The 138,887-nt window shown below is 55.6% G+C and overlaps 3 protein-coding genes and 3 long non-coding RNA genes across 13 annotated transcripts in view; 3 read left to right on the top strand and 3 right to left on the bottom strand.

Moving 5' to 3' along the window:
* The window catches only part of MEAK7 (MTOR associated protein, eak-7 homolog), a 21,342-nt gene extending 8,058 nt beyond the window's left edge, over positions 1 to 13,284 (top strand). For 3 of the 4 annotated variants that reach the window (XM_047846307.1, XM_047846308.1, XM_047846306.1), the window contains exons 3-8: positions 1,780 to 2,010; positions 2,291 to 2,435; positions 4,324 to 4,752; positions 9,193 to 9,311; positions 10,748 to 10,927; positions 11,593 to 13,284. In XM_047846307.1, coding sequence (XP_047702263.1) covers positions 1,780 to 2,010; positions 2,291 to 2,435; positions 4,324 to 4,752; positions 9,193 to 9,311; positions 10,748 to 10,927; positions 11,593 to 11,706 — 1,218 coding nt within the window. In that variant the 3' untranslated portion in view covers positions 11,707 to 13,284. The remainder of the gene's footprint in view (positions 1 to 1,779; positions 2,011 to 2,290; positions 2,436 to 4,323; positions 4,753 to 9,192; positions 9,312 to 10,747; positions 10,928 to 11,592) is intronic. The other variant, XM_047846309.1, reaches the window with a different exon arrangement.
* A 9,391-nt stretch (positions 13,285 to 22,675) lies between these two features.
* On the bottom strand, positions 22,676 to 83,866 carry ATP2C2 (ATPase secretory pathway Ca2+ transporting 2). 2 transcript variants are annotated; one of them, XM_047846241.1, is made up of 27 exons: positions 83,648 to 83,866; positions 63,239 to 63,349; positions 61,860 to 61,976; positions 56,860 to 56,949; positions 56,022 to 56,057; positions 55,858 to 55,919; positions 53,294 to 53,402; positions 45,358 to 45,507; positions 45,211 to 45,279; positions 44,348 to 44,423; positions 41,940 to 42,006; positions 38,230 to 38,354; positions 38,000 to 38,097; positions 37,141 to 37,242; positions 35,809 to 35,898; positions 32,947 to 33,048; positions 31,479 to 31,635; positions 30,616 to 30,786; positions 29,813 to 29,910; positions 29,670 to 29,720; positions 28,300 to 28,466; positions 26,980 to 27,048; positions 26,774 to 26,890; positions 25,360 to 25,507; positions 24,113 to 24,211; positions 23,818 to 23,959; positions 22,676 to 22,814 (listed from the first exon to the last, which is right to left on the bottom strand). In XM_047846241.1, exons 1-27 carry the CDS (start codon positions 83,744 to 83,746, stop codon positions 22,696 to 22,698), a joined length of 2,841 nt encoding a protein of 946 aa, XP_047702197.1. In that variant the 5' UTR covers positions 83,747 to 83,866; the 3' UTR covers positions 22,676 to 22,695. The 2 variants fall into 2 exon arrangements, with proteins under 2 accessions (XP_047702197.1, XP_047702198.1); XM_047846242.1 differs by lacking the exon at positions 56,860 to 56,949.
* On the top strand, positions 23,920 to 31,503 carry LOC125158813 (uncharacterized). Its single transcript, XR_007149517.1, has 5 exons — positions 23,920 to 24,594; positions 24,782 to 24,828; positions 25,370 to 28,481; positions 30,622 to 30,765; positions 31,034 to 31,503. It is a non-coding gene; the product is annotated as an uncharacterized LOC125158813 (long non-coding RNA).
* LOC125158814 (uncharacterized) lies at positions 32,646 to 34,252 on the top strand. The gene is made up of 4 exons (XR_007149518.1): positions 32,646 to 32,801; positions 33,023 to 33,151; positions 33,248 to 33,349; positions 33,595 to 34,252. It is a non-coding gene; the product is annotated as an uncharacterized LOC125158814 (long non-coding RNA).
* A 7,957-nt stretch (positions 83,867 to 91,823) lies between the features above and the next one.
* On the bottom strand, positions 91,824 to 100,589 carry LOC125158853 (uncharacterized). Of its 2 annotated transcripts, none has more exons than XR_007149554.1 (4): positions 100,258 to 100,589; positions 96,632 to 96,868; positions 93,400 to 93,476; positions 91,824 to 92,189 (listed from the first exon to the last, which is right to left on the bottom strand). It is a non-coding gene; the product is annotated as an uncharacterized LOC125158853 (long non-coding RNA). The 2 variants fall into 2 exon arrangements; XR_007149553.1 differs by lacking the exon at positions 100,258 to 100,589 and adding an exon at positions 99,904 to 100,243.
* Positions 100,590 to 105,238: 4,649 nt separating this feature from the next.
* Positions 105,239 to 128,290, bottom strand: WFDC1 (WAP four-disulfide core domain 1). Of its 3 annotated transcripts, none has more exons than XR_007149509.1 (8): positions 127,863 to 128,290; positions 115,894 to 116,077; positions 113,248 to 113,331; positions 112,173 to 112,313; positions 108,908 to 108,949; positions 107,173 to 107,244; positions 106,155 to 107,021; positions 105,239 to 105,633 (listed from the first exon to the last, which is right to left on the bottom strand). XR_007149509.1 is itself a non-coding variant. In XM_047846222.1 (7 exons), exons 1-6 carry the CDS (start codon positions 128,133 to 128,135, stop codon positions 107,186 to 107,188), a joined length of 783 nt encoding a protein of 260 aa, XP_047702178.1. In that variant the 5' UTR covers positions 128,136 to 128,252; the 3' UTR covers positions 105,239 to 105,633; positions 107,173 to 107,185. The 3 variants fall into 3 exon arrangements, 1 of the variants encoding a protein (XP_047702178.1); XR_007149510.1 differs by having other exon boundaries at positions 106,155 to 106,922; XM_047846222.1 differs by lacking the exon at positions 106,155 to 107,021 and having other exon boundaries at positions 127,863 to 128,252.
* Between the last annotated feature and the right edge of the window lie 10,597 nt (positions 128,291 to 138,887).

Below are 138,887 nucleotides of genomic sequence, written 5' to 3'. Positions count from 1 at the left end.
TTTAATGTCCTCCTAACAAAAGAATGACGTTTAAGTTCCGCGTTTACCTGACAGCGGGTTCAAACTGCCCATTTCCCCATCTGTGCACCCCGTTCCATGGAGCTTTTTTTTTTTAAATGTTTATTTATTTATGTAGAGAGACAGCATGAGCAGAAGGGCAGAGAGAGGGAGAGAGAAAGGATCCCAGGCCGGCTCCACACTGTCAGCACAGAGCCCGACACGGGGCTCGAACCCACGAAACGGTGAGATCATGAGCCAAAACCAAAAGTCGGACACGTGACCAGCTGAGCCACCCAGGCGTCCCCCATGGGGCTTTTTTAGCAGTGTGTTTGGCCAGACAGAGGCAAGACCACATCCTCCTGGGTGATGTGGAGGTTGCAGTGTGGGAAGGCGTTCCAGCAGCCGCCTCCTTTAGTATGTGCAGAGTGGGAGCTGGGGGGCCTTTGGGGATCCCCAACATGCTCACTTTGCAGCCGAGGAAATCGGCCGGGGAGGTTATCTCGGTCACAGCTATGTGCTGTGTGTGTGTGTGCGCGTGCACGTGTGTGTATGGATCTCCACTAAACCAAAGCACCCCAGTTTCCTGGGCCACCCACTTAGCTGAAGCAGACAGAACCAGCCAGGGCAATTACATTTTTTTCTTAACGTTTATTTATTTTTGAGAGAGAGACAGAGTGCGAGCAGGGGAGGGGCAGAGGGAGAGGGAGACACAGAATCCGAAGCAGGCTCCAGGCTCCGAGCTGTCAGCACGGAGCCCGACGGCGGGGCTCGAACCCGCAAACCGTGGGATCATGACCTGAGCTGAAGTCGGACGCTTAACCGACTGAGCCCCCCAGGCGTCCCGCAACCAGGCCAATTAAAGGCATGAGCGCAGGGTAGAAATGATGTGCACAAATGTGTATGTATCACGGTAAGTGGGGTGAAAGGTTGATCAGAAAACCGGGCCACTGAATGAAGTGTCTTCTGGGGAAGAAGGGTGGGTTGCTTTTTCAGGAGAACCTGGAAAACGTTGACAGAACTAGGAGTACTCTTGAGGGGAGCGTAGGAACCTGCCTTACAAGACCCCCAGGGTATCCGTCTTGTCACACACGGTGCGGACACAGCCCGCAGTTCCAGGAGAATCCAGTTTTCAGACCCCGCTGCAAAGAACGTTCGTGATTCAGTGTGTGTGTGACTTGCTCGCTCGCTCTCCATTTATTTGGAATCCCTGGAGCAAAGCAGATTTGATTGATGTTGGAGTGAAAACGGGGAGCGGTATTTACAGGGCGTTATTGACAAGATGTTAATTAAGAATTCGACGTAAATAAAATGTAATTAAAAAGACACATTGAACACCTTGGGTAAGAAGTAAGAGCTGGAGGAGAGCCGATCAGCTGTGCCCAGACATGTGTTCCACGCGTTAGTAAATTCAGACACGTACGTGGCTGCCACTGGTCTAGAATGAAGAAAGTGGAAGCAGAGGGAGGAGCAGCCAATGGCCAGAGGCAGGAATGACGTGGCCAATCTGGTGGGGACTGGAAAGTTGGCAGGGCAGGCTGGGCACAGACTGTGGAAGAGCCTCATGGCCAAGAGGAGCCACGAGCCAGGATGCGTCAGGCATGGGCATTTTGGGGGGGGTTTGATGCCCTTGGGTGGGTCCACGTGGAGTTAGCAAGGTTGAGTGCTGGTGGAAGCATCCGGGAGCAGCAGTGGGTGCTCTTGGTCCCTGGTCCTTTTCCTGCGATCCCGCCACACTTAGCTTGGCCCCATGTAGCCTTTTCTCCGGTTTGTCCCCAACAGAGTCACCTAGGGGAAGCCCTTCCCCCAGAGATGGTCACAAGACTGTACGATGGCATGCGGAGCCTCGACCTGCGGGGGAAGGCGAAGGGGCCCAGCGAGAGCGTCTCCCGGGAGCAGTTCACAATGTTCATGTCCCACTTGCTAAAGGGAAGCTCCGAGGAGAAGAGTCTTGTGATCATGAAAATGATTTCTGCCACAGAAGGTCCCGTGAAAGCGAGAGAAGTCCAGAAGGTAGCCAGGCCGCGAGACCCTTTAGGAGGTTTCGTGTCCTCACCTGGGGGCTTAGGATGAGGGTGGGACACAGGGAGACGTCCCCCTGGGGGGACCCTGGTGAGGTCAGGACCCTGGACAGAGGCCTTGGTGAGCGTGAATGCCCTTTGTGTGATCTCGTCCCACCCTGTGGCCCATGATGGTCGGCATTGAAAAGATAAACGCCCTTCCCTGTGCTGATAGGAGGTAGGTCATGGGTCAGGGTGGAAATGTTACTCATGGTAAAACTGTGGTCTTGCAGTTCACAGAGGATCTGGTTGGCTCTGTAGTGCACGTGCTAAACTACAGACAGGAGCTGAGAGGCTGGACCCAGAAGAGGGGCCCGGGCCCCCCGCCCGGGGTGCAGGTGCTGGCCACCCAGCTCTTCTCCGAGATGGAACCCCGAGGCAAGTGGCCCGTGCGCTCGCCCACTGAGGCCTTGGCGCCTAGACTGGTACCCCACGGTCTCAGTTACTGTAGCCTTGTCGTGAAGCTTTGAAATCCATAAACGTGAGTCCTCCAGCTCTGTTCTGGATTATCTTCTGGGCTGGCCATAAGACGTGCCTCGATAGACTTGAAAGGATTGAAATCCTACAAAGTATGTTCTGCAACCACGATGGGATGAACCAGAGGCATTTGGGAAATTCACAAACAGGCAGAAATTAACATAATTGTTTGTACTGTTTCCTCTTATTCTGCAAGGTCAGCAGTGATGTCCCCACTTTTGTTTCTGATCTCAGTCATTTGAGGCTGTTGATTTTTCTCGATCAGTCTAGCTGAAGGTCTCTCGGTTTTTGGTGGATGTTTTCAGAGAGCCCACTTTTGATGCAGTTGGTTTTCTCTGTGTGTTTCTTCCTTCCTTTGTCTCTATCCTAGTCTTTCTTTCTCGGGGCTTCAGATTTAGTTTGGTCTAGTTTCTTTAGCTCCCTAAGGTTGAAGTTTAGGTTATTGATTCGAGATCTCTCTTCTTTTTCAATATAGGCATTTACGGCTATACATTTCCCTCTAAGCACTGCTTTAGCTGAATCCCATAAGTTTCGGTACATGTTGTGTGTGTGTTCATTCCTCTTGGTATTTTCTAACTTCTCTTTGATTCCTCCTTTGTTTGGTCTGTTGCTTGCTTAGATGTGTGTTATTTGACTTCTACACGTTTGTGGATTTCCCAAATCGCCTCCTGTTAGTGATTTGTAATTTCATTCCATTGTGGTTGAAGAACGTACTTGGTATGATTTCAGCCCTTTTAAATTTACTGAGGCATGCTTTACACACTAGTTTATATGCGGACTCTTCCAGAGAATGTGCCGTGTGCACTTGAGAATCATGTATATTCTATTCCCGTTGGATGAGAAACCATACGTGTTTGAATTCACTTGGGATTTAAAAATACCTTTTTTGGTTTGGTCTACTTCAAATGAATCCCAATTCATGCAAATGAATCCCTTGGCAAAGTAGATTTGTTTTATAAAAGCATTCTTTTATTATAAAGCTGGATTTTAAAACGCATTTTGGACACAGGTCATATTTCAAAAACCAAGCGGTGAAATTTGGAACTTGGACAGAAGAAGAACAATACGTATAAAATATCAGTGGTCTGTCTTCTGTTACCACCACCATATCGCCTCCATTCTTCGTGGATAAGAGATATAAAACAGGACTGTAGATAGATGTGAAGCATAATTCAGAGTTCATGAAACCCGTTCTTCCCAGATAAACTGGGGTGGGGGGTGTCCAGTAAGTTACCCAGCCACTACCCTGACTTGCCTGGAGAACATCACGCTTGGAAAGCTTTGCCAACTGGCTGTGTTGAGTAGAGGCTCTCAGAGAGCGGCTTTTGGTGTGGCTGTCTCCGGAACACCCACTGGAGGGCTTTGGGGCTGGGCCCACGGGTGAGGCCTGGCTGTCTCCTGGGCCTCTGAAGCGCAGCTTGCAGAGGAGAAAAGGTGCGGCTGTCAGATGGTCAAGATCACTGCCGTCCAATAAAAATGGAATGCAGGCACTGATGCGAGCCACATTGTGAAACTGTAAATCTTCCAGTAGCCACGTTGAAAGAGGAAAAAGAAACAGGGGAGTTAACTTTTCACGTGTCCAGAGTATACTCTAACATCAGCGGTCACCATAAAAGGTGATCGGGGTATCTTACATTTCTTTTTGGATACCAAATCTTTGGAATCAGGGCCGCATTTTGCACTAACCGCACAGCTCTGTCCAAATGAGCGTCACGGCAGGTGCTCTGATGGGGGTCGTGGATGTCAGCTGATGCGATGGCCCCACTGGTTGTGTCTCCCCCTCCCCTAGGCAGCGAGGAGCTTCCGGGGCCTCAGCAGCTGGACCGTGACTTTGACCGAGCCGTGATCGAGGACTGGGTGTTCAGGGCCCCCCACGTGGCCACGTTCCTGAGTGTGGTCATCCACAGAGGCTTTCTCCTCCCACGCTTGTCCCTCGATCTGGCCCCCCTGGTCCCTGAGCGTCACGTGGACCAGGAGAGGGTGTTTGAGAGCATCCTGGACGTGCCGGCGGTCATCTACATCAACGCCCACCTGCCCAGGGAGCAGCGGCACCGCTGGCACCTGCTCTTCTCATCTGAGCTCCACGGGCACAGCTTCGCCCAGCTCTGTGGGCGCATCACCCACCAGGGCCCCTGCGTGCTGCTGCTCGAGGACCGTGATGGCCACGTGTTCGGTGGGTTTGCGTCCTGCTCCTGGGAGGTCAAGCCTCAGTTTCAAGGTGAGATTTGGCCCCCCAAAACCGCAGGCAGTAGCACGGGGTTTGTTGAGACTTCCGGCCTCGCGGTTGCTGCCTGGGGACCCCCGAGCCGAGCAGGGCGTGAGCGGGGCTTTCTTCTGTGTCCTCCAAGTGCTGTTCTGGATGTGGTCAGGAGAAAGGAGACGCTGCCTCATGTGGTCTGGTGCTTCCTGGGTTTCTTCTGTGATTCTGGCAGCAGAGGAGGCAGAGAGGACAGGGATCCCGACCCCGGATTCAGGCCCGGCATTAATAAACCGCGCCGGGTCCGGGCCACGGGGAGGCTGGGGGCTTGGGCTGCTCCTGTCCGCTGGGTGTCTCCTCCATGGGCCGCCCCCCTTCCTGGACAGCCCGTCCCCTGCCCGTGCGTCTGCGTGGCTGCTTCTGTCTTTCCCTTCTGCCCGGGTTTTTCAGTCTTGTGACTTCGTTGTAATTCGAACGCTCTTGATGTGACTTTCTGTGCACTGGACGGCGGTCTTTTAAGGAAATTTTTCCGCTTCCGTAAAGAAAAGTGCTCTGAGAAACATTTTTAAAGGACCATTCATCTCCTGGGCAGCAGGCTGCTCACACACTCAGAAGTGATGTCCCTGCGTGAGCCCCGGCGTGTGGCCCCGGAGGGTCTTCTCGGCTGTGAAACGGGCCTTTCCTGGAGGTTCTGGGAGACCTGACGCGGCCCTGTCCTCACGCCCAGGAGCCAAATGGTTAATACCGGCCCTGAACAGGTCCTTAGACAAGACAGACGGGGTGGAGGGGCGCCTGGGTGGCGCAGCCGGTTAAGCGTCCGACTTCAGCCAGGTCACGATCTCGCAGTCTGTGAGTTCGAGCCCCGCGTCGGGCTCTGGGCTGATGGCTCAGAGCCTGGAGCCTGTTTCCGATACTGTGTCTCCCTCTCTCTCTGCCCCTCCCCCGTTCATGCTCTGTCTCTCTCTGTCCCAAAAATAAATTTAAAAAGTTGAGGAAAAAAAATTAAAAAAAAAAAAAGACAGACGGGGTGGAAAGGCAGTCCCTTGGGGACAGGGACTGCGTGTCTGAACTAGGTCATCTGTTCGTCCCCAGCCTTCTCTCCATGCCACTCTGGGGGGGCCTCCTGACCAGCCCCCTGGTTTCCCCTCTCACCTTCCGGTCCATCCATCGTGTCCCAGCGCGTCTGACCTGCTGCCCTTCCTCTGAGACCCTGAACGCTGCCCACAGGAGGTCGCCTCTTCTCTCCAGCCTCCTGACCCGCGCCTGTCCCCCGGTGCTTTGTGTGCAGTCTCCCCGGACCCCCTGCAAGCGGCACCCTCCCATCCTCTGATTCGGCACACGCTTCTCTTCCTCTCCCCCCGACCCGTTGGCATGGCCTCCTCGTCGGGACTCAGCGCGAGGTCACCTCCTCCAGGAAGCCTTCCCAAACGTGGGAGGGCCATGTGCTCCCTGCGCATCCTCTGTCACACTGCACACCTCTGCACACCTTCCTCCACTCCGCGAGCTTCTGCGGGCCGGGACGTCGTGTCCAGGTGGCACAGCTGCCATTACCGGGTGGGTGGGAGGAGCTGAATCCCCGAGATCCTGTTTGTTCTAGGATTTGCGTTTCTCTGGGTTTCAGAATGTCCTAGATCTTGAATCCCGTTGCTGCCACCAGCCCTTCTCCACTGTGTCCGGGACCCCCAAGAGTGCCCACGTGTCAGTGACTCCCGTGGAGCACCTGCAGGTCTCAGGCTACGGTCCTCCTCGTGGCCGTGATTTATTATGGCAAGAGGACACGGGGCAAGGTCGGCAAAGGGACAGGGGCCAGCTTCCAGAGCCCTCTCCCCGGGGTCACACGGGACACGCTCGATTCCCCAGCAATGAGGCGTGAGAGCACATGTGAGGTGCCGCCCTCCAGGGCTGCTCGGTAGGGACTCAGCACCCCGGGTTTTATCGGGGGCCGGTCATGTGAGCGCCCTCTGCCTGGCACGTGCCCAAATCCCGGAGTCCCGGGACGAAAGCAGGTGCTCGGCCTCAACCACACCGTTTGCACAAAAGGGTCGGCCCAGGGAGCCGCTCTCGCCAGCTCTGGGAGCAGGGGACCCTCCAAGCCCCCAGATGGCGGCTGAGCGACCCTTCTGGGGGCCGCAGTCTCAGCCCTGCTGCGTTAGCTCACCTCTTGTCCCCACCCTCCTTGTCACCGTGTCTGGGGGAAGGAATGGGGCATCCTCCCCCCACCCGGCCCTGCTCAAGGCCTTGGGGGAGTGACAGGTGCTGTCCGCTCGGTTGGGGGCTCGGCCTCAGCATTTGGAAGAACACGCCTGCGAGTCGCGTGGACTTCCGCCCCTCCCAGCCCCTTTGGCATTATCTCCAGGCTGTTTCTGCTGGTTTTAAAGTTTTATTAGCGAGCAGGCTTAGTCTTCGGTAAGAACGGTGGAAAAATGCCAGCTCCCAACTTTCCAACCCCAGTCCGTGCTGTTCCGAGACGTGAGGGCAGAGGTCCGGCAGAGGGCAGCCTCGCGTCCCAGACGCAGGTCAGGTTCAGCGCAGGAGCTGCCCTAACTGCTTGACGTTGCGGGCCTGACGTGCAGCAGCTGCCGAGTCGCTTCTGTTTTGCTTACGTTTCTGTGGTGCGGTGGACAGACTGGCGGCTTTGGGCCGAGCAGACGGTCTCCCCAGTGCCGGGCGGGGGGCTCGCCTTCCCCGGCCTGAGCTCCCCGGCACCGCATGAACTGGTGCTGCGCAGAAAGGCCGCCTGTGAGCGCCGCGGGTGGTGGCAGGTGCTGAAGCCACGGCTGTCCCTTGGGTAGCGGGTATCGCTGATGTGACCTAGATGAGCCTTCTCTGGTGGCTTGACGGCTTTGCGGCCAATAATGACTCCTTGGACCCTCGCCCCTAGGGAGGGAGCCCCCACGTGGCCCTCCCGACACGGCCCTCCCTGCGAGAGCACACCCGGATGCCCTTGAAGGAGGCCCCCTGCTGCCGACCACGTGCACTTGGCGGGCCTGTCGCCTCGCTTAGCGTCTGGGACCAAGGAAGTGTTGGTGGAAAGCCAGCCTTGGGGTTGCAGGACAAAGTGATGCTTGCACGGGCACCCGGGGCAGCAGGGTGGGACCAGGCAGTTCATCGGCCCGAAAACACCCCAGCCTTCTGGGGCTACATAAGCCCGTGGACTCAAGCCGGAGTCTTTCGCCTGGAGTAAAGCCCTCTGTCGTGTGGCCCCAGGCTCATCTGTCTTGCCCTCTGACCCCGGCGCTCACAAACCCCGCAGTGTGGCCAGGGTCCCCTCGGTTCCCTGCCTGCCCATGTCTTGTCCCACCACGGGGTCCCTCCCCCAGGAAGTGCTTTCTCTCAGCCACCTCTGGTTCAGGATGTCCCTCGTGACCTTGGGTCCACCCCCCTCTCCTCGTGGATCTCTCTGGATTGGAGGCCCAAGGGTTTCCTGCCCAGACTCTGCCAGCTGAGGTGTCCCCCCCACACCCCGCCCCGCAGAGCCCTCTGGGACTCGAACCCCCTTTCATATCCATCGTCAGCATTCATGCTGCCGGACTGTTCCTTCCCACCTCGCGAGTGGCCGGACCCCCCAAAGTACTGGCAGCTGGTTGTTGAGTTTCTTGTACAGGTGATTTGATATCAGGTGTCTTCACGATGTCCCCGGGGAGCCAGACCTCAGGGCCGCGTTCTCACAACTGTGGGGAGTATCCCCTGTTTGGTCCCCACCCAGGGAGGTCCCTGGGGGCCCCCTGTGTGGCCTCCATCCCTGTCCGTGGTGCTGACGGTGCTGGTGGAGAGGAAATCGCAGCGGGCAGGAGGGAGTCCCTGAGCCTTAGGATGCTGGTCATTTCCAGAGTGGTGACCGCCGCCTTCCCTGAGGGGCACGCACACGTCCACACTCATGCCCGGAGGGGAGGCAGAGGGTCGCGGTTGCCCATGTGTTCCTTTTCCGGCCGCAAGTGCCCCGGGGGCCACTGTGCACCTGCAGGCTTTCTCCCCCCGGAAGATGCATTCCTTCAGACTGGGGACACATCCACTCAGTGTCACGTGCCCACTGGAGGGGACTGTGCTGGTGAGGCTCCTGCGTGAAGGGGAGACTGCTCTTTTGACTTGAGTGCACTCGGTGGGCGAGCAGTGGCCGATTCCCCTTCTGTCTTCCTTGGTGAGAGCTGGAAGGTGTCCCCAGCAAGCTGCTGGTACACTCACCACCACCACCCCCACCCCTGCCCTGAGCTCACCTCTGGGTGCCTGGGGTGGGGGGGGCGCTGGTGGGGGGACAGCGAGAAGGCCCGGCCTCTGCGGGGTCTGGGACCTGCCCACTGACCCCTGGTGGCCACGGTCCCGGTGTGTGGTGAGCTCCGGGGGCACAGGAAGACCCGTGTGCAGAGTTTGCCTTGTGAGCTGTGGCTTCTTTGTGGTCCCTGCTTGTCCTGGTGCCCAGCTCACATTGGTGACCCTGCTTGTCCACACCCTGCTCACTTTCAGGGGACGACAGGTGCTTCCTGTTCTCTACCTCCCCCCGCATGGCTGTGTATACCTCCACGGGCTACAACGACCACTACATGTACCTGAATCACGGGCAGCAGACCATCCCAAACGGCCTGGTAAGGACTTGAGGAGAGCAGGGGACGTGCCACCTTGGTGCTGTCCTTCCCGCAGCGGGGCCAGTCCCGACGTGCCCAGGCCAACGCTCTCCCCGCGAGCCAGGGGAGCCGTATGCGCTGGGTCGCGTGCGTGAGCCGTGTTCATTCTGCGCGGGTCTCCGTGCTGGCGTGACAGCTGGGACGGAAGTCTCTCCTGCACGGTCGGGGTGTGTGTCAGTGGCTGGTGTGCAAACGGTGGATGCGGCCAGTTTTCCCGGGGTCAGCTGGCCGGCCTGTGGCCTTTGTGGCTGGCGATGAGCTGGGGGAGGGGCACGCCCCGACCTGGGTCCCGCCCCGGACCCGTCGGGCGTTGTCAGTGGGCGACTCACAAAACCGGGGCTCCCGTCAGGGTGAACACACTTCCTATCTGCTCTGTGCCGTGGCCCGAGACTCAGCCATGGGAGGAAGACGGTGGGGGTGAAGGCCAAGGGTGGGTGGGGGGAGTGGGAGCTGGGTCGGGTGCCCACCAACGGGCCCCCACCTGTACCTGTGAGCCAGTTTGGTTCACGTGACAAATGGGTCCCCTGCCAGCTCCCCAGCCTGTCTCTTTTCTCTGCTTCTTAACACGAAGCAGCTTTCGGGAAACTCCAGCTCTGTGCTCGCCGGTCCACCTTGTCCCAACGGAGACGGCCTCCGTGTTCCTTCCCAGGCTGCTGCAGGGCCTCCGCGGGGCCGCCTGAGGACCCTGGAAAGGGCAGTTGGGTGGTCTCCGGAGCAGCACCCAGTGGGTCCTCAGTAATCAGCCCGAGAGAGAGGCAGCCCTGAGAGTCGGCAGCTCCTGCTGTGGTGTCTCGCTCAACTTCAGTCGCCCGCCACCAGGGGCGCCAGAGGGCGGAGGTGGCGGGGACGTCGGGGAAGCTCATCCGGGAGGCTCGGTCCCCCGGCCACCTGCTGAGCGTGACCACGTGGCGGGGGGGGGGGGGGGGGGCGGCGCGCGGAGAGAAGGGGCATGAATCGCCCCGGGTCTGCTTCCTATGTCTGGTCCCTGCGGTCGCCCGCACCCCGTAGGCGACGTGCAGTGTCCCGGTCTGAGCGAGCCAGGCACCTGTCCGGGGATCCGGACGCGGGTTTTCCAACCTCGGGATCCGTGCTGACCTCTCGCCTCCTCCTTTCGCGGTTGGGGTCTCGGGGCCGTGACCTCCGGTTTTGGGCGTGCTCTGCTGTCACTGGTCCCCCCGGCCCCGGGAGGAGGCGCCGCGATGACCGTCTTAGCGGCTTGGGACGGGTGCCGGGATGCTGAAATTGCTGCGCTGTGTGTGTGTGTTTCGCAGTTAAAAAAAGGCGGAGGAAAACCGCATCCGCCTCTGAGCCGCCTGGTCTCCGTCTGCGGCTTAAGGCAGGTGCGGGGGGGGCATCGGACGGAGGAGGCGCTGACGCTCGGCCCCCACCCCCCGCAGGGCATGGGCGGACAGCACAATTACTTTGGGCTGTGGGTTGATGTCGATTTCGGGAAAGGACACAGCAAGGCCAAGCCCAAGTGCACCACGTACCACAGCCCTCAGCTGTCCGCCCAGGAGGACTTCCGGTTTGAGAAGATGGAGGTGTGGGCAGTGGGCGAGGCGCCGGGTTCGCAGCAGGTGAGCGCGGGCCGTCGCTCCGCGTGTCGTGTCTCCGCGGGCCGTCTCTCCGCTCACGGCGTCTCTGCCCTCCGTGTGCTGTCTCTCCCCTTTCCACGTGTCGCATGTCGTCTCTCCGTGGGCCATCCTCTCTCCGCGTGTCGCCTGTCTCTCTGCGTCTCTGCTCTCTGCATGTCGCCTGTCGTCTCTCCGTGTGCTGTCTGTCCGCTCTCTGCGCGCTGCCCCTGTGCTCCTGCATCTGGAGGTGGTTTATCCGGAACTCATTCCCAGCGGCTGCTGCTGGACCGAGAGATGCCCGCGGGTGAAGGGCAGAGCTGGGAGTCCTGTCGGGCTCCGTGCGGTTTGGTGGAGGAAACCGGTTCTGGAACAGGGCCCTGCCCCAGGTGGGAACCCGGGCGGGTGCACAGCCCGTCTGCAAGACGAGGGGGCTCCGGGGTTCCTTCTCGTTCCGGGGTCCTGCGATGGGCCCTCTGCCCCTCATGACCCCCAACGATGGTTCCCAGGCTGGGGGGCACCTCACTGAGGACACCACAGCCCCCACTGTGTTCTCCTTGTGGCCAACAGTGGGATACTGATCCTGCTGTCATGAGCTTGAAGTCAGCAGGACGTTCCTGCTTGTCCCCGGCTGTCGGGGAGATGCTCACCTCCCTTCCCTTCTTCCCAAGGCCCAGAGGAACAGGAGCATCCTGACTGTGGACCCTGAGGCCCAGGCGCTGCTGGAGATCATCGGGCGCCCTCGCCACAGCCAAGGGCTCCAGGACGTCCCGGAGGATGAGTGAGGAGCCCCCCGGGCTCAGGCCTCCCCAGAGCTGGATCCCGGCTGCCCTGTGCAGGGCACAGCCTGCAGACCCCTCCCTCTGTCGCACGTGCTCAAGTTCAACACAGAGCCATGCTGGTCACGTCCGGGACCACTCGGAACGCAGTAAAATTCTTTTGCTGCTGTATACGGATCGGTCAGTGACTCTCCCAGAAGTTCCGAGGGCCAGCAACCTGGTCCTTGTGTTGTTTCTTGCCGAGGCAATCCGGGGACACAGACGCCGAGGCCTCTGCCTGGCATTTGATAGGCAAGTGCCTTCCTGCCGCGCAGGACGGGTTCCATGTGCCGGGGGTGCTTGGCCTCTGCTCAGGACCCTGCAGCCGAAACCGTGCCTTGATGTTGCATTTCAGCTGGTCAAGGGCAGAGGCATTGGGGTGTGGGTCTCCGCGCTTTTGGGGAGCAGCTTCCCCTGACATGAAATTTCTGTGTTGATAAAGCAGCACAAACAGTGCGCTGGGGGGGTGGGGGTGGGGGGAGGGTGGGTGGGTGGGCGGGGAGAGCCAAAGACTCGGGAGAGAGCAGGTGTCCCCGTGCGACGGGTCCTCAGTGGTTTGCAACTGGGCTCCACATCCGCCCTTCTCAGCTGGTTTTAAAGGAGCCTGTGCCATGATCTACGGATCACTGCCAAGGTGTGGTTCTGTCACCGATTTAAACGTGGGGAGGGCAGAAGCCCCGCCACGTCCCATCGCATAAACTGGTGGTGAGTCACTGGGAAGTACTGACCCGGGTTCCTGACCCTGGCACCGCCTCCTCAGTGTCGTCCCCTGGGCCAGAGCGGCTCCCAGAGGGGGGTGACGGGCCATTCGATAGCAGGGACTCACTTTGAACCAACTCGAGTGACCCCGGCCGCTAACTGCGATCTAGGTGGGTGTCTGAGACGGGCTGGAGGAAACCAGCCGCACCGAGAAGTCCTTTCCCGAAGAGCTGTGGGCTCGTCTCCAGAACACGTATCTCCTCCTCGCCTCTCTCGCCGTAGACTTTTCACCTTCTGCAGACCTGACGAAGAACGTGACCCCTTATGATCGACATCGCCGGATTCTAAGCCATCGTCAGCTGAGCTGTGGGCATTTTTCAACTTCTGCTTTTGCTGCCCAGAGGCTCCTCCAACTTTGCACTCGGCAGTCCCCCCCCGGCCGGGCGGAGGGCCTTGCAAACTAGAAGGCACGCGCGTGCCCGGCCAGCGCGCAGAGGGACAGCGGCCTGACACAGACTTAGTCACTGTTGATTCTGCTTAAAAAAGCCGGCTTTTAATAAGCTTCTCTGGTACGTTGTGTGCTGTTCTCAGCTGCTGGGATCCCAGGCACAGGACATTAGGATCCTCAGATCTCTCTGTAGTAAGTTCTATTTATTACCGAAAATCCAAAGAGTTAGGTAGGTTCTGCACCTTCAGTTTGTTGAGGCATTTGTTTTCACGGAAAGGAAACTAGGGGCGCCTGGGTGGCTCAGTCGGTTGGGCGTCCGACTTCAGCCCAGGTCACCATGTCAAGGTTCGTGGGGTCGAGCCCTGCGTCGGGCTCTGTGCCGACAGCTCGGAGCCTGGAGCCTGCTTCCGATTCTGTGTCTCCCTCTCTCTGCCCCTCCCCCACTCACGCTCTGTCTCTCTGAAAAAGGAGCAAATAGGGGCGCCTGGGTGGCGCAGTCGGTTAAGCGTCCGACTTCAGCCAGGTCACGATCTCGCGGTCCGTGAGTTCGAGCCCCGCGTCGGGCTCTGGGCTGATGGCTCAGAGCCTGGAGCCTGTTTCCGATGCTGTGTCTCCCTCTCTCTCTGCCCCTCCCCCGTTCATGCTCTGTCTCTCTCTGTCCCAAAAATAAATAAACGTTGAAAAAAAAAAATTAAAAAAAAAAAAAGGAGCAAATATAAAAAACATTTTTTTTGTCAATGCAACTCCATACCTCACTAATAACAGGTCTGCTGGTATCTGTACCTTAAATACCTTCACTGCTGCCTCTGTTTATGGCTGTCAGAGAGGGTCACACTTTGTCGGCCCGCTTTCCTTCCTTCTGCTCATTGTCATCAGAGTTCAGATTACAGCCCAGGGTCTGTCTCCCAAGACGGCACCCTCACGCGAGGAAGGGCGGGCGCCTCCGGGCGCTCGGCAGCCTGGGGTCGGGCGGGGGGCGGGGGGGGTGGGCGTTCAGCCTTCCGGTGACCTCTTTGGGTGCGAGGCTCTCCGCACACAGACCTGCTCTCTGCACACGCGCCACCGGGCCTGGGAAGCATGTGGTCTTAACGAATGAAGAGTTGGTTCTTTTGTGCAACAGGAATAAGAATTGGGGACCCGTGGTTTCCCCTTGAGTGAAGACCAATCAGGGCCCCAGAAGGTGCTCGAAGGAGGAGGCAAAAGCATGTCGTTTGTGGTGCGACCATGGCTACTGTTCGTTTTTTCCCCCACCGCGTTTCCTTTACTTCAAAAAACGGCCAGATGTGTACACGGTAAGGAAGCTTGAAACACACATGTGTTTTCCGCGACGGCGTGTCCCCCGCTCTCATTTTTTTTGGTGGAGATCACTGAGTCTCCCCATCTGTGATTTTTTGTCGGGAAGACGAAACTCTTAGAAGTTGAATGGTTGGATCCAAAAGATGCCTCTTAATTTAGAGGCTGACCCATGAGCCAACCTCTTTTGAGGTTTTATAGCCCTGCCATACGGGAGCACCTGTTTGCTGCGTTGGTGCGGACACTGTGTTCAAACTTCGTTTTCATGGACCTCATCGCGTCTCAGCTTCATTTTTTCAAAAGCCGTCTGTGTCCTGCCCTCCTGGTGTCCTAGGGTGTCGGGTTTCTTCTGACTGATGTGCAAGAGCGCTTTTTGGAACGAAGCAAAGTAGCTGGTGACTTGCATGCTAAGTATTTTTCTCCAGTTTGTCGGACTTGATTTTTCTATACGTGAATTTCGCATTTTGTCCCATTTAGCCAGCGTTTCCCCTTAAGGCTTCTGAGATTTGTGGTATGCTTGGAAAGTTGTTTGCCCACTCTGTGATTTAAAAAAAAAAAAAAATGCTGTTTTCTGCTGCTGCCCCTCTGCTTTGCATTTTTCCTTCTAAATTTTTGATCCATTCAAAACGGATTTAAGGTTTTGGTTTTTTTTTAATGTGTTATTTATTTTTGAGACAGAGGGAGAGCGTGAGCAGGGGAGGGGCAGAGAGAGAGGGAGACACAGACTCCGAAGCGGGCTCCAGGCTCTGAGCCGTCAGCACAGAGCATGACGCGGGGCTTGAACCCACAGTCCGCGAGATCGTGACCTGAACCAGAGCCGGGTGCTTAACCGACTGAGCCACCCAGGCGCCCCCATTCAAAATGTATTTTCAAATGTACCTCTATCTTGTCCCAAAATAAATTCCAGTACCTTTTATGTTAAGTGGTACATTTCTCTCCCACTGACTTAGAAGTTCTGTCTGTCTCATCACCTGAGTGTCTCTTTGAACTTGAGTCTCTACCTCATGCTTTAAGTCGTGGTGTTTTATGATAAAAAATGCCAGAGCTGTTCCCCGATGACTTCCGGTTTCTTTTGGAATGTTCCTCCCTGTGCCTGCCTGTTGATTTTCTCCGACCGCTGGTAACCCTTCCAAAAAGTTTGATGGTTGCATTTTGGAGACCGCATCGAACGTAGATTGGCACAGGCAGGGCGGACATCTGGCGCATGTGGCTTCCTCCTGTCCCCGATGATGGGAACATCGAAGTTTGCGATGTAGATTTTGTCGTTAGTATCGGCACTGTATATGGATTTTTTTTTTTTCCTCCTGAGGATTGTTTAAACATAGGAAAGCCCTTGATTTTTCTACTTAGTTTTGTACCCCAGCTACCTTGCTGAATTCCGTGGTCTGGGGGTTTTGAACCTTGGGCCTCAGAATTCTCTAGAAAGCCTCCTGAGGGGCAGATGGCAGGGCTGGGGAGGGGCCTGAGCGTGGGCCTTTGTAAGGAGTCCCCAGGCTTAGTGTTTTGGCCCCTGTGATTTCTTCTTTTTCCCTCCAGCCTTATTGAGATCTGACGGATACAGGAGTCTGTGCAAGTTTGAGAGGTAGGTACATACAGCGCGTTGAATGCAATCGTGAACGATTGTGTACCTGGAAATGAGGATAATTTCCCTACTCTGCACTTTCTAGGCCTTTTATTCTTTTAATTGTATCAGCAAATTCTTTAAGAACTTCAGTAGCAGTGATAGGCCCTCACCATTCCTGACTTTGATGGAAATGCACCTGACCTTTTACTGTGAAGCAGGGTGCTTTTCAGATACATTTCCACGTAAAGGAAGGATCCATCTGTAATTACGTTAAAAGTTTCCGTCTAGATGGTGAATGTTATAAAAAGGTTTTCCCTCTTAAATAAGGAACCCAAATCAGTAGGGCTCTAGCTGCTGAGCCGTGTTTGTATTTATTTTTTCTTTAATTTTTTTTAATGTTTTTATTTATTTTTGAGACAGAGAGAGACAGAGCATGAGCAGGGGCGGGGCAGAGAGAGAGGGAGACACAGAATCGGAAGCAGGCTCCAGGCTCTGAGCCATCAGCCCAGAGCCCGATGTGGGGCTCGAACTCACAGACTGCGAGATCATGACCTGAGCTGAAGTCGGACGCTTAACCGACTAAGCCACCCAGGCGCCCCAAGCTGGTTTGTATTTAAACTGCCAAGCTTCAAATGTGTGAATTCAGTTGGACTGGGTTCAGTACGTGTGTGTTCAAATAGGTTAGTCTGGGGCGTCTGGGGGGCTCAGTCGGTTAAGAATAAAATCCATTCTGACGATTTTTTATATCCTGGTAAGTTTTTCATCTTATTCAAGTTTTCAAGTTAACTTACGTACGTTTAACCAGACTACGTGAAATCTTTTGAGCTGTGGGTTTTTACTTCCATTTTCCCTACATTATGTTGTAGCAATTCTGTTTTTCTTTTAAATTAATTTTGCTTTTTTTTTTTTAATTTTTTTTTTAACGTTTATTTATTTTTGAGACAGAGAGAGACAGAGCATGAGGAGGGGCAGAGAGAGAGGGAGACACAGAATCTGAAACAGGCTCCAGGCTCTGAGCTGTCAGCACAGAGCCTGACGCGGGCCTCGAACTCACGGACCGTGAGATCATGACCTGAGCCGAAGTCGGATGCTTAACCGACCGAGCCACCCAGGCGCCCCAAATTAATTTTGCTTTTACAGTATCTCCTGCTGTTCGTTTCTTTTTCCAGTTTGAGTCGATTGTTAAGTTCCTACATGAAGAATGGAAGTAAATGCATATATAGAGGCATCACTTTTCTCTTTGAGCTCTGCCTTCTTTGGTAGTACTGTATAGACTCTGATAGATGTGTTCTGGGTTCGTGGTTGGCTTCTAGATTTTCTTTTTTATTTTTAAATTTTTTTCTCAACGTTTATTTATTTTTAGGACAGAGAGAGACAGAGCATGAACGGGGGAGGGGCAGAGAGAGAGGGAGACACAGAATCGGAAACAGGCTCCAGGCTCTGAGCCATCAGCCCAGAGCCTGACACGGGGCTCGAACTCACGGACCGCGAGATCGTGACCTGGCTGAAGTCGGACGCTTAACCGACTGCGCCACCCAGGCGCCCCTAGATTTTCTTTTTTAAATCTTTATTTCTCTTAGAGACACACACAGGGGAGGGGCAGACAGAGGGAGGCGCAGCATCCAAAGCAGGCTCCAGGCTCCGAGCTGTCCGCACAGGGCCCGACGCGGGGCTCGAACTCACGAACTGTGAGATTGTGACCTGAGCCGAAGTCGGAGGCTCAACCGACGGAGCCCCCGCAGGCGCCCCCGTACTCAGAGCTTTCCACTTGGAGCCAAGAGTTTAAAAATTTTTGTGGGCTGGAGAATTTTCCTACAAATGGGGCTGTTCACTTTCAGTTTTAATAAATAGTAATTAGGGGAGCCGCCTATGTCCTGTCTACTTGGGATTGTGGTTTTACTTGTGCCCTTCCCTGTGACCAGGTAGAGTCCCTGAATGAATTCCCTGTGTGTCTTCCTACATTTGCCGTACGGTGCCCTGTGAGTGTGGATGTTGAGTTGCCGTGTGCCCAGGCCCGTTGGATTTTCAGTGGTGAATGTATCTCGTTGAATTCCCTGCCCTGCCTTCCCTCATGCTTTTGGCCTCGATCTTAATCTTGCCTGCCGTTAATGATGTCACGCGGCTGTGTGTGTTGCTTGGAGTTTGCCTGGTATATTTTAGCTTGATTTTTCGGAGTCTTTTTTTTCTTATAAACTTTATTTTGACGTAACTGGAATCGACCTAGAGGCTGCAAAACTGGTGCTGAGAGTTCCTGGGCACTCCTCTCCCAGCTTCTCCTAATGAAAACATCTTCCCTCATCCGAGCACAGCCACCCAAGCAGGACGCTGGCATCCGCACGATATCAGCAACGATGCATAGACCTTATTCGAATGCCGCCAGTTTTTCCAAAGCCCCTGCTTTCAGGCACCCTCAAGGCTAGGGGCACAGTCTTCCAGATGGCAAAGTCTGCCCAAGCCTCCCGACACCCACTACACGGTCCGAGGGCCCCCCAAGCCGCCCTCAGGTTGGACAGTTCGCTGAAGAGACAGAACTCACCGAAACCTGTTGGGCTGTTGGCCAGGCTTGTTACGGGGGAGGATACACATCAGCGCCAGCCGCGGGGTGGACCGGCAGTGTTCCAAGAACAGAGTTTCTGGTCATCCTCACTGAGCCCGACGGTGGTCTTGGGGACCCCTGCCATCGGTCCTGGGAAACTTGATCACGTGTAGAGATTGACGTGACCCTCGCTACAGTCAGGATCCAGAACTGTCCCATTTGCCTCCCAAACTCCTTCCTGCTCCCCCTCTTCCAGTCCCGCCCTCCTAACACTGATCCCTGACAACCTGTCATCCACTCTGTCACCTTGTCACTTCGAGGATGTTAGGTAAATGGAACCGTACCATACGTCACCAGTAAGACAGGTTTCTGCCACTTCGCGTGATACCCAGGGGACCCACCCAGGATGCGACGTGGACGCTCCCGAGCCCTCCACTGTGGGGGGAGCCGCTCGTCAGCAGAAGGAGGTGTGGGTGGTTGTAAGATGCGGCTCTTCCGAGTGATGCTGCCGTGGGCACGAGGGTCTGTACCTAGAGTGGCGAGGCTGGGTCACAGGCTAAGCGTGTGTTTGACCAGATGGGACGCCATCAGCCTGTTCTCCAGAGCGGCTGTGGTACCTCCCTGCCCTGTGACACATCCGGGCACCAGTTGTCCGACATCCTCGCCAGCCCTCAGTGTCCTGGGCGTGTTTTCAGCCATTCGGAGAGGTGTGTTTACTGCGTCTATGCCCTCTTAAGAGCTTGTGCCCTTTTTCTGTTTTTTTTTTTTGTTAAATTTAAATTTTTTTTTTTTAATTTTGGATCAGAGTCGATTGTTGGGTTTGTGATTTGAAAATACGTATTTTCCAGTCTTTTTTTTTTTTTTTTTTTTTTTAATTTTCTCCACTAGTGACTTTCATGGGCAAAATGCTTTCACTTTTGGTGGAATCCAGTTAGGTTTTTTTCCTGGATTAAAAAAACTTTTTTTTTTTAATTCAAGCCTCATTTACCATGTTAGGTTAGGTGCAGGTATACAACACAATGATTCAACAATTCTATATATTTCTGGGAGTTCTTTAAGGTCTGTACCTAAATTTTTTTTTTAATTCCAGTATAGTTGGATTGCAGAGTGATGTTAGTTGCAGGTGTACAAGACGGTGACTCAGCACTTCTGTACGTCACCCCATGCGCCTCATGGTAAGTCCTTACCCACAATCCCCTTCACCTGTTCCACCCATTTCCCCGCCCTTCCCCCCCCCTCTGGTGACATCAGTTTGTTCTCTGGAGTTAAGAGCCTGACTTTTGGTTTGTCTCTTTCGTTCTTCGTTCGTTTGTTTGGTTTTGACGGCACTTAGGCACGAAATCATATGACACGTGTCTTTGTCTGGCTTATTTCACTTAGCGTTATACTCTCTAGGTACCTGTGTTGCTGCAAATGGCAAGATTTCATTCTTTTTATGGCTGAGTACTTTTCCAGTGTGTGTGTGTGTGTGTGTGTGTGTACCCCACATCTTGATCCATTCATCGACCAAAGGACATTGGGGCTGATTCGTATCTCAGCTATTGTAAATAATGCTGCAGTAAACATAGTGTTGTATATATCTTTTTTTTTCTTAATGTTTTTTATTTATTTTTTGAGACAGAGAGAGACAGAGAATGAGCAGGAGAGGGGCAGAGCGAGAGGGAGACACAGAATCCACAGCAGGCTCCAGGCTCTGAGCTGTCAGCACAGAGCCCGACGCAGGGCTCGAACTCACAGACCGTGAGATCATGACCTGAGCTGAAGTCGGACACTTAACCGACTGAGCCACCCAGGCGCCCCTGTATATATCTTTTTGAATGAGCATTTTTGTTCTCTTTGGTTCCTCACAAAATTAAAAATAGAATTACTGTGTGATCCACTAATTCCCCTACAGGGTATTTTCTCAAATTTTCTTACCTTTTAGGGGTGGTCTTGTGGGGTCATGTCTAAGAACTCTGCCTAACCCGGGATCCCAAGGATTCTTCTGCCCCGTTTTTCTGTTCTGGCCTGTGGCTCGTGTTGAGTTCATTTGTGTGGCGGGCGTGAGGTCTGAGTCGAGGGTGGCTTTTCTTGGCCGCAGATGTCTGTCCCCACACCATTAGCTGAAATCACCATCTTTTCTTCATTAACTTGCTTCTGGATTGGTGTCAGAAGTAGCAAGATTTTTGGGGGGGATCGGTTTTAACTACATCCCTGCCCTCACACGTTCTAGGATTACTCGGGTTCCTGCCTTTTCAGTGCGAGTTAGTAGCTTGTGGTTTTCAAGGAACTGGTTCATTTCCTCTAACTTGTGAATTCACTGGAGGAGGCTCTTATGATAGACCACCTCCGTTCCTAACAGAGGTCATGTGTGTCTCCCTTTGGTAAACCTTTAGCAAGACTGGCGATCTTTTTTTTTTTTTAATTTTTTTTTTTAACATTTATTTATTTTTGAGAGAGAGAGAGAGAGACAGAGCATCAACGGGGGAGGGGCAGAGAGAGAGGGAGACACAGAATCGGAAACAGGCTCCAGGCTCCGAGCCATCAGCCCAGAGCCCGACGCGGGGCTCGAACTCACGGACCGCGAGATCGTGACCTGAGCCGAAGTCGGATGCTCAACCGACTGAGCCACCCAGGCGCCCCAGCAAGACTGGCGATCTTATTGGTATTTTCAAAGAACGAGCTTTTGATTTCTACCCGTGTCTTTGACTTCACTGATCTCTGCTCTTTCCTCTGTGTATTTTGGTGAATGTCCCTTTGCTGTTGATGGGTGGGTGTTTTACAAGTGGAAATCCAGCTAAGTCTTCTGTATTTTGATGAAAAGATGCGTGTAGTCTGACTTATTCGTTGGACTTGATGGTTCGTGTTGTGTCTTGTTTTTGTTTTGCTTTAGCACTTGTTTATTTCATCTCGTAATTTGCAGTCTACCTCGGGCTATCGTGAACGGTAGAAATAGGGGTGAAGGGTACTTTCTGATGTCGTAGTCTAAGTATCGGTCGGCCATGGTGGGTCTTGGTTATTTTTTAAGGGGAAGCACGTTGCTTGGACGCGTCCTGACTCAGAGTCGAGCTGCGCACAGGCTTGTGCGCGGGGCAGGTTTTCGGCCTGTCTCTCTGAGGGGTCAAGGGTTGGCAGCTGCTGGGCAGGTACCATCCTTGTGCGAGTGGCCTCCCCCTCCAGGCAGCCCTCTCGATCGTGTTTCTGCGGGCCCGGCACATGCGCGTGTCCCCATTTAGCTGTGGGGTCACGTGTGGGGGCTTCAGAGGATGGTGCAACCCAAGCCGTAAACCCTACTTGCAAGGAATCGGAACTCTGCCTGGCAGCTGCAGGGGTCCACTCTGACCATCCTCACCCTGGCCTGGCCCAGACGGCCGGCCTCACCGCCAGCGTGGCTGGTGGGAGGGTTATTTTGTTGGTCAATTTCGCCCGGCCGTGGGGCCAAACAGTAGTCTAGATGTTCTAGTGAGCTCTGTTTCTCGGGGTGGGTGATTAACATTTGTATCAGTAAACTTTGAAGAGAGCGGGTTGCCTTCAGAGGGCGGGTGAGCCTCATCCAGTCCCTTAAAGGCTTATGAGAAGGGCCCGGGATCCCGGAGGAGGAGGGGAGCCCGTCCCTGCCTGGAGCCGCCCGGGAGACCCCGCCTGCCCGAACACAGGGGACGGGCCAGCCCGACAGTCGCGTGAGTCACTTTGTTAAAACCAGTCTCTATTCCCTCCCCCTCCTGTTGGTTGGGTTTCTCTGGAAAAGGCTAATAACTGGGGGGTGGGGGCGGGGTTACAGCCGTGGCCTCATTTCACGAAAGCTAGGGCTCCACGGCTGGGTCTGCGGGGCCGGTTCCTGCCCCCTGTGGGCTCTGCATTTTGGAGCTGGGCGGGCAGGCCTGTTGTAAGACCGGCCCCGGGGGCTCACGCTCAGGGGGCTGGCAAGCACCCCGGTCCCGGTTCCAGAGGGAAAAGGCCAGGCCTTCGCTGAGGCCACCGGGGCGTGACTCTCTCTCGCCCCAGATGCGGTGGGTCGTGAACGAACGGCTGCATGGGGATCCCCCCCGGGGCCACCCGTAGGAAAACCACTTACCAGGCGCCTGCAGAGCCCTTAACAAAAGGGTACAAAGCCCCCCACTTTACGGTCGGGGACACGAGGCCTCTTCCTCGTGCGGGGGCTGCTGTGGCACAAATACGTGGGCAGACGTGGTTAAGAAAAATCACTGTGATTTAATAAATAGCAAGGTGTTGCCGTGCGGTCTCCAGAGCTCAGCCGGAGAGGTTGGGGTGGACGCGGGCCCGGGCCCAGGCTTCCTGCCCGTTTCCCAAGAAGCAGATCAGGTGAGGGACCTACCGCACGGTGTCCTAAAAGCGTGCCTCGGGAGGGGGGCTGGGGGAGGGCCACAGTCACATAAAAATATAGATTATTGAGGGGTTGGACGCAGGCGGGGGCCGCTATGCATCTTCCTGGTGAACCTGGGCTTTCTCGGCTCTGGAACAGAACTTTTCGCATAGTTTGAGCAGCTCTGACAAAATGAACACGGATGAAGCCAGTGCGGTTAAAAGCAACAAGTCTGCAAAAAGGTGAAAAGAAAATGGGGGTCAGAGCGCACGGTGCCACCCTGAGGCTCCCTTCCCTACGTCTCGGCTTTGGTCGCAGAGAGCCCAGAGGTGAGGGGCGAGGACCCGGGAGCCGAGGACCAGGACTTCCCCTCCCGGGAGGGACGGATGTCCGTGCAGCTCCACAGGACCACCCCGTCCTTCCAGGGGGCTCAGGACTGGGGTGGGGGTGCGCTACCCCCTCCGGCAGTAACAGGACCCTCCCCCATCCATCCTGAGGGCAGACACCCCCCACCCCGGCCTCGTGCTCCGAGCAGTCGTGTCCAGCACTTCAGACCCGACCGTGTCATGACCTGTGGCCATGACCTACGCCGGCCTCCCCACCTGCTGGCTCCCACCACGTACGTGGCTCGGGTCACTGCTGTTGCTCAGGTACCCTCCTCCCCCCACCCCTCCCCTCCTCCCACTTGTGTGCTCTGTTAGCTTCAGGCAAAGGTGGCCGGTCACCCCAGGCAGCTCACAAAGAAAAGGCTGGAATCGTGTCCGCCTGGGCGGGGAGGCAGGGGAGCGCCAGGATTCCACCCCGGGGCAGGTGCGCTCGGGGCCCTGGATGGCTGCGGTCATTGAATCATGTTGTGTTTAGCCCGAGCTGCTGGGTGGCCCGCTCCCTGTCTTGGGGTCAGCGGGTGCCCAAGACCCACGAGCCCCCTGCCAGCGGGGGCAGAATGAGCCGGGACTGTCACCCGCCATGGCGCAGCCCCCGGGCCTTGCTGCGTCGCTCTGAGCCGCCAGCCCTGGGACAGGGGGGCCGGGAGGCCGTGTCCCCTTCTGCCCTCGGTGGCCTTCCCGGTGGAGGTGCCTCATCCTCTGCTTCCCCGTGTACTCCATGACCCCATCACATCGCCCTCCCACCCCGTGCGGCCGGCCGGGCACACGCAGGGACTTCGCACCTGGAACACCGCATGTCGGCGCCCAGGCACCGGCCTCGGCTGACCCCTCACGTCCCCGCCCACTCACCGAGGGCACCCAGGTTCTCCGTCTGGAAGATCTTCTGCAGGGGCGGGATGTAAATCACGGCCAGCTGGCCCAGAATGGAGCCCAGCACCGAGTACAGGAACATGGGGTTCCGCAGAAAGCCGATCTCAAGTATCAGCTTGGTCTGTGGGAGAAGGGCACGTGTCAGCCGGGTCACAAGCCGCGGCTCAGACGGCGATGCTTACAGAGGCCTACTCGGGCCGCGGCCGCACCATTCGTCCCCGAGAGCGCGACTGGGTCCCGCCAGGAAGGGAGGGGAGGGCAGCCCAGGGCTCACCTGAGAGCGGCAGGTCAAGGCGTTGAAGAGGTCGAAGAACACAAAGCAGGTGAAGGTCATGGTCGTGGTACGCGGGGTGCTCGCCTTGTCTGCGGGGATCTGGAACACAGAGGAGCGCAGGGTGGGCAGGCCCCGGGAAGGGGGGTGCTTCTCGTGATGATGAGCACGGAGGGAGCAGGAACTCGAGGGGCCTGGACCGCCCAGCAGAGAGCGGCTCTGCTAGGAACTGACCACGACCGCCCCCTGGGCTGGAGTAAGGGGGGTGTCTCACGACCACCCCACATCCCCCCCCCCCCCCCCGAGCTGAAACCCTGCACAGGTAAAGGGAGCGTCCCTTCCTGCTGCAGGTGACATTGCCTCCTGGGACAGGACAGGGCTATAGCTGCATCCACTGAGTGTCACGGACAGAGGACGCACACCCTCCCTGGTGCTGCTGTAGGGACCTGAGGCAGGTCTCCTCCCGGGCCTGGCCTGGAGCCAAGGTGAGAACTTTCCCTGCCTGAGGGGAGGCGGGTCCTTCCTGCCCGAGCTTGTCACTGTCCCAGGGTTCCCCGCAGACGCCCTGGCCGGGGTGGCGTGAGTTGGAGCTTGACTCCAGAGCCCCTGGGGGGCCCCCCCCACTGAGGCCCACCGTGCTGGCACAGGAGGGCCTGGTTCCCCTTCCCGCAGGTGGAGCACAGGCTGGACACGGGCGGCCACACCACCTTCCCGGGCAGGTGAGAACTGGGGAAAACGCAAGGCCCCTCCTCTGGGGGGCGGGGGGGGGGCTGGAGAAAAACAGAATCTGCGGTGGTCCCGTGTCCTGCCCCCACTTGCCTGGGTCTCCACTGAGAGCACCGCGTGTCAGCACGGGGGCCCCTGGAGCCACCGAAAGGTGGCCCCTAAGCTCCCTCAAATAATCACCTCCAGGGAATACGACGGACTTCCTTCTAATAGATTGCAAATTCTTTGCTGGTGACCATAGAAAGCGGCAGGGGCATCGGGTCCCTTTTAGAACAAAATTATTTCTTTTCCCTGCCGGGGGGGCTTCCTATCCTTCCGCCTTGTCCCCACTTCTGCAAAGTCAGCTCCTGGTCCCCCGCCCCCCCCTCAGGGACAGCCCCCTGTATGTGCACCTGTCTCCCCAGTCAGAGCCGGAGCCCCACGCGCCCGGGCGGGGACCATCCCCGGTGCTTGGTGCACAGCCGCTAGGCTCCCACCACAGGGGCTTAGCGAATACAGGCCGAGCCAGTGAGAACTTGCCCCACCTCTTTCCAGAAGATAAAGAGGGTCCCACTGATGATGACAGCAGCCGACAGGAGGATTTTCAGGATCAGGGCTTTGCCGAGAATCGTGTCCTTGACGTTCCGCGGTGGCTGTCGGAGGGCGTCTTTGTCAACCGGCTCTACCCCCAAGCTGCTCGGAACAAGACAGGGGAACCTTGACATAAACCACGAGGACACTTAAAGTGCTGAAGCTGTACAGGCTCTCAGGTCAGCCCCGAAGACACAGCAAAGAGGGGGCTTTGGCCAAGTGCCCCCAGGTCGTCGGCAGGAGCTCGGTCTGGTCCCACTCTTAGGGGGACTTCTCCGTCCTTGCTGGAAGCCCGCCCCTCACATCCTCTGCCCTGGCCCTAACTCCTTCCAGGGTCCCCACCCCCCACCCCACCGGCCTGGGCCCCAGGGGCAGCCACACACCCGTCCCTGAGCACGGCGGAGGAAAACCACCCCCTGGCCGACCACACCACCGTCCTGGAGCCACTCTGGGTCACCCCTCATGATCGCACAGCTTCCATCACAAGCGGACGCCCAGCAGCCTGGAGAAACGGGGTCCAGACGCCGCCCCCCAGGGACCCGCCTTCGGCCGACTGTGCAACAGCGGGACTGGGGCTAGACCAGCGGAAGACGGGACGCGGGGCACCGAGGAGGAAGCCGGCTGCAGAGACGGCTGCGGCCAACTTCCCTCCTGGCCCTGCTCCCAGCGTGTGAAGAGGGACCTCCCCCTGGGCCCGGAGGGACAAAGCGGGACTCCTGCCCTCAGCGGCAGCAACTGTGATAATTCATGGTGACATATATGTATCACATTTATATCACACACACATATATAATCAACAACAGCATGTACTGTGTGCTCGAACCCAGTGCCTCGCTTGCTCCTGGACGTCTGGCTCCCCGACTCCGAAGGTGGTTCTTCCTCCTGCCCGTTCAGCTACCCTCACCCTCCCTTCTCACCCATCCACCCAGCAACTAACTCGCCGACCACCTACTGTGTGCCCAGCACCGTCCCGGGAAATGCTACGAGGAACAGAAACCTTGCCGTAGGGGAAACGGGTCATAATCAGATAAACGAGGACATACGTATTTTCTCCTCTAGGGACAAAGAAAGCAGGGTAAGGAGGGAGAGCCCGGGGGCTGCTGTTAGAGCGATCACGGAGGACATCTCCCAAGTGGGGACGTGAAGAGAGGGACTGAGGCGTGGAGTCACCCAGGGAGCACATCCCCCCCTCGGCCGCCGGCCCCGGCTGCCCGTGCAGGTGCTTCCTCCCATGCCCAGGGCATCCTGCTGGCTGTCTTCCCCACAGTGCGCCACACTCTGGCTTTGCAGGACTCCCGGGGACGGCCTCCCGTACTCGGTGCAAGGGACCCGAGGCGGCGGAGCCTCGCGGACAGCCCGGCGCCTCACCTCTGCGCCGGTGGCCCGTCCATGATGATGTTGATCCACAGGATCTGCATGGCGTTGAGGGGGCTGGGCAGGTCGCACACGGTGGACAGAGCGATGAGGCTCAGGGCCGAGATGCTCCTGCGGGGCACACACCGGGCACCGTCGATGGCTGCACGCCGGACGCACGCGCAGCCCGACGGCCCTCGGAGACGCCGGCCTTGACTTACGTGCTCAGCTGAAACCGCACGAAGTTTTTGATGTTATGAAAAATCCCCTTGCCTTCCTCCACCGCGTTCCTGCAAGAGGACAGAGCGTTTTTCGCAGAGGGCCCTCTGGGAGTGTCCGGGCACCTCCGGCAGCCGTGGGAGGGAGCGATGGTGTCACCGGAGGTGGCCTCGCACGCAGGCGCCCCTTCCCCTTCCCCCCGCTGGCGGCTCCAGGACAGAGAGGTACAGGAGGACGGTGGCCTGGCCAGCACCACCCGCCGCGGGGGCCCGGACCGCAGGCCATGATCACCCTCTGTACGAAGACCATAGATCATTCTCCCGCCTGAGCCCAGGGACCCCGCCCTCACCCGGGACTTGGGAAGCACTGACTGCAACCCAGAGATGCATCTGGACGACAGGCACAGCAAGACCGATCAAACCTGCTAATTCGCCCCAGGGGGGTGGCATGGGGGGGAGAGAATTAGGAGGCTGAAAAACATCCTCGGTATGTTCAGAAAACCGTAAAAGTCCTTTAAAAACCTTGATCTTGAGTCATGAATGCAGAAAAGTGCCTAACCCTTTTTTTTCTGCTAATTTTTTTTTTTTTGCAAAAGAACTAACATTACAGAGTTATTTATCAACTGCATCTCAGGACTTTTTTTTTTTTTTTTTTTTAACTAAGGGGGAAGGGGGCTAAGGAGTCAATCCATTTACAAAGACAAGCCTCCTCTGTAAAGTCAAAAATCGCACCCAACTTCAGTGTTTGCTCATTCAGAGTTCTGATAGCAGGCTTAAGAAAACTTCCGTGCCACCCCCAATTATTACAATGGATTTATGAATAAAGTCTCGATTACAACGAATTAAAATCAGAGCTAGAGGGAAGGCAAGCTTGTTAAGAAAACAGAGAAAAGGGAAACAAGAAACCAGGTGTTTTGCAATCTCGGGAGCTTGCGATCACACGAGGGCCAACAATTAGACGCTCCTGCCCCGTCGCTCGTCGCTTTCAGCGCATGAAACATACGCATCCGCACATGCTCACTCTTAGCGTTTTTCACTTAACCCCACAATGTGAGCATTTCTCCGTCTTTAAAACGTTCCCCAAAACGTGATGTTTCGTGGCTTCGTGGCACTCCCGCCCTTGCTGTCGGCAGTTAGGGTGGCCTAGGATTTCCCCACAGACGGTGCTTCGGCCTACACACCGGAGCCCGCCTCCGTCTGTGCACCTGAACCCGGCTCGCCCGTCGGATGCACCCTCAGGCCGTGAGGGGGGCATGTCCCGAGGGGGGCAGCGGGTCACCGCGGGCATTTCTGCCGCTGAAAACCAGCCATGGAGCCACTCACATGATGGCCGAGAAGTCATCATCCACCAGGATCACGTTGGCAGCCTCTTTGCTGACATCTGTCCCCGTCTGCCCCATGGCGATCCCGATGTCCGCAGACTTCAGGGCGACCGCGTCGTTCACCCCGTCCCCCGTCATGGCCACGACTGCCCCCGACTCCTGCAAAGCCTTTGGAAAGAGGAGGTGAGTGAAGGCTCATTCGTGTTCTCCACTAACAAACAAAAGTCCACAACTTACCCCTGAAACCACGCAGTGCCCCATGGGATTAAGTAAGTCTTAGGAATGACTTGCATGGAGGTTTCCTCCCTAGAACTAAAGCCCCCCAAACAGCACGAAGAATAAAACAGCACAGAGCTAAAGAACACCTTTTCTTTCTCTCTTTTTAAAAATTTATTTGGAGAGAGGGGCGCCTGGGTGGCTCAGTCGGTTAAGCATCCGACTTCAGCTCAGGTCACGATCTCGCGGTCCGTGAGTTCGAGCCCCGCGTTGGGCTCTGGGCTGATGGCTCAGAGCCTGGAGCCTGTTTCCGATTCTGCGTCTCCCTCTCTCTCTGCCCCTCCCCCATTCATGCTCTGTCTCTGTCTCAAAAATAAACGTTAAAAAAAATTTTTTTTTAAATAAAAATAAAAAAAATAAAAATAGAAAAAATTTATTTGGAGAGAGAGCGAGAACGCGTGCGTGCAAGCAAGGGAGGGGCAGAGAGAGAGGGAGACGGAGGATCCAAAGCGGGCTCTGTGCTGACGGCAGACAGCCCGATGTGGGGCTCGACCTCCTGAACCGTGAGATCACGACCTAAGCTGAAGCTGGATGCTTAAGCGACCGAGCCGCCCAGGCGCCCCAAGAGCTCATTTTCAAAGCGCTTCCGGGGAGGAGACCCAGCGCACCAGCAGCGCCCTCCCCCGGGCACAGGCAGAAAATCACATCCAGTCTCCACCGGGCACCCGCCATGTGCCAGGTGCTGCTCCAAGAGCCGCACGGCCCGGCCTCCTGGAATCCTCTCACCAGCCTTGTGAGTTGGCTGACGTCATCCATACAACCCCGGTTTACAGACTGGGAAACTGAGGCCTGGAGTTCGGTAACAAGAATAATGCCAGGGCGCTCGACTAACAGAGACTGCCTGCTTTTTAGTTTGCCCTCCGCACCACCCAATTCCTGCTCCTGCTTTTGCTGTACGTGGCCAAGGACAGCCCGTTCTCCCCTCCCCGGGGGCTGGGCAAAGGCCCCGCCTGGTGCAGCCGTCCCGGGCCTAGAGAAAGAAGCACGGCTTGAGGACGGCCGACGCTCCTGCCAGCTTGGGCCCAGGACCTCCCCCCGGGGGCAGAGCCACCGCCCTGGACTGGCCCCAACGGACGCATGAGGCACACAGCTTACCTTTATGATTTTGAGCTTGTGCTTTGGGCTGGTCCTGAAGAAGACAGAAACCTGGACACAGAGGCGGAGAAGAGTCCGTGAACTTGGGGCTGAAACTCCCCCCCCCCCGCCCCGCCCCGCCGAGCCCCCTGGGAGGACCCCACCTTCCCGACACAGCCAGCCAGCTCGTCCTGCCCCGTGCTCTCCACCTCCTCCCCGGACATGGCTTTCAGCTTCCCATTGCACAGGCCAATAGTCCTTCCTGCGAGGTGCAGAGAGCCTGCTCTGAGGGCCCGCTCCCGCCCCTCACTCCCCCTGCCTGACATCAGGCCCCGCCTGGGCCGCAGACCACGAGCACAGCAGAGCCGCGACGGCGACCCCCCCACCGAGCACCTGCTACGCGACATGATCCCAATTCCATCCACAGAACTAAGGCCTTATTGTCCCTGCTTTAACGATGAGGAAACGGAGGGGAGTGACCTCCCCCAGGTCCCAGAGCTGCCGAGCGGCGATGCTGGGACCTGACGTGGTTTTGTCTGATTCTAGAGCCTGATTTTTTCACAGCGCCGGGTGCCTTGAGACAGAGCAGGGAGAACCAATCACGTGAATAAGAAGAACGAGAAGTGGGGAGGGGGGGTGGCCGGCCCCCTGTGGGAGAAGAGCCCGAAGGCCAGGGTGGTTCAGTGACCCGCCCGGGGCACACAGAACCAGACCAGAACCCGGACACGGGCAGATGCTGTCTGGGAAGAGGCGGTGAGGTCACGGTTGAGAGCCGTGGCCGGCTCTGCCCCCTTCGGGGCACCTGCCGACACTTTAGAGACAGCCGTCTCTGTCGGGGGAAGCGCCGGCCCGTGAACCTCAGGGTCTCTGCGAGCTCACAGCAGGTGGGTGGGGGCGGGTTAACCCACAGGAGCGGCCCCGCGGGAGGGGACCCCTCTCCGCCCGGCGCCCACTGCGCCCCACTCACCTATAGCAGAGGCGGTCTCCAGAGCATCTCCCGTTATCATCGTCACGGACACGCCCGACTGGCGGAGAACCTGCACCGCTTCCTTCACGCCGGCCCTCGGAGGATCGATGATTCCAACGAGACCCAGAAAAGTCAGCCTCCCCAGCTCAGGTCCGGAAGCCAGGGCCAGCACTGAGGAGACACCGAGAGCCGTGGGAGGTCCTCCGCGGGCCCCAGGGGTGGGAGGACTCTGTCTGTGAGCTCGTCCCGGCCTTGACTCTGTTTCGGTGCGTGTAGCATTGGTACAGGTGCCAGGGCTGCGGGTGCCAAGCCTCCCTTTCCCCAAGCTCCCCTCCCCACCCTGCCAGGCTCTGTCTCAGCCTCGCCTCGCCCCCTTATCAGCAAGCTGCTAGCAATTTACAATGTCTGTTTCCCGCAGGGAAAACCCAAGGCAACTGACACCCGGCCCCAGGCTTCTCACTTTCCCGGGAGGGAACCCACGAGTTCCAGAGCGCTTCTCTGAAAACGGACAGGCACTGTGGGAAACCCGAGTTTCCAGCTCATCGGGGAAGGCGGCGTCCCCGATGCAGGAGACTGGAAACGGCCGAGGAATGAAATGTCTGCCTTGATGCGAAAGAGCTTTGGGTTTTCCTGACCGTGGGCGACGAGCAGGACGACCAATCGGGAAAATCAGCGTTTCTGGGGCGCCTCAGTCACGCGTCGGGAAACCCACAGGCGCCGCGTCTGGACTAGCGGGTGTCACATGGTGGCAGAGGTGGGCCGGGGGCGGGGGGGGGGGGCCTCTCTGCCTTTCACGTGACCATTGACCCGGAAGGTCACTGCTGCACACTTAAAGCGTGGTGCTGGGGACGAGAGGTACCAACCCCGCAGGCCGAGCGACCCCATCCTCTTTTCCTCCTGCTGGCACAAGGCTGTCTGCTGGGGCGTCAGTGGCAGGGAGAGGCCTCCGTTGTTGTACGAGGTACAGTGATTAATCACCTCTTCGAAGGCCCCCTTCATGAAGTAAACGTCTTCCTGGTCCTTGGGAAAGAAGAAAAGGAAAACGGCTGCATTCCCTGGGTCGGCTCCTTGGAGAACTTTGATCCGCAGCCTCTCTGTGCATCAGGTGCCCTGTTAACGTCACCGCGAGCATCCCATACGTGTCATCAGCCACACCCCAGCCACTGTTAGGCCTTTATGTGCGTGACTGACTGCGGGACGTCTATTTCCACTGGGACTGTCGCCTCCCGAGGGCAGGTCCCCTTTCTGTTTTGTTCACCCCTGCACGGGGCTCATCGAGCCCCGAACCGTTCTCCTGTGTATTCGTTAAGCTCGGTCTCCTGTGGATGGTAAGCTCCACGCGGAAGGCGCCGTGACAGCCCGGGTCACACCGTCCCCGGCATTAGCACGGCGCCTGAAAGCTCACGGCGGGCGGGGGGATGAGCTTGTGTGAACCGATACGGAAAGATGTCTGAGACATCGCTGAAAGGGGAGAGAGCAGATTACAAACCCCACACACAGCACGACCTAGTTTCAAAACTACCACCCCGTACGTCGCTCTCTGCATGTTTAGGACCTCAAAGGTCCCATCCCAGACCGTGGAGGGGGGCTGCCTTGGGTCGGGAGACACGAAGGGCGGGATTATACGGTGCTTCCGTTTTTAAGTCACATTTCTAGAATCTATTTCAGTGAGAATATGTTACCAGGGTCTTTGGGGAGAAAAAAGATGTGAAGGTGAGCGCAAGGGTGTATCTGTGGGCGCGCACGTATGACGCGTGAGCTCGCCGTTCACACCATCTGGGGTGGGTGCTGGGATGCGCCTCCTGGTCCCCCGCAGGGCTGAAGGGCTGTCCCCACCTGGTGACGATCTGAGGCACTCATACGTGTAAAGAACTCAGCACCAGGATGTTAAGAAGGGACCTCCAAGTTAGCAAGAGGGTTTGCTGCTAACGGCGGGAGCCCACGTCAAAATTCCCCGCACGCACAGGTGACTACCAGCTCCCGCTCCCGAGATTTCGGACTCAGGGGTTCCGGGTGGAGCCTGGGAATCTGCATTTTAAATTCTATTTTCAATTTTTAAAAAATTGACATCCAGAGAAGCTGCATTTTTAACCGATTCCCCAGGGGATGCCACTGGTCTGGGAAGCCCGCCTTGAGAACCACCGTTTCGGACCAAAATCTCGGCAGGAGACGCCAAATGATCAAAGGTCTGAGTGCCATCAGCCGGACGGTCCTGTATTTGACCCTCCGTGGAAGCAGCTGGGAGCGCTCAGCTTTCCTCCTCGGCACCTGTATTCTGCTTCCTTCGGGGTGCAGGGGAGAGGGTGGGAAGGGGCAGAGAAGAAAACTCACCGCAGTCTTGGGGCTGCATTTCACTGCCATCCACCTCTGCTCCGAGCTGAACGGGATCTCCTTTTTTCTCACGTAGGAATCTTTAACATCAGCTAAGCCCATCTAGGAAAAGCAAATGCCACGCTTCTCGTGAGTCATCCTGAGTCAGCCTCGCTGCAAAGCTCAGGCCGCCTCCGTTATTCATTCGTCAAACCATTTCCGGCAGGTAAGGAATCCCAGCGTTTAGCTCGCAGAGAAAGGCCATTTGCTTTCAAAAGTCCCACCCGGAAAAAAAAAAAAAAAGTCTCATCTCTTGTTCCAGGGGCAGGGCCAGCTGGTCTTGGCGACGGCTTCTGGCCAAAACGTGCTCAGAAACAAAAGCCCGTGGGCTCCCCTCCAGGAGGAATGTTCCAGACTCAAAGAGGTAGCAGTTTCCCCCCAAAGAAGCCCCGCTTAGTGGGGTGGGTTGCTGTCACAGCCCGGGGTCCTTGCCAGGCCTGACATTCGCGGACCGTTCTCGGGCCAGTTACTTGACATCTCTGAGCCTCAGTTTCCCCAGCTGTATACCAGTCCCAACCCATGCATCCCACGCACCCCCCCCCCCCCCCCCGCCTCAACAAGAGAAAATGGGTTCTGAGGAGGCAATAATCTACTCCTTTATCCATACAGAACCCGGACAGAGAGTCTATCTGTGGGATTAAATCTCATGGGGACTGATCAGGAACAAAGGAAATGCCCGAAAAGGCTCTTCGGGAAGGTCTTGTGAATGACCCTGCATCCCTCCAAAAGACGTGTCGACGTCCTAACCCCTCAGTGTCTGCGAACGTGGTCTTGTTTGGAAACAGGGTCTCGGGGGGGTGGAACCAAGTTAAGATGAGGTCGTTCGCGTGTGTCCAGATCCGATAAGACGGGTGGTCCTTGGACGAAGGGGACAGGGCCACGTGAAGACGTGTCCGTGAGCCAAGGAGCATCTGGCATGACTGGTCACAGTTGGAGGGGAGGGGACCAGGGCGCTGCCCACACCTTCCTTTCAGACCTCCAGCTTCGGGAACCGTGACAGAGTAAATTCCTGCTGTTTCAGGCACCCAGGTGGCGGTCCTTTATTTCAGCCACTGCGGGGAAACTAGCCAGGGCGTGACAGTGGAGAAACGGTTCAGAACCACTGACCTCGACCCTGAGATGGGTTTGAGGATGGACATGATAAACACAGAGTGCCGAGCACCGAGCCTGCCACACGGTCACGGGAGGCACTTCATACATGTCAGCTGTCACCAGGCTCCCCTACTGGTTCCGGCCCACGGAAGAGTAAATCGTGACCCGTAAAGGAGAGGGGGTTCTGGAACATCGGTCCTCTCTGGGCTGCACGGGCGGGAGCAGGGGTGGAGACCCCACACCGGGGTTCTCTCCTGCTGGGACAGTCGGGCCACTGTCCCCGTCCCGGACGGCAGCCTGCGGTTGAACAGGGCCAGCTGGGGACCTCTCGGAAGAGGCAGTAAGGTCTAGTCGGTATGACTGTCATCCTGGAAAGAATTTTCTTCCCTGAGTGTAACAGTTTCTTAACGTAGCTTGTTTAAAGTTAGAGGGACTTTCTGTTTTAAGTTTTTTTATTTTGAGAGAGAGACAGACACAGAGACAGTAGGGGAGAGGCAGAGAGAGAGAGGGAGAGAGAGAGAATCCCAAGCAGGCCCTACACTGTCGGCACAGAGCCCGATGCGGGGCTCGAACTCGTGACCTGAGCCTAAATTAAAAGTCGGCCGCTTAACCCACTGAGCCAGTCAGGTGCCCTACTGTTATTTCTTTTTTAATATTTATCTTTGAGAGAGAGAGAGGAAGACACTGCGTAAGCGGGGGAGGGACAGAGAGAGAGGGAGACACAGAATCCGAAGCGGGCCCCAGGCTCCGAGCTGTCAGCACAGAGCCCGACGCGGGGTTCGAACTCACAGACGGCGAGATCACGACCTGAGCCGAAGTCGGATGCTTAACCGACTGAGCCCCCCAGGCGCCCCTACAGGGACTTATTCAGAGGGTGACTCTTCTCCCCCTCCTCACCCCCACCCTTCCAGCACTGTCTGCCTGAACTTGGCAGAGATGGGTAGCTGGTTCTTGGGCTGGGGGAGGGACAGGGGAACAGACGGACGGAGAAGAACAGACGGACGGACGGAGAAGCCGTCCTGGGGGCCTGGATGAGCGAGGGAAGGGAAGTAAACCTGAAGGGAGAGCCCGAGGCAGCTGTGGGAGGAAGGACAGAGGGCCCCCAGCACCAGAGGCAGCAGGAGGAAGGGGCAGAGGGGCTGAGGAGGAGGCGGGGGTCAGCTGGTGCAGGACAGGCACCCCGAGGTGGGCCTGGGTCCCTCTGGGGAGGGGTGTGATCAGACCTCCTGTTTGTGCCCAAGGCGGAGCAGGTACCCGGCCCGCCCACCGCCCACCCCTCAACACCCGGGGCAGCGGCTCCCCGCCTAGCTCTGGGCACAGAAGGGGGGCATTTCTGCAAAGTCACAGACTCAGGGTCTGACCACGGAGCCCTGCGATCCGTCAAATGCACTAAAAGGAAGGGGTCTTCCTGCACGGGAGCTCGGGGGCCACCAGGTGGGTCATTCCTCTGTCTCCCCAGCACCTCCGTGGGGTCTGAGCCACAGGATGCCCCAGGATTCTTGTGGGATGGTCGGGAAGGGTTAGAGGCCTGCAGAATGTTCCAGAAGCACACAGCATCTCAGAGCCCATCTCCTCCACCAGCCGGCGACAGCCTAAGGATGTTCGGGGACACTCTCTCCACTGTTACTAAGCTTCTCCACTCCTCATTTGCTCAGACAGGCGCCCGAATTCCGCCCCTCATCCAGCCCCCAGCGGAAGCCCTCCCGGTGTAGACCATCAAAGGGTCCCTACCTTCAGTGCCAGGGCGATCAGGGCGCCTTCCGTGGGCTGTCCCATCACGGCGTTTTTTCTGATGATGGCGTTGTTGGCCACACAGCCTGCCTGAAAGGCGGGATTTTGGAAGATCTGCAGTTAACTCTTGGGAGATGGCACCCCTCGGGACCTGGGCTCACTCAGGCATGTGAAAAAGCCACACGCTGCAGGCTTGACCCATTTGGGGGGGCGAGGGCCGGGGTGGGCGTGAGGGGCAAGACGTACTCTTTAAAATACATCCCAGTCCCCGCTCTTCAAAATAAACACAGTGAACATTTACTGACTCTGCTGAACCCTGGCTGTCACAGGCCGGATGGTGGGGAGGCTGGGGTGTTAAGAGTGGCCCCTGATGGGTACGGGGTTCCTGCTTGGGGTGACAGTGTCCTGGAATTAGATGTGGCAGTGGCTGCACAACTCTGTGAAGGTGCTAAAACCACTGAACCGTATGCTGAATTTAAAGCAGGGAATTCTGGGATGCCTGGGTGGCTCAGTGGGTTGAGCGTCCGACTTCGGCTCAGGTCATGATCCCATGGCTTGTGAGTTCGAGCCCCGCGTCGGGCTCTGTGCTGACAGCTCGGAGCCTGGAGCCTGCCTTGGATTCTGTGTTTCCTCTCTCTCTGCCCCTCCCCCACTTGTGCTCTGTCTCTCTCTGTCTCTCAAAAATAAATAAATGTAAAAAAAAATTTTTTTAAGGGGGGGAGTTTTGTGGTACAGGCCCGTCACTCTCAATTTAAAAAGACAATGAAAATAATAGAAGCCAACACACGAAAAGCACGTGGGGGTGAATCCCAGCTCCCTCCCTCCTGGGCACGCACATCACCTCTCTGAGCCCGTTTCTTAATCTGCGCACTGAGATCGCAGGACGGGCCTCGGCCTCGAAGGGGTGCTGGGAGAGTTTAGTGGCACCAGTGAGGCGGGACCTTCACAGCTCACGACAAATTCTAGAAGACAGCGGCTCAGTCCACACCTCGGAGGGCACTGGGTGTGTGGGAGGCGTGAGTCTGGCTAATAGAACTCGTGTCGACAATTCAACAGGCTCATTGTCGGGCTCTGCAGGCACCTCTTTAACGCCTGTCCAGCAGGCAGGGAGGAGTAGGGAGGGCTCCAGCTCTCTCTTACTTCCGGTGTTCCCACCTATTTCTGGGCCCCTGTGACACCTGACCCCTGGCGGGGGCGGGGCGGGAGGCCCAATGGTCACCAACACCTGGTTGGTCCAGTAGCCGGGAGCCATCGATTGTTCCTCCCTTCTGAGAGAATAACCGTCAGCTCCTTTTAAATGTCCGTTTCCACCCGTGGGGCTTTGACACTCACCTCTACTAATTTTCCCACCGAGACGTTGTTAAACTCCTTAACGACCTCCTTTGAGGGTAACAGACACACAGTCCCTTTGCCGTTATAGCCAACTCCGCTGACCTGCAGGGCAAAGCCACAGAGAGGATGTCACCACATGTAGTAATACACGCCCCCGGTTGTCCCCTCATCTCTTTTCTGGGAGACCCACCCCAAGGACGTAATCCTACCCACCCACGAGGCTGCAAGCCGGAGAATGGTCCCTGCAGACCGTGTGTTAACCAGAAAACCTCACTAAGTGCCATGCTTTCAAAACTTCTCTAAGCTTGGGGCGCCCGGGGGGGGGCTCAGTCGGTTGGGCATCCGACTTTGACTCAGGTCATGATCTGGCAGCTCGTGAGTTCGAGCCCCACTTCGGGCTTTCCGCTCCCTGTGCGGAACCCACTTTGGACCCTGCCTCCCTCTCTCGGTGCCCCTCCTCTGCTCCCGCGCTCTCTCAAAAATTAGAATTAAAAACAAAGAAATTGCAACAAGCTGATTCCATGGGCTATTCAGGAGCCAGGGAAAAGTATGGTTAAGAAAACAAAGTAATAGCACAGAAGAGAGCCCCTTAATCTGGAAGGTTTGGGGTTGTGGGGGGGAAGCAGGAAACAAAACTGCACGTTCCGGGAGCTTATAACTGTGCCAGAGGTACAGGAGGGAGACCGAAAAACCCAAAGGGACCGTCACGATCAGTTTCTCACAGGGGATTATGGGTAACCACCCGTGTTTGTTTCTTCCTTATTGCTTGCTAGAAGGTTCCGTGTGCTTTCTTCACGAAGGAAAGGGGCTGGCAGGGCAGACCTTTGGCTGGAACCGGGTAAATCGGCACGGGGCTCACCTCGGCGTGGAGCCCATCGGACGTTACCAGCTGGGTGACCGTCATTTCGTTGGCCGTCAGAGTCCCTGTCTTATCGGAGCAGATAACACTGCAGCAACCTGGCAGGAGAAAACCCCAGTTTATGGCAAAGAGGAATCGTCACCATCACCTCTCAGGCCGATGAAACACCCAGGCGGAACTCCCACCCATTCGATCCCGTTTGCAGGAATTCAGCCAGCGGAGTCCCTCACCTAACGTCTCCACGATCGGTAACTTCTTCACAATGACCCGCTTCTTGGCCATCCGCAGCACCCCCAGGACCAGCGTAACCGTGACGACGATGGGCAGGCCCTCCGGAATGGCGGCCACTGCCAGGCTGGACCAAAAGGCCAGATGGGTCACCTTTAACATGCACTTAAGGACGACACGAATCCCAACTGGGGTCGGCAACACTTTTACCCGGGGAAGTATGTCTCTGGTGTCCCCAGCGTCCCGGTTCTAGTCTCTGTTCCCAGTCCCTTGATGCACCTGTCTCCTTCTTCAGCATCCACTGCTCTAAGCTCTCCTGTTGCGAAACCCTGTTCTTGGGGTGGGACTGTCCCTATCAGACATCCACACTTTAGTATAAATTAGTCTCTCGGTTGTTTTGCCTCTTTTAAACGCCTTTGCGTTTACATTGTTGTCATTTACTAAAGAGAAAAGTCTTTGGGTCCTAGGAGAAGAATTTCCAGAATTGGGCAAGAAGCGGGAAGTGGAATTTTTTGGTTCGGAGGGTCCGTCTGGGTCCTCCTCTGAATTTCACTTCTCATTGGTCTAGTTGTTTAGATACTTCTGATAAGAGAGCCAGACAAGGAAATTAAAGTTGAAGGAGGTAGAGTGACTCTGCTGTGCCTTTGCCTGTGGTAGCCTAGCTGTGTGGGTGTCTGCTCACTTACATTATTATCCTCCCAAGTCTTCCTCTACTATGTGACCACACCCCCCCCAGGCCATGGCTGATTGGATTAGAAGAGAACATGTGACTCAAGCTGAACCAATGAGCTTCTCTCTCTCAGGAACCTGAACCTGATGAAGCACCTAAGATCCCCTTCCTGTGGGCAGCGTGTCAACACGTGATAGGATGTTAGGAAGGGGCTCTTTCTGCTAAAATTCGGTGGCAGGAACATCGTGGCAGACTGACTCTCCGTCCCACACTCTTGAGCGGGCGTGGCTGAGGCCAAGGGCTGGTGTGGGGCTTCCTGCTGATCTCAGGGGGGGGAGACTGAAGAGTTTCAGGGGGCGGGCTCTGCACCAGGACATCAGCAAAGCACTGCAGGCATTCAGTAAATATTTGCTGGATGAATAAATAGGAATGAGTGAACACAGGCACACCTCGGAGGACCTCTGGTCAGTTCCCGGCCACGGCAATACAGCGAAAGCCAGTCAAGTGGACCTTTGGTTCCCGGTGCATAAAAAAGTCATGTTTACGCTGTACTGTAGTCTGTTTTTTTAAATGCTGATTATTTTTGAGGGAGAGAGACAGCAACAGGGGAGGGGCAGAGAGAGAGGGAGACACACAATCGGAAGCAGGCTCCAGGCCCCAAGCTGTCAGCACAGAGCCCGACGCGGGGCTCGACCCCACGGACCGCGAGATCGTGACCTGAGCCCAAGCCAAGAGTCGGACGCTTAACCGACTGAGCCCCCCAGGCGCCTCACTTGAAAGAGGCAGTCCGACCTCAGAGGAGTTAAAGTGGGAAAGACAGTGTGTCTGAAATCGAAGAAATACGGTACGCGAGCGGCGGCCTTTTCCCCAGAAACAATGGCGCATTCAGGGGCCGGTTATATGAACCAAGATTACTGAATTTGGTCAAAGGACTGTGCCCAGTTTCTAGGATGCCAGCAAGAAGGCTTCCTCGGTTTTATGGCACAAGCAGACGAGACTAGCTAAGCAAACATTTGCAGAGGGCGTACGATGGGGCCTCTCTCCCCCCCATATGGCGTGGGAAGGGCATTTTTGTATACAGTTGGATGCTTGCGTGATAAAAAAAAAAAAAATTAATCCACAGACTAATAAAGATTGCCATGGACCAGGAAAAGCGAGTATACTTTGGATCACCTTGAATGTCCCTCGAGGCAGAGGGAATTAAGAGAAAGTGTTTTTTTTTTTTTTTTTTTTAATTTTTTTTTTCAACGTTTATTTATTTTTTGGGACAGAGAGAGACAGAGCATGAATGGGGGAGGGGCAGAGAGAGAGGGAGACACAGAATCGGAAACAGGCTCCAGGCTCTGAGCCATCAGCCCAGAGCCTGACGCGGGGCTTGAACTCACGGACCGCGAGATCGTGACCTGGCTGAAGTCGGACGCTTAACCGACTGCGCCACCCAGGCGCCCCAAGAGAAAGTGTTTAAAACAGCGGCTCTTACGTTACTTCTCTCGAGAACCTCTTCCTTGCTGGCCACCCTGCTATTTCTGCCTTCTGATTCAGGGGTTTCGAGCGACTCACTCTGCTACAAACGGAAAAGCCTTCGTCGCTTCAAAGTCACAGGTGAAACGAACAGAGTAGATTGCCTCTGAGCGGCAAGTGAGACGTGGCTGTCGTGGGATAGGTCAGGTGGAAGGAACACTGAGACTGGGGACCAGAAATGACCAACCAATGGCTCTGGGGAGGGCGGGCAGGGAAGGACACGGGGCCTCTCCTGTTACTGACTTGGAAATCTGTAAGTCTTCGGCTCACAGAACTTTCCACCGTGTAGAAGAGGGGAATGGCATGTGTCATTATTTGGGGGCGGTCCCTAAGCGTCACAGCTTTGGAGTGCTCTGGCTTTTCCAGGAGTCCCCCCAGGGCTCAGGCTTCTCTGTCCCTCGGCCACCACACCTGCCCTTGAAGGCTTAGTCACCTGAGCACTCTTATCAGGGGCTCACCCTTCTTCCCTGGCCCCGCCTCCTGCTGGAGCCCCGACTGGGTCACCACTTAGAGTTAGCAGTAGCACCCCGGGGGGCTGGTTAGGAACGCAGAGTCCCAGGCGTCCCCCCAGACCCACCGAGTCCGTGCACCTGTGACCCCAGGACACTCGTGTCCTCCGGCTACCGTTGGAAACCCCTACTCTTCAATGACCCATTCTTCCAGGAAGCCCGCCCTGACCTTGAACCCCACGTCCCACAGCGCAGCCAGCTGCCCACGCCCCCTGGCCCCCTCTTGGCTCAGCAAGCTGGGGTTCGCACCCCTGTCACCTCTCATCTCTATCTCAAGAACGGCCAACGCTTTGACAAAAAAGATGGCTCGCCACGCGTGTGGGGAAAGATTCTGATGACGCTATTTAGAATCGGGAGGGAAAGGGGCCCCCAAAAAGCCCGGTGACACGTCCCCTAACTGACGCCCCTGGTGCTTCGGCTTAGGGAGCCCAGCCAGTCCCCTTGCTGTCCCCAGATGCGCATGGCTGGGTCCTCCCGGCGGAACCCCCTTCCCGCCTTCTCCCGCAGGCTCTTCCTCGACAGCCCTCAGAGGACGTTCCCGGGCCACCCTCCGGGGACATTCTTCCTACCTCCCTTGCACTCCCTCTGCAATGGTTTCCTCTGTGGCCTTGATCGTGAGTTGTGATTATTTTGTTACCGTTCACTTGACGTGTTTGCGCTTACTGTCCCCACCAGCCCGCAAACTCTGTGATCCGGCTCCCTCAGCCCTGGGTGGTGCGGATAAGTCATCAGCGGGCCCTCACGGCGGGGGCCGGGGGCCGGCGAGGGAGGGGTGGCGCGCGGGAGCGATCCTGCCCTGCCCCAGAGGCGGTGGGGTCCCCGCCACGTGGGGCAGGCTGGCCTCCACTGCTCCCCCCAGGACACTGAGTTCAGGCCAACACGCTTGCCAGAGTCACAGAATCAGGGCGTGGCGGAGACAGGCTTCAAACCCGCAGCGTTCCCACCCAAGGCCGGGGTCCTGCTCCCCGGTCTTCCCCGCTCCCGCCTTCCCAGGGGAGGTCCGTGCCCTTACCTGACCCCAATCGTGAACATGCTGAGAAGCTGTTTTCCTTGCAGCCAGCCCGTGAACATGATTAAGCCTGGGAAAGAGACAAAAAGTATACATCTGCACACACGCGCGCACACGCGCACCTCCTCTGACACGCCCAGGTGTTTCAGACTCCTCTCCTGCGCCTGAGTCAGCGGGTAGGAACCTCAAGTACTTGTGAGCACTCTCCCGTTCCTTTGTAAGACACTCCCACGCCCGCAAAAAAGAACGGTTTTACTTTTTCCGCAAAGGACCAAGCCGGTTCAAGTCAGAGAAAGAGACAGACCATCCCTCCGTTAGTTCATCGCAGGCTGTTTGAAAACGCTGGCGGACGATTCCAGAACTCTCCCCGGGTGCCGTTTGTGCTGGGATGCCCCCCCATGGCGTCCGATGTGGCAGGTGACAGCTGTTCCTGTGACAGGCACGTGGGCCCGGGTCGTAGAGGATTCCGTCCTGCCGTGCTCGTGTCCCAACGTGTCCCCTGTTCCGCTCTCGCCCCCATCAGTCACCCGGTGTTTACTAACCAGCAGGCCCGGGACACGCGGACCCCGCCAGAGGTGGGGCAGAGAGGGGGCATGAGTCACACTGGGACCCGTGGACACGCACGGGATGCTCTGGCAAGGAGGAAAAGTTCTGGGGCCTCAGTGTCCTCATCTGTGAAGTGGGCATAATGACCATGTCCCCCTCGAGGAGTTGTTTCGGGATTTGAGAAGCAGGAATCCACCTGAAGTGCTATCCCGGCTGAGAGCCCCACTGGCTGAGATCGGAATCGGCCGGTTAAGACCCATCTTCCACTAGGGCTCCAGGACAGAACAGGCTGGAAAGGAGGGACGCAGGCAGGACAGGCTGGAAAGGAGCTGCTCAAAAACACAGTACAGCCTGTGATTTAGCCAACGCCGGGCACTTAAATCCAAAGCTGAACTTGGAGAGGTGACCAGACACCGGAATCTGGGGACGGGTGTCCAGGGAAGAAAGGGCAGGCGGGTGCGTCCCCCGCACGACAGATCTGGAAGCCCAGACTCCAGACCGATCCTCTTAACCACTTGGCTAAATTTACTTCTGCGTGTAAGTTGCAGGGGAGCGGAGATCCCCTCGGTCCCATCCTACGAGACCCGGCTTAATGCCACACCTCCCTTGGAGCCTTCCCCAGCCTCCCACTGGAGATTAGCCATGACCTTCAGGTTGCACGTTTGTTCAGGTGCCTCCCTCCTCTCGGCCTGGGCACATTCAAAGGGCCGAGGCTGTGTCTGATCCGTCTCGGTGGCCCCAAACCTCTCCCGGTGTCACAAGACACTCGCTAAATGAATTCGCACATCTGGGTGGCCAGAGGCGCAACGTCTGCTTCTCCCGGAAACGGAAACGTCCTCTGGCTCCTCCGCAGGTCTAGCCAGACCCACTCGTACGTCCTGTCATCACTGCCTGCGCTAGGGGGCGCTGCTTTCTGGGTCGGTTCCTTTATTAAGTATTCACTCAACAAGTGTTTGTTGAGAATCTGCTACGGGCCAGGCTCCGGCTGACCGTGAGGGCTGGAAAATGAAGAACACGGAACCAAAGCCAGAGCTGGAGACAGCAGGAAGGAGTGGGCGAAGGGACCGGGGCGGCCCCAAGGGGGGATTCAGGCTTAAGACCTAAATTTAGATCCACGGCATCGGGTCGGGCCCGTTTGCTGTGTTGCCAGAGGCCGAGCGGCACAGCCTGGTCGGTAACGTAGACACGTGGCTAAACTGTCCCTCCCAGTCGCCTTTGCGGTCAGGCAGGCCATGTGACTCCATTCTGGCCAATCAAGAAGGGGCAAAGACAGCAGGCCTTGGGGGCCCATGCCTTAAAAATGGCCCGTACTGGGGCGCCTGGGGGGGCTCAGTCGGTTAAGCCTCCGACTTCGGCTCAGGTCACGATCTCGCGGTTCGTGGGTTCGACCCCCGCGTCGGGCTCCGTGCTGACGGCTCGGAGCCTGGAGCCCGCTTCCGATTCTGTGCCTCTCTCTCTCTCTCTCTGCCCCTCCCCCGCTCGTGCTCTGTCTCTCAAAAATAAAAAAATTTTTAAAATTTCCCACACAACCTCTGTGTTCCCGCTTTCCCCCACTCGCTGGCTGAACGGAATTCCGGCCCGCCTCTGGGGACCTGGAAGAAGGGGGAATGGTCGGGGCCCGGGCCCCCGAGGTGGCGTTTGGAGGTGACCTACCCAGGAAAGCCACCCAGGCAGGAGCGAGCAAGAAATACACCTTGACCACGCTACGCCCTCCCAGGGGCAGGCTGCTCTGTACGACAGCTCGTCTTGTCTCACACAGAGACCGCTTGGCCCCCTGAGTCTCCCGTCCGCCCTCGGTCCCACTGAGGACCTCAGGACGGCTCCCCCGCGCCCCCGGGACCCAGCGCAGAAACGGCCTCGCTCACCAATTATGCCAAACGAGAAGAGTGTCAGCTGCTTCCCCAGCTTGTCCATGCTTTTCTGTAGCGGGGTTTTAGGCGTCTGAAAGGAGATCGGTGGGTCTGTTAGAGGACACCGCCCGGCTTTCTCATACCTTGCGCGGGGCGACAATCACAGAGCGGGGCACACGCATGTAAAAATCCACTGGCCTCCACACTTCAGGCCCGTGCGTGTTACGGTCTGTGAGCTGGATCTCGGCAAAAAAATCCTAGTAAGTGTTTTTACCTGTGTTGTTTTTTAACGTTTTATTGATTTTTGAGGAAGAGCGTGGGGGGGGGAGGGGCCGAGAGGGGGGGGCGGGGACAGAGGATCCGAAGCGGGGCTCGAACTCACGAACCGTGAGATCGTGACCGGAGCCAAAGCTGGACGCCCAACCGACGGAGCCACCCAGGCGGCCCCACCCCCACCCCCCACCCCTCCGGCCATAAGTGTTTTTAAATAAAAACAAAGTTTTGGGGCGCCTGGGTGGCGCAGTCGGTTAAGCGTCCGACTTCAGCCAGGTCGCGATCTCGCGGTCCGTGAGTTCGAGCCCCGCGTCAGGCTCTGGGCTGATGGCTCAGAGCCTGGAGCCTGTTTCCGATTCTGTGTCTCCCTCTCTCTCTGCCCCTCCCCCGTTCATGCTCTGTCTCTCTCTGTCCCAAAAATAAATAAAAAATGTTGAAAAAAATTTTTAAATAAAAACGAAGTTTAAAAAACGTGAACTCGTATTGACCACATCACCCTCATGCCTAAGGAGGGCGCAGGGCTGGCAGCCGCAGCCTAGAATAATCTCAAACGCCGGCTTGCAAGAAAAGCAAAGCCCCCCCCCTCCCACCCCGCCGGCCCTTACCTCTTCAGCCTGCATCATCTTAAACACTTCCCCGAACTGGGACCTCTCCCCTGTTCCGATCACGACTCCCTGCGTTCGGGAGAGAGAAGGGTGAGATCTGAGGCGGGGAGCCTGCTGGCGAGGGCGGCCGAGGTCCCCGGGGCTCACCTGCCCCCTTCCATACTGCACCAGGGTCCCCATGAAGACGATGTTGCTCAGAGTGGTGAGGTCCCCTCCGTCCGTCAGCGGGCCGTCCGTCTTACTGCACGGCTCGGCTTCTCCCGTGAAACTGGATTCATCCACCAGGAGGTCTGTGACCTAGAGCCACGAGGGGAAAAGAACGCAGTCTGCCCCCTTCGCCCTGAGAACAGCTCGGTCAAGCGCAGAACGGACCCCTCGCACCCCATAAAGCTTCTCAACTGGGAAAAGCGTCCTGTGCCTAAGAGTTAGCGGTCCCGGTCGACAGGGGCGAATCCTGACCGACGGGCCGCTACAAAGTCGGCACGCAGCTCTAAGCAGAAAACGTCCCTCCGCCAGGCCCTGGAGTCGGGCTGGAAGGGACTTTTTTCTGGGCCACCTGTACTGACCTGGAAGGATATTCCAACGCAGGCTTTCCTGGCTTCCCGGACACATTCCAGGGACAACACTCCAGTGTTGGCAGGGAAGAAAAACAAGGCTGATCTGGGACCACCCCGGACAGTGACGGGTCATTTCTAAGCCCGCGAGCCGAGGAGCCCCCGAGTGTGATGCAACATTCAGGAACTTCAGACACCTTTCTTTGGTACATTAAAGAACGCGTAGGTCTCTGTTTAACCCCTCTGGCGTTGAACAGAGGCGTGGCTGGGGAGACGCCTTCGGAGGGCAGCTGGGACGACTGGGACCCGGCCACCTGAGGTGCGTACGTGCTGGCCTCTCTGGATCTGAGGCCTTCCAGAAATGGTGGCTCTGACGCCTGGCTTTGTTTTGTCTTTTTGTTTGTCCTAGAGAGAGTGTGCATGCGTGAGTGGGGGAGGGGCAGGGGTGGAAAAAAGGAGGCCACGCGGGCTCCAGGCTCGGTGCAGAGCCCACCTGGGCCCAGTCCCCACCGTGAGATCATGACCTGAGCCAAAATCAAGAGTCGGTGGCTCAACTGACCGAGCCCTCCCAGGCGCCCCATGATGTCTGGTTTCGTAAAGCAAACCACACCGCCCTCAGCCACCTCTGCCATTCAGGTACGGCTATTTTCGTGAGGATTTTCTGCCACGAAGAACTCATACAAATCGCATCTTAGGATGGAACAAGGCTTCTGCTTTTGTTTTCCTTTCTGATTTTGCCACGACAAAACACAACGAAACGGAACCCAACAAAACCGCGACCAGAAAAGCACACAACGGTATCTGACACCTTAATTCCATTCGCCAACAGACAACAAACACCACGTCGAAGTCACGGGACAAGTTATCAGAACACGGCCTCACGGGCCTCCGGGAACTGGACAAGAGTTGATCGTGTGCTCCCCCCCCCCCCCCGAAAAAACACAGAAGTCTCATACCGGCTTTAACATTATTTAAAATTTTAGTGTACTGTTGGGGCGCCTGGGTGGCGCAGTCGGTTAAGTGTCCGACTTCAGCCAGGTCACGATCTCGCGGTCCGTGAGTTCGAGCCCCGCGTCGGGCTCTGGGCTGATGGCTCAGAGCCTGGAGCCTGTTTCCGATTCTGTGTCTCCCTCTCTCTCTGCCCCTCCCCCGTTCATGCTCTGTCTCTCTCTGTCCCAAAAATAAATAAACGTTGAAAAAAAAAATTTTTTTTAAATAAAATTTTAGTGTACTGTTAAAAAAAATACTTGGGCAACGGGTAATTTAGAATATATCTTATGATTTTTTTTAATGTTTATTTGTTTCTGAGAGAGAGACAGAGAGAGACAGAGCACGAGCAGGGGAGGGGCGGAGAGGGAGGGAGACACGGAATCCGAAGCAGGCTCCGGGCTCTGAGCCATCAGCACAGAGCCCGACGCGGGGCTCGAACTCACGAGCTGTGAGATCGTGACCTGAGCCGAAGTCGGACGTTCAACCGACTGAGCCACCCAGGAGCCCCTAGAACGTATCTTGCAAAGCACCTGTGTCTTTCTCCGGACACTCCGCGTCCTGCCCACCTTGGAGAAACCCATACAATCCGTGTGCCTGGAGCATCACGGAGCCAGCTTACTCAGCAGCCGCCTTAGGCTGTGTTAACACCAGAAGCCACACGTGTGCACACGCACACACACACACCAGGAGAGGAGGAGAGAGCACCCACGTTCCCAGAACTCCTGTGATGAGCTAGGCCCTGGGCCGAGCACTTTGCAAGGCCCCTCTCTCCAAATCCCCATCCCCTCCCTGAAAGATGCTACTGTTTTCTCCATTTTACATATGGGGAAACTGAGGCACGGAAACATTAAGTCACTTGCTCCAGTAACTTGTTCAAGGTTATACAGCTGCTTCGTGGCAGAGCCGAAGCGTGAGCCAAGGCTCTAGTTCCAGAAACCGCACTCTTGACCATCTTGCAAAACGGACCACAGACCCAGTAGCTATCACACAAGAGGTGAGCCTCCTGTGGCCAGCTGGATACTATGGGGGACATACGTGGGGGCCAGGGTGAGCTCTGCCCCTAAGGACCTTGTCATTTAAGTATCTAAGACCAACTGAGAGAAGCCAACCTCCTACAAGCTCACAAGAGAACAGTTAGGTCGGCATTATTCGAACAGGGACCGGTGAGTTCTCTATACTTTCAAATTAAAAAAAAATCTAGCAGCGATCTTTTTAAAATGTGTTCAGGGCCGCAGGATCCCAGTCCCCAAGAATGACAAAGGCTCCCACTTGCCTGTATAATGCCCACGTCCCCTCTTCCTAACAGAAACCCCGTTGGCAGTGGTATCTGGACTTGGGGGTGGCTATGTGCCCCCTTCCCCCGCCACGCTATTTCCCAGCATCCCTTGCAGCTCACAGTGTCTCCAGCCCTTTGGACACTGGGACACAGGGAGAAGTCACGGACAGTCCAGGGCAAGATCTGTGAAGACGACTGAGGGTGAGACGCTCTTCACCCTTCTGGCTTCCTCTTTCTCCCTCCCTGGGCCTTCGCCCTAGTGGCTCCAGAAGCCATCTTGCAAGCATTTAAAGGACGGTCCCATCCTGCGGAGGGTACAGTGGGGGCCTGGGAGAAGCCCTGTACTCTGTTCCATGGTGGAGCCGCCATATTGGCTCTGGACACCCCCCCTTCCAGTCTCTCATCCTGTGAGAGAGGAGTAAATCCCTGACCCACTGAAGCCCAGGCATTTCTCTCACTCTATTACCATAGTCAAATAACAACCGCCACTGATCTAGACTTTGTGTTTGTATTTTTATCTCCAGGACACAGGGAAAGTCAAGGGACTTCCTGGAGTGGCGCCTAACACGACGAAGGAAGAAACAGGAAGACGAAGTCGCCCAGCACCACCGGCTGCTGGCACCACGCACACAGGCGGGAGAAAGTGGCACCACATCCCCCAGGCAAGCAGGGATTCGGTTTCCAGAAGGCACCGTCCCATGGGACAGGATGATCATTTGAATACGTTGTACTTCCTAGGAAAATCTGGCTTAGGTTTCCAGACTGAAGCACATGGAATTTGTACCTAACTTTGTTCACATTTAAGCAGCACTGTGGTAAGAACAGAAAGTCAACACGGAGAAGAGAAACCCCTCCGCTGACTGGGCCTGAGAGCCCAACTGACCGCAGTCGGATGTTTTTGTCAGATCGCACCTGCGGCCTTGGGCTTGGGAGTGAGAAACAGGAGGGCGGAGCTGCCGGGTTGGGGGATGGGCCGGAAGAGGTGAGTTCCTGCAGGATCAGGGACTTGAAATGGGCCTCGAAGGATAAGCACACAGTTGGTGAGTGAATCAGGCAGGGAAGGAAGAGAAAGCAAATTGGGGGGGGGGGATCGATGATGCGCGAACTCGGTAGTAACAGGCTTAATAAAAAAGACCTCTCTTCTCCCAGCACCCCACCAGCTTTAACGGGATAGAAACCCAGGGTGCTGAGTGTGGGCACCTATCCACCCTCTTTGGGACACAGATTCTTGGCCGGGGTGGTGGGGAGAGGGTGGAGGTGGGGGGGGGGGGGGGGGGGTGGTGCGGTGGGCGCTGTCCCTGGTGCTGAAGCCACGGGCGGGACAAGCCCTGAATGGAGAGGGTACAGGCAAGAAGACAGGAGGTGTGGTCCACATGGATCACTGGGGGAGGTGGGGTTGGAACTCAGTAGCTTCTGTGGCATCGGCTAAGAAATTTGGAGGGTAATGAGGAGCCATGAAAAGTCTTGACCAGAGAAGGGAGGTGAGTGAGATCCACAAAATGATGCTAGATGTTGAAAGACACGGCCAGTGGCATTGGGAAGGGAAGCCCACAGTCCAAGGAATGAACCCAAGTGAGGCCAAGGATGGTTCCCCAGGGAGGGGGAGGTGCAGTGGGCATGGACAGAAGAACCAGCCAGGAAGAACAACAGAATTGGCAGTGAGTGGAATTAACTAGATATATGGACAAAGGCACAGGTCACTAAGGCTCACAGCTTAATCTGGTCTACAGAACATTAAAAAAATTTTTTCTTTTAATGGGGCGCCTGGGTGGTTCAGTCGGTTGAGCGTTTGACTTCAGCTCAGGTCATGATCTCATGGTTCGTGGGTTCGAGCCCCCATGGGGTGGGGCCCAGCTTAGAGCTTGGGGTCTGCTTCAGACTCTGTGTCTCCCTCTCTCTGCCCCTTCCCCGCTCGTGCTCTGTCTCTCTCTGCCTCTCAAAAAAAATGATAATAAAGAAAAATAAAAACATTAAAAAAAATTTTTAAATGTTTTATTTATTTTTGAGAGAGAAATAGAGCTCAAGTGGGGGAGGGACAGAGAGGGAGAAGGAGCCACAGAATCGGAAACAGACCCCAGGCTCTAAACTGTCAACACAGAGCCCGACCCAGGGCTCAAACCCACGAACTGGGAGATCATGGCCTGAGCTGAAGTCGGATGCTTAACCGACTGAGCCACGCAGGCGCCCCTTCAGGACATTTTTAAATCAGGCAGGCTTGATCCTGAATATACTTCATTGAAGTCAATTTGGGATTGGCAGGAATCTTCCAGGCGGAGGCTCAGTCAACACCCCGACCTTCTGAACTGAGATGTGAGCCTTAACTCTTGCCCAGGTTTATCTGTTGTGTTTTCAAATGCCAACACCTTCCTTTCTTCCACCCAGTGAAATGAGCTGTCATTCTGACCTTCAGAATCGTAAGATAATACATTTGTGTTGTCTTAAGCCGCTCGGTATCTAGTCCTTTGTTATAGCAGCCAGAGGAGAGAGATACACTGGGGAACCCCGAGGGAGAGACGGAGCGAGAAAAAGTCCGAACAGCCGACTGCAGGCCAGAGAGCATGTGCTCCTCCTCCCCCAGTGACAGGTGCATGACCTCAGGCGGGCTGCTCGACCTTTCCCGGTTTCTGTGGCCTCGTACCGTCAGAAGATGAGGTCGTGTTCTCTCAAGGTTGTTGGGAGACGAAAGGAAGCAGTTTCTACCCCGTGGTCGGCACAGACCCGACTTTATATATAAGGGCATTCGTTCTTTCCGGAAAGAGAAACACGCTGGGAGGCAGAGATGAAGGGGAATGTCTGGGCCAAGAAGGAACAATGTGTGCATGCCTGTGCAACGATTCTGGTGGCTAAAGATACTCAAGGCCCAGAACCTATGTGACACCAGTGGCCACCCGGAGGTGGCTGGGCCTGAAGACGGTGGAAGCCTCTGGTCCCTTCCTGCTGGAGAGCAGACAAGGCTGTTCCTGTCTCCTCACGCCCAGCCAGTCTCCCCTTAAGCCAGAGCCTTACTTGGAGCCCCGACAGATTCCATTCAACCCCCTTTTCATTTCTAAAAGTGGTCAAAGAAAGACAAGGAACAGTGACCCTGCTCTACTGGCCGGGCCGCATCAGCCTCTCCCCGCCCCAGGCCTTGGCGTTTGTTTTCGCTGTGGGAAGAGAAAATACTCTGTGACCTCCACACACGATGCAGACGGGTGGCGGGCTCACCTATTTTAAGAACGTTCTTGAACCCGCTGTTTCCTGGACCTAAGTGGCTTTAAGCCCTATATAAAGTTCTCCCGGATCTCGGGGTTTAATAGCTGACACCAATATGCCACGGTGAATAAACAAAGGCACTGGTTGTTCAGGGCAGTTGCAAAATACCAAGAAGGGGAAGGTGCCGCCTTGTGACCGGTCGCAGGGAAAAAAAGCATCCCGTGGCATCAGAAGCAGGTACGGGTGGCCTTAACATAGGCAGGAAGAAAACCAGTTGAGGGAGAGAGTTACGAACTGTTGTGGGGACTTGGGGTGGGGGTGGGGGGACGGGAAAGGGAGCGCAATGAAGCCACTGCCGACGCACCGACCGCTCACGCCACGCCGGCCGCCGGGCCGAGCGCGCTGCAGGTGGTAACTCGTTGAGGCGGAACGAACGCTATCCCCTTTGACAGATGGGGAAACCGAGGCTCAGGGAGGCCGAGCCTTCGTCAGAGTCGCAGGCTGGCAGGCGCGGGGCGGGGAGATGAAACCCCGGGCCCCCGGATTTCCAGCGTGCGTCACTCACCCGTGCCAGGCCCTGGGCTGAGCCCTTTCCATCCAGGGGATGTCATCCTCACGGCCTCCCACTTTCTTCTCCCGTTTTGCAGACGGGAAAACGGGGGGCACGCAGGTTGAGTACCTCGCTCCAGGCCACCCAGCTTGTGAACGGTAGGCCCTGGCTTCAAACTCAGCGCCAATGCCCGGCCCCAGGGCACTAGCCGCCTCGAGGCACCGCCTCTGGACCGCTGAAGGCCAGTGCGGGGCGGGGGAGGGGGGTAGCAGACGCCGAGGAATCTGTTCTGTTGCAGGAAGGGACAGCGGCATGAGCCTGACAGCAAGCCCCCCAGCCCGCTCACCCGGGTCCCTACCCTGCCGGCAGATCTCAAAGTCAGGGGCAGAAGGCTTTGAAAGCGGGAGTGTCCCTCGGGCCCCTGCCTCTGCCGCAGAGAGTGGCTCGGGGCTTTAAATGCGGGGCCCGGATTTGGCTCTTGGTCCTTCCCCATCACCCTCTCCAGGCCACTGTTTGTGTTTTTGTTTTCTTTAAGTGTATTTATTATTTTGAGAAAGAGGGAGAGAGAGAGTTCAAGTGGAGGAGGGGCAGAGAGAGAAGGGGAGGGAGACAGGGAGACGGAGAGAGAGAGAGAGAGAGAGAGAGAGAGAGAGAATCCCAAGCAGGCTCCACACACCGTCAGCACGGAGCCCGACGCGGGGCTCGAACTGACAAACCTCGAGATCGTGACCTGAGCTGAAATCGAGAGTCAGAAGCTCAACCGACCGAGCCACCGGGCGCCCCTCCAGGCCGCTGTGTTAACAGCATGCCAATGATCCTACAATTCCCGAAGACACATGCTCTGGAAATAAGTGAGTCGGGGAGACCGCCTGCACTGAAGCCGTTATCACTGAAAGCTGTGAATGATTCTTCAGCATTTCTGCAAAGTTTCGTAAAATAGATCACCCCCCGCCGACAGATCCCTCTGAACTCGACTTCACCTTTTCTGATACATCAAGGACTATCTCCGAGAGCCTCAGGTGACGCTGTGGCACCATGACACCCACAAAGGTCAGGGACACGGCTCGCCCCCCACCCCACGTCCCCAACCCGCACTATCGTAAAAGCTCGTACTTCCGTTTTGTGTCTCCGCTGGTCTGTTTCCCTCCTCGGCACTGAGCAATCGGGTCACGCTTCTTTCTGGCATCAGAGCAGCTCCTTCTAGAAGCCACGCTTGCCTCATCCCTCAGTCCCACCCTGGTTTAACGGGCTAGTGCCGTCTGCTCTAAGCCAGAAAATCACATAACCAAAACTTAAAACTGGGAATGAATAATTTATGAAACACAATTCGAGGGGCTTTGTGCTTAAAATGAGCTTGCTTGCTAGCTTCATGCCTTGTGTGCGTGCACGAGAGAGAGAGAGAGAGAGAGAGAGAGAGAGAGAGAGAGAGAGAGGGAGGGAGAGAGAGGGAGGGAGAATATGCCTGTCGCCAATAAGCTAAGTGTCTGCAGATCACAAAGGCCAGGGTCCGGGACTCCTCACCTCAGTGAGACGGATGTCTGCGGGGATCCGGTCTCCGATCGAGAGAGACACGATGTCTCCGGGAACCAGGTCTCGCGCGAGCAAATGCTGGAGTTTTCCTTCTCTGATGCTGCATGTGAAACGGTAAACAAACAAACACACACACACACACACCGACATGCTGATCACATCCTATTTTTGCGCACTTTAGCCAATTTGAGCAAAGAATACAGAAGCACGCTTTCTCTCTCAGTTATGGACAAAGCCTCGCGCCTTCGTGGTTTTGTCGTATTTTAAGGTCACACACGCTAAAAGACGTTTGGCGAAGCGTGTGGCTTCTGGGAGACCCTCGGCTTCATTTGAAACGCGGGCCCGCTACTACTGTTTACCCTGCCTGGAAGCAAGGCGGAGCCACGTGGCCTCCAGAAGCTTCTGCAGGTGTAAGTCAGCAGCTCTAAAGCTTCCTTAATGGAGCCAGTGGCTAGAGGCACTTCTGTCCTCAGAGAAGACACCGCGCGGGCACAGAGCACTGTCTCTAGGACTCAGCCTGGCAGAGCTGGGGGGGCATCTTACCTCCTTTCCCGCTGGGCCATGACCCCTGCTCACGGCCGTGCCAGTAACAAGCCGCGTGCTTCTGGGCACAGGCTCCCGCTGCAATCCCCCCATTTGCCACCCTCCCCAGGCACCACAGTCCCAGCAGGGCTCCCGCCCCGTCCCTGGCCATCTTCTCTCTGTCCCACACGCCGTGGCCAGAGGGCTCTTAAAACGCAAAGATCAGGGCCACCTGGGTGGCTCAGCCGGTTAAGTGTCCAAGTCTTGGCTTCAGCTCAGGTCATGATCTCACGGTTCGTGAGTTCTAGCCCCACATAGGGCTCTGCGCTGACAGCACGCAGCCTGCTTTGGCTTCTCTGTCTCCCCCTCCCTCTGCACACCCCTGCTTGTGCCCTCTCTCTCTTTCTCAAAATAAATTTTAAAAAAACCACAAAAAAGCAGATAAAAAACCAGATCACAAGTTCCTACTGCTCTACACCTCCAATGGCTTTCGATGACCTTGGGCTCAAACCCAAAGGCCCTGCTAAGGCCCCCTTGACTGAGTCCTGCCCCCTCCCGCACTCCTGCCATCCAGCCCTTGAACACACCAAGCCCTTTCTGGTCTCAAGCTCTTTGCCAACCTCGGACGTGGAAGCAGACATTCCCCTCTTCTTCGTTAACAGATTTCACTCTTGTTGAGAGAGCCACCCTTTCCCACCTCGAGCCGTCTGCTCCAGCGAGTGGCTTCTGACTGGCTGAGACCATCGGGGTGAGCCCAGCCCCTGCCCAGGACTGGCTTAGGCACAGGCACTTTTTGTAACACTGGTTTGTGAGACACGAGTGGACATTTCCTGGGGGCTCGTGAGAAAGGCTTCCCCATTCTGTAAACACACACACACACACACACACACACACACACACACACACACACACACACACACACACCCTCGCTTGCTGGCTTCTTGGGAGGTGGGACGCAACCTACTCGAGCTTTCTACCCCAGCTATGGGGCGCACCTGTGCCATATGTATCTAGATACATGCTCAGGTTCTTCCCCAAACATCATCTTTGAGAAAGCAGAGGGTTACTGTGTGTCTAAACCCTTCCCAAGGCCCTGGACCTGTGAGATACTTTCTGCTACTTTGTTGTAAGCAGCAGGTGCATATTTGGGAAAGACACTGGCCCCAAAACAACATGAGCAGAGCCAGCTGGGGGACGGGGGAGGGGCGCAGACTTGGCCCTTTCCTGAAATCAGTCCATTTTCACCAGGAGAGACTAGAAAAGTCACTGGCAAACTAGAAATGACATCAAGAAAATGCCAGGCCCCAGACACTGTCTCCCGGGTGTCGGCCGCGTCCCTACCCTGGGGCAGCGGACTGTGCACCTGCCGGAAGCCTCAGCTGTCCCGCCGGCTACTGAAGTTCAGTGAAATGAAGAACTCACTTCCCCAGCCACACTGACGTGGTCATAGGTGAGTAGTGGTTCGTCCTGGACGGCGTGGATTACAGAACATCCCAGAAAGTTCTACCGCATAGCACTGCATTCTCGGTCTCCCTTTGTCCCTTTCAAACGCCTCCGGGGATGGCCGTGTGGTAACAACGGGTGACGCGGAAGCGTCCAGGCCGGAAAGAGGCCGGCAGGGCCGCTGAGGCCAGCCTTGCAACGTCTCACCCCACAGCCCAACGGCCGGAAGCCTCGGCCTGTTCGAGCCCCCCGTCGCGACGGCTCAGTCCACTCAGTCCAGCCCTGCCCACCATACCACGGGGGTCGCGGGCTGCTCTCTTCCCAAGTCCACTCCCGTCACCCATGGCCCCAGCCCCGGCACTCTCATTAGACCCTGATGAGACCGTGAGAGCCCAGAGAAGTCGAACGACATGCCCAAGGACACACAGTAATCCGTTGGCAAGGCAGACGCCATGTCTCCCAACCCCCAGGAAGGCGGGGTTCCCCTCCATTGCACCACAAGGGACACAGACTTGGCAAACTTTTGCCAACCCCACCAGCCCACTGGCTGCCCCGAGGAACCAAGAAGCCCCAGGCCATCTCTGACTCACCAGTTACATTCGGGAGGGACCAGCTTGGTCAACTCCTCCAACGATTTTTCAGATCTGTATTCCTGGCGGGAAGCACAGCCGACATGACATTCAAGGCCGGGAACTCCAAGGCTCCCGTCACACCCGGGTTACCCCGCCCGAGACCTCAGGAAAGAGCTACGCACCTGGATGAAGGCGACAGTCACCACGATAAGCACCGCCTAGGGAGCAAACAGGGAGGGGGTGTCAGCACCCAGCTGTTCCACGAGGGAGCGAGCTGGCCCGTGGAAGGTGGACCACGGCACCCGGCCTTGCCAACTCTGTTCCCTTCTTGCAAAACAAGCACACAGAAATTTATAAAAAAAAAAAGAACAGAAAAATCATCCCAAATTCTGGTATCCAAAGATTCACATTTTGGGGTACCCTTCTAGATTTTTCTGCATAGACACACAACACAGGATCCTACAGTACAGACGTATACTTTTATTATTATTTTTAATGTTTTTATTTATTTTTGAGATAGAGAGAGAGCATGAGCAGGGGAGGGGCAGAGAGAGAGGGAGACACAGAATCTGAAGCAGGCTCCAGGCTCTGAGCTGTCGGCACAGAGCCCGACGCGGAGCTCGAACTCACGAACCGTGAGATCACGACCTGAGCCGAAGCCAGACGCTCAACCGACTGAGCCTCCCGGGCGCCCCTGGATTGTACTGTACACTTTAAAACGCTTACTTTTTAAATGATGCGACTTTCACCTAAATTAAAGAAGAAATCCTTTTTAAGCAGGTGCTCGGTGGTCACCTCTGGGAAGCAGCTCACAAAGGACCACTCTGTGGACCGGTCTCTGTGCTACCTGCACAGACGGGACAGAGCAGTTCCAGCCCGGGGGTCTCGGCCAAGGAATTCTCCGCGACACTGTTCCCCACAGGAAGGAACCAGAGGCCACCTGGCTATCCGCCAAGACAGCGACGGCGAAATTAACCAGGACACCGCCGTGCGGGGCAGAGACGGACCCCGGGCACTCACCACGGTGATACTGACGGCATCCTCATACTCCTTCGTGAGGATGCTCACCAAGGCGGAGGCCAGGAGGAGCAGGATCAGGGGGTTCTTAAACTGAAAAGTGAAAACAGGGCGGCAGGGGTGGGTGGTGAGGGCTTCCTTTCCAGTCCCTCCCCTCTAGGACGCAACTCTCTGCTCGAGGCCGGGCTCCCGGGCCGGCACCACAGGGGCCCGAGCGCTAGGGAGAAATACCACCCCGTCCAAAGGGTCCCCTCCACCCGAAATCCCACCTCTGCCGTTTCACTGACACTGGCTCCCCGGGGGTCGTCCAACGCCGTGCCTGTCCAGACGCCGGCCCCGGCCCTGCCTTGGAGGTCCCGGTCCCACCTTGCCACGTCTCCATGACGCTCCAGGGCAGGACCCAGCCCCTCTGGTGGCTGGCCAGAGCTGGTCCAGCACGGCCTAAGGGTCCCCTTCGCTCCACCAGCTCCCCAGTCCCATGTGTCCCAACTACACCAACCTGCTCCTGTAACTAACTGCCTCGGGGGCCTCCGGGGAGGTCGTACCCGTCGACGGGTGTCCCAGAAACTTCCCGAAAGGGTGTTTGCTTTATTGTTTCATGGATCTGCCCCCTCATTTCACAGACTACATAGTGTCTCATGTTACAGACGATCAAAAGGAAACAGAAACACAAACACATAAAAACAGCAAGAGAGAGAGTAGACCAAAGATTAGGATCGAGGTGAAAGTCAAGGTGTCATAGTTGTTTAAAATGGGGCCATGCTAAAAGGATTCAGTAACCATAATCTGTTCTAAAAGGCTGCAGAGAAAGGGGGGGGTGGATAAAAGTGGGTCAAACGGACTGATAATCATCGAAGGCAGATAATGGGTATGTGGGGGTCATTATATTATTCTACTTATGCATAGTTTTGAAAATGTCCCTAATTAGGGGCGCCTGGGTGGCACAGTCGGTTAAGCGTCCGACTTCAGTCAGGTCACGATCTCGCGGTCCGTGAGTTCGAGCCCCGCGTCGGGCTCTGGGCTGATGGCTCGGAGCCTGGAGCCTGTTTCCGATTCTGTGTCTCCCTCTCTCTCTGCCCCTCCCCCGTTCATGTTCCATCTCTCTCTGTCCCAAAAATAAATAAACATTGAAAAAAAAAATTAAAAAAAAAAAAAAGAAAAGAAAATGTCCCTAATGAAAGATAAACGAAACGTGTGCCCAGCGAAGTCCCACTGTCGCTTCTGAGAGTCTCGGGGCAGCCAGCAGAGCGAGGGGCTGCGAGGCCCTGGGCTGCGCCCAGTGCTGCGGGCAGAGCTCACTGCCAAGGCCATGCACTCCCCGGCGGAGGCAGACACACCCTTTCCTCAGAGATCCGGGAGAACGAAGTCCAAGAGAAGAGGGGAACGTGAGCTCCGGAAAGCCCACGGAGGTGCATCAGTGTCCTGGGGCTGCTGTGATAAATGACACGACCTGGGGGGCTTTGAACACCGGGGGCTGGTTCTCGCTCAGTTCCGGAGGCCGGAACTCCAGATCAAGGTGCTGGTGCGGCCACAGTCTCTTCTGGAGGCTCTGGGAGAGAATCCTTCCCGCCTCTTCCAGCTTCTGGGGGTTCCAGCCATCCCTGGGGCTCTTGCCTTGTAAGACACGCCCCACCTGGGTCACATGGCCCTCTCCTCCCTGTGGGTGTCTCTGTGTGTCTCCCCTCTTCTGATTAGGGTCACCAGGCATTGGATTTAGGGCCACTCTGACCAGTCTGACCTGCTCTGGACTAGCCACCTGTGCAAAGACCTTCTTTTCCAAATAAGAGAATATTCTGAGGTTCTGGGTAGATGTGAATTGCGGAGGACACCACTCAACCTGGTGCAGAGAGGAGAAACGCCTCAGTCCAGGAGAGCTAGCAGTAAGATTTCGTTTCGGCCTGGAGCCCGTCACAGACTTGCCATCTGATTGGATAGAGGTGAGACGGTAAGAGAGACACAAACACGGGCCGGGCACCCGTAACGCACCAGGCACTGGGCGCCTTAAATCTCCAGGCCACCTTCTGAAGCTCGGTTAGCCTCCCATGCATCAGGCCTCTCCTGCCCCAGGGCCTTTGCACTTCCCCCTCCTGCACATCCTTCCTCCAGACCCTCGCACGGCTCCCGTGTCTCCTTCCTTCAGGTCTCTGTTCGAAGATCACCTCCTCTGGGCACCAGTCGAATGGCTCCCCTGACCACGCAGCCCAAAAAGCCGCCCTGCTATCATTTCCTAACGGCCGTCCTGACCACACTCAGTGGTGACGGATGACACAGGAAGCTGGCCGTCTGTCTTCCCCAAAGCAGAAAGTCGGTGTGGCTGCTGCTCTACGGACAATGCCTAGCCCATGGCCAGCAACATGGAAAGCACTTATCTAGAATGAATAAATGACTGAATGAATGAATGAAGCAGCCCGCACCCATTTTGAGGCAGGGCAACCTGACGCTTGGTGGGGTTGGAACTCCTACTCAAGGTCACATAGCAGAGCAGAGACCAGCACTATGTCTGTCCTGCCTCAGGTGCATGTCCTCCTGTCCGGGTCACTTCCATAAGGCCACCTGGCTCCCTGCCCTGCCCTCCCCTCCTCTCCCTGCAGGCCACACCCACCCAGGACTCCCGGAGCAACAAGACTATTTCTGGACACAGGGCCCCTCCAGCCCCGGGCTCCAGGCCAGCTCAGGGCTGTGCATCCTGGCGGGGGCCACTCTGAGACCTGGGACCGGGTGCTGGTCTCCAGCCAGGCCTGGGTCAAGTGCCACCTTGAACCCCAGTTCCAGTCCCACCGGCTCGGCCCTCTCGGGAGCTGGACCCAGAAGGCTCTTCCACACTGGCATCACCAGCCCTCCTCCTTCCCCCACCTTGAGACCATCCCAAGCACCTGCCGCAGGCGAGTCACCGTGAGACACAGCAGACAGGTGGGCCGACCCATGTGCCACCGGCACTGCTCTGGTCGCAGATGATTAGACTCTTCCTGGCTCGGGGCCCCTCTAAGGCCACACATAAAGGGACACAGGTGGAAAGGGTCTGCGGAAGGCTCCCCGTGCGGGCCACGGGCAAGACACCAGGTGAACGGTAACGCTAAAACCAACCGACATCTTACTGAGCGCCTCGTCTGTGCCACGCTCCGGGCTCACGCCTAGCCTCCCCCCAACCTGAGGACACAGTATCGTCAAATGTCCCTGCCTGACCAATGAGCAGCCGGAGGCTCTGAGAGAAACGGAACTGTCCAAGGATTCACGTCGGCCAGCCCGACTCTTAGCTGCCAGCTTCAACCAGGGCCAACCGGTAGGCATGGGGGTGGGGGCCCACGACAGAAAGTCCTTAAATGCGCTAAGCCACCCTCTTCTCGTGTAAAACCCAGAACAGCAGGGACGTACTGGTTCCAATCTCCAGACAGCGCAACCGGGTTCAGGGAGGCTCAAGGCCCGGCCCGAAGTGTCGCAAGGCTGGGAAGTGGGGCTGGAACCCTGCTGGCCTGACTCTAATCTACCTTGGCCTTGCGATCCCGGGGCCACGCGTCTCGGGTCACGCTGAGGCGGGACTCCTAACGGCGATTCGTTGGAGACAGAGAAGCAGGGCTGTCTCTCGAGGTGGAGAGCTCCCTGTCGCCGGAGGCAAGCAGGGTGGTCAATACCTGGAACAGAGTGAGTGCTCTCCACGCACGTGTAAGTGAGTGTGGATGCTTTTCTGTCCCCGTCAAGGATAGGCAAACACAGCCATGGGGAGTTGCCTTCTAGACCTGCAGGGAAGCCCACAGATGAATCCCTGAATGGACAAGGTTACGCTGAATAAGCAGGCTCCCTGCTCTTAGAAACGTAAGAGGTCTCATTTCTGGAAAGCCCTTGGCTGGCATCTGTAGGAGTTTTTTGTTTTTGTTTTTTTTTTTTTTTTAACGTTTATTTATTTTTGAGACAGAGAGAGACAGAGCATGAACAGGGGAGGGGCAGAGAGAGAGGGAGACACAGAATCTGAAACAGGCTCCAGGCTCTGAGCTGTCAGCACAGAGCCCGACACGGGGCTCGAACCCACGGACCGTGAGATCGTGACCTGAGCCGAGGTCAGATGCTTAACCGACCGAGCCACCCAGGCGCCCCTGTAGGAGTTTTAACACAGCCGAGGCAGGAAGGGGCAGTCAGGGCTGGACAGACCGAGACCCAGCTGCACAGGGGAGACCGTCAGTCCCCCCTGCCTGTGTCCGCCTGCTTCCCTGAACTCTAACTTCCAGGAGCCTCCACTGGTGCCTTCCAACCCTGGGATTCCCGGAAGCTTCTGGGCTGGCTAGAGCCACCTAGGCACCCAGAAGCTGACTTGGGTGCCAAACGCGTCCATGAAAGATATCCCCAGTGTGCTGAGACCTGACCAGTGAGCGGCGGGGGGGGGGGGGGGGGGGGGGGGGGGGGACTGGAGGGGAGTAGAGACAGAGGATGCTGCACAGAGGGCTGTGATTGGTCCATCAAGCGGCCAATCACGAAGCTTTAAGTGCTGAGCCAATAGGAAGGCCACTGAAGCCTGGGGCAGCCGGGGTACCACAGAATGGAGGGAGAAGTGTCAGGTTCAGGAGGGGAAACCGAGGCAGTCTGAATGTGTGCAGGTGTCTGGGGTAGTCAGCCTGTTAACCGGGGGGCTCTGAACTGGCACTGGGTAGGCGGTAAGGGCGTTCGTTGACTTCCAGATCAGAACTTGCAGCCACGTGTATTTCAAAGCTTTCTTTCCTCTTCCCTGTGGCTTCCAGGCATCTGACTCGTGTGCCTTCCACTTGCCTTTGGGCCAGCACCGAGGGCAGAGGCGAAGGGCAGGTATCGTTCACGGTCATGGCTGCCTGGGGAGTTGGTGAGCGGCTCGTGGCCATCAGGCTACAGGCAGCCCGAACGAGCAGGGAGCCTTCTCTATAGCACGGCCGCCCTGCAGCCCAGACTGGTCCAAGGGCACCTCCAACCAGTATCTAAACACCGAACGTCTATTCCACACGCTCGGGCCGACACTAGCTAACGTAAGGAAAGACCCCTACCTGATCGAGGTATTTCCTCCACACGGGCTCGGTGTTATCGGCGACAAACTCATTCCAGCCATGGACCAGCCTGCGTTGCGACACCGAGAACTCGGACAGCCCGTTCTGTAAGTCCACCTGGAAGGACACGGTGAAGCACCGGCTCACCGAAGGGCCAGGAAGGACCGGGGAACCCACCCCGCAGAGCTTCCACTCCGGAAGCCGGCCACTGCCACCGTGGACAAGGAAACCGGGCTGTCCACAGAGGAGAAGGAACTTGTTGAAAGGCCCTGAGCAAACAGGGACAGAGAGAGAGAAGGGGAAAGCCCACAGTCCAGTTCTGTCTCAATCGGACCGCCCTCCTGCCCTGTAATTACAGCAGAAAAGACAACCTCGGGCCACAATTTCAAAGAAGGGAACTGTAGCCAGGAATTCCAGAAACGTAGAAACGCTTCTGTTTACTTCTTTAAAAAAAAAAAAAAATTCGCCTTGGAAACGTCACATGCTGCACCTGCCGTGGAGAGCGGTATGGAGAGTCGCCCCCCACCCCCCCAGTTAAAAATGGGATCCCCACCTGCTGCGGCCCCCATCCCTACGTGAGGCGTCTAGAGGGGTCAGACTCCCAGAGGTGCAAAGGAGGAGGCGGGTGCCAGGGGCCGGGTGGCGGGGAGCGGGGAGCGAATGTTTCGCGGGGGCGGGGCTTCGGTTTTGCAAGACGGAAAGTTTTGGAGGCTGGTTGCACCCCAGCGTGAATGCGCTCAATGGTCCCAAACGGTGCATTCAACGATGGCACGTTTTACATTGAGCGTGTTACCGTAATTAAGAATTAAAAAGAAAAAAAACGGAGAAAAGGCCCGTCCTTAGAAACAAGGGCTCAAATTACTATGATCTGTAATAATTATGACCTGGCATTATGCCAGATACAACTCCAAGCTCTTTGCAAACCATTAGAGCAATAATTATGCGAGGGAACGTGGTCGTTCCCCAAAGGTACGTCGCCCCAGCGTATAAAAGAGAACGTGTGTGGACAGGTGGGGGTTATGGGGTTTTCAGCTCTGTCAGACCGCCCGGATTCAAGTCTTGCCCTGCTCCTCCGGGACCGCGCGGGTGACCGCGTTCTCGGGGTCTCCAAGTAAGAGAAACACAGAGAGGTTTGGGGGGGGACGCCTGCCCTCAGGTAAGGGCCCCACGAGGGCCAGCTCCAATGACGAGACGACGATGACAATGGACGATGACAATGGTCCCGTGGGATGTCAGAACGGCTCAACAGGAGTCGCATTTTCTAGCAGTGGTGAGAAAAACGCAGAACAACACAGAATTCTAAATCGGGGCTGTGGGGGGCTTTCTTCTGAAGCTGAGAGTCTCCCCATCCCAGCATCAAACGGAAATTCAATTCTTACATGAAACGCTCTGGCCAAGTCCTCTCTGTGGCATTTGCTCGCCTCCTTGGGTGACAGAGCCACCACTGTTTTCTCTTTCTCGATGGCCTTCAGCTCACATTGTCCACCAATCTGCGAAAAAAAGCAGGATTGCTGTTAAGCAAGCGGCAATTTTGTACTGACGCGTTATTTTCGAAGCATAACATGCGCGGAGAAAGTGTGCATTATCCTTTTTTTTGTAGTTCAAAGAAAAAAAGTTTTAACGTGTATTCATTTTTGAGACACACAGTGTGAGTGGCGGAGGGGCAGAGAGAGAGGGAGGCACAGAATCCGAAGCGGGCTCCGGGCTCCGAGCCGTCAGCACAGAGCCCGACGCAGGGCTCGAACTCACAAACTGCGAGACCATGGCCTGAGCCGAAGTCAGACGCTCAACCGACTGAGCCCCCCGGGCGCCCCTACCCGTTCTACCCTTGACGGACCTTTGGGTTGTTTCCAGCAGTCGTTTGTTACTGATGCATCTGTTTTTAAGCAAACTTATTTTACGGAATTGGAACTCGCCAAGCGGAGAGAGAAGGGTGACAATGTACACGTTCGGAATCCCGAAGCTTGAACTTCTGGGATTCGCGGTCACGTATGTGCTACGTTATAGCGAAAGCCCCTGATGCTGAGAGGTGATACCACAGCCTGTTCCTGCGTGTCGTTCGCAATGACCCAAGCAAAGCGGGGGGCCCAGCCGAGCTCTGGGTATCAGGCAGGCCTGGATAGAAGTCAGAGGAAGTATCTGGAGGGCACGGGAAGACAGCACAGGAGAGCTCAATCAGGAAAAGGCTGGGTATTTCTGCAAAGCGATTCCTAGTATGCTGTCCCCCGGGACATGATAATCATCTTTTTTCTTTTCCAGGAAGCAGGTTGTTGGGCGCCGGGAAGGAGGAAGGAGGCATCAGCCAACCTCTTACTTCAGCTGAAAGAGACAGAGCGGATTCCACTTTTCCCTCTTGCCAGCCCCCATCCCCGACGTGGCCCCCCAAGTGCCTCGCTGCCTAGAAACGTTCTGCCAAGCCTAAACCCAGCAGCAGAAGAGAAATAATAAAGATCAGAGCAGAAATAAACAAGATAGAATCTAAAAAAAAAAAACTGTAGAGCAGATCAACGAAACCAAGAGTTGGTTTTTTGAAAAAATAAACAAAATTGACAAACCTCTAGCCAGGCTTCTCAAAAAGAAAAGGGAGACGACCCAAAGAGATAAAATCATGAATGAAAATGGAATGGTTACAACCAATCCCTCAGAGACACAAACAATTATCAGGGAATACTATGAAAAATTATATGCCAACAAATCGGACAACCTGGGAGAAATGGACTAATTCCTGAACACCCACACGCTTCCAAAACTCAATCAGGAGGAAATAGAAAGCTTGAACAGACCCATCACCAGCGAAGAAATTGAATCGATTATCAAAAATCTCCCAACAAATAAGAGTCCAGGACCAGATGGCTTCCCAGGGGAGTTCTACCAGACATTTAAAGCAGAGATAATACCTATCCTTCTCAAGCTATTCCAAGAAATAGAAAGGGAAGGAAAACTTCCAGACTCATTCTATGAAGCCAGTATTACTTTGATTCCTAAACCAGACAGAGACCCAGTAAAAAAAGAGAACTACAGGCCAATATCCCTGATGAATATGGATGCAAAAATTCTCAATAAGATACTAGCAAATCGAATTCAACAGCATATAAAAAGAATTATTCACCATGATCAAGTGGGATTCATTCCTGGGATGCAGGGCTGGTTCAACATTCGCAAATCAATCAACGTGATACATCACATTAATAAAAGAAAAGAGAAGAACCATATGATCCTGTCAATCGATGCAGAAAAGGCCTCTGACAAAATTCAGCACCCTTTCTTAATAAAAACCCTTGAGAAAGTCGGGATAGAAGGAACATGCTTAAACATCATAAAAGCCATTTAAGAAAAGCCCACAGCTAACATCATCCTCGATGGGGAAAAACTGAGACCTTTTTCCCTGAGGTCAGGAACACGACAGGGATGCCCACTCTCACCGCTGTTGTTTAACATAGTGTTCGAAGTTCTAGCATCAGCAATCAGACCACAAAAGGAAATCAAAGGCATCCAAATTGGCAAAGATGAAGTCAAGCTTTCGCTTTTTGCAGATGACATGATATTATACATGGAAAATCCGATAGACTCCACCAAAAGTCTGCTAGAACTGATACAGGAATTCAGCAAAGTTGCAGGATACAAAATCAATGTACAGAAATCAGTTGCATTCTTATACACTAACAATGCAGCAACAGAAAGACAAATAAAGAAACTGATCCCATTCACAACTGCACCAAGAAACATAAAATACCTAGGAATAAATCTAACCAAAGATGTAAAAGATCTGCATGCTGAAAACTATAGAAAGCTTATGAAGGTAATTGAAGAAGATATAAAGAAATGGAAAAACATTCCCTGCTCATGGATTGGAAGAATAAATATTGTCAAAACGTCAATACTACCCAAAGCTATCTACACATTCAATGCAATCCCAATCAAAAGTGCACCAGCATTCTTCTCGAAACTAGAACAAGCAATCCTAAAATCCATATGGAACCACAAAAGGCCCCGAATAGCCAAAGTAATTTTGAAGAAGACCAAAGCAGGAGGCATCACAATCCCAGACTTTAGCCTCTACTACAAAGCTGTCATCATCAAGACAGCATGGTATTGGCACAAAAACAGACACATAGACCAATGGAATAGAATAGAAACCCCAGAACTAGACCCACAAACGTATGGCCAACTCATCTTTGACAAAGCAGGAAAGAACATCCAATGGAAAAAAGACAGTCTCTTTAACAAATGGTGCTGGGAGAACTGGACAGCAACATGCAGAAGGTTGAAACGACCACTGTCTCACACCATTCACACAAAAAAACTCAAAATGGATAAAGGACCTGAATGTGAGACAGGAAACCATCAAAACCCTAGAGGAGAAAGCAGGAAAAGACCTCTCTGACCTCAGCCGTAGCAATCTCTTACTCGACACATCCCCAAAGGCAAGAGAATTAAAAGCAAAAATGAACTACTGGGACCTTATGAAGATAAAAAGCTTCTGCACAGCAAAGGAAACACCAACAAAACTAAAAGGCAACCAATGGAATGGGAAAAGATATTTGCAAATGACATATCGGACAAAGGGCTAGTATCCAAAATCTATAAAGAGCTCACCAAACTCCACACCCGAAAAACAAATAACCCAGTGAAGAAATGGGCAGAAAACATGAATAGACACTCCTCTAAAGAAGACATCCGGAGGGCCAACAGGCGCATGAAAAGATGCTCAACATCGCTCCTCATCAGGGAAATACAAATCAAAACCACACTCAGATATCACCTCACGCCAGTCAGAGTGGCCAAAATGAACAAATCAGGAGACTATAGATGCTGGAGAGGATGTGGAGAAACGGGAACCCTCTTGCACCATTGGTGGGAATGCAAATTGGTGCAGCCGCTCTGGAAAGCAGTGTGGAGGTTCCTCAGAAAATTAAAAATATGACCCAGCATATAGCACTGCTAGGAATTTACCCAAGAGATACAGGAGTGCTGATGCATAGGGCCACGTGTACCCCAATGTTCATAGCAGCACTCTCAACAATAGCCAAATATGGAAAGAGCCTAAGTGTCCATCAACTGATGAATGGATAAAGAAATTGTGGTTTATATACACAACGGAGTACTACGTGGCAATGAGAAAGAACGAAATATGGCCCTTTGTAGCAACGTGGATGGAACTGGAGAGTGTGGTGCTAAGTGAAATAAGCCATACAGAGAAAGACAGATACCATATGTTTTCACTCTCATGTGGATCCTGAGAAACTTAACAGAAACCCATGGGGGAGGGGAAGGGAAAAAAAAAGAGGTTAGAGTGGGAGAGAGCCAAAGCATAAGAGACTCTTAAAAACTGAGAACAAACTGAGGGCTGATGGGGGGTGGGAGGGAGGGGAGGGTGGGTGATGGGTATTGAGGAGGGCACCTTTTGGGATGAGCACTGGGTGTTGTATGGAAACCAATTTGACAATAAATTTCACATACTGAAAAAAAAAAAAAAAAGAAATGTTCTGCCAAGGGGCGCCCGGGGGGGCTCAGTCGGTGAACCGTTTGACTTCGGCTCAGGTCATGATCTCTCGGTTCGTGAGTTTGAGCCCCGCGTTGGGCTCTGTGCTGACGGCTCAGAGCCTGGAGCCTGCTTCGGATTCCGTGTCTCCCTCTCTCTCTGCCCCACCCCGCCCCGTCCCCCACCAAAATAAATAAACACTTTTAAAAAGAAAGAAAGAAAGAAACGCTCTGCCAACCACATCCACTTCCGGGGATTGTTCTCACTTGTGCCGTGACCAAAAAGCACAGCAGTGATCACATTCCACGGGCGCCCCTGCTTGTCGGGAGCTTTCCGGAGACCCGCCCCGCACGCACGCACCAGGCTTGAAACATCGGATTCCAGTGGCTCTCGGGATAAAACACCACACTGTACTTTTATTTTTTTATTAAAAAAAAAATTGTTAATGTTTATTTCTTTTTGAGAGAGAGACAGAGCACGAGGAGAGGGGCAGAGAGAGGGGGAGACCCAGAATCCGAAGCAGGTTCCAGGCTCCGAGCCGTCAGCACAGAGCCCGATGCGGGGCTCGAACTCACAGATCGTGAGATGGTGACCTGAGCGAACTTGGACGCTCAACCGACTGAGCCCCCCAGGCGCCCCCACCATGATGTATTTTAAAGCAGGCGTTGTCACCCAGGGGCAGCTCTGGAGACGTGTTTGGTTGTCATCACTGGGGGGACAGGGGAGCGACTGGCACCGGCTGGGTGGGGTCCCCCCCACACAGGACACGCAAGGACTGATGGGGCACAAAACCTCAGCAGCACAGAGGGAGTGACCCCTGCGTGAGACACAGAAGCATCACTCTGTCCTGACGTCCCCCCAGACCAGATGAGGACACCAATCGAGACGCACGTGCCCTCGACGCCACTGGACGGACGACTGGACGCCTGCTCTCGGCCACAAGCCTCCGTTTGCCCTCATCACGGTGTCGCCCAGGACACGGCCCGGGCCCGCCTGCCAGCGTGTCGCCGCGGGCAAGTGGCCGCTTCCCTGATCACAACGTCTGCGTCTGCAAAATGGGGGTATGATACGGGCCTCGCGGGGCTTTCGTCGAGTCGGGCAAGGGGCTGCGTGTCAAGGGCTCAGTACAGCCCAGACCCGCCTCCCTCCTGGGCTCCCCATCGGAGACACCCGCACTCTCTTCTCTCATTTGCCACGGTCAAGCTTAGGAAGGGGTGGTTAACACTCACCGCCCCCACCTTCTCACCTCCCACTTTCAACCCACTTCTGCCGCCCTTCCCAAGCCCCTCCCATGTCCCGAGGGACCCGAAACACCACCGGCGAGGGCTCAGCCTGTCTCACTGCAAGGTTGTCCGTTTCATAAAGCGGAGCCCTTGGATCCGGGGGCTGAGCCCGTGGACCTCATGCCCTACTCGCATGTGGGTGGCTTCTGCCCTGGGACGCTGGCAGGTGGCCCGCCCGCTCCCTCCGGAACACACGCTCGCACACATCCATCGGGTGAGGATCCCAGCGTGTGCCCCTCGTCTCGACAGTGGCACATCCTGATGGAGGTCAGGTGCCCTCTGGGCACTGCTTCCTGTCAAGCCTGATGTGGGGGGCCACCTCTCCCTTCTCCTTTATTCTCTTTTTAAAATTAAGACGAAACTCACATTACATAACTTTTTTCATGTTTATTTAATTTTGAGAGAGAGGGAGAGAGGGAGAGAGGGAGAGAGAGAGGGAGCAGGGGAGGGTCAGAGAGAGAGGGAGACACAGGATCCGAAGCAGGCTCCAGGCTCCGAGCTGTCAGCACCAGAGCCCGCCACGGGGTTCGAACTCACAAACCGCGAGATCGTGACCTGAGCCGGAGTGGGACGCTTAACCGACGGAGCCCCCCAGGCGCCCCTAAAACTAACCCTCTAACAATTCTGTGGCATTTAGTGCCTCTCCCGTGTTATGCGGCCACCAGCTCCTTCTAGCTCCAAGACCTTTTCATTCCCCCGAGACCTGTGGCCACTGTCAGTGAGTCCCCTCCACCCCCCCGGCTGCCACCACTCTGGTCTCTGTCTCTACGGATTTACCTGTTGTGCATATTTTACATAAACAGGATCATGCAACAGGTGACCTCCCTTTGTGACCTCCGAAGTATTGTTTGCCCACAGTACACAGAGCCGCCTGCCAGGCACGGGGCCTCCCAAGCCCCTAAGGAAAGGGTCTGGAACGTTCGGACTTTGAGTGTTTTCACTAAGCAGAGACGGCTCGGAGCGGATATTTAACGTAGCGGTGGCTTCCAAAGCAGCCACCAGGGGCAAACAGGACACTCGCTGACAGCTGAGTCGGCTGACAACGTGAGCTCACTGCGGATCAAGTGCATGCGTGGCACCTGGAGGGTGGGCCAGCCTCCCTGAGCCAGAAGCCAGTCTTTCTCTGCCTTCCCGTCCAGCCCCGGGGGACTTGGTTTGTCGCAAACCCTCAGGGAGTTAGACCCGAGTGATTGCTTCCCTGTTTCTTTAAACATTCCTTAGACCTTTATTTCTTCAACACGTTGGTGCAAAACCTCCCCCATGCCTTGGTTTCCCCCTCTGGAAAGTGAGGGTTCTAAGAGCAGAGGCTTGTAAGTTTCCCCGGGGGGGGGGGTGTGGTAACAGGAAACCAGACACGGGGCCCCAAGGGCAGTGCCTGGGACCCAGAAAGCGGAAGGGAACATATACATCGGGAGCTCGCCAACTGCTGCATGAAGACACACGCCCACGAAAAAATTACTCTCTATCTACAATGCGAATGCAACGCGGTGTCTGCAAATCTGGGAACAGCGGGAAGGAACAGGCCGAGAGACACCCGTGGCCCAGGTGGCAGGGCCATGATGGGGACACCTCACTCTAGAGAGGAGACGGGCAGTGGTGCGATTCTGAGGAGGGGTGGGGCTCAGGAGTTGTGAGTAAAAGCCTCCTCGAAGCAGATGGCAGGAGTGAGTTCCCCGGAAGCGGAGAGGGACAGGCTGGGCTCAAGAAGGACAGTTGGCAAGGTGCCCAGCAGAGCACGTGGTGCGTTTGGGGGACTCGAAGGGACAGAGCGTTTCTCGGAAGGGTCCCAGAAGGAGGGCCGGGGCCGCAGAGGAAGTCAGGGGCCCAGTGAACCACACAGCCCTGACTCCTCTAGACTCTCATTGTAGGGGCGCCCGGGGGGCTCAGTCGGTCAAGCCTCCGACTCGATTTCGGCTCCGGGCGTGCTCTCACTGTTCATGGGTTCGAGCCTCGCACCGGGCTCTGCGCTGACAGGGCGGAGCCTGCCTGGGATTCTCTCTGTGCCCCTCCCCCACCCATGCTGTGTCTGTCTCTCTCTAAATAAATTAAAAAAGAGAAAGATGAGTCTCATAGTGTGGGTGGATGCCTTATTGGGATCGAGGCACTTGGAGAGGAGCAACGTAAGGGTCACGGTAACCCAAGGACGATCGGGCAGGGTCATTACGGAGGGGACACTGGAGATGAGGGGCAAAGGACCCCAACTCAATGCAAAAGCTTCCTTCTTTCCAAGACTTCCGCAACAGTCTCTCCTAAGGCATCTGTGAACTATCTGGTTATGCCTCAGCCTGGTGGTTCTCGCCAAGGGGTCCTCAGCCCAGCGTCACCTGGGACGCACTCGAAAGGCAGGTTCTCAGGGCCCATCCCACATCTCACGGCTCGGAAGCTCTGGGCAGGAACCCTGCCATCCATGGGTTAGCAGTCCCTCGAGGGGACAGTGAGGCACTCCACAGTTGGAGAACCACCAGGGTCCTGTAAAAATGCATTGTCTGCAGGCAATGCTGCAGACTTCCCCTTGGCGATGGCAGAGCAAATGTCCTGTGCCACGGCCAGTGCGGCCGGCCTGCGTCCCGTGCTGTCTCCGCTCGTCAAACGAGCCCTTGTCGGTCCCTCATCCAGTCCCCAACTTCTCGCGCTGTGCAGGAAACCAGGCCTGGTACCCCGGGAAAGCAGATACAGTCCTCGCCCTCAACTGATGAATGACACCAGCCGCTTTGTTTTAAAAGGAGGACAATTAGGACAAAGAGAAACCGCGAAAGTACCGGAAGAAATCACGGCCTACATTTGTACTTTTTTAATCTCAGCGGGAAAAGGACTTTCTGAGCACAAGACAAAGCCAGATGCCACGAACGAAAAAGCTTGATAAACTCACCGCGTAACAACGGGGCTGTCTTTTGCAGAAAGCGCGGCACGCGAAGTCTAAAGACAAGCACCGCACCGGGGAGACACCTGCAGCTCGTGACACTGATGGTGAATGGCCCCCCCGAGCGAACGAGGAGCGTGTACTCACGAACAAGGAAAGAGACCATCGGCCCATGGTTTTCAAAAATGGACGGAAGAGAGACGCTAAGAGTTCGTGGAAAGAAGGCGATCGATAAGTAACTGACATGTAAAAGGATAATCAAACTCGTTGAAAACCAGAGTGCGTTTGAAAACGGCCACAGCCGGTCTTCACCTGTCTGCGAGGTCAGGTTCAAGAAGTTTGCGGCTTGCGGGGCCTGGGGAGCGAGTTTTCATCCTCGGGAAGGCAGGCAAGCCCTTGCGGAAGGCCACGTGGCAACATCAAGCCTAAAGCTGACCCATTCTAGCACTTTCTTTTGCAGACCTATTTACTGCAGGATCGTATCTCTTCCAAGTCACCCACTGCACTAGTGTTTACAAAAGCCAACTATTGGAAACAACCCCCATGTCCGTTAACAAAGGACCGGTCAAGGGGAGGCTGCACGGCTCAGTTGGCTGAGCGTCTAACTTCAGCCTCAGGTCATGATCTCGCGGTTCGTGAGTTCAAGCCCCGCGTTGGGCTTTGTGCTGATGGCTCGGAGCCTGGAGCTGCTTCGGATTCTGTGTCTCCCTCTCTCCCTGCCCCTCCCCCGCTCACGCTTTGTCTCTCTCTCTCAAAAATAAATAAAAACATTTAAAACATTGTTTAAAAAATCAGACTGTGAAAGCTTTTTATTTACCTGTATGGACAACATTAAACATATATTGAAGTATGTCCTGTACGCAGTCGGGTGCACAGTTAGGGAGTGTGCACCTGAATGCATTCTCGCAGACAGGTTCCCCCGGGGACCCTGTGCCGACGCCGCGGAGAATCTCTTTAGCAGCCAGAAGGCTGCCCCGTGCCCGCTCTCGGTTCGTAGCTCCTCAAAAGATGAGCAACGTTTCGATCTCCCCCAGCGTGGATTTGTTGTATTTTGGAGCCCCACGTAAATGAACACAAACCATACAGCTGTCCTCCTGTGTCTGGCCCCTCTCACCCAATGTTACTGCGGTGAGACTCGCCCGTGTTTCTCCCCGCACGTACGACGGGGATTAAAATCAAAAACAAAACTGTCACGCATCGTCTTTAGATGGCCGGTCCTATTTCAAGTATTCCGTGGCCCAGACGGGCCGCAATGCACTTAACCATTTGCACGTGGCTGGGCATGTCGGGTGCGTCTGGTCTGGCCTTCACACACAACGCCTTCCGCGAGCCATGCTATCGTGTGTAGGTCTTTGAGTGGGCGTGAGCCCTCGTCTCTCCGGGGAACACACCCAGAAGGGAAATGTGGGCTCATAGGCACACCTGCCTTCAGTTATAGGGGCCCCTGCCAGGCGGTTTGCCCAAGGGGTGGTGCCACTAACAAGAGAAGGCAAAAAGGTGCACGAGACTGGGAGTAAGCAGCTAGCCTGGGTAGGACAGGAAGGGAATAGAAACAGGCTGGTTGTCCTTGGGGCGGGGCGGCTGGAGGACAGAAGCAGCCAGCAAGGGCCTCCCAGAGAGCCTCCCTTTTGTCGCCTCCTGAAGCATGAGTCACCTGCATAGGCTGCTGATTCAAAGGGGGAAAAGCCTGCAGACCAAGCCTGAGAGGGGCAGAGCCCGTGCAGGAAGGAAGGGGGCTTCCTAGCGAAAGGACAGCAACCTGGGGAACCCAAGACCTAGCAGACGCGCTGGAGGGTGGGGAGGGCAACCCCCTGGGGTGCACAGAGCAAAGGGAGGCTGGTAACCCCACGGGGCCTGCCCAGTACTCTTGGATGTTAGCGGGAAACAACCCTAAATCAGCCAACTGGGCGGAGGGACCGCTGCCTGGCCCCCGACTCGACTCACCGAGATTCACTGATCGGGGGGCCCCACTTCCCCCGCAACCTGCTGTGCAACCCTCAGCCAGGCCCTTGACTTCTCTGAGCTTGTCTCCTCTGTGAGACGGGAACGGTCCCCACGCACTGGATGGGACTGCTGACGCGGGGCTTCTCCAGTTCCAGCCTTAGGTCGCCATGGGTTTCAGATGTGTGTTCCAGGCCCTGGAAGTACGCCTAGGCAGGGTTTGCGGTGCGTGTGAGACGGTGGTGTCACCCCAGACAACAAAGCACGACCGACGGGACAAAAATGAGATGCCGCTTTTGCGAGGATGGCTAGTGCAGTCAGGGACCAAATGAGGAGACCCCAAGCCGGGCGGTGGCCGACACAACCGGGGCGGGAGGCGGGGGCGGCGGGAAGGTGAGGAGACTGGGTGCAGGCAGGGCGATTAAGCAGTAAGTCGACACGACCACTCTCACTGGTGTCAGGAGTTAGGAACATGGAGGGGCACCAACCCCGGGGTATTCACGGGATTGGATGGGATCTATGGGCTTATTTACTTATTTATTTGTTTATGGTCAGGGTATAGAGGGATATAGAGAGAGAGATTAGGATATATAAGGATATATATATATATAGGGTTAGGGTATAAAGAATTAGGGTATATAGGGATATATATATATATGTGTGTGTGTGTGTATATATATATATATAGGGTTAGGGTATGGAGATATATATATCTATGTGGTCAGGGTATACAGGGATATAGAGAGAGAGATTAGGGTATATAGGGATATATATATAAGGTTAGGGTACGGAGATATATATATCCACGTGGTTAGGGTATATAGGAATATATCTACATCTATCCCTCTCTCTATATATAGTACACACAGACAGAGCTATACAAGTAAATGTTGATCTCACAGTGTACACACACACACACACACACACACACACACCCCTCCGGGAGGGCTCGGCAGCCATAACACCCCAGGGGCATGAGCCACCTGCCCTCAGATCCTGATTTCTAAATTCCTTCCTTCCACTACAAAGAGGGGAGAAATGGCTGCTTCCAGGGCTGGGGCTGGGAAAGCGCCTAATGAGCCTGGAATTTCTTGTGATGCCAGAAAACGAGGACGGGCTCCAAGAGCGATGGAAAAAACATCCAGAGGACACGGCAGTCACCCTGCAGATGCTCCTCCTGGCCAGACCGGGGACATCAAACTAAAAACGATGGTAACGAATGTTGGCGCCCCTTGTCAAATAGGAATTCATGATGATATGAGTGAATGAATGAATGAATGAATGGGCACGCCGAGGGGGGCAGCGCTCCCTCCGGCCTGAACACCAAGGGATCAATGAGCGAGGGACAGAACTAGCAGATCAGCTCCTCTTGGAGGCGTCATCGATCTGGGCAGGGACCCCCCACAGATGCTAACACCAGAGTGGAAAGGTATGAGAAACAGCCTCGACACGACCCTCCATGAAACACTTACTAATCACGGCGAGGACAGCGGTAACTTTATGGAAGAGAAACGTGGGCTGGAGGAGGTCAGGAGAACTCAAGCATCCCCTACACCTGACGCGGGTCCAAATTCCTGGGACAGCCGTGTGACCCCGGGGAAGGTGCCTCGCTTCCTAAACCTCAGATTTCTGCAGGGATTTTTTATAAGGATTCAACACAGCACGGTGCACCCGTAGATGTTCACTGGGACATTCTTCTAAAAATTAAAAAGAAAAGGCGGGGGGAACCACCCAAATGCCCATCAGTCGGGGGCGGGTGAAATAAAAATGTCTATGCAGCCATTGAAGAAGAACATTCTTGATCTGTATCTACTGCATGGGAGGCTGGGGGGGGGGGCGGGCAGACGGCGTGCACAGTGTGATTTTATGTCTGTGTTTTTAAAGAGACACTTGTGTAGTGGCATATAAATAATAATTACTGAGATCAGGGGTTGCCCTAAATGCTTTATACATACTGAATCATTGCCTTCACCCCGTCACAACACCCCGTTGTACAGAACACTGAGTTGGCTCCGGGTCATTTTGACCCCCCCCGGGGGGGGGGGGTTGGGCTGCGGGCTTCAGCGCTCTTGACCGCAGCCTGTCAGGGCTGCACAGCAAGGGGCCACGCCTCTGACTGCTGCCAGCTGATTAGATTCAAACAGTACCTCCCTCCACCCCCCGCTGAGGAGGAGAGAAAAAGCGCCCAGAGAAGGAGGAAGTTCATAATGTGCACCTTTTTATTGTGGTTTAGGGGGGGGAAAGAAATCCTTTAGAAAGGAGAAAGGGGGAGGAAAGAAAAATGTGTAAGGCTCTTGGTTCACAAAAGGTAAGTGAAAAACAGTAACTAATATTAGCCTAATTCAATGGTCCAGGAAGGCATTTCCTCGTGCTCGCATTTCGGTGCTGGAATTTGGGGGAGGGAGGGCAGAGAGAAGGACAGAGGGGGACAGTGAGAGGACTCCTGACCCTGGGGAATGAAACTAACTGCAGAATCCACCTGGGCAACAGGAACCTCCCAGACCAGAGGAGGGAGGCCAGCTGGGCTTGGGGCAATCCGTAGTAGCTTGGGTGCAAGTCTCAGCTCGCCAAAGGGCTGCCACCTCCTCCGGGAAGTCTCCAGGGTTGCAGCCAGGTTGCAGTAGTCCCTACCATTCGCCACCCACCCCACAACCTACACACACACACAGGCTGTGTCCCCCTCCTGCCTTACATGTGCTTTCCTTCATGGGGCTTTTCTTAATTTGTAATTATATACTCACTACTAGAAGTATTTCATAGCTCTCTGTCGACCCCACCAGACCATAAACTCCACTCGGTAGGGTCAGTCTTTTTAAACAGGAGGACAGCTGTCCAAGGAGCTCAAGGGAGCATTGGAACCACGCACGGGCTTGTAAAGACTCAGACCGCTGGGACCAGACCGCATCTGGACAGCAGCTGCCCTACAGGAAGAATCGACTAAAGCGGGGACAGCCAGAAGGATGGTCTACGCGGGGGCTGAAGGGAGGGACACCAAACAGCAAGAACTTGCTAGCACGTCCCACTCATGACTTCATGCCAATGACCCCCACCGGGGCCAGCCCCACGGGCGCGCCCAGGAGGGCGTGTGTTTCAGGCAATGCCCTGCCGTCGTCATCTTGAAATTCTTGGTCGTTTCCCACACACTGTCCTTTTGTGCTGGGCCCCGCGCACTGTGTACCCGGTCCTTCCTGCCCCTACCACGGAGCACTTCTCCGGGTGCAGGGCCGTGCACTTGACCCAAGTCAGACTGCAAGACAGTGAGAAACTCTTCAGAAAAAGAACTATCGCTTTGGGGCGCCTGGGTGGCTCAGTCAGTTAAGCGTCCAACTGCGGCTCAGGTCATGATCTCGCGGTTCGTGAGTTCGAGCCCAGCATCGGGCTCTGTGCCGACAGCTCGGAGCCTGGAGCCCGCTCCGGATTCCGTGTCTCCCTCTCTCTCTCTGCCCCTCCCCTCCTCACGCTCTATCTCTCCCTCAAAAATAAATATTTTTTAAAAATTACTATCACTTTTGTAAATTTTTGAAGTCTATTTATTTATTTTGAGAGAGAAAGAGACAGTGTGAGCAGGGAGGGGCAGAGAGAGAGGGAGAGAGAGAGAGACTCCCAGGCAGGCTCTGCACTGTCAGTGAGGAGCTGGACAAGGGGCTTGAACTCATCAACTGCAAGATCATGACCTGAGCCAAAATCCAGAGTTGGATGCTCAACCAACCGAGCCACCCAGGCGCCCCCAAAATTACTGTCACCTTTTGAACTGAGCATTGTACAAAGGGTTTTAATAAAAATTATCGCTTTTTGGACCAGGCATGTACAAAGAGTTTTAAACCTTCTCGTTTATTTTCTGATCCTTTTTTAATGACTACATTCCCTGAAGGCGGGCATACTCGTGAGCAAAGAAGTGTGCTGAGTATGTGCATACATTCCCTAATCTCATCTTCTTCACAGAAAGCCAGTGAAACGCACTGACGAGGAACCTTGAAGGCAGAAAGGGAATCCCACACTTTTACCGATTCTTACAACAAATGTCCCCACTTTCAGGCAAGGACATTTGAAAGTGGAGAGATGAAGTAAATACGCTTAAACTCATGTTGCCGTAAGTAACGGACCCCGGGCGGGAACTCTGGGCTTCCGGTCCCAGTTCAAGCCCTAACCAAGATCTCCTGGTGGAGAGTGGTCTCCTGGGCCGATATTCTTTCCGCCTGCCCACAAGGACCCCCAAGCTCAGTCCTGACGGAGAGACAGACAGGAGGATCCTGGGGCCAGGGGGTGAAATGACCAGATCGAATTAACACGGTGGTTTGGTTTTCAGGGTTTGAAAGATAAAGAATGATTCTGTGGAGCATCTGCCTTTGTTCCAGGTGCTTCAAGTCTATCCTGAGCCCTTCTTTCCCACCAAGCACTTGAGTTTCAAGGTGGGTCAAACAAGTGATTAGGTGGGCTCTTTTCCCTCCCTACCAATGGAAGGTCAAGGGGAAAATGGCGGAGCTGGAAGAACCCAGTCCACCCATTTTCTACCCGGTGACGTAGGGCAGGTGGGTGAGGTTAATAGTACAACTTCAAGACTGTCTATAACCTCAACAGAAGATTACGTATTTTCCCACTGTGGCCCACAGCCCCTCCCCACCAATACCCTTCAAGATTGTACAAGGAACATGGTGTCATGAGCTGAACTGCGTCCCTCCAAAATTCATATGTTGGAGTTCTAGCCCCCAGTACCTCAGAAGGCGACTGTATTCAGAGGGAGGCCCTTCAAAGAAGTGATTAAATTAAAGTGAAATCGTTCGGATGGGCCTTAATCCAATATGACTGGTATCCTAGCAAGAACAGGACATTTGGACCGATACACCCAGAGAGAAGATAGCCACCGATGAGCCTTCTAGTCCCTTCCCCTGAGGAGCTCTGGAGATTTGGGATCTGCCACCCTTAATAACAAGTCTCATGACATTGGGGTTTGGGGCAGAGTTTCTAGGATGGGATCTGCAGACATATTCCCAAGAGCCCACGGTTTTCTAAGAACTTTCAAACTTTGACGATGTGTTCCAATGATTGCCCTACTTAAAAGAGACCATTGGGGGCCAATCGATGACAAAGCACTGTTATGCCACACTAGGGCCCACGTGTGCATCGGTGACAAGAGTCACATGACACCCCGCAGGGATGAAAGTTTCTCAGTGGCTCAGAGAGGAAAACAGGCAGGAGAACAGAATCATGACCCAGCAGATGATATCGACAAGCCAACTCAGAAGTACCGAACCACGGAGTGGTGTCACCACATTGTAAGCAGAGCCTGACCTGAATCCAGTCTGGGGGGCATAGCTACCTGCCAGGGTTGAGAAGCACCAAGTATAGTAGCCAACACAGAGCGACGGATCTTCTCGCCCCCCACTGGCCGAGACTCACCTCACCTTCAAGGGCATGGGCCAATTCTACGGTTACCACGGGACAGCCTTGAAAACAGACATTCATAGGCTGCTTGCTGTCCCTTGTGCTTAAGGAAGAGGCTGGCTATCCCAAACTAGCAAAGAGACTCTCGACAGATTTAAATGCCATTTTGCACACATACGTGTAATCGGACATTCTCAGCCTGGGCATTATCAAACCCAAAATTGAAAAGGGGCCTACACCAAGACTAGAATTCAAGACTAATGAAAACAGTAAGAAAAAGAGAGAACTATTGAGCCGACTACATCCCAGGCGTGGCTCTGGTTTTTATGTGACTGATCTCGTGTAAGAAGCTACTCCTTTCCAGCGTTGTGGTGGACAGCCTCTACCCCCTGCCTCTTGAGATTCACGCCCTTATGGAATCCAACCCCCTCCTCCTGTCCCACCTCAAGCATGGGCTACACCTAGACTCATTCTTTATATATTTTTAATTTTACTTATTTAAGTAATCTCCACCAATGTGGGGCTCGAACTCACAACCCCAAGAATCGTATATTCTACTGACGGAGCCAGACAGGGGCCCCCAGACTCACTTCTAACGAACAGAACACGGCAGAAGTGATAAGATGTCACTTCCGGGGTGCCTAGGTGGCTCAGTCGTTTAAGCGTCTGACTTCAGCTCAGGTCATGATCTCACGGATCATGAGTTCAAGCCCCGCGTCGGGCTCTGTGCTGACAGCTCAGAGCCTGGAGCCTGCTTCAGATGCTGTGTCTCCCTCTGCCCCTACCCCTGCTCATGCTCTGTCTCTTTCTCTCTCAAAAATAAATAAATGTTAAAAAAAATTAAAAAAAAAAGATGTCACTTCCAAGGCTGGGTTATAAAAAGCCTGTGGCTTCCAGGCTTTCGTGGCTGCTTTTTCAATCTCTCTTGGATCATTCACTCATGGGCAAGCTTCCTGCTGAGCCATGAGGCAGCTCTGTGGACAGGCCCATAGAGTAAAAGTCCAAGGCCTATAAACAGCCTCAAGAATGAGTTTGGGGGGCACCTGGGTGGCTCAGTTGGTTGAGCGTCCGACTTCAGCCAGGTCACGATCTCGCAGTCCGCGAGTTCGAGCCTCGCGTCAGGCTCTGGGCTGATGGCTCAGAGCCTGAGGCCTGCTTCCGATTCTGTGTTTCCTTCTCTCTCTCTGCCCCTCCCCCGTTCATGCTGTGTCTCTCTCTGTCTCAAAAATAAATAAACGTTAAAAAAAAAAAAAGAATGAATTTGGAAGGGAATCCTTCCCCTGCCACAACATGAGCCTTCAGATGAGACCACATCCCCAGCCAACAACTGCACAGCAATCTCACGAGAGACCAGAGCCAGGAGCACCCGGCTGAGCCACACCCAGATTTCTGACCCACAGGAACCACGAGATAATCGCTTGTTGTTTTAAGCTACTGCATTTTGGAGTCATTTGTTAAACAGCAACAGACAACTGATACAATCATTCAACGTCAGCGGTTGGGTTTAAATAAAACATCATCAGTCACATCAAACCTCAGTCACTTCATTTGTACTTTATGATTTGATTATAAACTCCGTTTGATTTGTTGACTTACATCATATGCACACGGCTACGTTTACTGCAAGTTTTATACTTTTTTTTAATGTTTATTTGTTCTTAAGAGAGAGAGAGCGCGCGCGCGCGCAAGCGTGAGCGGGGGAGGGGCAGAAAGAGGGACACAGAATTCGAAGCAGGCTCCGGGCTCTGAGCTGTCGGCATAGAGCCCGATGTGGGCTCGAACTGGTGAGCTGCGAGATCGTGACCCGAGCCGAAGTCGGATGCCGAACTGACGGAGCCACACAGGCGCCCCTAAGCTTATACTTACTTAAGCCGCCTTGTGGCACAAACGACTTAAGGTGACACCGGAGGGCTGTAGGACATTTCTTCAACAAGTCCTCTCGTTCTATTTTGGGAAACACTAACGTGTACGCGTGTGGGTGCGCGCGCACCTCAGAACTCCCTCGCACTGTCTTCCCGCAACCCAAGGGTGATATCGTCACAACGCGAGCCAGACCGCGTGTTTTCTCTGCTGCGCTCCTAATGTTTGGCTCATCTGTGAACGAATGAACGACCGTCATGCCCTGACTCAAAACCCTTCAACGGTTCCCTGTCTAGTGATGCAGCCCAAACTCTTCACGAGGGCCCAGAGGCTCTTCGTGGTTCACCTCTGCGACCTCACCCTTCTCACACCAACCCCTGCACCTCGCCCCCCTCTGCCCAGAGCCCCTGTGAGCGCTGTCCCTCTCCCGGCACGCCACTCTGATCTTGGCCACTCATAGGAAAGTAAGCATCCCTCTCCCTCCCGGGTGTTACCCACCCGCCGTTAAGCAGCCCGGTACCCATCTCTGCCCACCAGGAGGGGGCGCCAGGGGAGGTGGCAGTGTGTGCGTCTTCTCCTCCACCCCTAACCCTTAGCACCTGGCCCCCCCTGTGAGTTTCGATGTCCTCATCTATCTCATTTTTTTTTAAGTTTATTTATTTTCAGAGAGAACGAGAGAGTGCAAGAGGGGCAGAGGGAGAGAGAGAATTCCAAGCAGGCTCCACACTGCCAGCACAGAGCCCGATGCAGGGCTTGGACCCACAAAACCGTGAGATCATGACCTGCGCCGAAACCGACAGTCAGACACTTAACCGATCATATCTTATGGTTATAGTAATAAAGCTGACCTCAGTGCAGAGAGACCCGAAAGAAGGCACAGGAAGTGCTCAGTGATAATTAGTATCATAGGTGAGGTGACAGGGCAAAGTGGCTGGGAGGCTCGGCGGCCATCCAGAACGCTGCCTACAAGGGCTCATAAAAGACAGTTACAATCGCGTGGAAATGGTCGCTGTGAGCACACTCTGCTTCTTTTTCAATTTTTCTTGGCCAAAAAAAAAAAAAAAGGGTTCAAAATCGGGGGTGGGGGGAGTAAGTGTGAGAGCAAAGAAGGTTTCAGACTCTGAGCCGAGCTGGCACTCAACAGGCCGTCTCGCCTGCCAGCCTCCACCCTCATCACACTCCCATGTACATTTAGTGTAATCTGGGTTTGCACAGGGCGCCTTGAGAGACCGGACCCTCCGTTTCTCAGCCAGCCTTTGCCGCCGGCTGCCTGGGTCGCCAGCCTCCCCGCCACTCCCCACCTCCAGGTCATCCATCACACGCCATTCGGGGTCCTGCTGAGAACATCCCGGTCCACAACCAGGTGGGTGAGCCCCCCAACATACCTACAGGCAGGTTAAAGACCTGTTGCGCCCTTGGCGGGGCCGGGGGGCGCCTTCGGAAAAGATCTGGAGGAAGGAAGTCCGCTTTGATGCAGAGATCAAGTTCCCCCCCAGCACCTGTTTGTTACATCATCCTCACACCTGGCCGCGTGGCCACCAGCCACACCTGGACAGCCTATAAAACCTAATCACAACCAACTACACATCAGGAGTGTTTGCAAAACACCCAGCTTGATGCAAAAAAACCAAAGCATGGAAAGAAAGAAAAAATAGAAAAAGGAATCACAGCGTCGGCAAACCCACCTCCAACTCCTTTCACAGGACTCACTGCGTGGCACGTAGGTAGAGAAACGGACCTCAGCGAAATGACCGAACCCTACATCCATCCCATCCACGCTGAAGCCACACGTCGCTTCAGAAAGACAGAGATTATGCGAGGACTGCTAGTTACCCGGCTCTGCGGTCTCCCACAGAACGCTGGCGGAGCGCGGAGGTTCCTTTACAACGCGCTACTTTGTAAATGCGCAAACGTTTAAGCAACATACAAGCAAAGCGTTTGGACTTGTTGTCTGTCATTCTTTGGGAGGAAAAACCAATAGCTTAAGTCCAGCTTTTTCATCCGATCTCTTCCATGAAGAAGTGAATTTAACTGTGAGGCTCCCCTTCCCCAGTCAGAAGGCCACTGCAATGTTGTATTCTCCTGAGCTCGCCCAGGGCACTGTTTCGGGAATTTTATTCTTAAATGACTGATTATGCTGGAAAGGAAGAAACAAACAAAGTGCAACGACCCCAGGATGCTTTTGCAAGAATCCAGCGCTCTCGGCTCTCCTATCTTGCAGGACGCAAAGCTTACACTCTTGCAAAGCTCCGGAGAAAGTTCCTGGGTCACCCACCCACGCTGGCTTCACCAAGTGCACGGGCTTTTTTGGATACTTTTGTCATTTTGGCTGCTAGTAACCCCTCCCTTACCCGCCCCCCACCCCCAGTCTCCCCCCACCCATGCTCCTGGCCTGATAATCCTGTAGATTTATCCTAGAGGGTCCCCTAGAGGCTGCAAAGTCAACATACACATCTGAGTACATTTCAAAAGCGCGCTGGAGAGGCGGGAAGCATTTTCACCATTATTATTATTATTATTTATTATTATTATCACTCTTACTGCTAAAACATTTTCGCCAAATGTTTTTGTTTTCTTTACATCGCTTTGGTTTTTTTGTTTTCAATTCAAGTAACTTAAAAATCAACCCAGCGATCCATATAGCAGCCTGTGTGCAGAGACCCAGGAATTTAAAATCTCTGCAGTCGGAGAAACCTAGCTGGAGTGCCCAGCTAGGTCGTTTGCCGGCCGGGTGCCTCTTAAGGGACCCGCTGAAGCTCCCTCTGCCTCGCTTTCAAATCCACAAAATGGGCTGTTTTGCGGGGGAGGGGGGTGAAATGGCGCGTGCCCGGCTCGGGGTAGCAACGCGACCTGGCGACCTGGCGTTGCTCTGAAGACGGCTTGTTTCTAGAGCCCGGGGTGGGGAGGGCGAGTGGCGGGGGCGCGGGGCAGGGTGGGGTGCGGCGGGGCGGACGGCCCGCGCCGGGTCGCCCAGACTCACCAAGATTTCCAACTCGCTCCTCTCCAGCGGCTCGTACAGGTGGCCCGCGCCCCGGAAGGCGAGCTTCTGCAGGAACCGAGAGAAGCGTCTCTCGACCATGGTGAACAGGCGGGGTGCCCCTCGCCCAGCCTCCCGGCCGCCGCCGGCCGCCCCTGCCCGCGTCCCTGGGTCCCTGGCGTGGCCGCGGCCGGCTGCGCGCGCCCAAGCCTCCCGGGCCAGGCCCGGGTTACCTGGTAGCCGCCCACCTGCCCGCCCCGCAGGTGAGGCCCCGCCCCCGGGGCGGAGCTACGCCGCGGGCCGCCCCGGGCGCACCTGGCCCCGCCCCGCCCCGGGAGCCGGCCGCGGAGTTAACCGCGGCGCCGGAGGGCGTGGGCCGTTTCCCAGTCTCGCCAGATCAGGAGAACCACCTGCAGCCGGGGACGGGGTGGAGGGGGGCGAGCAAACGCCGGTTGCGAGTGCGGATTCCCGGACCTCGCCTTACCCTGCGTCACCGGGTCCGGAGCCCGCAGGGCATGTGGGGTGTGGCGGTTCCCGGTCCGTAATTGAAGGAGAAGCCTGAGATCTCACCTCCAGGGAGGGCGCTGGGAGCGCGTCCCGGGATGGGGAGGAGGTCTCGAGGACCCCAGGGCCCCCTTTGGGTTCTGTGTGGTCGTAGATGATCTTCGAGCCCTTTCTTCTCATCTGCAGAATGGGCTCCTGCGCTCGCTAACCCTGGGACCTCGGGCTGGCGTCTTAGATGTCCAGAGCCTTGTTGACTGATCTGTAAAACGCTCACCGTGAGAGCCCTTCATAGTGAGATGGAGGGAGGGCTTGGTGGCGGTGCCATCAGCATCCCGCGGAAGCTGCTGGAGTCAGATGGCTCCCGGGGCACATGACTGAACGTGCAGGGTAGATGGTCCCCCTCCCCCCTCCGCCTCCAAGTGGCCCTATTGAAAGCGTAAGGGCTTTGGCTTCACGTGAGACTGGAATCCATAACAAGACCCACCACTTAATAGGGAGGTGGCTTTGGGAAGGCTGTGCCTCTCCTCTGTGCCTCAGTTTCCTCATCTATAGAGTGGGCTTCTTAAACGTAAGAACTCTAGAGTGCGACACGTACGTTCTTCCGTTAAATGGTGCTGCCCTTTTTGAGCAAATACATGCCACCTGCCCCACCTGCTCCCCGAAGGGTGTCTACCTCAGCCCCACTCAACCTGAGGGGCAGCTCTGGTGGCCCTTCCTGTTTCTCCCGTCTCTTTTCTCCCGACCGAGATAGAAGAGACCACCAGCGTCATGCCTGCCTGTCTCCACCAATGTCAACAAAGGCCTAGGAATAATAGAGCAAAATTGTGGCGCGAGTCAGTACAGATTTGAAATCCCAGGATTGTTCCTTCCAAATGCGTGGCCTTGGGCAACTTCAGCTCTCTCCACCTCAGGTTGCTCATCCACGAAATGGGGACGGCACTACCTCCCTTTGAGTCAGGGTCCCACCAGGAAACGGCTGGCACATTCAAACTGAGTAATTTGGGGAGAGTTTGATACACAGCCTGTTTACAAAGGCGTGAGCAGAAAGTGGAGAGAAACAGAACAGAAGCCACCGATGCAGACTTCTGGGCTGAGAACCCAAAGGAGAAGGCAGGAGGGTGGAAAGTGGGTCTGGGGGAGCAAAGAGGAGATCTTGGAAACCAACCTCACAGTCCTATTGTACAGATCCGGGCCGCTGTTTGCATTTGTAGAGTGCCTAACAATACTCTCCAGTCCCTGACATAGTAGGTCCTCAGTAAATTTTATTATTAATATAAAAGATACATGGGAACTCAGCTTAATTATTTCTGAGGTTCTTTCTAACTGGCATTCTGAGATTTTGAGACAGTATTGGATCCGGGGAGGAAGAATGTCTTGTCGGCATAGAATCTGATGCTCTCCCAAGAGTGTCGATCAGGCATGGTTTCTCCAGGCAGGGCAGCCTCCGTGAACAGGGAGTGATGTGTTCGCCAGGTGCCTTTCCCTTAAAGCTCGACCTCTTGGATCCCGTCACGGTGGCCTCTGCTCGGAGATGCCCAGGCTAGAATTTGTGGGTCCAGTGTAAGAACACCCAGAGCCTTCATGAGGGAAACTCTGGGTGGAGGGTATTGTGGAACACCCGGACCTACTGGGATGAAAACAAAAAGTGGAGTGGACCACAGAGAAAGCAGGTTAAGGCCATGGGACTGGAAGCAGCTGAATGGGTGCCCTTAGGCTTAAGTTTAATTTCTGTTTGTGTTGCGTTGGGATCAGCCCGCACACACGTCTGCTAATCCTCTCAATTTGTTGGGACTCGGTGCCTGGGTTGCATGCAATCTTTCGTAAATATTTCAGTGGCGCCCGAAAAGTTGGTGTATTCTTTGAAAGGGTATTGGGGAGCTGCACTCTCCTTGGCAAAGCAGCCCACTATCTGTTCATTCGAACTTTCTAGTGACATTGTTCACGTTCTTACTTTTGACTCACTGATCTCACATAGGAAGATAATGAAGAGTTTGAAATTTCCCAGTCTAATTGCTTTCCCGTCCATTTGTTGCCTTGTTGTCTGAATTTCTGCTTTTTGTATTACACTTCCCTGTTGATTGGTGCGTATAAGTTACCTGTTAGTGATGACTCTTCTAAACGTTTAATGCCTCCTGTATCTCATTAAAACGTATTCCTTAAACTACACTTTGTAGACTTAATTATTGCCACTGTTTCTTCTCCATGGGTTAGCCTGTGGGATCCAAACTTGGTACCTTATTTTTAGCTGTCTGGTTTCATTTCCCCCCCAGAATATAAACTCTGTGAAGCAGGGACTATTATATCTTCATCATTGTGCATCTGTTCAGTGTCTGCCATGGAAAATAATTTTCCTGAAACATGGTAAATGCCCCCCAAATATTTATTCGATGTGTCTCTCTCATCAACAGCAGCTCATTGAAATTTATTCTTTTTTTAAAATGTTTATTTATTTTGAGAGAGACCGTGAGCGGGGGAGGGGCAGAAAGCAAGGGGGAGAGAGAGAATCCCAAGCAGGCTCCACACTCAGTGCAGAGCCCCAGGCGGGGCTCAATCTCACCATCTGCGAGATCATGACCCGAGCCAAAATCAAGAGCCAGGCACTTAACTGACAGCCACCCAGATGTCCCTGATATTTATTCCCAATCTGAGGCTACTTGCGTTAATCTGGGGAAATGGGTCATGTCTACATTGTTGGAGTTGTTACCATTAGACTGGCTTCCATCATCCTGATTCATGTTTTATTTCCGTGCCTTTTGAGGCAAGCAGTCTGCTACGTGCTGTCATCTTTTATGCTGATTTCAGAATAAACTGAAAATTCTATCAGGGGCTATCTGAAAGCATTTCAGACATAGAGACAAATAATTACGCCATCTATTTCGACTGCTTTTTACAATATAATAGGGTTTTTCAGCTTCATATTTCTCTTTCAAATCTTTGCTTTTTTCCCCCATAATCTTAGGGATTTAATCTGATTACAGATTTTCATTGCTGTTGTGCGTTCTTCACTTTCCCCCAGAATCACACCTGCTATTTATATTTGTTTTTGAATGTGCTTTATTACCTCAGTCACTTTGATTGGATTCCGTGATCGTCACTATTGACTTCAAGACTGTTTCCTTCAAGAGTTTCTTTCTGCCTTCAGCCGGCCAACTTCTGGGTCCCGCTCTGAAGGAATCAGGTCAGGCAAGGTGGTTCACTGGGAAACTTTCTGAGTCTGCAGCTCTGATGGGGATGTTCATGCTTTGGCTGGTATTGCGAGTCAAGGGTGGGACGCAGCCACAAGCATCCTGCCTTTCCTGAAATATCTGCTCTGGGCACCTTGAATGATGAGGTCACACTCTTCAACTCCCATTCACTATACGAAAGTGGTGTCATTTCATTTCCCATAAATTATCTCCCAACAACACGCCCTGTTGGAAAGATGTGATGCAATCCTAAGGCACCTGAAACTTTTTTGGTAATAAACCTCACTCACAAATGATACGGTTGGTATTTTGAAGGCATCCTTTTCTGAAGGGATAGTGTGTGTGTGTGTGTGTGTGTGTGTGTGTGTGCACACGCGCACATTTAATTTTAAGTTCTTTTGAAATTATGACTCTTTACATAAACTCTCAATTCTGTTTGTTTTTTAATGGCCATGCACACAGGCAATAAGATAATCTTTTTAGGGGCGCCTGGGTGGCTCAGTCGGTTAAGCGTCCAACTTCGGCTCAGGTCACGATCTCGCAGTCCGTGGGTTCGAGCCCCGCATCAGGCTCTGTGCTGACAGCTCAGAGCCTGGAGCCTGCTTCGGATTCTGTGTCTCCCTCTCTCTGCCCCTCTCCCACTTGTGCTCTGTCTCTCTCTGTCTCTCAAAAGGAAATAAACATTAAAAAGAAGATAATCATTTTATAGATGAAGAAATTGGAACTTAGGGTGAGAAAGCCACTTTCATTCATTCATTCATTCATTCAGCAAATAGTTTTAAGCACAAACACAGAAGACTCTCTTCTCGAACTTTTATATCTTCTCTCCTGGCAGGTGTGATAGGCTGCGAATAAATCAGTGCGTAATGTTGTGTGAGGCCGGAACATAGTGGGTCGAGTAATGGCCACCCATAAGCATATGTCACATCCCAACCCCCGGACACTATGTATGTACCCTTCTTTGGGAAAACAAATTTGAAGACATCATTAAGTTAATTTAAGGATCTCAAGATTTACTGGGGGTGGGGAGGGTGGGGGCTAAGTCCAGTGATTGGTGTCCTTCCTTGTAAGAGACAGAAGAGGAGAGGGGCGCCTGACTGACTGTCCGTGGAGTGTGCAACTCTTGATCTCGGGGTTGTGAGTTCGAGCCACACGTTGGGGAGAGAAGTTACTTAAAAATAATTTTTTAAAAAATCTTCAAAAAGAGAAACAGAGAAAAGGGGACAGAAGAGGAGAGAGACAGATGCAGGGGGAGGGCGCCATGAAGACGGGGCAGAGATGGGAGGGGTGCAGCCATGAGCCAAGGAACATGTGGGGCCACCAGAAGCTGGAACAGGTGAGGAAGGGCCCACCCCTTGAGCCCTCGGAGGGAGCACGGCCCTGCCCACACCTGGATTTCAGACTTCTGGCCTCCAGACTGTAAGACGAGAAATTTCTATCATTTTCAGCACGTCCCCGACCCCCAGGGCGCAGTCATTTGTTGTAAGCAGAGTGGGGACCCGAGAGAGAGAGGAGAGAGAGAGAGAGAGAGAGAGAGAGAGAGAGACTCTTGTTGCCAGAGCAGGCAGGAGAGGTGACTCTTGAGCAGAGACCTGGACAAGGTAAGGGACCAGGTGTTCACTGGGGGGACAATATTCCATGTGGAGAGAAGACCCCGGGGAGGGGGGAGAGGGGGCGTGTGCTCAGCTGGTGTCACCACAGTGAAAGAAGTCACGTTTGCACCAAAACCATGGGCACACACACACACAACCCCTCTCCAGGCACTGTTAGGGTCACACCCTCGCTGTCACTTCTTCCATAATCGTTGTTTGCCAAATGATGGCGGACATTGGCTGAGCAACTCCTATGGCTGCTGTGAGCGTTTCTGGGCCTCTAGGTGACCGCAGGACGCCAGCTGCTGGGTGAATGTGTCATGGGACTCACTCAGTCCCCAGGCGGAAATACATAGCAGAGATCCCGCGGCTCCCACCTGCTACAGGCCCAGAGCAGACATCACCGTTCGTGCGTGGGGTGACATCTCCCCATTGGACAGGCCAGGCCTGGGAACTCTTCCCCTTATCTCTCTCCGTAGCCACAATTGTTTGGACCTGGCACATGAATAAAGCTATTCGCCAAAAGATTTCCAGAAGAGGAAGGAATGATCTTGGGCGCGGGTGTTATGGAACCTTCTAGAAGGTGATGGTATGGCTGAGATTTCTATGGGTAAAGTCCATAGTGTAGATGAGGGTTCACTCTTGGTGTTGTGTATTCTGTGGGTTAAAAAAAAATTGTGGTTTTTTTTGTTTTTTTTTTTAATTTTTTTTTCAATGTTTATTTATTTTTGGGACAGAGAGAGACAGAGCATGAACGGGGGAGGGGCAGAGAGAGAGGGAGACACAGAATCGGAAGCCGGCTCCAGGCTCTGAGCCGTCAGCCCAGAGCCTGACGCGGGACTCGAACTCATGGACCGCGAGATCATGACCTGGCTGAAGTCGGACGCTTAACCGACTGTGCCACCCAGGCGCCCCAAAAAATTGTTTTTTAATGTGTATTTATTTTTGAGAGACAGAGAGAGACAGAGCGTGAGCAGGGGAGGGACAGAGGGAGAGGGAGACACAGAATGTGAGGCAGGCTCCAGGCTCCGGGCTGTCGGCACAGAGCCCGACGCGGGGCTCGAACTCACGGACCGCGAGATCATGACCTGAGCTGAAGTCGGACACCTAACAGACTGAGGCACCAGCTCATGCTATGTGTTGTGACAAATGTGTAACGTCATGAATCCACAATCATAGTGTCATACAGATGGTTTCGCTGCTCTGAAAACTCCCCTGGGCCCCACCTGCCCTCCCAACCCCTGGAAACCACTGATCCTTTCACTGTTTCCATAGTTGGGCTTTTTCAGACTATCCTGTAAGTGGAGACGTGACTGTCTTTCAAAAACTACTCTCGTTTGCAAACTTCGCAAGCATCCAGACCCGTCACTCGGAGTCTGAGAGAATTCCAGTCCCAGACCAAAAGGCCCAAGGCCTTCCATGTCTCAGCTCACCCTATGTTTGTACTCCCCAGGGTCACTGGGAGGTGGCCACCCCTGTTTGGCTGGGATGGTCCCAGCCTGGAACAGCAGTGCTGGTGTCCTGGAACAACCCTCAAAACCTGCACGGCTAGTTCCCTGCCCCCCACCCCAGCCACCTGAGACTCACACCTGCTCTTGCCACTCCCTGTCCCTTTCCCTTCCCCCGGGCCCCAGGGACAGGCTCTTCCCTGGCTGCCTGGAACGCTCCCCAGCAGCCCCTCACTCCCAACCCTCCCTCCTCTAACACCTACTCACCCCTCAGGTTTTAACTCACTTGGGGCTCCTCCCCAAGGGTGACGGGGAAGCAGGGGCATCCCCACCCGCCCTGAGCTTCTCCAAACTCCCGGCACTTTATGACGTTTCTGCGTTTCAGAGAGAAATAAAATAGTTAAAAAAAAAACACAGCGAACTTGATGTTCAACGATCTCGATCTCAACAAAGGTGTATTTTAAAAGGAGACCCTGGGGCGCCTGGGTGGCGCAGTCGGTTAAGCGTCCGACTTCAGCCAGGTCACGATCTCGCGGTCCGTGAGTTCGAGCCCCGCGTCAGGCTCTGGGCTGATGGCTCAGAGCCTGGAGCCTGTTTCCGATTCTGTGTCTCCCTCTCTCGCTGCCCCTCCCCCGTTCGTGCTCTGTCTCTCTCTGTCCCAAAAAATAAATAAACGTTGAAAAAAAAATTTTTTTTAAAAAAGGAGACCCTGTATACGTATTTACTGAACAGAAACGGATGTGGCTAAACTGGGAAACCTAACTGTCGTTAAATGAACAAATTCTGTTGGCTTCTGATATAATAAAAAGAGTTCAAAGTTCCCGGTTACTCCCTTTGAAAACTCCTAGGGCCCAGGGTTCCCAAGTGAGACTGTCCCTGAAGGGGGGGGAGGGTCAGTTCTCAGGGACGCTGCTGTTGGAAAGGGGCCGGACCTTCTTTCCCGGGGTTTGGTGCAGGCTGGCCTGGGCTCGTGCCCCGGAGAGTGAGAATTTCAGAAGGGGTTTGCAATCCCTCTGGCCCAGGAAACAGAGAGGGGCTGGTCTTCTGGTTCCCATTCTGGCTTTCCCTGCAGCCAGCACACCAGTCCAGTCCCATAGGTGAATGACCCTGCAAAAAGAAAGAAGAAAAAGAAAGGAAAGGAAAGGAAGAAGGAAAGAAAAAAAGAAACAACAGCAGAGAACTTCTGTTTCCTGGGGAAACCTCCAGAAGCCGTGGGACCTCACCCTGGGCTCTGGGAGCCCTCCCAAGAAAACTAGACTTATACCGGCTTCTGCCAGCAGCCCCCCACCCCCAGCTGGCCTCCCCAGCCCCGCTCCCCGCACTCCCCACCCCCAGCTCCTCAGAGGGCCTCCTTCTTGCCTTCAGCCCCAGGCTTGAGCCCCTCCCAGAGCACCTCACTAAAGGCCCCCTCCGGCCCCCCTGCTCTGTTCACTTTCTGATAGTTCCTTGAGCACTTTGTGGATTTTTCTGTAGGTAAGTTTTGCTCCAGGGGAAAAAAAAAAAATCTGTTAAAATCCAAATAAAAGCAGGTGAACGCTTCATGAGATACAAGATACCTACACGGTCTGACACGAGGTGCCCAGAAGACATTTATTAGTTACAGAGGGAAAACAGTCCCGTTACTGTGGAGGAACCTGGCAGACCTGACCTTAACCGAGGGACCAGCATTACCAGGACCAGCGATGGGACAGGTGACACCGTGTGACCCCGGATATGATGCAACGGGGGACGTGTACTTCACTCCTGGGTATTCCTGTTGCAACGCTTGACCCAAAGCCCATCAGAAGGAGGCATCACACCCAGAACGACAGGTATCCTAGGAAACAACGGACTTGTCCTCTCCAAAAATGTCAACGTTGTGAAAGACGAGGAAAGGCCATGGAATATTCCAGATCAAAGGACACTAAAGAGTTATAGCAATCTAACGCACGTGTAATTCTGGATGAGAATCTGGGTCTAGGAAAAAGTCTTTATCCTTTTTTTTTAACGTTTATTTTTGAGAGAGAGAGAGAGAGAGAGACGGGGGCGGGGGGGTGCAGAGAGAGAGGGAGTCAGAGAAGCCCAAGCAGGCTCCAGGCTCTAAGCGCAGAGCTGGACATGGGGCTTGAACTCACAAACCACGAGATCAGGACCTGAGCTGAAATCAAGAGCGGGACACTCAGCCGACTGAGCCACCCGGGCTCAGTGAAGGGATGTGGGGCGAGGCTGGGGGACAATGCCCATGCCCCCTGGAAGACAGAGGCGCTCCCAGGGGGGTGGGTGACACGCTGCGGCAACACCTGCCATGGCCAGCTTTCTCCACCTGCCAGCCCGGACCCAGAGGCTCCGGACAACCCGCTCAGGAGGAGAAGGGGCAGGCACCTTGAACCCGGCGGACCGGCCAGAGAGCTGGCTCGTTCGTCGGACAAATATTTATTGAGAGCGAGCACAGAGGAGAGAGACTGTCCGCCGAAGGGGAGTAACAACACTGGCGAACAGAACTGTTGACTTGGTCCAGGGTCCGGGCTCACTCGGGTGTTTGCCCTCGGGTGACCCTCAAAACACACACCTTCCTTGTCAGCCGCCGGCACCCCCGTTCCACGGGCGAGGAAACCGGAGCCGCTGGTGTGGACCCCCCACCCAGACCCCTGGGGACCCGTTTTCCCCATTGGGTGACCTCCCCTTCTACCGATCAGCACCCGCAGAGCTTTGTGGGCTGGAGGGCACAGCGTGTCTGGGTGATTTGATCACGGCCACACCGCCAAGACAAGAGGGAAAGACAGAATTCGTGTCCCGGGAGTTTGGGGCCAGAACCCGCGCGCATCCCCATCGTGCTGCACAGCAACTCCTTCCTTCCTTCCTTCATTCGTTCATTCACTGGCTCGCAGGTCTGCTCTGGCCAGCCCGTGCTGCCAGGCATCGAGCCGACGAGGGCACGCAGGAGGCCCAGGCCCCGCCTCAGAAGCTCTCCGTTCCTTTCGGAAGGCAGACGCAACCTCACCCATGTGATCGTTCACTGATTCAATAATCCTACACCGAGGACCTACCGTGTGCCTGCGACGCGCCATAGATGGGGAGGGAGATGTGGGTTCCACAGAGTCCTTGTCCTCCCAGAGCCCTGGGCCTGGTGGAGGAGGAGCAGACCACATGGCGTGTGTCAGGATGTCCCTGCGGGCAGGACCCGGTGGGGGCCCACAAAGGGGCACGGGACGGTCTACCCGGGAGGGCAGGCAGGACCCCCGAGGAGGTGGGGTGGAGGAGCCTGGCTGGGGAGAAGGGGAGGAGACAGCTAGTCCCGGAGATGGGTGTTTGCACAACGTCTGCGGCTCCTGGCCGACACGTAATCAGAACAGTCGCGCTCTTGGCCTGGCGCAGGAGGAAACGCCCGCGGAGGTGGCCCCCTGCCGCCCGCAGCCAGGGCCTGGCATCACCCCCGCCCGTGGGAAGCCCAAAACCCGGCCCCGAGTGCACCCTGGATGGGACCCAGCAGGCTGCCAGGCGGGCTCGGGCAGGTGAGGCAGAGGTTAGCGGGCCAAGCCACACCACTGTGGATTTGCAGGTGCTCCTGGCCGAGGACAGGCTCCCTTTTCAGACCCCCCACCCCCCCGGTCAAAGTCACCGGGGGCTAGAAGTGAGGCTGCTGTGGGAGCTGCCGTCGCTCGCAGGGTTCCACCGCTGGGAGCTGCCTGCGGGAGGGGGGGCTCTGCTACTCACACACTGGCCCCAGGGGAGAGCAGCTCACGGGAGCCCGAGCGTCACGCTCTCTCCCACGGGTCTCTGGGCCAAGCCAGGCAGTGGAGAGGAAGTGGGGAGGGCGGGGAGGACTTGGGGAGACAGAGGATTGGCACAGACACTTGGGGAACCAGTCACACGGGCTTAGGTCTCACGCTCCCACCGCTTTCCGGAACCCTCCACCACGTGCCCCCCTTCCCGAGCCTCGTGTCTCACCAGCCAGACCAGAAGAAGGCGGACCCTACAGGGGCTGTTAAGGACTGATTGAAATGACGGGGAACGAGGCAGCTGACGGTACCTTCTTCAATGCCTGCCCGTGACTTTTTTTTTTTTTTTATTTTTTAACGTTTTATTTATTTTTGAGACAGAGAGAGACAGAGCATGAACAGGGGAGGGTCAGCGAGAGGGAGACACAGAATCTGAAACAGGCTCCAGGCTCTGAGCTGTCAGCCCAGAGCCTGACGCGGGGCTCGAACTCACGGACCTCGAGATCATGACCTGAGCCGAAGTCGGCCGCCCAACCGACTGAGCCACCCAGGCGCCCCGCCTGCCCGTGACTTTGAAACACGTGTGCAACCACACGGGTCCACCCGTGATGTTACCATGTCCCCCGAGGTACTGTGTTCCTCTCCTTTCTTTGTTGAAGTTTTAAATACATTTGTTTTCGTTACACAACACAATTCTGTTTATTCTTTGGAGCTCAGCGAGCATCAGGGGATAGGATAACTTAAAAAAACATCTGGGGGCGCCTGGGTGGCTCAGTCGGTTGGGCGTCCAACCCTTGATTTCGGCTCAGGTCATGGCCTCATTTGTGTGAGTTCGAGCCCCGAGTCAGGCTCTGTGCTGACAGCACGGAGCCTGCTTGGGATTCTCTCTCTCTCCCTCTCTCTCTCTCTCTGCCCCTCCCCTGCTTGCTTGCTCGCTCTGTCTCAAAATAAATAAATAAACATTAAAAAAAAAAAAGCTGAGGAGCTGTTCACTTCTCTCTCCACAATGAACTGTAAAAACAAGATACTTGTTAAAAGTAAACCGCACCCCTGACGTGGGGCTCAAGTTCACAACTCCAACATCAAGAGTCGAACGCTTCACGGACAGAGCCAGCCAGGCGCCCGCCCCTTCGAATCAAACTTTTTGCCTGAGCGGCCCGGGGGCTCGGGCTCTGTTTTGCCTTCAGGTAGAGCTAAGCGTTACTTGGGTGTCTCAGAAACGACCCAGCTGCCAGCAGCAGAAACCGACTCTGGTTATTTTAAGCAAAAAAGGGAATTTAGTGGAAGGGTATCAGCTTTGCCAGGAGTCTGCGAGGGGAGGAAGAAAGATCGGTCCCTCTCACCTTCTCTAACGGGAGGTGGGGCATCGGCTGTGTGTGCCCATGGGTCTGTCCACCAAATAGGTATCGAGGGCCTCCATGCGCCAGGGCTCGTGGGAAGCCGGGGGCCAGGCAGTGCCAGCGGCAGAACCGGGCACGTAAACAGGGCACAGATATCGTCAACATCTGTGTGTTTTTGATTAACATCTCCTCCCACCTAGTTACGCCTTCTCTCTGTGTCTGGCTTGGGGTTTCCCCAGCAGCAAACCCTGAGACAAAGATTTGAGTGCCAGTCACCTGGGAGGGGACCCCAGGACACACTGGCAGAGGGAGCGGGGAAATGATGCAGGGGACAGAAGGAAACAAGAAAGGGGGCCTCGTGGGGCCCGTCGCCATGCTGGGCACGCGGAGCCCGGTCTTGCCAGGAAATGGGGAGACAGCACAGGACAGCGCAGAGTGGCAGCTGGGGGCAAGGCCACTGAGGCTTGTAGGTACACGGGCACACCGCTCTCACACCCCTGGTCCCTTGGTTGACAGGCCTGCCCTGCCGCCGCTCCTTTGCGTAATGTAAGTCATGAGCCCCGCAGACCTCTTTCCTTTTCTCTCTGGGCCCCTTCCTGCGTCGCCGGCCAAAGAAACCTCAGCAAGACCGGGAGAAAATGCCCATCTCGTGCGGCTGCGAAGGAGGTCTGATTCTACACTACAAAACCATCCTCGCAACTGTTACTATGTTTACCTCGTTAGATGTAAAATAAAACGCTCTTAAAGAACCACACCAAACAAAGGTGCGGCTTCATGACTTATCAGGTGACCCCCTTGAAGCCACCAGCCAGCTGGGACAGAGAGGGGGGAGGGGGCCACCCTCCCCGGGAGCCCTGCCACGTGCCCTCCTCAGACGACGACCGCCTCCCGCCGCACAGATGGGCCCATTCTCCTGACTTTGATGTTCGCAGGCTCTTCGCTTCCTTACATGGCGCTCTAGTGTGCTCTTGTGCATTTTGCTAACTTGGTGTGTGCTTTGAATTTCCTTAACCGACAGGTCTCCTCTCTACATTCATTGCCCGTTGCTATGGTAGGAGATAATCTCAAACTCACCGGCCTAAAATGGCCCAATCTGATTCCTGACGGTTCTGGACGTCAGATGTCTGCAATAGTCACACTGGACTGAGATCAAGGCTCTGGCAGGGCTGTGACCCTCCCAGAGGCTGGGGGGGGGGGGGGGGGACTGTGCATTCCCTTACCTTTTCCAGCTTCTGGAAGCCACTGCATCTCTCTGCTCGGGAGGCCTTCGTCCATCTTCAAAACCAGAAATGTTTGGTCGCGTCTTGCTCGTGCTAGGTCACCTTTCTTTGGACCCTCCTGCTCCATTTTATGAGGACCTTTTGGTTACACTTGGTGCACCTCCCCATCTCAAGATCCTTAACACAGTCACATCTGCAGAGTCCCTTTTGACACGTGAGGTCACATGTTCTCGGGCTCTGGGGATTAGGACATGGATATTGTTAGGGGCCACTTTCCTGTGTGCCACCCCATCCACCTTCCTCCCCCTTACAATTTGTGTGTTGAGGAACCCAGGCCGGTGGCCGGTAGGTAGCATCCCCCACTGTCCACACTCCAAGTTCAGTTCTGCATGTTCCTCTGTGCTCTGAACTCCCCGCGAACTGGGGGTGTGATCCAGTCGCTGGATCAGGCTCGGGCACCATCCCCCTGGCTCCTAACGTCTGCCCGTCTCTTTTTGTGATGTGGGGACTCACTGGTTCTCAAGGTCTAGATTCACGAATGCGTTGGGCAAAGCCGTGGTATTCTAATCCCCAAATTCCTTCCAAGTATCAGCTGGAATACTTTCCTAAGGAGGGAAACTCCAACTGGGTTTCCAACTGGAATGGGAAAGGCAGAATGGCTGCATGACCCCTTCTGTTTAGCAGTTTCCAAGGCAACAAGTTGACTCCTCATCATCCTCTGAAGAAGATCCACTAGAGTTAAAAAGTTTTTTTGTGAACCCATGAATTTAAACAGAGATTTCAGTAGATTCGTAAATTTTATAGCAAGTATAAATATATTTTTTAATGAAATCCCTTAGCAAGAGTAAACAAATGGGACTACATCAAACCAAAAAGCTTCCGCACCATGAAGGAAACCATCAGCCAAACAAAAAGGCGGCCATAGAGAATGGCAGAAAATACTCGCATGTTGCATAAAGGACTACTATACAAATAAATAAAGAACTCCTATAACTCAAACACCAAAACACAAATACTCTGATTTTAAAAAATAGGCAGAAGATTTGCAACTACGTGGGTGAAGGGTATTATGCCAAGCAAAATTAGCAACTAGAGGATATTATGCTAAGCGAAATTAGCCAGTCAGAGAAAGACAAATATCATATGACTTCAGTCCTATGAGGAAGTTAAGACACAAAACAGATGAATATAAGGGAAGGGAAGCAAAAATAATGCAAAAACAAGGAGAGGGACAAAACGTAAGAGACTCTTGAATACAGAGAACAGTCTGAGGGTTGCTGGGGAGGTTGTGAGTGGGGAGATGGACTAAATGGGTGAAGGGCATTGGGAAGGCACTTGTTGGGTGAGCACTGGGTGTTATACGTAGGGGATGAATCATGAGAATCTACTCCTGAAATCATATAGTGCTATATGCTAACTAACGTGGATGTAAATTAAAAAATAAGTAAAAATAAAAGAAATTAAGGAGGTCAGAAATAAAAAAAAAAATAAATAGACAGAGGACCCGAACACACATTTCTCCGAAGAAGACATCCAGATGGCCAAAAGCCACACGAGAAGATGCTCAACATCGCTCATCAGTGGAGACACGCAAATCAAGACCACAGGGAGGGGTCATCTCACACCACTCAAAATGGCTACCAAAAAGACAAGAAGTAAGTGTTGGCAAGGATATGGAGAAAAGGGAACCTGTTGGTGGGAATGCAAACTGGTGCAGCCACTGGGGAAAACAGTATGGAGGCTCCTCAAAAAATGAAAACTAGAAGTATATGATGTAGTCGTCCCACTTCTAGGTATTCACCCAAAGAAAATGGAAACGTGAATTTGAAAAGATATATGCATCCCTGTTTTTTACAGCATTATTTACCATAATCAAGATAACTAAGCAATTTGGGGTTCCCGAGTGGCTCAGTCACTTAAGCGTCTGACTCCTGACTTCGGCTCAGGTCATGATCTTGCGAACCGTGAGATCAAGCCCTGCGTTGGGCTCTGCGCGGGATTCTCTCTCTCCCTCTCTATCTGCCCCTCTCCTGCTCTCTTTCCCTCTTTCTCAAATAAATAAGTAAACGTTTTTTAAAAAGCCACTTGTGTCCACCGGTAGATGAATGGGTACAGAAGGGGCGGTATATATTTATACAATGGAAACTTGGCCACAAGAAAGAATGAAATCTTGCCATTTGCAACAACATGGATGGACCCGGAGAACAATATGTTAAGTGAGATGAGTCAGAGAAAGACACACACCATATGGTTTCACTTATATGTAGATTCCCCCCCCCAACCCCCCCAAACTCCAAACCAAACCAACCAAACAATAAACAGAGAAATAGACTCCTAAGGACAGAGAACAAACCAGTGGATTCCAGAGGGAGGGGAGTGGAGGAAAAGCAAGACAGGGGAAAGGGAAAATATGAAATTCCTGGTGAGTCCATGCCGTGAGCCCTCACTCACGCCCACCGGTGGGTCTGCGGAATCACGGCAAAGCGTGCCCTGTGTTCGTGGATCGGCACCTCCCTCCTCTCACACATTAAACCCAGTGACTCTTCTCTCCGATGGAAAAGGAAACAAGATTTCTATCACCCTGTTAGATTTCTCATCTAAAGGAAGGGTCTGAGAGTCTGTCCTATTTAAGATAATAATACAGAACTCCTGTTTCCAAGCCCTGGGGGGGTGGGGCTGGGGTAGTGCTGTCCTCAGTGTTTGCTTTGAACCCAGCCCCAACCTCCTGGCCCCGAGCCTTCCTGGAGTCCAGGGCGGGCCCCCCCGCCCCCCTCGCTCCTTGGTTGTTTGTCCCTGTTTCCCGGCTGGGCCCTGGAGGGCCGGGGAACCCTCCTGGGGCTCCTGCAGGCCTCACAGCTCTTACAGCGGCCCCCTTGGTCCTCCCTCTGGGACTTCGAGAAGCCCATCGCCCTGGGCAACCGTGAGTTCCTTCCCCTCCATCTCCTGCCACGTCACTGCCTGGCAGCTTCTCCGCCTCAAGGGGGGGTCCCTGGTTTTCCCAGCAGGCCCCCAGATCTCCTGCACACCCTCCCCAGAGGCCTACTCCCAGCCCTGCCCCTGAGAATCGGGCTGCTTCTCATCCTAGCTCGGCCTCGCCACCCCCGTTTGTAAGAACAGCTGGTCCTTCCGTAACAGGTGCTGGGAACCAGGAACCACTGTAGGTGCTTTATATACTTTAACCAGGAGGCAGGTGCCACCAGCCGCGCATTTCACGGAGGGGGAGGCTCGGACGCGGGGCCACCTAGGAAGGGAGAGGAAGAGCCAGGTCTCACCCGCTAACCATCCGGCTCCGGGGGTCGCTGATTCCGATCAGAAAACACCACCACTGAAGACCAGCCCCTCAGCAGCCCGCGCGGGAAAGGATCAGAACGTGCGTAAATAATAAAACGAGCAAATGCGAGAACAGAACCGCAGCCGCGCGAGATCTGCCAGGCGCTCTCAAGCTTGAGCTGGCATCAGAATCCCAGGGAGGGTGTGTTCAAACACGGATTGCTTGGCCCAGCCTCCGAGTTGCTGACTCAGCAGGTCTGGGGTGGGCCTGGGAACGGGCATTTCTAGCGAGGTCCCCAGGGATGCTGGTCTGGGGCACCTGCTTTGGGACCTGCTGCTGTAATGAACCTACCCACCTTGGAAGAACGGGACTGGGCTGAAACTGTCTGCTTCCTCCCTGGTTACACAGAGGGGTAGTTCCAACGTGAACTTTCCCGACCAGTGGTCTTATGACAATGAGCATACGGTGAGGTTAAAAAAAAAAAAAAAAAAAAGTCCTCGTCCGTTAGGGATACATTCTGGAGCCTTCAGAGGGGATGTATAGCACGCCTAGGATTTGCTTTAAAGTACTCCAGCCTTGGAGTGGCTCAGTTAGTTGAACGGCTGACCTCAGCTCAGGGGTGAGCTGAGTGGTTCGTGAGTTCAAGCCCTGCCCTGGGCTCCCTGCTGTCAGCACAGAGCCCACTTCGGATCCTCTGTCCCCCCTCTTTCTGCCCCTCCCCCGCTCACGCTGTCTCTCAAAAATGAACTTTTAAAAATGATAATAAAACACAAAGTACGCCAGCCTCTGCCCTCGCAAAAAAGTTGAGGGTATAGATGAAACAATGGTAGCTGGCTGGTAAGTCCACTTTCTGCCCCCTGTTTATATTTGAAGGTGTTCATGATCAGCCTTGCCCATCTCATGCAAAAGACCGTCTGGCTCCCACATGTAGAAACTGGATAACCTTGAGCAAGAAGCCAGCAGTAACCGAGCCTCAACTCTCTCTGCCATCAATGCGGACGATGGCATCCTTCCAACGGGGTGGTGGCGGCGGAAGGGGCGAGTGTTAGCCGCTCGCCTTGGCACGTGACTCGGGAAATCACAACGGCCCCAAGCGACGCCCCCACAACACACGCTCCAGCCTGGGCCCGGCGGGGTAGGGCCTCGCGGGCAGGGGACTCGCCCACCTCAAGGCACCTGTTCAACAAGTTCCGGGGCTGAAGATGGAACTTGCCAGACGTCTGCCGGTCTCAGAGCCGGAGGTGTGGGTGTGGAATGTGGGGCGGCAGATCACGTGGGAGTGCTTCGGGCGGGGAGGCCTCCGGGCGGTCACAGGCAGGATGTGGCCTCTCAGGAGCCTTGGCGGTGGCTCCACACTGTGACTTGGGCCTGTTTCTTTATGTGGCAACCGAGCGTAGGGCAGGAATCCAAACGCTGTCCCAGGGGCCCCCGGCTTGCTCAGATGTCCCAGTCAAGGTGTCTGTTGTTTTAGTGGCTGTTTTATATTGTTTCGTTCGGGTTCGGTTTTGATGGCCCATCACAGAAACCCATTTGTGCCAACCTGAGTCGGGGGCGACTGGGGGCCACCGAGTCTGTCCTGGAACGTCAGCAGAGGGAGGGCCTCCAAGCCTCACGTCAATCGGATTCAAGTCCTGGGACACTGTCAAGAGCTATCTACGGTCTCTGTCTCTGTCTCCGCCTTCCTCTTCCTCCTCATACACAAGGCAGGAGGTGGCCTTTGCACAGCTAAGAGCCCCTCTCTCTGTTCACACAACCCCTAGAGCTGGCTGATGTTCGCCCAGGACTTCCCTTCGTGCCAGGCCTTGGGCAGGAAGCTTCACCACCAGGATTTCTCATCCCAATAGGAGCCATGGAGGAAAGCACCTGCAGAGGCGGGATGTACAGGTCTCCTCCCCCTGAGCCGGGAGCCTGGTCACCTTCCAGCGTCAAAAAGACTGGGCGGCGGGGCGCCTGGGTGGCGCAGTCGGTTAAGCGTCCGACCTCAGCCAGGTCACGATCTCGCGGTCCGTGAGTTCGAGCCCCGCGTCAGGCTCTGGGCTGACGGCTCAGAGCCTGGAGCCTGTTTCCGATTCTGTGTCTCCCTCTCTCTCTGCCCCTCCCCCGTTCATGCTCTTTCTCTCTCTGTCCCAAAAATAAATAAATGTTGAAAAAAAAAATTAAAAAAAAAAAAAAGACTGGGCGGCAGAGTGGGATAGGGGAGTCTGATTGGCCTCCCTTTAGTCAGGTGACCCACGCCTGGACCAATCCGCTGTGGCCAGGGAGGGCTCCCAGCCTACCAACATGGCGTCCCCCAGGCGCAGCGGCGGAAAGCCGTTCTCAGGGCTGTGGCCCTGACGCCTGGTCCCTGCAAAACCCTCCCTCTGTGCCCTTCCTTCTTCCTGAATAGCCTTACGTGAACACACAGAGCCCTGCTGCATTCGTCTTCCCACCTAAGGGGTTAGACGAGGCCTGATTTCCAATCCTATTTTTGACGGGCTCCTAACGGTCTGTTGTTGGGCAAACGACTTCACCTCTTGGAGCCTCAGTGTTTTCGGCTGTAAATGAGGATCAGAATCCTAGCTTCTGAGAGAGGTGGGGAGAATCAAATGAGGTAATCATCCAGGCAAACCCTTCAGTGGCTCGCCATTGCTTTCGTGGTCAAGTTCGAGCCAGCTGTGAACCTGCTGGCACCTGGTTAGCGATCTACGTACCCCCTGTCCTGTCCCAGAGGGCCCCCTTTTACCAACCACGCCCAACTGCTTGCAGTTCCTTGAGCTTCCCTGGGCTGTGCTTTGCACCTACTGTTCCCTCTGCCTGAGATGCCTTTCCTCTACTTCCCCGAGCTAAGTTGATGAGGGAGCTCGGACCAAGTTGAGGGCAAAGTACAGGCTAACAGTACCACCACCCCTTTTTAACAAAGTCACCTTTTTGCACCAAAGACGTCCGAGAATTCTTTCTTGGCCATCGGCTCCGGACCACCCCACCATCACCCCAAGACTTCTCCAAAGTTACTTCCTTGCTCCCTACAGTTGGTTAAATTGTGCCCCTCCTTCAGTCAAAAAGAGGGTCCACCTCCTAACCCCCAGAACCAGAACCCTGGAACCTGTGTATGTGGCCTTATTTTGGAAATAGGGTCTTTCCAGATATACTTAAATTAAGGCTCTTGAGATGAGATCATCCTGGATTTAGAGTGGCCCCCAAGGGATTATAAAGTAGGCTTTGTCCCACCTGCACTGTCTTCGCCCGCAGGGCCCCGCTTGCCTTCTTTTCTGGACGACCTTGCTGATCTCTATGTGAATGTTCTTCTAGAAAAGTACTTGGGGTGGGAGAATCGGTTAATCTTAGCAGCCCAGCTGGAAAATGGTGCCGGGAAAGACTGTAGCTAACTTGGTCAACCCAAAGGAACAAGTGGATGGTTTGATGAAGTTTGCGCTTAGGGAACAGCCTTCTTAAGGGGGTGAGGTCTCTCGCCGGCCCTGCCCTCGGCCAAGTGCCCCCAGATTCCAGCTACTTTTCCGGGATCTTGCATGAAGCCCTTTGTATCCAGCAGGCAGGGCTGGAGCAGCCCATGGGCCGGCCCACCTCTCCCAGCTTTCCGGTGCCCCTCCTCAAGGCCCCTGTTTGCCGTCAGGAGGGACTCAGCCCTCAGAGGCTGGGCCACCTCTGCCCCCCGTGGCTGTGGACCTGTCCCCAGGCAGCCACAGAGATGGCCGTGCCCCCTATTGCCTCTTGAGTATGGCAAGAGAGAAAACTCCAGGCTGGATTCCGAGAAGCGGAGCCAGCCTCCGGCAGTTCTGGAAGAAGGAGATGGGGGGTGGGGCTCCCAACTGGCCAGTTCCAAGCAGCGAGGCCTTGGGGGCGTGGCTTCACCCCGTGGAACTAGAGAAAACCTCACGAGCTCTGCTGATGTCCCGGTTGCACCGTTGGGCTAAGTTACGCAAGACGTTACTGCGGGTAAGGTGGGCGCCCCTGTCCATTTCTCCGCACGTCCTGTAACGGCAAACGGGTAGACGACCTTGGCATAAGGTCTACTCTGACTGTGACACGTAGCGGCGGGGGGAGAACAAATGTGTTCCTCGCCTTCTACAATCTTTTCCGGAAAACCTTCCTAGAATCCGTGGTTCCCAGGAGCACAAGAAAAAGCATGTAGGATCTCTTTGCTCTGAAGGACGGTAGGTAGGAGAATCCCATAATCGAGTCCAATATTTTACTCAAAACTTATTCGGTACCTACACGTGTTCATATAGCTACACAAATTAAAGGCTTCTTCTCGGCGATAAAGAAAAAGAAAAAAATCCCTCCCCACCCCCACCCCCCCTCGGATTATTATTTCGGTCTGCAACCTCACTCTGCCCGTTGACTAGCTGGTGGGACACTTGCTAAGTGACTTTATTTCTCTGTGTCTCTGTTTCCCTGATCTGTAAAATGGGTATGCACAGGGTCCTCCTCGCGGCTTGGGACGGCCCAGATGACCTGTTGGTTTTCTTTAAAGGGCTCACAGAGGCGCCTGGAACGCGGTACGTGGTCCCAAGGAGCTGGCTCTCGTGTTACGGTTGCCATGAGGCGTGATGTAACAACATAGGGCCCCGGGGCCAGGAACAGATCCTCGGAAGGATTAACTGCCCACCTGTCACTGCCGGGCGGCGAATGACCTTGGGCGAGTCACAAGACGTCCTGGGGTCTGCCGGCCTCCTTTGTAAAAGGCGGTCTCTGGTGTGGACATCTAGGGGACAGTCTGCCCACCACTCGTGCGTGCGTTTTCCCGAGACCCCCCCCCCCTCCTGGTGCCCACCCCTACCCTCTTTGGGAGAGCTTCTGGCTCTTTCTTTAGCCTTCCCTAAAAAAAGCCTCGTCAGCCTTCCGGACTCCATGCACCCCAGTGGGGCCGCGTCCACGGTGTGACCCAGGGCCACCGGCACCATTTGCAAAATGAACATGCGGGCCCCTTGGTCAACCACTGCTAAGAATTTCATTAAGCCAAGTGGGGGGCCCTCTGAGCATCTACCCCTGGAGCCCTGGAGGGTCTCCCCAACCCTCCTCTGTGGGACCTTGTTCCTCATCTTGTCTGACTTCCTCCTCCCGCCCAACTTCCCTACCCTCCGGCCAGTGTCCCCCGGGAACTTTCCTAACAAAGCGCTTTCAACAAGCCCTCCTCCCCGGGTCGGTCTCAGAGGCATCCAACCCAGACCCAGAGCAGTGCGCACGAGGCTGGATATTCCAGAAGCCGAGCTGCGCTGACGCCTCACCCCAGAATCCCCCGCCCCCACCCATCTCCAGGGTTCAAGGGCTTGAGCGCAAGTGATTTAAGATCACGGGGCGGGGCTGTTAAAACTACGAATCCTACCCGAGCAGGTAAGTTCGTTTCTGTTTTGTAAGGGGCGCTTTATTTTGAGAACATTTGGCATGGGGACATGCCTCCCAGAGACAAATCTGGAAGAAATGCGCAACAACACAGACACGGAAAGGGGCTTGACACAGCTCACAAAGGCAGTGACCTCTTCCAGGGTGGGCTCCGTGGGGTCTCCGGGTCTAGCGGGGCTGCTAGGTGTGCTGTGTTCCCCGGATGGTCACACGGGGACCCAGTGCTCCCGCGAAGTCACCCAGCCAGGCGGGTCATGCTGGCATCGAGAGCCGGGTGTCCTGTGTCTGAGTATCTCTGTTGAGCTGGGCATGGCCTCTGGGGGTCAAATCGTGTTTGGTCCAACGGTTTCCAAGGCTTAGCAGAAAGTGGAAGAATGTTCCTGCGTGCTGGCTGGAAGAGAAGCAGAGAAGGAATGAGAGCTCCTGCTGGGGGCAGGACAGAGGTCACGGTCTGTGCCACCGCCCCCCCCCCAATACCAGGAAGATACCAGTTTCCCTAGGACTGAATTCTCTTTTTTTAATTTTTTTTAAATGTTTTATTTATTTTTGAGAGAGAGAGAGACAGAGCATGAACAGGGGAGGGGCAGAGAGAGAGGGAGACACAGAATCCGAAACAGGCTCCAGGCTCCGAGCAGTCAGCCCAGAGCCTGACGCGGGGCTCGAACTCACGGACCGCGAGATCGTGACCTGAGCCGAGGTCGGACGCTTAACCGACTGAGCCACCCAGGCGCCCCAATCCCTAGGACTGAATTCTTAACTTACCATCAGTCTCTCTGGGCATCATCTTGTTTAGTTCAACGCATCCCTCTCCATCACGCAAACTGCCTCTCACGCCCCGCGCTACCCTGTCGCCCTCCCCGCACCCCCGCGCATCCCCATGGGAGGCCACTGCCCGAGGTGGGTCAGACCCACCCCAAGGACCGTTCCTGGCATCAGCAGGTAAGAGACACGCTGGCACCAATCCTCGAGGGCTCGAGATCTTGCCGGAGGACTCGCGCCAGAATGTTCTGGAATGTGAAGCCTGATGTTTGCCTTTCGAGGACATTCTGGGGGGCGTTAGCTGCTTTGAAGGGCTTCTGTTTACCGTGGGCACACGTGTGGGGCCTTCACGGGGTGGGGCGGGCATTCAGGCTTTCTTAGCAGATGCTCCCGGTCACAGGCACACATCTTGCCTTGGAGCATCTCATCTGAGAGCAGGGCCTTCCCTGGGGACCCCTCTGGTGCCAGCCTCGCTGCCGTCATTCTGTGGTGGCCTCCCCGTGGCTCCTCGAAGCCACGGTCTCTCCTGCCCTTGGGACTCCTACTCTTCCAGCTACCCTGACCAGGCCCCGTTCCCCAGGCCGCCCCAAGGCGGCTCTTCTGTCCCGTCTCAGATCTTGGCTCAGACGTGAGCTCCACGCACGGCCCCTCCCCGACCTGGCTACTCTCCCTCACGCCCCCGTCCGTTCCCTTCACGACACGCATCGCAGGCCGGTTTCCTTGCTGACTTGTGTGGTCTCCTGCCGGGGGGAGGCCCCTAGGAGCAGGAACCCCGGCCGTCCCGAAGGGCTGCTGAGGAACCGGGTGCCCGGCACGCGCCTGTCTCGGAGCTGGCACTTGACCGTATCGTGTGACGGAGGGAGGGACAGAGGGACAGACTCCGGGGGGCAGCGGGGGACTCGTCGGCCGTTCACGGAGGCCCTAAAACCAGGCATGGAAAGGAAGGCTGCAGCCTCATCTTTGGATTTAGGTCCGGGTGGTCTGGAAACTTCTGGCGACACAGCCACTTCTCGTATACGCCTACTTGGAACACCGTAAGGGAATTTTGAAATTCTAGCCCCAGGTAAAGCCCCACTCTCCCCCTCCCACCGGTCACCTTGGTGAGTAAAGCTACCGAGGACACCTGCGCCCGAACCCTCCCCTGCCACCGGCCACCACTCCCCGGACTGACCTGCCCCATTGCCTCACTGAAAGTGCCTCAAGGGTCCTTTTCCGGGCTCGGCCACATTCTTGGAGTCGCCCTCTGCAAAGAGAGCAGGGCTCTGTTAGGGCGGGCGAGTCTTCTGCGGCTCACCAGCCACTGCCAGATGGAGTCTGGACACCTGGCTCCCTGTCCCTGTGCCTTCTTCCCCCGCAGATGAGGTCACCCAAGGCCGACCTGCAGCCTCTGGCCTCTCCTCACCGTGGCCACAGCCCCCGTGTGGTCTGGCCCTGCCTCCCTTTCTGGCCCCGTCTCCCGCCACTGTCCCCCTTGTTCACTACACACTCCAGCTGCCGCGACGGCCAAAGTGCTTCCAACCTCAGAATTCTCACACTGGCTGTTCCTCTGCCCACTAATTCTTATTCTCTAGGCTGAGCTCAAATGGCCCCTCCTCAGGAAGCTTTCCTTGGTATCCTAGTCCAAGGTATCCTTTTCCCTAGTGTCCTCGGTGTGACTTCAGTCACCCTGATCACTGTTTTTACTAAGTAACTACTTGGGTTTGTATTTATTTCCTGCTTGATGTTAGCTGCCTGATGGGAAGGACTGGGTCTGTCATGTCCACAAATGTAGCCCCAACCTCTAGCACAGGATGAAGACCAATGCTTGATAAATATGTGCTGTAAATTCTTAATAAAGAAATGATGGATGGAAGAATAGATCGATGGATGGATGGATGGATGGATGGATGGATGGATGGATAGATGAATGGACAGGTGGATGGATGGATGGATGGATGGATGGATGGATGGATGAGTGGATGGATGGATGGATGGATGGGTGGAAGGAAGGATGGAAGGAAGGGTGGAAGGAAGGATGGAAAGAAGGATGGAAAGAAGGATAGAAGAATACAGTATTGGATAGATGAATAGATGGATGGAAGGAAGGAAAAAGAAGGAAGGAAGGAAGGAAGGAAGGAAGGAAGGACAGATAGAAGGATGGATAGAAGAAAGGATAGAAAGATGGATAAAAGAACAGAGTATTGGATACATCGATGAATGGATGGATGGATGGATGGATGGATAGATGGATGGATGGATGGATGGATGGATAGATGGATGGATGGATGGATGGAAGGAAGGAAAGAAGGAAGGAAGGACAGATAGAAGGAAGGATGGAAAGATGGATAGAAGAACAGTATTGGATAGATTGATACACAGATACATCATGGATAGCTCAATGAAGGATTAGATAGAAGAAGAGTGTCAGCCATATTTCCAACCCCCTGAAAGTAGGAAGGACTTAAACACACCCAGTACCCAGTTGTAACATTTAACACAAAGCCATTTGTCTTCTATGAGCCCCTCGTTGGCTCCCACCTCCTCTCACCACCGGGCAACAGGGCTTCCATGTTCTTTTCTAATCCTAGTTCTCAATTTGTCCCGGGGGAGACATCCCTGAACTGCTGCCTCAGTCCCAGGCTGCAGCCTAGAACGCCCCCTGCCGTGTCAGGTGCCCCTGGAGGGCTGCTCAGGGTGGAGGAGAGATTTTCACACCGGAAGTGGCTTGGCATCCCACCACCTCACCCCCAAGGGCCACCTGATGGCACACGAGCGACTGGGCAGAAATGGAGATTTCCCTTCACAGCAGCTTCAGACTGTGGCCCTGAAAAGAGTCACTGGGGTTCTCGATTTCTTTTTTCACCCAAGAAACTCTCAGTGCCCCCGTTTAGTGCCTTCTGCAAAGGAAGAGTGGTTTCTTCTCCTACCTGGGTATTCCTTGTAAAACTTGTGTCGTAGGAATCGCCCATCTGCAAAACAAGTGAGAGGGTGAAATTCCTTCCAGTGAGCTCAGGAGGCCACAACTATCTTCCTAAGAATACAAAGGAATATTTGTGCGTCCGCTCTCGTTCCCTGCCAGGTGTGCACGGAGTTTCCAGACGCTGCGTGACGGGCAATATCGCAGCGGATCGAGTGCAGGAGTCGACGTGAGCGTCTCTCTGCTCCCCAGGCACAAATGAGAGAGAACTGCAGAGATGTGAGCCAATGCCCAGCTTCAATTTGTGTGTGTGTTGGAAAGTACAGTGACCTTTAAAGGAAACGCTATTTCTCTTGAATGCGCGTCGCGTTTATCGTCGTCGTTTTTAAACGAACGAACACACAGATCTTTCTCACGCCTGGGCTTTAGTTTCTAACGTGGTCGTCATCCGTGGCCACACAAGGGGGAGCTCTGTGGGATCCTCAATGGTTTTTGAGTGTAAGGGGGGGTCCCGAGACCAAAACGTTTGGGAACCACTGTGTTAACAGAGGAACCGGAAGCAGAAGTCCAACATATCACTCAGCAAAGGTCATGACAAGGTGTGCAATTCGCATAGGGAGTACACGGTGCTTTTGTGAGTCTGTTCCAAGGAGACCTGAATGCCTGCAGTGCACGTGACAAAGTAACTTGAGTAGCTAATCTTCATTGCCCTGCTTCGCTAATCCTCTCTGAGCCTCAGTTTCCTCACCTGGAAATGGGCAGAGAATTGGCACCTCTTAAAATTATTGTGAGGGTTAAAACAAACAATTTCCCTTAAACCATAGATATGCAAATGATAGGAGGAACCACACGAAACTGACATTTTTGTATGTAAAAAAAGTGTTGGGGGGGGGCTCCCGGGGGGGGGGGGGGAGCTCAGTTGAGCGTCAGATTCTTGATTTCAGCTCAGGTCATGATCCCAGGGTCGTGGGATCGATCCTTGCCTTGGGTTCCGCACTGAGCGTGGATCCTGTTTGGGATTCTGTCTCTCCCTCTCTCTCTGCCTTTCCCCCCTCATCTAAAATAAAATAACTTTTTAAATTATTTTTTAATGTTTTTTTATTTTTATTTTTATTTTAGTTTTGAGAGAGACAGAACGTAAACGAGGAAGGGGCAGAGGGAGAGGGAGACACAGAATCTGAAACAGGCCCCAGGCTCTGAGCTGTCAGCACAGAACCCGATGCGGGGCTCGAACTCATGGACTGTGAGATCATGACCTGAGGCGAAGTCGGATGCTTAATCCACTGAGCCACCTAGGTGCCCCTTTAATGTTTATTTTTGAGAGACACAGAGAGATAGAGCGTGAGCAGGAGAGGGGCAGAGAGAGAGGGAGACACAGAACCGGAAGCAGGTTCCAGGCTCCGAGCTGTCAGCACAGAGCCCGATGCGGGGCTCGAACTCACAAACCGCAAGATCATGACCCGAGCTGAATTCAGCCGCTCAACTGACCGAACCACCCAGGGGCCCCTACAATAAAATAAAAGAATTTTAAAATAAAAGAACTTTAAAAAGCGGTTGACTCCAGAACTTCAGACATCTCGAATTACTGAGGATTCCCACTGTTGATGGTCATCGACCCCACCGCCCCCTCCGTCGTCGCCAGCCTATCACTGTGGGGAAACATTTGTGCCAAGGACATCTGGCCAGGTCCCGCAGAAGTTTCTCTGGGCAACGCCGCCATGGGTGAGCTCCCCCCCTCCTCAGGGCATCAGCACTGTCAACAAAGCACATTCACACACTGGAAACTAACATACTGTTTTGCCAATTTCGTCTCCATTTTAAAGATCACCCTTGGGCAACAGTGAGACATTTGGTTTCCTTGTTTTGCGGCCGTCCTAAAAAGCGTCAGGGTGTTCAGGGACAGCATTGACATTTATCACACAGGGCGCCAGAACCCCGAGGAGCCGATCCACACCCTCGCGCTGATAGCTTATCAGCAACCAGGGCAAAAACTATTTTCTGAAGCAAATGGCAGGGTTTTTCCAGGCTGGCGGCGATGAAGCGTTCTTGGGCCTTCCTCCTCCTTGGGGACATGTGTTGGTCCGCCACACCACAGGGAGGAGAGAGAGGTATGTTTGGAGCTGAACACCCTCCACGCACCGTCATGTCATTTTTACAAACTAGATCTCCCCTGCTCGCGGCTGCACGACGATCTCCTGTCCTCACGCAGCACCGGCAGGGTCGCCTTGCCAGAGGCAAGCCTGGGGGACACGGGACGCTCAGCCTCGGAGTGACCTCACACCCATCCCAGAGAAATGCACTGACTCCCCAGACCCTGCTCTCCGAAGAGTCAGCTTTCCTGCTTGTGTCGAAGTTCACATTCCTCTTAAGACATGAACCCCTCAGATGTCAGGCTCCAGGCGGATGGACCGTAAAACCCGAATGGTCACCGGCACGCCGAGAAGCTGGCTCTCAGAGGAGCCTTGCATCTTGGGTGTAGGCATGAGATCTGCAACCTACTCTCAGAGAGTCCCCCAGGAGAGACAGCAGGGGCTGGAGAGGGAAGAGAGAGACCATAATGGGTCACCGGGATGGAGGGGTCAAGGCACTATTGCCTTGAAGTCTCAAATCATTTCAAATATGTAGCTTAAAAAGAAATCTTAAATAAGCGGCTTTTTTTCTGGTTATCCTGGGACACAGTGCCCCCACTCCTCCCTGAGGCTCCTGCTCCAAAGGTCACCGTTGGAGATCGAGACATTTCCAAACTCCCACGTAAGCACCAACAATTACTGCTAACCGACAGCCCCCTCGGAACGAGGCTAAGAGGAATTTCACTAACATTTCTATCCGGAAGGCTCCGACCATCCCTGGGGGCGGGGAGAACACACGCACGTGCACACGCACCCCACACGGGCTTTGCAGCCCGAGAACAGGCTCAGAATTCCCCCTCTACGGTGCAGATGGTGTAGAGAAGCTTCCGACCTCGAGTTCTCCCTCTTCTATGACACAGATGACAGGGCATGGGGTAGCATATTATCAGCCCATTTTACAGATGAGGAAACTGAGGCTCAGAGATTTGAAGCACCCGTTCCCAGCTAGGAGGTGGCAGGGCTCCAAGGCCTGTGTCCCCTGCAGGGTGAGACGACAGAAGAGGGGAGGCGGGACAGGAGGAGCTCTCGGCCAGGCTTGGAGGGCGCTGGTGGTTTTCTCTGGGACAGGCCTCCCCCCCTCCCCCCGGGGCGTTACAGGGAGGGTGGGGCAGGCGCCAAGAGCACGGCTTGGGCGCCCACACTCACCTGCCTGCCGGCGCTGTTTGACACACTGCCCGCGGTTGGGGATGCCCTCGGCCACATCTCCGGGGCTCAGGATGTGGCAGTCGTAGCCCGAGGGGCAGAGGAGGGGCTCCGCCCCGTCCTCCGTGGTGCTGCAGGCCTCGGCTGTGGGAGGGACACAGGCCGCGTGCTGGGTGGACGCAGGGGACCATGTACCCCCAGATCCCGGGCTGTGCCTTGCGTCTCGCTCACCGTGGCACCTTCGTGCAGACGCACATAGGCACGCGCACACACACCAACGCACAGTCCAAAGTCACGTGATCCCAAACACCCTAATGTGCATCGTGGCACACGTACACACACGTTCATCTACACAGAGGCTCACACTTCACCCAAAAAGGCCTGACACACGCACGCACTCACACATGCACACATGTGCACACACACAAATCCTGACACGCATACGTGCCCTCACATCTACAGCCACAGGCATACACACGCGTTCATACACAACTCGGGACACACACATAATTTCGCCACCCATGGCTCTTAACACACACACACACACACACACACACACACACTCACACCTACGGTCACACACATTTGCATGCACACAGACACGCAAACATCCAGACGCAGCGCAAGGACAGCCACACGGGTGCCGCACCGCCTCACCGACGCAGTCGCGCACACGCATGCGTGCAGCGTCACAGGCACAGTCGCACCGACTCACGTGCACACACTCCCACCCTCCCGTTTTGGGGACCCCGGGCCTGCCTGCCTGCTCCCCACCCACCCGGAGGAGTCGTCGTCACCACGGAGCCGTGGACCCCTTATTATGATCTGGGGGATCTGAAAGCCACCCCCACCCCCTCCCTCTCAAGCCTCCACCCAGGGAGGAGGAGGCCCCCAGTCCTAGGGAAAGTCGAGCCCTATACGGTTCTGCGTTTTCTGAGAGTCTGGCCAAGCCCCAGTCGCCACCGTTCTAGGTCGAGTATTTGAGGTACTGGAGGGCAGGCAGCCTGCCGCAGCAGAGACAGCCTGAGAAGGAGGGATCCTGACTCTGACGCCGGGGTGGGCTTCTCCCCGTAGGCACCTTGCAACACCTCCTCAGGGCCATCCAGGAGCCAGCCGTTGCCACCAAGCCATCGAGGTTTCGGCTGCACTAGCCAGTCTAAAACTAACAAAACGATACATGGTTACATTGAGCCCCGCCCCAGGCAGCTGAGAAACGCCCCAGCCTCTGGGAACGGGGCGAGGGGGCGGGGGGAGTCTACATTTCACGATGAAACACACAGGCTCCCTGCCGCACATTCCTCCAGTTTTTTCAGTAACAGAACTTTGAGTTTCGCCTAGGCACTGGGGCCGAGCTGGAGACTACATCTCCCAGCGTTCCTTGCAGCTAGGTGTGGCCACGCGACTGAGTCCTGACCAATAGGATGTCAGCAGAGGCGATGACGCAAGTTTCTGTTCTCGCCCGGGCTTTGGTGCCTGTTTGCTCCGTGCTGTCCCTCTGCCTGCAGCCTGGGAGCCACTCTGACCTTGCAGAGCAACAAGTGGAAGGAACCTGGGTCCCTGGATGACTGGACCGGGGCCACCTACCTGCCATGGACCACCCATCTCCTCGGGCCTACTAACCAAAGGAGGAGTAAATAGGTTGGGCTCCTGGGCTTATGGGTCTTTCTGTCATAGCCTCGTAGCCTGCTCTGTGACCAATAAATGTTTAACAAGAGGACCAACCCACGCGTAGGGCTGTAAAGTGTTCAAAATCCCAAAGCAGGGGTGGAGGTAGGTAACATAAGTAAGAAAAGCCGCCGGGTAGGGCCATGGCAGACTGGAGACAGTCCCTGCCTCAACGGGTCAGCTGCTGGTCGTTGCGACCAACGAACAATTGGACCGCTCTGCCTGGCCAGTGAAAGCTAGTCACTCGCTGATACGTTGATTCTTTTAATTTCCACTGAGTACTTTTCAGATGCCTGGAGTCTAGTTTAGATGGGGGACGTCCAGCAGTGAAGGAAACAGACCGATCTCTGCCTTATGCGGCTGACCTTCAAGTGGGGAGAACAGACAATGAGTGAATAAAACACAGTGTTCCAGACTGTGCTATAAAGAAAAATTAAGCAGGGAAAGGAGGGCGAGGAATGGCTGGAGGAGGGCTTGCCATTTCGAGAGAGAGATGTTCCCTGAAAAATGACCACCTCCGGACAAAGATCGGAAGGAGCTGTGTGGGTGTCCCGCGGAAGGATGTTCCAGGCAGTGAGAGATTCCCACATACGGGCCCAGATGCTGGAGTAGGGGCCCCACAGCCCTGCACTCAGGGCGTAAGGCAGTGGACACTCCCAGCGTTGCCTGCTGTGTGATCTTGGGCAAGCAACTCAGCGTCTCTGAGCTTCAGTGTCTTCAGCTGTAAAACAGGGCTGCGTGAGCATTAAACGAGATAACGTATGGAAAGGCTGTCAGGAGTGTCGTGAACAGTTGTATAGTTTGCGCACTGCCCAAAAGCACCTGGTGTAGGTGGCAAGCAAGGCGAGAACACCTGCACGCTGTCACAGTCCAAAGCAAGCGGCATCTTCTTTGACTTGCCCACCCAGAGGGAAGTACCTCCTTGTGCTTCCTTCCACTGGCGGGGGGTGGGGGGGGAGTGGCATATTGTCTTTTTTTTTTTAATAAGGGGCCCTCTAGGAGCTCTCCTGGCCCTGGGTGCCAGCCTAGTCCCCGGACAAGAGGCAGTGCTTAAACGCAAGGTGGATTGTAATTATGAGCACAATTAAGGGTGCCGAGTCCCTTGTCATCGCCGTGACCTCACCCCAAAGAAAACAAAGTGTGGTCATTCTTGCCTCGGCCTTGGGAGGAAGGGCTGGGCTGCCTTCTCAGGCGGCCTTCAGCAGTCGAGGCCCATGGGACCCGGATGCCTCTCCCTGAGAGGGGCAGTCCACACGGGCAGGCTGTCATCGAAAGCCTCAGCCCCAAGGAGAACGGAGAGGGAAGGAGGCTATACTGCGTCCCCATCCTACCCACTTAGGGACACCTTTTCTCCGCGCTGGGGGGACGCAGCTGCCTACCCACTCCTCAATATCCCCGCAAGCTGTCCAGAAAGGATCTAAAACTCCTTCCCTTCAAAGGCGAACGAGCTCCCGAGGGCTCTTTCTGCCACAGAAGTCGTCATTAAGGTTTAACAAACCCCTTGTGAAAGATCTGCTCCCTGCCACCGCAGCCACCCGTTCAGAGCCCTCCAGTTTTACAGCGGGGGGGGGGGGGGGGGGGGGGGGTTCAGGGGCTGCCCAGCCAGCCGGTGGACTCGAACCCAGGAGTCTGCATCCCCCCTGCCTCTCTGGGGCACACCCCATCCGGACTGCTGAGGTCAGTCTCCACATCCAATACCCCCAGCGCGGGGATCAGGAGGTGAGGGGGAGTGCGTCTGGTGGCGGTCCGGGGAAAACCGGAGGGCCCGCTGCCTTCTAGGGGCACCTGGGGCCCCAGCAGGTGGTGGCCCAGGGGCTGCGGTCCAGTGTTTGTAAGAAGAGCCGGACAGGTGTATTTTTGTTTTAGTGAGAAACCTCCGCATCGCCTTAGGAAGGGGCGTCGTCCCCAGAACCGGCCTCTCCAAGGCCATGCGCGCCGAGGGCAGTGGCGTGTCCGCGCGCGCCGGGGTGCCTGCTCCTCGGGCCCCTCTCGCACGCAGGCGACCCCCCTCCCCGAGGCGCCCCCCGTCCCCGCCCGACTCCCGGGCCCCGGCGCCTACCTGGCGGGGGCGGCACGGCCTCCAGGCAGGCGTAGGCGCAGCCGTTGTAGCAGCAGCGCCGGTGCCGCGGGCACTCGGAGTCGGCCTGGCAGCGCGCGGCCTGGCAGGCGCCCGGGGGCAGCGAGCGCGGCGGCGGCGGGCAGCGGTCCGCGCGGGGCTGCCGGGGGCCCCCCGCCTCCTCGGCCTGCGGGGAGAGCGCGCGTCAGCGGCGCGGACCCGGCCCCCGGGTCCCCGTCGCCGCCCAGCGGAGGTGGGCGCGTGCCGGCAGCCGGCCTGGAGAGGCGACCCTGTCCTGCGCCCGCTCCGGATACGGATCTGCGTGCGCGTGCGTGCATGCGTGTCGCGTGTGCTTGTGTATGCGCGTGTGCGTGTGTATGTGCGCGCGTGTATGCGTATGCGCGTGTAAGCGTGCGCGTGCGTGCATGCGTGCCCGCGTGTATGCGTGTGCGTGCATGCGTGTGCGTGTGTGCACGTGTCTGCGTATACACACATACATACATACACCCATAGATTTCTACATATATCTCTCTTGCAACCCGTATGTTTACGCAGAGCTCTGAGGATTTACAACCCACACCGAAAACGGATAAACCCACACAACTTGGAGAAATCTCACAAACAGGATACTGAACCGGAGGGGGGAAAAAAGCCAGCTCCAAAGAGAACACACAGTGTGGTTCCTTTGATCCTTTCAGTTCAAACACAGACAATGGTGACGTCTGGTGTGAGAAGTCAGCAGAGTGCCCCCCCCCCCACCGTGGGTGGGGACCAGGAGGGGCCCCGGGGCCCGCCCTGTTCTGCTTCCTGATCTGGGTGCTGGTTACACGGGTGTGTTCACGGTGTGAAGCTGGACACGTGATTTTCCCACTTTTCAGTATTATGTTTCAATAGAAAGTTAAAAATAAGATACTGTACTTACCGTATAGGAAATATGGGCACATGACCAATAAAATAAGCACTTTAGAGGTGAGGCTGGGAGGCTTAGTCACCCCAGGCAACCCACACTGGGTCCCTTCCACACCAGCCCCCATCCATGCTGGGAACACTGTTCTGCTTCTGGATTTGAAAGTGGGCTATGCGGACAGCATGCCTTACACCCCCCTACACACACACACACACACACACACACACACACACATACACACACAGAATAGGTTCATTGGGAAAAACCACCCAGGCTTCCCCCACCTCTTGGCCCCTTCCTCAACTGCTCCTGCCATCTAAACATCTAAATTCCTATTTGCCCCTGGCCTCCGCTCCCCTGCAAATGTATCCATACTTCAAAACCCTGCCCCCTTGTACAAGCAAATAATGCTTGTCCGCGGACTGGAGTAGTGTGTGGCCATTAAATCTGTCTTTAACCCACTGATGAAAGATCGCCAAGATATGGTGGTTGGTGAAGAATATGAAGGTGCAGGGGGCTCCTGGGTGGCGCAGTCGGTTGAGCTCAGGTCGGGATCTCATGGTTTGTGGGTTCGAGCCCCGCGCGTGGGGCAGCTCGGGGCCTGGCACCTGCTTCGGATTCTGTGTCTCCCTCTCTCTCTGCCCCTTCCCCCCTTCAAAAATAAATAAGCATTAAAGAATTAAGGTGCAGAACAGTTTGTATGCTACACGCCTACGTTTTAAAATACACATATGCACACTCATGTAATATGTATATGCCTGCCCAGAACATTTTTGGAAGGATACACAAGAATACGCAAGAAACTGTTATCAAAGATTGGCTTTGGAGAGAAGAATTCAGTTCTGAAGCAGCCAAGGGGGTGTCTCTTCACTGGGTATTCATTTGCCCTGCTTCAATATTATTTTTGCCATGCACACAGTATTTTTTCAGTTTTAAGAAGACGATCAAACATTTGAAAAAGAAGAGAAGTACGTATGAAGGCATTTTTAAATTTTTTTAAATACTTATTTTTGAGAGAGAGAGAGAGAGAGAGTGAACAGGGGAGGAGCAGAGAGAGAGGGAGACACAGAATCCGAAGCAGGCGCCAGGCTCCGAGCTTCCAGCACCCAGCCCGACGCGGGGCTCGAACTCACGAACCGCAACATGGTGACCCCAGCCGAAGTCGGACGCTCACCCGACGGAGCCACCCAGGCGCCCCATGAAAGCATGTTTAACGACAGGAAAAACACTTAATGATATGTTAGGGAAAATAAAGAACAAGGAACAAAATGGCAAATGCCCTCTGACCTCAACGGAGTTAAAAAAAAAAAAAAAGGCGGGAAGGTCAAAAATGTGTCCACATCTTTGCCCTCCACCTGCCCGCCCCAGCTACTGCGGAGGCTGCAAAGTCTATGCGCTGCTTCCAATGCCCTGTAGGGGGCGTCGGGTCACCGAGGATAGGTCCCGAGAGCAGGTGCATTTTGGAAGTGTCATCCCAAGGACCAGCGGTTTTCAAACTACGTCCCAGGGCACCCGTGGGGCTTAGAGGGAGGAACAAGAGGGAGAAGAAAGCAGGGACCAAGTGAGGCAGGGGCAGCCTGGGGAGGACGGGGCTCCCGGCCCCTCCCCAGCTTCGCCGAGAGAAGTCCTCTTTTCTCCTATATATATATGTCTGCCATTTAATTCGTGAAATGTAAGAATGAAGCCAACATTTGGCATATAAGGAAACAAAGACTGCAGAAGACTGGTGGTTCTCCCCTCAAAACAAAGGGGAGACCGGAGCGCGGACTCGCAAACTGGTTCAGCCTTTTCACCACCCCCTGCTCAGGCCGGTCCCCGTAAGTCCTGTATCATCGTGAATAATTTTCCACCCCTCGCCGTTAGCTCTTACTTCGTTTTCCTCAGAATGAACAAAATTGGACTCACGTTGGGGCCCGACCACTGTGATCCTAATGCATGGTGGCAGCCGGCCCGGCTTCCTTGGGAGGGTGATGAAGAAAGGCCTGCGCATGGTCGGGAGGCCGGGGTGGAGGGCGGGGGGCTTCCGCATGGCCCGTTCGGACTCAAGGCCTCATTTAGGGGACTCACTGCAGCCTGCGGATCACAAGTGAAACCCTGTGTCCCCCCCACTGCCACCCCAGCCCCTGCCTCCCAGTCTGGTGACTTCCTAATGGGAGCCCAGCAGGGGTGTGACGAGAGATCAATTTTAGATGTGCCCCTGCTTTCTGAGGGACCTTCAGACGTCGTCTCCCAGAATTTGGAGAGGACAAAAGGGATAAGCGCCTTAGAAGTCAAATCTCCCGAGTTATTTACGGTGCGGCCGAAACAACAGATGGTCGTGGGTGATAACAGAACCGATGTCACCGATGGGCCCAGATTAAAGGATTAAATGTTTTGGAAAATATTTCATATCATGCGAGGTGATGCCTGTCTTCCTGAAAAAGCGTGAATTTTAGGAGCTCTGGGAGAGAACTTTTATCAGAGAGAGAAATACATCACCCTCAGTGGGGCCCCCTCCCGTGGAGGACAAAGGGGTAAAGGTCAGCCAAAGCTGGCTGGTGCCCGCCCCCAGCCCCTCTGCCTCCCAGACTCACCCCTCCCTTGCGCATCCCTGTTCAGCCGACTCGGCTTCTCTGAGGTCCCTGGAGCGGTGCTAACTCCGGGCCTTTGCACGGGCTGTGTCTCCCACCTGAGATGCCAGCCTGGCCCCGTGCTCACTTCCCCCAGGTCTCCCGAACAGGGGCTCCCCTCCAACTCGGCACCTCTTAGCAAGCCCCAGCACCTGCTCTGGTCGCATGAGGCCAGCGGGGGGCGTTCTATTGTTATCCCCACTAAAGATGAGGCCCCTGAGACCTGCAGAATGAGAGGTGTGCCCAAGGCCACAGGCCGAGAAGGGTCACGAGCCCAAGTCTACACTTCTCTCTCCAGAGGCCCCAGTAATGGATCCAAACTATACATCTAGAATCAGCAGCCTCAATTTCTGAAGGTTTGCTCAGACGCCTTCCTCCTCCTTGCCTTGAAGCCTTCCACACACTGTTCCCTCCGCTCAGAACTTTCCCCAGAGGACTGTTGCTCTTTCTTTGGGGCAAGAACTTAGGCGCTGTGTCTGGTTTTTGAGCGTAGCAAGATGGATGGGGCTAAGGCCCGTGACCTCGTAAACTGTTCAGGCTGAGTTCGGCAGGGAACTAACGCACTAGACAAGTCTGGGTTTGAATCCTGTAGCTCTGTGATCACACAGGAAAGCCACGGACTTATTTCAGCCTCTGTTTTCCTCCTCCGCAAAATGGGCGCAGGAGGCACTTGTGCTGCGGGCGTTTGTGGTGGGAGCCGACGAGGTTGCGAAGGCACCTTCCAGCCTGTTGGAATTAGGCTTCCCGTTCTTGTTGTCGGGTCTGTCTGGATCCGGGCCTTCCCCGCCTCCCCGTCCCACGTCCCCACCCCTGCCCGCCGCTGCTGCCAGTGCGCCAGCCCCAGCTCAGGACACAGTCAGAGAGAGAACCGCCTCCCCCGGGCACAGATTCTGGAGAGAACTCGTCCCAGGCTCCACCCTTCGCCACCCCAGTCAGCCCGGCCCTCCAGCGCCCCTCGGCCGAAAAGAAAATCATGGCACGTCAAATCGCGCGGACAGACGAGGCGGCTCACCCCAGAACGACAACATCCTTCGCGAAAACCCCAGGGCAACCCGTGATTTCCAGCTTTTATTTCCAGGCCCGCGAAGGGGCTGTATTGCAAGTCTGTGTCCAAACCGCTGCTGGACGCACACTTACGGAACCGCCCAGACAAGAACTCTCCAGGGCGGTGTGCCCTACTCGGATAAAAATGCTTCCCCCTTAAGATTTCCCACGAGGTGGTTATGGTTTTTTTCACTCCTCTGGGAGAGAGTTCTAGAAGCCCCTGGGGATCTGCGGGGCCATTCTACTGCCGGTGCCCCCAGGAAGCGGGTTAAGGAAATACCGATTCTGGCCCCTTTCGGTGGAAAGCGCCATTCTTCAAGTTCAAGTGTGGATTCTCCTGAAGCCAGCAGCCTCGTGTCCAACCAAAGGAGGCTGGCTGAAGAAAGAATGGCACATCTGTATCGCAGAACACAACAGAGGCCTTTGAAAAGAGGACACAGGGGGCGCCCGGGTGGCTCAGCCGGTTAAGCGTCCGACTCTTGATCTCGGCTCAGGTCACGATCTCGCGGTCCGTGAGTTCGAGCCCCGCGTCGGGCTCTGGGCTGATGGCTCGGAGCCTGGAGCCTGCTTCCGATTCTGTGTCTCCCTCTCTCTCTGCCCCTCCCCCGTTCATGCTCTGTCTCTCTCTGTCTCAAAATAAATAAATAAACGTTAAAAAAAAAAACAAAACAAGGGCGCCTGGGTGGCGCAGTCGGTTAAGCGTCCGACTTCAGCCAGGTCACAATCTCGTGGTCTGTGAGTTTGAGCCCCGCGTCAGGCTCTGGGCTGATGGCTCAGAGCCTGGAGCCTGTTTCCGATTCTGTGTGTCTCCCTCTCTCTCTGCCTCTCCCCCATTCATGCTCTGTCTCTCTCTGTCCCAAAAAAAAATAAATAAACGTTGAAAGAAAAATTTTTTTTTAATAAATTAAAAAAAAATCGTTTCATGTGACGTGAATTTCATCTCCATAAAACATCTTTTACACACTGTGAATAAACACCATGAAGAGAAAAAAAAATGTGAGTACACCTGTTTTCACGGGATTGCCGGGGCACACACACACCAAAATGCCAACGGGGCTTATGCCCTGGAGGGAGAATTCGAGCTTTTTTACGTGGTTGTCACTTTCGGTATCGTCTGGATTTCTTCTACAGTAAACATTACTTGTATAATCAGGAAACAATTTTGATCCGTTTCCATTTAAGGAGAAAGAATCCAATCTCCAAAGCTGCCCCAATTTACCCACATCCCTCCCTCTGTGCTCTCCACCCACTTCATTCCGCGTGCAAGAGCTTTACCCTTCTTTGGAATGTTCCAGCGACTTAACGGCCAGACCAATAAAAGTGCGCCCCAGGCCTGATTTGCTTGGTGCCGGAAGAAAGCCAATTTTCCTGTAAGCGTTACTTGCCCTTCCTCTGGAATTTGGACGTCAAAAAGTCTAAAAATACGTCTGTCCCTGGAACAGGGGCTTACAGCTCAGTGCGCGTTGATGAATGCCGTTTCCTGACACCCTGGGACCTCAGCGCTGGGCTCTGGGAGCAGAACTGGGTGCATCGCTAAGGGACTTCCTCAGAGAGGCACGCAAAGTCCCAGATCTCACACCAGCGATGACCTCATCGCAGTGCATGTTGCCGGCTAACTCGACCGACTCCTTTAGCCGGGGGCCCCCGGGCACTGCGGCGCACCAGGAAGTCTTCTAGAACTTTCTATCCCCTTCCATCCTGTTCTGGAAGGTTTTAACGTAACTTATCCATTCCCCTTCGTGGTACATTCATAGTTCCCAGGCCGACTACGTGCCAGGCGGGCTGGCTCCAAACAATGCTGGGCTGGACCAGAAGACATCCCTCCCTTCACAGGGCTCAGCTCCAGGACAAGGGACAAACACCGAACCAGACGTCACACAGAGACCGCAAACATATTGCCTCTTTTTTTTTCTGCCATCTGCAAAATCGGTTAATGAAAAACTAAAGCCACGTTAAAAAATAAAAAAAAGCATGCACATCATATTAAAGGGGCTGAATGCTAGGGAGAAGTCGAGGTGATATGAAAGCACTTAAGGGAACCGCCTTCCGAGGAGAAGACCGAAAGCTAAGACCACAACGACCCGGTGTGGGTGCGCTTGTCCATCACCCACACAGAAATTCTGCTCCCGTTCCCTCCCCCCCAGCGCCCGGCACCTCTAATGTACCGTCTGTGTCTACGGGCTTGCCTATTCCGGAAAGTCGACGCAAAGAGATCCTACAGGACGTGGCCTTTTGTGGCCGCCTTTTTCCGCTTAGCTTAATGTTTTCAGGGTTCATCCCTCCCGTAGCAAGGGGGACGACCCCACTCCCGTTTCTATGGCTGAATAATATTCCACCTCACGGATTGGTCGTCTTTCATTTTTTTTCCTTCCGAGCTTCCGGACCTTTCCAGCTCTGGCCGCCTTGACTGGCGCTGCTGTGGACCGTCAGGCAGTCTTCCTCTGCTTTCTCACCTCCCTCCCGCGGGCACGCTCCCCGATGATAACCACCCGGTTGCCCTGGATGCTTCTTCCCTCGGTCATTTCCGCCTGGGACTGATTGCAGGCCTGGAACCTCAGACGGGGAAGCCGGCTGCAGGGAGGAGGAAGTGACTCGGCCAGCTCATCGCCACCGCCGCCATCCTCCATTCTGAAGAGGTTTCCGCGTGCCCGTGACGTGCGGGACACCGGGCTACGGCCAACCGTGGGGTTGTTCCCCTCGGCACGTCACTTCCCCTCTCCCGCCCCCAGGTAGGACCCACGGGGCCTTGGCCGTGAACACCCCAGGGCCCCCGAGCAGCCCTCGCTCCTCTGCATGGAGGCGCCTTAGAGGTCCTGATGATGGGGTCCCGCGGGGGGTGCGAGCTCACATCTTCCGAGGAGTGAGGCGAGTCCCCGGGACTCCGACGGTGTAATGACCACTTCGCCCGTCCCCGGCCGGAACGGCCTGGGGGTGAGTCACGTCTCACCAGGGCCTCGAGTTCCTCATCCGGGCGATGTCTGTCGTCAGGGCTGCTGGCTGCAAGCAGCAGAAATTGGCAGAAATTGGACACCGCAGGGGTGTCCCCGGGGCCGCTCTGAGAAAGCCCCACAAGCTGGGGGCTGCACACAACAGGAGCACGCTGTCTCACGGCTCCGGAGGCCAGGAGGCGGAAATCAAGGTGGTGGGTGGGGGTGGCGGGGCCTGGTTTCTTCTGCAAGTTGTGCGGGAGGATCCGAGCCGCACCGGCCTGCGGCTTCTGGTGGCTGCCGGCAATCTGACGTCCCTTGGCTCGGACATGCAGCTCTCCGTTCGCCACCTCTGTCTTCACTTGGCCTCCCCGCCGTGGCTCTGCCTCCGGGTCTCCTCTCCTCACCAGCCACACTGGGTTCGGGGAGCGCCCGCCTCACTCCCAAGTGTCCTCGTCTTGATGAATCCCATCTACAACAGCCCTGTTTCCAGATAAGGTCCCGTTTCCAGGTAACCAGGGGTTAGGATCTGAGCATCTCTTTCTCGAGGGACACGGTGGAACCCGCCACGCACGCCCGAGACCAGGATTCCAGGGCAGGGCAGGTTCTTGGGAGGGGTCCCAGGAAGCTCCGGCGGGCGGGGAAGGGGCAGAGCCCATCCAGGGGGCGTTAATACGCAGGCAATTGACAGGCGGGGGGGGCGGGGAGCAGCTGGCGCTCAGACCCGAGGGGAACCTCTGGGACACGGTACGGACTGTTCTTCAGAGGTGTCCCACCCAAGGATGAGGAAGCCGGGTCTGTCTTCGAGTCCCATCTGCTCCCCTGGTGGGAACCCCCAGCATCTTGGCCCGTCCTGGGTGTCGGCTGAGCGTGTCCCCCAGCCAGGGAGGTACGGTCGTATCCGAGAGCCCTTCTGTCTCTCCTACTCGTGCTAACTTCGCAAAAAAATAAATAAGCAACAATAAGACGCAAGAAAAGACTCGGGAGGTCACCGAAATCACAAGGGGGAGGGGGGCCAGCTTGGGGAGGCAGCCCTTCCTCCTGCCGCACCCCCTCAGCGCCCCCTCCGCCGGGCAGGCACCCCTGGGCAGGGTGGGTACTGCCCAGCGACCTCCAGCTGCCCTGGACGGGAGCTTGGGGGATGAGCCAGACTCAGCCACGGTGACGCGCGGAGAACTGGGGCCACCTGGTCCCCGGTGACATGGTGGCTGCAGAGGGCCCCACCCGGTAAAAGTTGGGAGGCTCCTGAGACTTAACAGGTGGCGAGTCCTTGTCCTGACACAGAGCGAGGGCTCAGCAAAGCACTGTTCCATCGAACGCCCGCTCCACCGAATGGGCCGAGCGCCCCGAAGCAGGCCGCCGGGCTATTTACAAACATCTTGCCTCCGTTTTATCCAGCCTGGCAAATATTTGGTGCCATGTTGCCTGTCTGGTCCGGTTTTATGTGTATTATTATTTTTTTAATTTTGTGAATGTTTATTTTCGAGAGATGGGGGGCGGGGAGGGGCGGAGAGAGAGGGAGACACAGAATCTGAAACACGCTCCAGGTTCTGAGCTGTCGGCACAGAGCTCGACGCGGGGCTCGAACTCACGAACCGCGAGATCATGACCGGAGCCGAAGTCGGGCGCTTAACCGACGGGGCCCCCCAGGCGCCCCGTGGTCTGGTTTTGTGTTTAATAGTGCACATGAAGAGGAGGGGCAAAGCCGGTGCTGCCCGCCCCCCCACGCTGTAGGCGGGGAGGCCGAGGTTCAGAGGGGGGGCCCTCTTTCTCACGACGAGCCCCCCAGTGGCCTCCTTGGGGACGGAAGGCCGTGCCTCCCTCTCTGCCGTGTCTCTAAGTCCTCGGGCAGGAAGGCAGGTGGACACGGTGGGCCAAGTGCGCTGGGCCCGCTCTGCCCTCTCTGCCCAGGGCTGGGCCTCGAGAAAGGGAGAGGGGGCAGCCACGTGCTGGCCCAGGCCCTACAACCAGCCTCGGCAGGTGCCCTGTGAGGCCACCTCGAGGGCGGGCGCCTTGCGAGGAGCTGGGCAGCGGCTCTATGCTTTGATTTTTTTTTTTTTTAATTTTTCAAGTTTATTCACTGTGAGAGAGGCAGAGCGAGCAGGGCGGGGGGGGAGGGCAGAGAGGGAGGGGAAGAGAGAATCCCAAGCGGGCTCCGCGCTGTCGGCGTGGAGCCCGACGCGGGGCTCGAACGCCCGAAATGCGAGATCGTGACCTGAGCCGAAACCGAGAGTCGGATGCTTTTCCGACCGAGCCACGCAGGCGCCCCTGGTTTAATTTTAACAAGGGCTCTATTTAACTCTCCAGAGTGGGTTTCAGCACCCTACGGGACACCCGGCCTTTCCTCACCCTGACCTGCCCCCCCCCCCCGGTCCTCAAGGGTCCGGGGTCAAGGCTGAAGACCACCCTCCCCCCCGCCAACCCCGTGCCCAGGGTCCCCAGCCTCCCAGCCTCCCCCCTCCCGCCTGGCAAGATGGCACGTCCGTTCCTATGACGCTGTGGGACAAAGTGGAGATCAGCCCAGACGACACGTTGGAGATCTCTTTGTGGTCCGAGAACCAAAGTCCTAAATGAGCCATCCCGCTGGGCCAGCAAAGAGCAAGGAGGTGTCAAACCTGAGAGGGGTCTCTCTCCCTCCTTGCACAAACCCTCCCCTGCAGTGAGGGCCCCTTCAGGGGCTCCCAGATACACCATTTGTGCCTCACGCTCTGCCCACATTGCGTCTTCTTCCAGGGATGTCCTTACTCCTCCTAATCCTTAATAGTTCTTCAAGATCTGGCCAGGGTCTCCCCTCCTCCAGGAAGCCTTCAGGGATTGCTCTCCCTTCTCCAAACACCTACGGTCATTTCAGTTGCCACTATTCTTTTCCACTCCCGGTGGCCTCCTGCCTGAGCTGGAGAACGTGAGCCCTGGAGGCTGAGATTAGCCTCGATACAGTTTCAAGCATCTCACCGTGGCAGGCGGCATGAAACATTCCCCTTTCCCACTGATCTACCCGGCAAACTCCTACTCATCCCTCAGAGCCCAATGTTGAATGTCCTCAACCCTGGAAGACCCCTTCCTGACTCTTCTGGAGCAGAGCTGAACACATTCTTCTGGGCTTCCAGTGCGTTTGCCCATAATGAATTCACAGGAACGTACCGAGTGCCGACTGAATGGCAGACGCCTGGCCAGGCACCAGGAGCACTGCACTGAACGAGACACAATCAGGCCTCACCTCGAGGGTCCTATATCCCACCTGGGGTGGCAAGCGCCACCCAGTTTCACAACGATTTCACGAAGTCACCAAGAGGCACCGAGCACTTGCTATGTTAAGGGGACTCGTTCAATCCTGCGAGAGTCAGTGCTGTCTCCTTGACTCCTCCCCACCCCTGTGCTCCCTGTGCTAGAAAGGGGGGGGGGCGTTAAGATCACACACGCCCCCCCCGGGGTGCCTGGGTGGCTCAGTCGGTTGGGCGTCCGACTTCGGCTCAGGTCACGATCTCGCGGTTCGTGGGTTCGAGCCCCGCGTTGGGCTCTGTGCTGACGGCTCAGAGCCTGGAGCCTGTTTCGGATTCCGTGTCTCCCTCTCTCTGCCCCTTCCCCGCTCATGCTCTGTCTTTCTCTGTCTCTCAAAAATGAATAAACGTTAAAAAAAATTTAAAAAAATAAGATTATACCCTCCTGCCCCCGGTCTCTCTCGCCTGGTCCCCTTCCTGCCTTACTTCTCTCCTTGGCACCTGTTTTCCTTATCTCTCACTTACTCTCTCACTACATCGCGATCTCCCCGAAGCAGAGAACCGCTGTCTATATGCCCACAGCCTAGAAGAGCGCCCGGTAAACAGGGGTGACCGAACAACAGGTGTTGAAAGAACCGCATCCCTCTAACACTCTGTCTTTTCCAGATGAGATCGCTGGTGCTCAGAGATGTCAAACAAGTCGCCTGAAGTCACACAGCTGGTAAGCAGCAGAGTCTGAATGCAAACCCAGACCCCCGGCTCCAGGGTACACGCTTCCCGCCCTCTGCTGTGCTGTCCTATCCTTTTGTACCGCCACCACATGTCACCCGACCGCCTCCCCCACTCGACCACGTCCCCCCCGAGGGTGGGAGCCGCTGTCTCCGTGGTGAACCCACAGGACCGCACACAGTGCCTGACCCAGCAGAGCAGTCTCTACTAAATGTTTACTGAACGAGTAAATGACCGCACGAATGCCTAATTACGTCTTATAAACGCTTGGTTGTTGATAGTTGAGAACACAACACTCAGTTTCGAGCCCTTGGGAGTCTCAAAGCGGGGGCTGTCCTCTCTGGTGGGCCAAAGCGTGTCACCATCCCCCTGCGCGTTTTTTGCGGTGCCCTCCGCCTCTTGGCTCACAGACCAGGGGCCGTGAGCGAGGGCGGGGAGCTCATCTGCCCACCTCCCAACCTTGGCACACGTGCGTGCCGGCCCGCCCGAGTCTGGGGGCCGCCCGTCCCCTCCCGGCCTCCCCGCCCCGGGCACTTACGCGGGGCTTCTCGGCCAGCCTGGCGTGCAGCGCCCGTCTCCAGATATTCTTGGCAGAACTGGCTTCGCGGACAAGCAGCAGGAAGGACAGAGCCCAGATGACCTTCCTCCCGCCGCTGCCCATCCTGCGGCCGGGAGAAGGCATTTCCTCCCACACGGGGCAGAGAAGAGGGGCCCCTCTTGCTGGGAGCGGGGGGGGGCCTGCAAGTGGGGGACAGAAGCGTGCACGGTCCGCCGGGCTCTCAGCTGCACTCGGCCGGGCCCCTCGGATCATGTGTCGGCGCCCAGCACATGCCCCCACCCCTACCCCCACCCCTGCCGGTGGCCGGCCCGCCCTATTTTTAGCTTTGCCCTATAACATCTGGCCGCAGAGTCGCCACATAGATGTCTGCAGCCCGGGCAGCTGAGACGGTGGAGGCAGGAGGAGGGGGGCACGGGCTCGCCAGAGACGTGGCCGGGACACATTGGGATAATGAGCATTTGCGTGCAGGCTCGGTCCCCTCCCGGAGGAGGTGTGCTGGCTCCCGGGGCGGGGGGGGGGGGGGGGGGGGGGTAAGGGGGAGGGAAGGACCCTGGGCCCGTGGGGGTGGGGGAGGGGGTGGGGCTCGCAGCTGCCACCTCACCCAAGTTTTGAGCCGAGCCGACAGGCTCTGCCCATGGAAGCGTCTTTGGAACATGGTGTTGGGTGGGCACTGGCCGAGCCCGGCTGCAGAAACCTCGGCGTCCTCGCCTCGCGTGCGGCCGAGCGGACAGCTGCGTCGTGGGGTCCTTGGGGAGGGGTCGGCGAAGGTTTGCACACGTCGTGAGTGTGCCTACCGGGGCCGGCCCACGTGTGTTCGGGCCGGGCGCGGAAAAGCGCCGGGCTCAGCGCTTCGCGAACGTTCTGTCGCCTGCTGCGCGCAAGCAGCCCCTCTGATGACGCCCGTTTCGCAGGGGAGGAAACACAGGCGCAAGACCGCCCGCGGTCCAGCGGCCAGCGGCAGAGCTGGGGCTCGACCCCAGGCCCCTGTGACCCCGCGACAGAAGGGCCCCCAGCCCCAGACTTAGGGACGCGCCCGGGTGGCGAACCGGCTCGGCCCGTGTCCGCGTGCTGCTGGGAAGGCCTGTGCCATGCGGCCCAGTTCGTTCACCTGTGACACTGACTTTGTCGTCTTGGCTACAGTGGCAGGAGGGGCTCAGAGACCCCCGAGGCGGATGCCAGCTCCTAAAGGTCAGGCATCCGCGCCTCTCTTATTTGCCTGCACAGGGCCTGGCCTGCGTCGGTGCACGGAACAAATGTAGCCGTCACGACGACCCTGCGAGGAAGGGGGCCTCGTCTACAGATAAGAGAGGCAGGACAAAAGTCAGGTGCATCTCCCAGCCCCCAGGACACGGCGCGGGGCTGGCACACAACAGGCGCTCGATAAAGGCTCTTGAGCTGAGAAGTCACCCCCCGCGGCAGCGTTCGGATCCCAGGGACCCAGGGCCGAGATGGGACCCGTCAGGTAATTTCTTGCAAAGATTAACTTCTAAAAAGGACTCTCCGGAGTCCTGAGGACAGGAGGGGTGACGGCCCAGGGACACGTGAACTACAGGTCTTAATGTGGCAGAAGAAAGGCTCTGGGAAGAGAAGTAAACACGGAACAAATCTGCCTGGGAAACCAGCCGCTTTCCTTTGATCAGAATCGAGGCAGGAGCCCGGCCCGACAGCCAGGCCGGACGGCCCAGCGGGCGCCGGGGCGGGGGAGGCCAGCCGGGGCCCGGGGCCCGGCCGTGATCGCGGGGCCGGCAAAGCCGCCCGGGTCTCTGCCAAGCCTCAGAACTTGATGTTCCGAGCGGCGGAGGTCTTTCTGGTGTATCCGAGCTCCGGAGATCTGGATCGGATCCCAAGCTTTGTGGGCCGTCCGTCTGGGACTCACCAGCCCCTGACTGTGACTTCCTGCGGATCCGGGGGCGAGGTTTCCTCTGGGAAAGCCTTGGGGCTGGCATGGCCTTTCAGGTCCTCTGCGCCGAGCGAGGGGCCCGCTGGGTGCCTGCCAAGGCCTCTCTCCCTCTGCAAAGACAGGAAACGGTCTCCTTTAAAACCATAAAGGGCGCCAGTGCTCAGGGCTCCCACTCTGAAGAGCAGAGGACAAGGTCACAGTTACAGGGTCCAGGAAGAAATCGCCCTGCAGCCCTGATCGGACACCCCCACCCTGACCAGATCCAGCAAGTAAACGCTCCACGAAAGGGGTCAGGGGGACATCAGTCCACGCGTCACACGGACACGCAAGAGACTTAGAGGAGTCCTGGGAGGGCGTCCCGGGGAAGTGACCACACACCTGAGCGCTGAAGGAGGCGGAGGGACAGACAGACGGGCTTAGAGCGCACTGCTGTGGGCCCGCGGGGCTCGTGCCTTCCTGGGCCCGTGCTCTGTACAAACACAAGGATAGCAAGGATCCTACCGCAAGTGCCTTGATGAAAAGACAAACAGAACTCAAGCTGGAATGCTTTCTTTTTTCGGTTCTGACTTGAAGAGAAACCGAGTCACTCTCCTGAGCCCCTCAGAGTCTCGTGGGCCCTAGGCAGTGTGCCTGGAGATGGCCCCGGGGTCCCAAGAGCGCTGTGTGACCTGGGGCGAGCCTCTGCCCTCTCTGAGCCAGGAAGCTGGGAGGATTAAATGGATAGTGTGGGTGAGCCCACTGGGTGCACGGGACGTGCCCTTTGTCATCATGTCCTCTGTACGAGCAGGGTGGCCCCAAGGGGAAAAGGCCCTCAGGTTGGCCGTCGGCCTCAGGAACCGCCCCGCCCAGCTCTGCTCCGGGCTGTGAATGAAAACAGATGTCCCCTGGGCTGTTTGTTCTTGGACAGGCTGACCCTGAACTCAGTTCACTCCGCCGCCCCGTTACTGACCTCCACTCACTGTCCGCCTCCCCCTTCCCCCTCAGCTGATGCCCTCCCATTTAGGGAGCTCTCAGCTTCTCTCTCCAGCAAGGCTCCTCGCCTCCTCCCCCTGCCCCCAGACTGACCGGTGGCCCCAGGGCCAGACCTCCTAGGAACTGACCCCTTGGCCCTGGCCAGGGGACGTCCCTTCCTTCCTTCCCATTCAGCGTTGCTGCAGGAGAAAGCGTCCCCTTTCCAGCAGGAGGAAGCCACAAAGCCCGGGCACGCTGGTCGAAAGGTCAGGTTTGAGGGCTAGGCCGGCTCTTTGCACCCGTGATCCCCAGCCAAGGCGCTGGTCCCATCGGCCCCTCTCTAGCTGCCGGGCCCGGCTCTCAGCTGACCTCTCTTGCTTCTCTTCCATGCGAGGCGACCACTTGTTTTTCGTTTCTCCGTCAAAAGCAGATCTGGTTTTGGGGCGCCTAGGGGGCTCAGTCGGTGAAGCATCTGACCTCGGCTCAGGTCACAATCTCACGGTTCGTGGGTTCGAGCCCCGCGTCGGGCTCTGTGCTGACCGCTCGGAGCCTGGAGCCTGCTTCAGACTCTGTGTCTCCCTTTCTCTCTGCCCCTCCCCTGCTTGTGCCTTCTCTCCCTCTCCCTGTCCCTCCCCCCCCCACTCTCTTTCAAAAATAAATAAACATTAAAAAAAAAAAAAAGCAAATCTGATTGTGAAACCCCTCCATATCCCGCCTCCTAGGCCAAAAACCTAGCCCTGGCCCTGTTAGGACAGGGACAAAAATGCGAGACCCACAGCCCCTGCCGGTCTGACCTAGACTCTCTCCACCTGGGTGTTAGCATCCCCTGTGGGAGGGGGTTTTAATAAGCCCACACCCAGGTTCAGCCTGGACCAAAGAAGTCAGAACCCGGATCAGTGAGATCGGAACTGGGCGTTTCCAGAGGTCCCTGGCTGATTCTGATGAACAGCCAGGGCCAGGAGCCCTGACACACCGCAGGCCTCTCCCCGAAGGGCCCCCAGCGCCCCTCCACGCACCCTCCCTTCTCCTGCTGCAGCAACCTGCCCTCCCCAACACATGCACACCACCTGCCTCTTTGCTCCAAGGTGTCTCTATATGCTTTTCCCTCTCTCTGACACCCTTCCCTGTTTTCTGTGTTGGGGAAACCGGTTCAAGCTTCCTCTCATCTCCTCTCGGCAAAACACAGGGCTGCTTCCTCCCAGAAACGTTCTCTGATCTCCAGGCCAGCTGGGTTCCCCCCGAGAACGGGCTTTCAGGGCCCGCGTGCCTCTGCTGGATAGGACCCAGGTGACAGGACGGTGGAAATGACGTTTCTTGTGACAATGCCTGACTCTCCCAATACGCGGGAAGTGCTCTAAGGGTAGGGACTGTCTCGTCATTGGCTTGGGTGTTTCCGTTCTCACCTACTATGCGCATAGCACATAGTAGGAGCTCAGCAGACATTCACCAAGTGGCTGCATGGATGTGTCTGCTCCCCCACCAGGGCCCCCGCCCAGACGACTTTGCTGGGACTTCCTAAGGTCAACCGGCCACCGCCTGTGCCAGACCGTGTCCTAGGAGCCGGGAACACAACTGCCCCTCCCCGCCAGCTGTGCATCCTTGACGTCTGGGACTGGACCGCCCTCTGACGCGGGGCCTGCCCTGTGCGCTGGGGGACGCTTAGCCTCTACCCACTAGACGTCAGCGATGTTCTCCCGCCAGCCCCCCACCAGGGGTGACGGCCAAAGATGTCTCCAGACAGTACCCAACGGCCCCTAGTCTGGGACAAAGTCCCTCCCCGTAGAGGTCATCGCTGGAGGTGACCACAGTAAAACAGAGAGGAGTCAGGATGCTGGTTTATGGGGGTTGCCGAACTGCCCGCATATGTTTCCCGCGCTTTTCTGTAGGTTTAAGTCACATACACACACATTTAAAAGAAAAAAGAACGGGGCCCCTGGGCGGCTGGGGCGGCTACGCGTCCAACTCGATCTCAGCTCAGGTCACGATCTCACGGTTTCGTGAGCTTGAGCCCCACATCGGGCTCGGCACCGACAATACGGAGTCTGCTTCGGAGTCTGTCTCCCTCTCTCTCTCTCTCAAAGTAAATACACGTCAAAAAATTATTTAAAAAAACCCAACGTAACCGTAATAAACTCTGGCAGGAAGTGTGAGCCAAGGTGAAGGGCTCTCCGGTCCGCCTTGAGCTCCGCTCCCGCGGCGCCTGGGGACCGCTGCTGCTCTGTCTCCCCCAGGCCCCCGCGCCTCGTGCACAAGCCACCCCTCGCCCCTCGACGGGGTCACTGAGCTGACAGAGGGCGCAGGCGGGGCTTCCTTACCACCGCCGCCCCTAGCCCTCCTCCGAGATCCGGTTCTGAACGAGTTCTGCTTGTCCAGACCTGCCTGCCATTCGAGCGGAGCCCGCGACGACGCTCACGGGGCCACGCGCCAGCCTTCGGCGGATTCGGGGTGAAGAGCACGCACACGCTTCTGGTAGGTTCTCGCGCTTCCTCGCAGCTTGAGGGACACCCGAACAGAGAGGTCTACGAAAGTAAAAGGGCAGAGTATTTCAAAGAAGTCTCGCCCCTGCAACAGGCAGACAAACGACCCCGTGTGACAAGCGGTCAACGGACTCGGGGAGACGTTCATTTCCCCGAGGAACGCGCGCAAGTTGCCAACGGGGACGTGGAGAGATGCTCAATGTCATTGGTCATCAGAGGAAGGCAAAGCAGAGCCACGTGAGAGGTCCCCTCCCGCCCACCGGGACGGCTGGCTTTTCACGCGCGCACGCACCCAGACGTGCCCGCGCGCACACGCGCAGGAAGCTGGCAAGTCTTGGCGAGGACGGGGAAGAACGGAGCCCTGTCCGCGGACGGCGACAACAGCAAGGGCATGTCCTCTGGGCAAACGTTCGGTGGCGCCCCGGAGAGCTGAGCACAGAATTACCCGAGCCCAACGATTCCACGCCTAGGGAACTACTCGACGTAACTGGGAACGGGGACTCAAACAAACACTTGTTTTTTAAATGATTTCTTTTAACGTTTACTTATTTTTGAGACAGAGAGAGACAGAGCGTGAGTGGGGGAGGGGCAGAGAGAGAGGGAGACACGGAATCGGAAACAGGCTCCAGGCTCCGAGCTGTCAGCACAGAGCCCGACGCGGGGCTCGAACTCACGGACCGTGAGATCCTGACCTGAGCTGAAGTTGGACGCTGAATGGACTGAGCCACCCAGGTGTCCCCAAAATGGTTATTTATTTATTTTTTTTAACGTGAATTGGACTTCAATAAAAGTAAAGTGGAAACAAAACTACCCAGACGAGACAAGACGGAACTGAGTTCTCCACACCCTGCCTGCGTCGGGGCAGAAAAGCCTGCCTGCCCATCGCCTGCCTGCACCTGCTTCTTCCGGCTGGTCTGGTCACCGAACCTTCTGCTCAGCGACCACTCCCTCCCCGCCTCCTGCCTTTGTGGTCTGGGTCGGGGCTCAAGGTCGACCTCACGGGACGGTGGGGGGCAGGGGTCGAGGTCAGACAATCCACAAAACCTGAGCCGGGCAAAGCCATCCGAGGTGCCATTTGCTCAGGATGCCATTAGAAAAGCGAAACAAAACTCCCGAACACAAAAGCTCTGACTTCGGAAGAGCTGGACTTCAGAACATTCCCCCTCCGCAGACAGGATACACGGCCCGGGGGTGAGCTGGAGACTCCGCGGTCCTTTTCCGGAGCGAACTCTTAACTTTCCAGGGAAGCAAACGGTCCCCCTGTCCCCGCACGGCAGCCTCATGTTGTGTCTCCCTGGGACACAGAGGCCCTGGGGACAGCGCGAGAGACGGGTGAGACGGGAGAGAGATCCCCTCCGTCAGGGAGGGGACGATCCAGACCAAGAAAACCGGTACATGGTGCTAAATGCTATAAGGACTCAGAAGTCTGAGGCACCGTGGGTGCCGTGTCAGATGGGGAGCCCCCTCTAGGGAGGGTGGAAAAGAGCAGCATCCGAGGGGCAACCTCTAAACCCAGAGATGAGAAGGAACCCAACAAGTTAAGGGGGGGTGTGGTAAGAAGAATCTTCCAGGCAGTGGTCACCTGCCTCTGGCCCCAAGCCCGCTGTACTGTAAACCCACGGGGGCCCCGAGGGGTAGGAGGCAGCCCTCGCTGTGTCCCGAGATCAGGGGAGGACCGGGGACGGGGTGGCTGGAGCAGGACTGCAAAGGAAAGCCGTCTAGGGATGAGGGTGCTGGATTCCCCCCAGGCCTGAGCCAACCGCGCATCCACGCGCCCTCTTCCCGGCGATCGGTTCAGGAAGGGGTCGGCCATCTGGTCTGGACCGATGAGGTGAGATACTCCCGGGAAAGCGGTCCTCAAAGTGGAGGGCCACGGAGGAAAAGTGATGCTTCCTCTGTGCACTTGGGCTTTATCCGGTTAGGATGCAATGCCAGGATCTTCAGCAGCCATTTTGTCACCATGAGAGGACAATCAGGAGAATGAGGCCAACGCTGAAATGGCAGCAGGGGGGAAACCCCTGAGTCCTTGGTGACTTTGTCGAACTGTTGAGTTCGGTCGATCCTGGAGCCATCCCTAGCCGGGCTTCCCGTTACACGGCACAAACTCACCTTCCGAAAGCCCACTGGGAGAGACTAGGGACTTGACTGGGTCCCCTGCGACTGTACAGACACATTGTACAGCCCATGCAGAACTGTCACAACCCATGCAGAATCCCACGTGCCCCCTTCCTTCTTCCTTCTTCCTCCCCGGGGTCAACGAGTCAGGCCACTTGGCCAGGAGTGGTCAGTGGGGACAGCAGGTCACCCCGAGGTTCTTGCCACCCTTCCAGGCAGACACCGTGCAGAACGCTTTCGCTCGGCAAGAGTGGGGAGAAAGAACAGAAAGCAAGAATCCTTGACCCTTATTATGCAGTGAGTGCCTGCTGCAAATAAATCAATCACTTGGCCAAAACAAGCCGTCCCGCCACCTATCACAGTGTGACGGGCACATAAATTCGGAAAGTGACTTCTGCCTGGCCGGGCAGGCAGGGCCCCTGTCCCGGTGGGCAGAGAGGGAAGGTGACAGCCTATCCCTCAGGCCCAGGGTCCTACCTCCTCTTGGAATCAGCTGCCCACGGCTTTCCTGACTTTTATTTACTTATCTTTCATGTTACAAGGCACAGATTTTGTATCAGGGGAAAATGGAAACAGCAAAGGGTATTTAAAACAGAGGGATTCAGGGGCGCCGGGCTGGCTCCCTCTGCTCCTCTCCCTGGCTGGTACTCTCTCTCTCTCTCTCTCCCCCCCCCCCCCCCCCCCCCCCCCCCCCCCCGCCGCCTCTCAAATTAAAAAAAAAAAAAAAAAAAAGAGGGATTCATGCAGGACCTTTGTTACATAGTATACAAAACAATTCAGAGACTGACAATAACAAGAAGCCTCTGCCCACAGCCCCGGTGTAGGGAGGCGGGTGGGGGGACAAAGAGAGGGGGGTGGTATTTCTCGGGCCCAGGATCTGGGGTCACCCTGAAGCAGCTGAACCCACAGCAAGGCAGGCCGGTGGTAGCGAGGCCACAGATGAGACACGGCCAATGCTTAAGGCCTCATCCCCGGCACAGAGATGGGGAAAAACACCCTGGCTTCTCCCTTCCTCTGCCCTCCAGCCTCCCATCAGGGCCTCCCGCTGTGTGAGCCCAGTGACATGGGAGTAGGGGACATGCTGTCCGCAGGAGTCAGTCCCCTGGAACGTCCCCCAGAGTGGGAGAGGAGGGCAGATCCGGGGGGTGAACGGGCCCAGGATCAGCACAAGTAGTCACGTCAACCCCCCTCCCCCCCCCCCAGCCACCCAGCCACACACACAGGTGACTTCTTCATTGTCACCCATCTCTAACTTACTCTTTTCCTTCCTCTGACTAGATCAAAAGCTGATAGAACCCAAAGCGATGGCAGAAACCTTCCACTGATCTGTTCTTCTCCGATGTTTATTTTTGAGAGAGACAGAGCGTGAGCAGGGGAGGGACAGACAGAGAGGGAGACACAGAACCTGAAGCAGGCTCCAGGTTCCGAGCTGTCAGCACAGAGCCCGACGCGGGGCTCGAACTCACGAACGGTGAGATCCTGACCTGAGCTGAAGTCGCACGCTTCACTGACTGAGCCACCTGGGCGCCCCTCCATTGATCTGTTAGACAGCTGGCTATTCACTGAGCATCTACTGGGTGCTGGGCCATTATTCTAGGCCCTGAGATCTGCGGAGCTTACATTCTAATGGGGGGACTGGGGAGTGACATACTATAAACAAGAAGCAAACGAATGAACAAGATAGTCCCAGAGGGGTGGGCACCACGAAGAAAATAAACCAGTGATGCGCAGTGAGAGCGAGTTGGCTAGGGTGGTGGCCAGGAAGACGTCCCTGAGCAGGTGACATCCTAGTCCAGGTGCGAGTGATGAAAATAAACCACCTGCGCAGAGAGAAGGTCGAGGCATATTCCAGGTAGGGGGCGCAGCAGGTGCAAAGGCCCTGAGGGGAGCACTAAGTTGGCCAGTTGCAAGCATCATAACGGCACTGACAACGTCAAAGGGTCTCAACTTAGCGGTGCTTAAACAAGAAACAGCTTCTTCGCTCGTCTCTCTTTTTTCGACCAAAACAGCAAAGCCCTTCCCAAGTACATTAACAAATGCAAACCGATAGGGGGTAGATTTGAGGGTTGTGGTGTCAGGGGGCACCCAGCTCCACTGACCGGGACACCAGGCGGGCAGGAAGCAGGACCCAAGCCAGGATGCACAGCGGACCCCACGCATACCCTTGGATTTCCCATCAAAAATGCTCGTGGGACGTTTTCTGGACGGTAGAACTGGGGGAGAATGGAACCGTACCAATAGTTTCTAACTTGTCTACAGCGATCAGAGAGATCTTTCCACTAAGAGAAAGGATGGCCGCGGGATCAAATCCCAGCTCTGTCACCTTGCGGAAATGTCCCCTGAGCTCTAGGCTCATCCCCCCTTCCCCCAGCGAATGGTGCGTGATGGCACCTGCCCGGGACTGCCGTGCAGAATGGGACAGAAAACCCTTGCAAGTACTGCGCACAGAACACGGCCCACGGCACTTCTGTGAGGTGCGAACAGTGGTGATCTCACCACAGTGAGTCTCAACAACTGACTTCCAGGGCGCTTGTGACTCGGGGGCGCAGACTGACTCACCGAGGACCCTGGAAAAATCCAAGGCTGAGGAGTGATCTCAGGCCTGCAGATCGGCCAGAAGGAACAGACACCAGGCAGGAGGGACGGACAAGCGTGTCTGGGACAGAGGGATGCGTGTGTCGACATCAGAGGTACCAGCCGGCACCCCTGACCAGAGCTCGAAGCTTTGGCACGACGAGCGGCTGAACGGAGGGTGTCGACCCCACCCCCACCCCCACCAGGGCGGCAGGTGGGGCCCCCAGAGCCTCCGGGCTGACAGAGAACTGGCGAGAAGGCCCCACCCGACCCGTGGCTGTCCCCACCTCTGGTTCCTCCGCTCTGGAAATTGGGAAATCAGCATCCACTGGGGGGGGGGGGGGCGGGGGGGAACGGCACAGGGGAGCAGGAATATAACAATAATTCTGGTCATAAAAACGACAATAATCAGGGGCGCCTGGGTGGCTCAGTCGGTTGAGCGTCTGACTTCAGCTCAGGTCACGATCTCGTGTCCGTGGGTTCGAGCCCCGCGTCGGGCTCTGTGCTGACAGCTCAGAGCCCGGAGCCTGCTTCGGGTTCTGTGTCTCTCTCTCTCTGCCCTTCCCAGCTCGTGTGCTGTCTCTCTAAATTAATTAATGTTAAAAAAATTAAATTAAAAGTGTAGGCTATCCTGACACAAACGAGGAATTGTCCCGTATATCACTCAATTAAAAAAGTAATAATTACAATGATCACACTTAGGTAGTCTTTCTCTAAGCCAAGAACTTCACGGGCTCCCACACCTAATCCATGTACTAGCTCTAAGAGGTAAGTACGGCTATTATCCCCACCTCACTGATGGGGAAACTGAGGCTTGCCCAAGGTCGCCCATCGGCCTAATGACCGCGCTGGCTGCATTATAATCAGAACTCTGTCACCTGAGGGTTCCGTCACTTGCTGCCCCAAGAGATGAGCCCCAAGTCACCTGATGGCCGAAGACCTGGAGACTCCCCTTCCGCCCCACCCCACCCCCCACCCACATACCTC

Source organism: Prionailurus viverrinus, unplaced genomic scaffold (assembly GCF_022837055.1).
Source record: "Prionailurus viverrinus isolate Anna unplaced genomic scaffold, UM_Priviv_1.0 scaffold_38, whole genome shotgun sequence".
Classification (NCBI taxonomy): domain Eukaryota; kingdom Metazoa; phylum Chordata; class Mammalia; order Carnivora; family Felidae; genus Prionailurus; species Prionailurus viverrinus.
This window is presented reverse-complemented; position numbering and strand designations above follow the sequence as displayed.

Excerpts from the sequence above, each read along its gene's own strand:
- ATP2C2 (XM_047846241.1), bottom strand. The coding sequence starts at position 83,746 with ATGGTCGAGAGACGCTTCTCTCGGTTCCTGCAGAAGCTCGCCTTCCGG. Across the intron at positions 53,403-55,857 it reads GTCCCTCCCGAATGTAACTG|CATCAGAGAAGGAAAACTCC; the intron begins GTGAGTCAGAGA and ends TTTCACATGCAG. Across the intron at positions 27,049-28,299 it reads GATGACTTCTCGGCCATCAT|GAACGCGGTGGAGGAAGGCA; the intron begins GTGAGTGGCTCC and ends GTCCTCTTGCAG.
- WFDC1 (XM_047846222.1), bottom strand. The coding sequence starts at position 128,135 with ATGATCCGAGGGGCCCGGCCGAGTGCAGCTGAGAGCCCGGCGGACCGT. Across the intron at positions 116,078-127,862 it reads GGCTGGCCGAGAAGCCCCGC|GCCGAGGAGGCGGGGGGCCC; the intron begins GTAAGTGCCCGG and ends CTCTCCCCGCAG. Across the intron at positions 107,245-108,907 it reads GTTTTACAAGGAATACCCAG|AGGGCGACTCCAAGAATGTG; the intron begins GTAGGAGAAGAA and ends CTCTCTTTGCAG.